At 35.1% G+C, this 114,028-nt stretch overlaps 6 protein-coding genes across 8 annotated transcripts; 4 read left to right on the top strand and 2 right to left on the bottom strand.

The window, feature by feature from the left end:
- Positions 1-201: 201 nt before the first annotated feature.
- LOC132559714 (uncharacterized) lies at positions 202-17,635 on the top strand (the record flags this gene model as incomplete). The annotated part of the gene is given in 20 exon segments (XM_060224336.1): positions 202-361; positions 698-775; positions 1,075-1,114; positions 1,117-1,298; positions 2,360-2,464; positions 3,338-3,475; positions 3,792-3,953; positions 6,499-6,663; positions 9,013-9,144; positions 9,449-9,622; positions 9,711-9,809; positions 10,110-10,244; positions 11,094-11,257; positions 12,059-12,152; positions 12,798-12,933; positions 14,247-14,338; positions 15,567-15,635; positions 15,996-16,198; positions 16,884-16,962; positions 17,106-17,635. Coding segments are annotated over 20 exon segments (2,455 nt in total), but the record flags the coding sequence as incomplete, so codon positions are not given.
- Positions 17,636-21,031: 3,396 nt separating this feature from the next.
- On the bottom strand, positions 21,032-35,657 carry LOC132559713 (fructose-1,6-bisphosphatase 1-like). The gene is made up of 8 exons (XM_060224335.1): positions 35,366-35,657; positions 29,909-30,071; positions 28,620-28,712; positions 28,223-28,234; positions 26,035-26,178; positions 25,324-25,461; positions 24,757-24,873; positions 21,032-23,085 (listed from the first exon to the last, which is right to left on the bottom strand). Exons 1-8 carry the CDS (start codon positions 35,536-35,538, stop codon positions 22,900-22,902), a joined length of 1,026 nt encoding a protein of 341 aa, XP_060080318.1. The 5' UTR covers positions 35,539-35,657; the 3' UTR covers positions 21,032-22,899.
- Positions 35,658-37,130: 1,473 nt separating this feature from the next.
- On the top strand, positions 37,131-61,272 carry LOC132559717 (WD repeat-containing protein 41-like). Its single transcript, XM_060224342.1, has 14 exons — positions 37,131-37,208; positions 37,589-37,701; positions 39,216-39,264; positions 42,138-42,263; positions 43,672-43,734; positions 44,329-44,443; positions 45,464-45,532; positions 46,537-46,653; positions 49,053-49,207; positions 51,258-51,382; positions 53,631-53,762; positions 56,828-56,912; positions 58,991-59,059; positions 61,198-61,272. Exons 1-14 carry the CDS (start codon positions 37,149-37,151, stop codon positions 61,270-61,272), a joined length of 1,353 nt encoding a protein of 450 aa, XP_060080325.1. The 5' UTR covers positions 37,131-37,148.
- A 9,522-nt stretch (positions 61,273-70,794) lies between these two features.
- LOC132559715 (uncharacterized) lies at positions 70,795-80,064 on the top strand. Of its 2 annotated transcripts, XM_060224338.1 has the most exons (7): positions 70,795-70,834; positions 71,894-71,924; positions 72,920-73,004; positions 75,806-75,947; positions 76,252-76,378; positions 77,619-77,805; positions 79,649-80,064. In XM_060224338.1, the coding sequence occupies exons 3-7, from the start codon at positions 72,927-72,929 to the stop codon at positions 79,835-79,837; spliced, it is 723 nt and encodes a 240-aa protein (XP_060080321.1). In that variant the 5' UTR covers positions 70,795-70,834; positions 71,894-71,924; positions 72,920-72,926; the 3' UTR covers positions 79,838-80,064. The 2 variants fall into 2 exon arrangements, with proteins under 2 accessions (XP_060080321.1, XP_060080320.1); XM_060224337.1 differs by lacking the exons at positions 70,795-70,834; positions 71,894-71,924 and having other exon boundaries at positions 72,648-73,004.
- A 6,269-nt stretch (positions 80,065-86,333) lies between these two features.
- On the top strand, positions 86,334-90,920 carry LOC132559716 (uncharacterized). Of its 2 annotated transcripts, XM_060224339.1 has the most exons (6): positions 86,334-86,744; positions 87,104-87,184; positions 87,383-87,689; positions 88,196-88,322; positions 88,460-88,646; positions 90,034-90,920. In XM_060224339.1, the coding sequence occupies exons 2-6, from the start codon at positions 87,134-87,136 to the stop codon at positions 90,391-90,393; spliced, it is 1,032 nt and encodes a 343-aa protein (XP_060080322.1). In that variant the 5' UTR covers positions 86,334-86,744; positions 87,104-87,133; the 3' UTR covers positions 90,394-90,920. The 2 variants fall into 2 exon arrangements, with proteins under 2 accessions (XP_060080322.1, XP_060080323.1); XM_060224340.1 differs by lacking the exon at positions 86,334-86,744 and having other exon boundaries at positions 87,028-87,184.
- Positions 90,921-97,995: 7,075 nt separating this feature from the next.
- On the bottom strand, positions 97,996-101,275 carry LOC132559712 (uncharacterized). Its single transcript, XM_060224334.1, has 4 exons — positions 101,122-101,275; positions 100,306-100,432; positions 99,984-100,170; positions 97,996-98,253 (listed from the first exon to the last, which is right to left on the bottom strand). The coding sequence occupies exons 1-4, from the start codon at positions 101,273-101,275 to the stop codon at positions 97,996-97,998; spliced, it is 726 nt and encodes a 241-aa protein (XP_060080317.1).
- Positions 101,276-114,028: the final 12,753 nt, after the last annotated feature.

Below are 114,028 nucleotides of genomic sequence, written 5' to 3'. Positions count from 1 at the left end.
AAGTTCAGGCATATGATAGTGTTTAATTATACCACAGCAAGTCCAGGCATATGATAGTGTTTAATTATACCACAGCAAGTCCAGGCATATGATAGTGTTTAATTATACCACAGCAAGTCCAGGCATATGATAGTGTTTAATTATACCACAGCAAGTCCAGGTATACTAATGTCTAAGATAAATTCTATGAATATCAAATAGTCACAAAAATTGTCTGACCAACATTTCGCCAACAGAGGAGAGAGCAGTGGTGGAACAGATTGAACACCAGATGTCAGCAATGGACAACAAAGTGTCTGACTTGGAGACAGAGAACGATGAACTGAAGAAAGAGCGAAGTCAGATGGCTGCCAAGATGAAGGTGAGGCTTATAGGCTGAAAAGAATAGTGTTGTTAGGCTTATGTAAACTGTGCACCTCCTTGACAAGCCTGTCACATGAAACATGTATCTAATTATTAACATGGCATCAATAAATTTTAGAGCTAGATTTTGGAAATGTATACGTAAATGAAGAATGTGTCTATTAAAAGGAAGAAAAGACATTATTACCATTAAAATTTGATGATTCAGAATTTTAAACATTGACATAATTTTTTTTTTTTAAAGTTCATCAGAATTTTTTAACAGAAGCAATGTTGTATATTTGTACTGAAATAAGTGGCAATGTAAAGTTTATGATGTGTGTATGGTAAATAGGACCTGGAAACCAAATTAGAGGAGGCCAAGAATCAGGCAGAACTCCAGACCACCCTAGCTATGGGTACCAACACAGAGGTCAGTACTTAAAGTCTTCAACACATTTCTTATATAAATGTTCAGCTGATTAACTTTACTGCTGGTCCTGTTTTTACAGAGGTTATCAACTTGATCAGCTCACAAGGTCATGGTCTTACAAATGTTTCTCAGGTTATGAGGTGAAGGTCAGATAAATAGTAGACAGAAGACCATCGTTGATGGAATTTAGATGAAGTTAATAAAATATTGAGGGAAAAATTTCTATAACATTGATATGGGTAACATATCCCCTTAACCTTTGGTCACTTTTTACATTATTATAATGACTTCATTAACAGGAATTGTCGGAACAGATCACCCGCCTCCAGTCTCAGGTAACAAGTTGGACACAGCTTTGTCTCAGGAAAAAGCTGCACACCAAAACACCAAGGATGAGCTCGAAAACCTCCACAAGCAGATGGCTGTGTTACGAGAGGAGACAAATAATGAGAAGGCTGACATCAAAGCTAAAATAGACAGCAACAACAAAACATCCAAGGCTATCATTAAGGCTATGGAACAGGTAGGTACACATTCATAGAGTAATTCTTAGAACATCCAAAGTTATCATAAAGACTGTGGAACAGTTAGGTACATACTTACAGAGTAATTCTTAAAACATCCAAGGTTATCATAAAGACTGTGGAACAGGTAGGTAAACATCCATAGAGTAATTCTTAAAACATCCAAGGTTATCATAAAGACTGTGGAACAGGTAGGTACACATCCATAGAGTAATTCTTAAAACATCCAAAGTTATCATAAAGACTGTGGAACAGGTAGGTACACATCCATAGAGTGATTCTTAAAACATCCAAGGTTATCATAAAGACTGTGGAACAGGTAGGTACACATCCATAGAGTAATTCTCAAAACATCCGAAGTTATCATAAAGACTGTGGAACAGGTAGGTACACATCCATAGAGTAATTCTCAAAACATCTGAAGTTATCATAAAGACTGTGGAACAGGTAGGTTCATACTCAGAGTACAGCACCGGTATTTGCTTATTATATATTATTATTGTCCATGTCAAGGTAGATTGCGAAACACTACACTAATCACAAAAAGTAGCATAGAAAATACCAAGATATCAACAAAATCTTCTTTCAAACAATTCAATAAAATAGGGCAAAATTTAAACAAAAGCTAGGTGTACATGGAGATTCCTGTAAAAGTACAAGGAGAATAAGGCTATGTGTTTCAGAGGAAGTATTCCTCATCTACGGCACATTCTGTCTAAATCTTGTTCAATCTGAGTCAATAATATCACAATCACAAATGAAAACAAGGTTACTTACAATGGAACCACCTGACATACTAACGAGCATGACTTATATCACATCAGGAATTTTCTTAAGGAGATCATTATTTTGATCATGAAATCTAGCACATCCAATAGCTTTAGCTTTTTGGAGCCTGGAATATTAACATTTCATCGAACGTAGGTCACTAGGTCAGTGTTTACCTTGACCTTAAACAAGTTCTCACAAACTTAAAATTTAACAAGCAAACTCTAGTAGTTTGTTGGGTGATGATAAATGAGTAACATTTGAACTGGTTAATCTTATGTACATATTTCAGGAGCTGGACAAGTCCAAGACTCGAATTGATGAGTTGGAGAAGGAAAGACTGGCCAACGTACCGATGGACACAGCCAAGGAAATAAAAAATCTACAGACTAAGATTGTGAGTTTATACATTCGTTGTGTGTTGCTAAGTTTAAAGTCAAATAGATTTTCATGTACCATATCACTGTATCTTAATGTTTATGCTGCTGTTAATAAATAGACTATGGCACATTGTGTTTTACCATTCTGTCTATGCAGCAATGATATTTTACTGAGATAGGCTTTGTATTGAGGGCACTGGTCTATTTTTTAGTCAGTAATAGTTTCAGGATGTTTGGCATAGAATTCTAGAGGTCAAATATTGATGTTATAAACAAATTTGATCTTTTAAATTGCTGACAGGTTTTGAACTTAATTATTTCCTTTAGAACCAGTGTCAATAGGCACACGGTTTGTTTAGTATTTGCAAATAACTCTTATCATTAAAGAGAAAACAAAGGCAGATGTTTTACACGAATACTCTTTAGTCAGATTTAATGTTGAGACATACATGAGAAAACAAAGGCAGATGTTTTACACAAATACTCTTAAGTCCTATTTAATGATGAGACAAACTTACTGAATTTTCATAGACATCATATGATATTGGAATATTAAATTTTTCAAAACAAATGCAACCAATTGCAAATCATTTATTGAAATAACGTTTGCAGATGGAGGATCTTACTCGAGTGTCAATGTAAGATGGAATTATCAATAATTTGCCACAAGTCTTTATACATAGGCATAAATGTAAGGTTACATTTATCACATAACTTGTATTTTTGAAACTAAAGGAAGATTTTCACATTTATCTCCCTTGAAGACATGCTTATGTTGATGATTAAATTTACAATATGATCAAATTGATCATGGGACATGATAGTGGATGACCAGGTAATGTATAATGTATCAGCATATCCTGATGAGCTTTGTGATATATCCTCTCCAGGCAGCCCTTGAGAAGGAGAAGACTACCTCAGGTACAGCAGCTGCTGGACTAACTGGTCAGTTGTCTGAACTACAGACCAAGCTAGACAGTGCTAACAAAAATCTGGAGAGCCAGCGAGCGGCAAATAGGGATCTGGAGGTAGGTCATTGGAATAGAATTATATATAAGCTAATGTGAAACATTGTTACTCCATTTGAAAAATAGATGTTTATTGTTGTGGCAATTGTTAAAGAACAATGAATAAATATTTCACAGGAGTGTTTGTTTCATGTCTGTCTGTTAAGTATGAAGAACCTGCAGTACATGAAGATCAAACTCCAAACCAGTACAGTAACCAAACAAAAGTGTAAAAATACTACTATCACTGAAGAAATATTTGAAACTTTGTTTATGGACCAGTATTATAGTAATTATTAGAAAAACATTTCAAACATTAGATATGTGTTTCATTTAGGCCAAGTTTAAGAATGCTAAAACAGAAAAGGATAAGGCTGTGAGAGATGCAGTGTCAGCACAGGAAAAGAAGGACCAGACCAGAATCAACGATGACAAAAAACGGATCAATGCACTCGAGAAAAGGATCAAGGAGCTGGAATCTGCTGGAGTAAAACCAGGCGTAAGTACCAACACATTTCATCTCAGGAACTCTGTTTACAAGGCGTAAGTACCAGGAACTCTGTTAACCAGGTGTAAGTACCAGGAACTCTGTTAACCAGGTGTAAGTACCAACACATTTCATCTCTGGAGCTCTGTTAACCAGGCATAAGTACCAGCACATTTCATCTCAGGAACTCTGTTAACCAGGTGTAAGTACCATGAACTCTGTTAACCAGGTGTAAGTACCATGAACTCTGTTAACCAGGTGTAAGTACCAGGAACTCTGTTAACCAGGTGTAAGTACCAGGAACTCTGTTAACCAGGTGTAAGTACCAGGAACTCTGTTAACCAGGTGTAAGTACCTGGAACTCTGTTAACCAGGTGTAAGTACAAGGAACTCTGTTAACCAGGTGTAAGTACCAGGAACTCTGTTAACCAGGCATAAGTACCAACACATTTCATCTCAGCTTTGTTACACTGGTCTATTGATACTAATATTATACACAGGTTTCATCATCATATAAATTATGAGATTCATAACTTACTCTAAAAGCAGTTCTAATGTATAAGTATTCATTGTGTTGTACAATATCTGCTTATCCCTAATCAATGTAAAACTTTAAAGAAAAGCTTTCTAAGAAAGCATACAGATAAGTCAAGGATATGTAAAGTGGGTTTATTAAAATGATATGGATATTTCAAACCCAATCTCTAAAGAATTTAGGCTCATTTAACAAATTGCCTATGAACTGGAAACTCCTGTTAGTACCTCTGTTATAGATGTATTGTTTTTTGTCTTTGACAGATTGGTGCTGTAGTAGCAGGGGTAAGTGTCAGTGGCTTCATCTTGATGCAAGGATATAGGTAAACTGTAGCAATATATGTGGGATTTTGAATTTGAGTTATCTCCCTTGAAATTTTAATAGTGATTTTGGTCCATGGTAACAACACTTGTTCATCAAAAACAAGTGCTATAGTAACATAACTACTTAATGGTTTTATTTAAGCAAGAGTATCTTAGATAATGCCTTCCATAAAGATTGTGATATTTAGCTGACAACTAATTAGACTGTTAAATGATCTTGCCATGTTAAATGTGTATTTTATGTGGCTCCAAATTGAGCTTAATTAAGTAAGTAAAGTTTCCTAACAGAAGCTGTAATACATATATCACTACATGTATGTAGGATCATTTCAACACACATTTCAGATTCTGGATATTCACCTACATTTTATAGTTCATTCAACTTTGTTATTCAAATGTGTCATGTCAAAGTTTTTTGTTTAGGCGGTGTTGACTTTTATTGCCCTTGAGGTGTTTAAACTCTCAGAGTGAAACCTTGAATATATTACACTATTTACTATTTACATTTATTTATGATTATCCCAGTCCACATTTTAGATTCTGATTTTCACCTTCAGTTTGCTGTTAACTGGACTTAAGTTGCTCCATGTTAAAGTTTTCAGTTTAGTCCGGCCTTGAGCTTTATTTCTCTCAAAGTACTCCAACTGTCATCACCAAACCTGGAATATATCAATATCTATGTATGATCATCCCAACATTTTAGGTCCTTATTTTCAACTAGTTTACTGTTGACTTTGTTAATTAATTGAACTAAATGTTTTACATTTAGATTGGAGTTGAACTTTATTTCTCTCCAAGTATAAAGCCTGTCATAATCCGACCTGGAGTATGTTTATACAGTATGCATGGCCAAGAATATAACCTACAGTTTACAGTTAACTGGACTATGTTGATTAATTTTGCCACTTAAAAAATTATTTTCTCTTTAAATACATTGATCTTAATTTCAATTTTTTGGTACATCTGACAGTTGTATCTCTGTATTTACCTGTAGGGTAAGGGAGGTACCTCTGATAGTTATATCTCTGTATTTACCTGTAGGGTAAGGGAGGTACCTCTGACAGTTGTATCTCTGTATTTACCTGTAGGGTAAGGGAGGTACCTCTGATAGTTATATCTCTGTATTTACCTGTAGGGTAAGGGAGGTACCTCTGACAGTTGTATCTCCGTATTTACCTGTAGGGTAAGGGAGGTACCTCTGACAGTTGTATCTCCGTATTTACCTGTAGGGTAAGGGTGGTACCTCTGACAGTTGTATCTCCGTATTTACCTGTAGGGTAAGGGAGGTACCTCTGACAGTTATATCTATGTATTTACCTGTAGGGTAAGGGTGGTACCTCTGACAGTTATATCTATGTATTTACCTGTAGGGTAAGGATGGTACCTCTGACAGTTATATCTATGTATTTACCTGTAGGGTAAGGATGGTACCTCTGACAGTTATATCTCCATATTTACCTGTAGGGTAAGGGTGGTACCTCTGACAGTTGTATCTCCATATTAACCTGTAGGGTAAGGATGGTACCTCTGATAGTTATATCTCCGTATTTACCTGTAGGGTAAGGGTGGTACCTCTGACAGTTATATCTCCTTATTTACCTGTAGGGTAAGGGTGGTTCCTCTGACAGTTATATCTATGTATTTACCTTTAGGGTAAGGGTGGTACCTCTGACATTTATAGCTCCGTATTTACCTGTAGGGTAAGGGTGGTACCTCTGATGCTGCAGTGAAGGCTATGAGAGAACAGATGACCAAAATCAAACAAGAGAACAATGAGCTGAACATGCGACTCAAACAACTGGAAATGGACATGAAGCGGGGCGGTCGACCAGGAACTGCAGCTGTAGGTGGAACAGTTGATGATGTAAGTAAACAAACTTCAGGATATGTGACAGAACAAGGAATGTTTGATAACAGTACTAGCAGTAATTTAATTGTTAATGATAACTTTCAGAATAACATGGTCTCAGTAGTAAAACAACTTGACAAGTGGTGACCAGGTAGTGAAACAACCAGATAAATGGTGACTTGGTAGTGAAATGACCAGATAAGTGGTGAAAGGGTAGTGAAACGACCAGATAAGTGGTGACTTGGTAGTGAAATGACCAGATAAGTGGTGACAGGGTAGTGAAACGACCAGATAAGTGGTGACTTGGTAGTGAAACAACCAGATCAATGGTTACTTGGTAGTGAAATGACCAGATAAATGGTGACTTGGTAGTGAAATGACCAGATAAGTGGTGACCAGGTAGTGAAACAACCAGATAAATGGTGACTTGGTAGTGAAATGACCAGATAAGTGGTGACTTGGTAGTGAAATGACCAGATCAGTGGTGACTTGGTAGTGAAACGAACAAATAAGTGGTGACCAGGTAGTGAAATGACCAGATAAGTGGTGACTGGGGAGTGGAATGACCAGATAATTGGTGACCAGGTAGTGAAACGACCAGATAAGTGGTGACCAGGTAGTGAAACGACCAGATCAGTGGTGACTTGGTAGTGAAAAGACGAGATCAGTGGTGACTTGGTAGTGAAACGACGAGATCAGTGCTGACTTGGTAGTGAAAAGACAAGATAAGTGGTGACTTGGTAGTGGAATGACCAGATCAGTGGTGACTTTGTAGTGAAACGATCAGATCAGTGGTGACTTGGTAGTGGAATGACCAGATCAGTGGTGACTTTGTAGTGAAACGATCAGATCAGTGGTGACTTGGTAGTGGAATGACCAGATCAGTGGTGACTTTGTAGTGAAAAGACAAGATAAGTGGTGACTTGGTAGTGGAATGACCAGATCAGTGGTGACTTTGTAGTGAAACGATCAGATCAGTGGTGACTTGGTAGTGAAACAACCAGATCAGTGGTGACTGGGTAGTGAAATGACCAGATCAGTGGTGACTTGGTAGTGAAACGATCAGATCAGTGGTGACTTGGTAGTGGAATGACCAGATCAGTGGTGACTTGGTAGTGAAACGATCAGATCAGTGGTGACTTGGTAGTGGAATGACCAGATCAGTGGTGACTTTGTAGTGAAACGATCAGATCAGTGGTGACTTGGTAGTGAAACAACCAGATCAGTGGTGACTGGGTAGTGAAATGACCAGATAAGTGGTGACTTGGTAGTGAAATGACCAGATCAGTGGTGACTTTGTAGTGAAACGATCAGATCAGTGGTGACTTGGTAGTGGAATGACCAGATCAGTGGTGACTTGGTAGTGAAACGATCAGATCAGTGGTGACTTGGTAGTGGAATGACCAGATCAGTGGTGACTTTGTAGTGAAACGATCAGATCAGTGGTGACTTGGTAGTGAAACGACGAGATCAGTGCTGACTTGGTAGTGAAAAGACAAGATAAGTGGTGACTTGGTAGTGGAATGACCAGATCAGTGGTGACTTTGTAGTGAAACGATCAGATCAGTGGTGACTTGGTAGTGGAATGACCAGATCAGTGGTGACTTTGTAGTGAAACGATCAGATAATTGGTGACCAGGTAGTGAAACGACCAGATAAGTGGTGACCAGGTAGTGAAACGACCAGATCAGTGGTGACTTGGTAGTGAAAAGACGAGATCAGTGGTGACTTGGTAGTGAAACGACGAGATCAGTGCTGACTTGGTAGTGAAAAGACAAGATAAGTGGTGACTTGGTAGTGGAATGACCAGATCAGTGGTGACTTTGTAGTGAAACGATCAGATCAGTGGTGACTTGGTAGTGAAACGATCAGATCAGTGGTGACTGGGTAGTGAAATGACCAGATCAGTGGTGACTTGGTAGTGAAATGACCAGATCAGTGGTGACTTGGTAGTGAAACGAACAGATAAGTGGTGACCAGGTAGTGAAATGACCAGATAAGTGGTGACTTGGTAGTGAAATGACCAGATCAGTGGTGACTTGGTAGTGAAACGAACAGATAAGTGGTGACCAGGTAGTGAAATGACCAGATAAGTGGTGACTTGGTAGTGAAATGACCAGATAAGTGGTGACTGGGTAGTGAAACGACCAGATAAGTGGTGACTTGGTAGTGAAACGACCAGATAAGTGGTGACCAGGTAGTGAAATGACCAGATCAGTGGTGACTTGGTAGTGAAACGACCAGACATGGGCTTAATATGGAAGTGTTTACCTTTTAAGGAAACAGGATCAAGGTAAAACTGGAAATTACTTGAATACTTAAAAAATGCTTGAAATACTCAATACATGTTTTTTTCACTCTCAGAAAAATGCACAGAAAAGGAATGAGAAGATTCTGAAAGAACTGGAAAAGAAGATTGAAATAGAGAAAAATAAAACAACAAAACTGGATGAAAATCTGAAAAGTACTGAAGAGGAACTCAAAGTAACAAAGAAGGTGAATCACTAACAAAAAATACATTTGATTATGTTATGAATACTTTTAAACTGTAATAAATGTCCTCCTAATCCTATTTACATTTCCCACTTGGTCAGAGATTTAATGCTGAATATTTGTCCTATTAGATCTCGAGTCCTGAATCACTATTTTGGATCCGAGGGACATTTTATATTTGTTTTCAGGTGTCTAGTAAAAAAGATATCCCACTATAGTGCATTAATTTCTCAAAGAATAAAACACAAATAATCATTGTATAACTTATAGAGTTTGAAACTCATTTCGTGTACATCTAACGTTTTAGGAACGTGACAACAGCGTGAATGAGTTGAAGAAGGTAAAGGTGGAGCTAGATGCTTTAGGTACGGCAGCCAAGGAGGGAGTAGAGGCTGCTACTAAAGTCAAAAACTTGGAAAAAGAAAATAAAAAACTTGGAGAGGAAAACAAGACACTTACCGAGAACTACAACTCTGAGAGGGTGAGTAACCTGTACAGATCTTCACAGGTGATTTACGACGGTGTTTCTATCATCAATTATAATTTCATTGTTTATTTCATTTGTCTAGGTACTCAGGAGAAAGTATTACAACATAGTTGAGGACATGAAGGGGAAGATCCGAGTCTACTGTCGAGCCAGACCTTTAAGTGGGTCGGAAAAAGAAAGAGTAAGTAGAACATAGGTAAAGTGAAAGAGAATCTCCTGCCTATATTCCAAACTCTAAATTGCAACTTACCCCAAACATATACAAATTAATACAACTCCAGCTGTCCATACAATCCAGCACCCTGTATCTATGTAGTCATGTTGTTGTGGTGATGGAAACTGTTTAAAAACATTAAATCATAAGGATTAAGATCATTAATGTATTGAGAAACAAACAAAACAAAAAAAGAAAAAAAAAATGAAATTTATGGATTTAAAAAAAAAAACAACCAAGTTTTAGACTATCCTTTTCTTACTACAGGGTAATGTGTCTGTCCTCAAGTCTCCCGATGAATACTCCATCAGTGTGGACTCATCCCGTGGCACCAAGGAGTTCACTTTCGACCAAATCTTCATGGAGACCACACCACAGGAGAAGGTTTTCGAGGACACCAATGTACGTCAAATTTTATACAAAAATTAAATTACGATATCTCAAGAAATAAGATACAGAAGTTTTTCTGAAAACAATTTTAAACTTGGAAGTCTTGTTCTTTCATCAATGTAACTTATTGAATAACCTTTGCATTATTTGTCTGTTCATGTGTTTGAATCTGCATATGTTGTCAATCCTTAATAAGTTTTTAAATTGTGTTTCAATTTCTTTAGAAGTACTATGTGGATCTCTGTCAAATCTCATATATAAGTTCCAGACAGGAAGCCATCTTGAAATTTGGCAATGAAAGTTTGTTATTGCTATTTCTTGAGAAGGACTGGATCTTTCTGAAGTTTTATGTGTAGGTTCTCCAACCATGTTGTTGACAGATGATATCAAATGATAGACCTATGTTACCTGACAGTTGACATCAGGAGACAGACCTATGGAATTTTAAGAACTTGATCCCATCAGCATTAGATTGGTATAATGTGTGTATCTATTGTTTACAGAACTTGATCCAGTCAGCTGTCGATGTGTATAATGTATCTATTGTTTACAGAACTTGATCCAGTCAGCTGTTGATGTGTATAATGTGTGTATCTATTGTTTACAGAACTTGATCCAGTCAGCTGTTGATGGGTATAATGTATCTATTGTTTACAGAACTTGATCCAGTCAGCTGTTGATGGGTATAATGTGTGTATCTATTGTTTACAGAACTTGATCCAGTCAGCTGTTGATGTGTATAATGTATCTATTGTTTACAGAACTTGATCCAGTCAGCTGTTGATGTGTATAAAGTATCTATTGTTTACAGAACTTGATCCAGTCAGCTGTTGATGTGTATAATGTATCTATTGTTTACAGAACTTGATCCAGTCAGCTGTTGATGGGTATAATGTGTGTATCTTTGCCTATGGACAGACAGGTTCAGGTAAAACATACACTATGATTGGTGACAAGGAACAAAAATACCCAGGAATTGCACCCAGAGCATTTGAAAGAATCTTTGATTTGGCTCAAGAACTTCGGTGAGTTTTCAAATATCAAGTTTTCCCTGATCTTTGTACAGTTTCATTTATTTTTGCTGAAAACTTTTAAATATCAAGGCATGTTGTGTTGTCAATGTCCACAAATCATAAATACAAAACAAAATATATTTGGATTAACTTATCACCTAGATTTATTGATGAAATAAATTACCAGATACCGCTGCCTAACAGGGCTGAAAATTGAGTGACAAAAACATTTCTCAAATGAAGAAGCATATAATTTGGTGTCAGTATATAAAAGTTTAATCACAGCACTAATTTGAAGATTAGTCACTAATATATCATGCTGAAGAATACTGGTACTGTTGATACATTTATTATAAACACCATGCTGAGAGGGTTTTATTGCTTTATCAAATTTATATGACAGAGTCCACTTTGATATAGTTTCTAACAGAGTACATTTATTATAAACACCATTCTGAGAGGGTTTTATTGCTTTATCAAATCTATATGACAGAGTCCACTTTGATATAGTTTCTAACGGAGTACTTTTATTATAAACACCATTCTGAGAGGGTTTTATTGCTTTATCAAATCTATATGACAGAGTCCACTTTGATATAGTCTATAACAGAGTACATTTATTATAAACACCATTCTGAGAGGGTTTTATTGCTTTATCAAATCTATATGACAGAGTCCACTTTGATATAGTCTATAACAGAGTACATTTATTATAAACACCATTCTGAGAGGGTTTTATTGCTTTATCAAATCTATATGACAGAGTCCACTTTGATATAGTCTATAACAGAGTATCTAATACTGTTGATACAGAACCAAGTTCACCATCACTGTGACAGCCTACATGATGGAGCTGTATAATGACAAACTCATTGACTTGTTCGCCAAGCCTGGGACATCAGATGATGTAAGTATCTCACAACACATTAAATTCATTAACATGTGCTCTTCTGTTGTCTGTTAGTTTACTGGGTTTATCACCCAATGAAAAGCAATGGTTATTTTTAGATGGCGTCTACTTGTAGTAGCTGTTGACAAACTCACTGAACAGCATGCTATTCAAATCAGATAGAGTGATGTGTTTTGCCCAAAAGCACTGGCTGGTCAGTGATCTCATCTTCCTTAAACACAGTTATGAGTACAGAATCACTCACATATCTGGTATTTGACCGATAAATTGAGCAAGACCCATGTATCTGTTACACAGTCCTGTAACAAGAAATGTCAGCTATAGGAATTACTGTCTGAGTGACAGAACACAGGTCTTACTATGGAAGGAAGTCTCAGGAAAACAAATCCTAGTTACCGAGGTGAAAAAGGAGCTCAATATCCATGGCAACACTCATCCACCCAAAGTCTTTTATCACCTTTATTTAAATGCAGTGTGATGTTTTTGTCATGAAAAAGATTAATGGTATTATCAAGTATTTTGAAATGATCAGATGGAATAGAACGATATATAAACAGAATTAGAGCACATTTTTATGTTTGTATGACAGAATCAGATAGTATCAATAACAGTTCATGAATGACCTTTACTTTTGGATTTCAGGATAGGATGGAGATTAAGAAGGACAAGAAGGGCATGGTTTTTGTACAGGGATCGTGTGTTAAAGCAGCAAATAATGCCAAAGAACTTGGTGCTCTATTTGATGAGGGCAGCAAGAACAGACATACTGCCTCTACAAGTAAGTACTGATGAGGGCAGCAAGAACAGACATATGGCCTCTACAAGTAAGTAATGATGAGGGCAGCAAGAACAGACATACTGCCTCTACAAGTAAGTAATGATGAGGGCAGCAAGAATAGACATACTGCCTCTACAAGTAAGTAATGATGAGGACAACAAGAACAGACATACTGCCTTTACAAGTAAGTAATGATGAGGGCAGCAAGAATAGACATACAGCCTCTACAAGTAAGTACTGATGAGGGCAGCAAGAACAGACATACTGCCTCTACAAGTAAGTAATGATGAGGGCAGCAAGAACAGACATACTGCCTCTACAAGTAAGTACTGATGAGGGCAGCAAGAACAGACATACTGCCTCTACAAGTAAGTACTGATGAGGGCAGCAAGAACAGACATACTGCCTCTACAAGTAAGTAATGATGAGGGCAGCAAGAATAGACATACTGCCTCTACAAGTAAGTAATGATGAGGGCAGCAAGAATAGACATACTGCCTCTACAAGTAAGTAATGATGAGGGCAGCAAGAATAGACATACTGCCTCTACAAGTAAGTAATGATGAGGGCAGCAAGAATAGACATACTGCCTCTACAAGTAAGTACTGATGAGGGCAGCAAGAACATGAGGGCAGCAAGAACAGACATACGGCCTCTACAAGTAAGTACTGATGAGGGCAGCAAGAACAGACATACTACCTCTACAAGTAAGTACTGATGAGGGCAGCAAGAACAGACATACTGCCTCTACAAGTAAGTACTGATGAGGGCAGCAAGAACAGACATACTGCCTCTACAAGTAAGTACTGATGAGGGCAGCAAGAACAGACATATGGCCTCTACAAGTAAGTAATGAAGCTTTGGCTTTTCATCCCTCTGATTAAGACAATTTCATATTTAGGTACTAGTTACTGTGGTTTGATTGATCAAGTTTCTTCTGTAGTGTAGCTTGTTTCATCAAAATTAGCTGTTTTATAGAACAGAATACAGTAAACAAGCATATTTTAGCAGTAATCTATGCCTTTTTGGCACTGAAAGTATTGAACTAAAATATATTTACATTGATGTAGTTTTTTCGTGGTTGTTTTTATTTAGCAATTATTTTGGATTCACAAACTCATCATCAGACTATGTTGCTGAAAAGTGTGTGAAAATATGATCACACCAAATTAAGTATAATTTAGGCACACAGAATAGTGAGAAAATAGATGTCCTATATACTTAGTTCAAACCCAAAGATAACATTATAGGGGAACAGGTTAATGAGTGTATTAGAATGTCCTTTATTGTTTGGTGTTAATTCTCTTTAACAGAGATGAATGACGAGAGTTCTCGTTCCCATCTGATTATTGGGATTATGATGGAGAGTACCAACAAGGCTACAGGACAGGTCCTCAAAGGAAAGGTAAGCATCCGTGCAGGCTGGGAATAGTTATCAGTAACACATTGATTAAATTCAAAATGGTTACGGGCATGATTTAACATTGGAGAATGTTGGATAGATTATACTTGATAAAAGGGTATGAGTACAGTGTATTAGGTTTGATTTTTTATTGATTGATATTGTGATTGCCTTTCCAGCGGCGTCCATCGTACGTCGTCCATCGTAAACATTTTCAACTTCTTCTCAAGTTCTACATGTCTCATTGAGCTGAAACTTATCTGAAATGATCGTGACATGATCCTGACCAAAGTTTGTTAATTTTGGGTTGGTCCGAAATCCAACATGGCCGCCATCTTGAAAACACATTTTCGACTTCTTCTCAAGTTCAAAATTTGAAATCTTGTGTTTTATGTCAGATGACCGTTAAGGCCCATGGGCTTCTTGTATGAAGTAACTGGTGCGTTGTGTTATGTCTTACGGTCATGCTATAAACATAAATACCATATAGAAATGTGTGTAATAACACTTTTGTGATGTCATAAGTCATGTTTGATGACATCACATGGTTTTCTTGATAATGAGAATCATACTATCCATATCAAAGTATGTCTGTCTTAAAGGCAAATGGCAAGAGTAAATGCTTACTTTAAGGATTACAGTTTATATGAAAAATAGAATCTTATACTTGTGTTGATATTATATGGAATAGATTGTTTGATATGTCACATATCAAATTATTGAACTTGTTTGATGAATTAATATTACATTGTGACTTGTGTAGGATATAATGACGACGTTAGAATACACAGCTCACCACATCTATTTTTATAACATGGCGTATCAGGGTTTGTAGAATCATTATCACCACATCTATTTTTATAACATGGCGTATCATGTTTGTAGAATCATTATCACCACATCTATTTTTATAACATAGCGTATCAGGGTTTGTAGAATCATTATCACCACATCTATTTTTATAACATAGCGTATCATGTTTGTAGAATCATTATCACCACATCTATTTTTATAACACAGCGTATCAGGGTTTGTAGAATCATTATTACCACATCTATTTTTATAACACGGCGTATCAGGGTTTGTAGAATCATAATCACCACATCTATTTTTATAACATGGCGTATCAGGGTTTGTAGAATCATTATCACCACATCTATTCTTAATATTCTGCTTCAGAATTTCATGTTTTTATGACTTTGAGAAATGTTCCATGTTCTTTATGTTATAGCTCAGTCTGGTGGATTTGGCTGGTAGTGAGCGTGTGGCTAAGACTGGGGCTGGAGCAGAACAGCTGAAAGTAAGACACTGATCAGAAACACCCATTTTTTAACAGCCTCATTGGTGCCTTAATATTGTGATAATTCTGGGATTATAATGATTTTTAAATTGAAGTAATAAGTAAACTTTTTACACTGAGAAATGTTTATTCTTTTAGAACCCGTGTAGAGTGTGTCAATTAGGGTTCATGCACTTTTAATTTAAGCTTTTCACAAAACGGAATCCTAATGAATTATATAACACTTATGTGACAGAAAATTTTAACACCTTTCATTCCTAATATAGAAATTGTGATCATGTCATGTTGTAAAGATGTGGACTGGAATAGGTCTACATACTACTTGTGGTACATGCTTTATATAGTGTTTTGGTGTTTTAGGAAGCTATGTCCATCAACAAGTCCTTGTCTGCTCTGGGAGATGTGATTTCTGCACTGAGTAGTGACCAGCAGTTCATTCCCTACAGAAACAATAAACTCACCATGTTGATGCAGGATTCATTGGGAGGCAACGCTAAGACTCTTATGTTTGTCAACATCTCCCCTGCAGACTATAACCAGGATGAAACCATTATATCTCTGATGTAAGAATTTTTTTCCCCTCACGCAGCCTATTTATACCTTTCCCTACCATGCCGATTTCTATATTCAGCCATCTTCCCTGGGTAACCCCATCCAGCCCCCTCCTTCATTGTCCTGTCTCTGCCCCTTCATCCCTCTTTCTTATACAACCCTCTTCCATAATCATGTGCTCTCCATGATCCAACCATTTCTGCCCATCCATTCTTCATTCTCATCCTCATATGGCCCTTCTCCTAATCCAGCCCTTATTCTAATCCAGCCCCCTCCCACAATGTTGTTTCTCCCCATCCAGTTCCCTCCTCCATTCAGTCATCTCTGCCCATCCAGCCCCTTCTCAATCAGCCTGTCTGCCAATCCAGCTGTCTTTCCCCTTAAAATTCTTTCCTCCATCCAGCTCTCTTCTCCCATGAAAGCCCTTTCTGTGATCCCACCCCCAACCTCTTTTCACCCTATCCACCTCTCTCCCATCCAACCATCCCTACCCATTCTACCCATTCCCCACCATCCAGTGTTCTGCTCAGTTCAGCTTCTCCTCATTCCATCATATCCTTCATTACAAAAATAAAAATGTCTTTCATTTTTAGCTTTTCAAAGTCTCCCCTAATCCTTCCCCTTATCTGCCTTCTCACATCTTCCTTCCCTCCAGTCCACACAGATAACATTTACAAATATTTGTTACTACAATAGGTATGCCTCCAGAGTCAAGCTGATCACTAATGATGCATCCAAGAATGCTGACAACAAAGAAATTGCCAAGCTGAAGAATGTAAGTTCCCAGATATATCATTAAGTTTTCTGTATATTGTGTAGTTGGTTCATTGCTGTATGAAGATTCATATTGTATGGTTGGTTCATGTATCTATGGTTACACTGTATTTATAGTTACACCTTATTTCCTGTTTGTTTTAGATCATTGCCAAGCTGAAGAAGGGAGAAAGTGTGGATGACATGGAATAAACATCTCCGCTATAATGTTTATAATAGATTGTCGTAGATACTTTACGAAAATATGTTATGATGCACTTTCTTACATGTCTGCTGTAATAATCTTCAGATATTGGAAATACAAGAGAATTGAAATAACACTATGTCTGACATTCATTTTAAAATTAAGTTACAGGATTAAAGCTGAAACACTAAAACACAGGCAGGAATTAGTAAGACTTGACATTCTTATACAAAGAGACTGCCATATGTTACAGAATCTGATGTCTACAGCAGATCTATCGACTCTTTGTCTATGTTTTAATCTCAAGCATAGAAAATATCATTGCTTTTATTGCCTACTAGAACTGGCTAATAATTACACACAATTAAAAGGAAATTCACTGTCTTCTTGTTATTCCAGATATATTACATATTTGAAGTGCATTTTTCCTATCATATTAAGGCTTTGTAACTTGGAAAAATATGTTGATGGTTGATTTCTTCCATATCAAAAGGAGTTTATTTTCAAATCAACAAATCCATTATTTATCTGTTGAAATGAAATGTTTTTATAAAGTTATGATGAAGGTTTGTGATAACTTGTTAATATATCATTACTGTAGTAAATTTTAGTATTTTGAAACTATACATCTGTTAACATTCCATCCTGTATACTTTTGAGATTTATAGATAGCTCATGTAAAGTTTGATAATCGATCACAACATGAAATCTTGATAATGATTATATCTACAGACCACACCCACTTGAGTGAAATATCAATTTTGTCACTCGCAAGTACATATGTACAGAAAAGTGAAGTGAAATATAAGTAGTCTACTATTTATTTGTTGTTTAACGTTTTACTAATTAACCAGTATTTGTTGTATTTTATTTAATCATAATATCGGGATTTTGTTCATCATAAGATGATGCAGTAGTAAAATCGCTCTAGTTTTTTTATCTCATATTTTTTTCTTGATTGGAAGGTTTTGATAATGACTTGTGATAAAGTGATCACATTTTGCTGTGAAGTACACAGAATGTAACATTTTTACAGAATGAGTAGATTTTAAAATAAAATATCCTTACACATACAATTTACATATCAATGGAAGATGGATATGTTTCTGTTTGGTCAGTGACTTGTTAGGAAATGAGCTGGATGTTTCAATCACGGTTTACAAATTAGTTTTCTATAAAGTATACAAGAAAATTATATGCATATAAATTGTGTATTAATATCAAGAATGGCTTTGATGATAATAAGTGAGGGAAAAATCATGCAAATTTTTGTGTTGTTATAACTTATGTATTCAATTTGTATTTTTAATATCTGTGTCTGATTTTAATAACATTATTGGAAATCATTATATTCCTATTTACCTGAAGGCTGGTCCTTATCAATGATGTAATACATTTACATCTTGTATTGAAGTAAAAGTTTATAATTATTTTGTAGTATATTGTACTCTCAACTCTTCTAGCTCCAGAACTTATAGATGATAACTTTTGGTGTTTAAAATGACTACATTGTATTGAAGAAAAAAGAAATTGAAAAAAATCAAATTGATGTAATGCTTTATAACTCTAAACTAAACGACAATAAGGATTGGTGATCTGAAGACAAGAAGAGTTGATAAATTACTTCCGTCCTTCGCTATGTATCCGTCCACTGAGTGACCCACTGCCGGACAAGTGGTCATGTGATAACTTGTAGATGTAGATTTTCATTTTATCTAATAAAGTGCAATCTCTTAAGTGTTGCTTTTTGTTCTTTTTTAACACACAAGGCACAAAAAACTCTGCCATTGGATTGATCGTCAAAGAGGGAAATTAAGTTGACTACATTTTGTCAAGAAATATCCCCAGTTGTCCTGCTTGTGTATATTACATTTTAGAATGAATAAGATATACTGTTCTCAAAAAGTCAGTCGTCTTAGATTTTGAAAGATAAGTATGTTGTGCTGTTTCTCAGAAATCTTGAAAGAATCATACATTTTACAGTTAAGTTGCCTGTGATTTCTGGTTGTTAAAATTACATTTTGGACTTGATAAGACACCAATATGTCCATAATGAACTTTGACTGTAAGTTTGTGAACGTTGTAAATGTTTGTGTTGTGATTGCACCTCTCTGTTCATTTTCCATTAGTTGATGCAAGTTTAAACGTTTCTCGTCTTTTCTGCTGTTTTTCGTTTTCTGTCATCATGACAATCATAGCAGTAGTAAATGAACCTCGGCAAAGCATGTTCACTGAGATTCTGGTTCTGTGTTCTGAATAGCCCTTGTACAAGTGCCTGTTATAAATTTGAATCAAACTGATGTAGAGGTCATGACCCTGATATTGACCTATCAGTCTCATATATACACCTGAAGCCAAAGACCATTTGTAACTTATTTGTGTAGAATGCAAACTGGGGCCTTTTGGAATCTTTCTTCCACAAACCATCTAAAAGACCGTTTCATTCTTTAACATCCATTGGTTTGAACAATGAGAAACAGCATACAAAACATATTCTTCCTCAAAACACAAACTGGCTGTCTGTTTGCAATTTTTTTTCCACCCAAAATGTATAAATGGAAACTTGAATATTTCAGAGGAATTTCACCAGAATTTTTCAGAAAGTAGAAACATTCCCAGTATACTTTTTGTAAACGTGCATGCACAACATTACAAAGGATTATGGGGAACATTTCATATGAATCTGATAAAATCTCTCAGAACTTTTCTGGGATACACAAACATTTACAACGTTCACAAACTTACAGTCAAAGTTCATTATGGACATATTGGTGTCTTATCAACTCTCTGTTCATATGTCTTAATCATATGCAATCACCCTGCATACTTGAAGGTATCCACACCTAGACGACAAACCCGATACTTCCACACGAAGAACCTAGGCGTTGGCTCCTCTCTTTCTTTTTATTTAACTAATGGAAAAAATATGACAGTGAGCACCAACACCTCTCTGGATTTTTTTTTGTTTTATTGCTATATAAAAAAAAACCAATAAAATTCTATGTTTTAAAAACTTTATTGAAAATAAAATCTTCTGGTTACACACAGTGAAATATTTCTAACAAGAACTCGTACAAATTTCCTTATTGGGTTGTCACATACTCATACAATTGTTTGTTACAAACACACATTCAAAATTTTTAATCAATTAAAAAAATATATAGGCAAAAATCAATATATTACCAAAAAATATTTATACAATTATCCATTGTCTTCTCATCCATTCACACTGATCTTAGTCTCCCATTAAAGAGCTTAAAATGACAACTACAATGTACTAATCCCAAGGAAACAGAAACTGTTATAACATCTTTGTTTATATTTTCAGGCCATCAACATGTATCCAACATGAACAACATTGTCGTAGTTTTGTCATTGCTAATTAATCAATTCTTTTGGAAAACCAGGATTTCAATATCATGATTTGGTTATCAAACAAAGAATGAGAAATAACTTTGTCCAAGTATATATTGTCAGTGTTAAATATCTCTGAACACCAGGATTTCAATGTAAGATTAATGTATCAAACAAACATTAAGGAAAATAAGGAATGAATCCGACACTTCATCAGCATAATGTGTAACAATTGAACCATCTTTTTCTGATAGAAATCAATCATACTGTTGCTTTGTGTTTCTCTCTGTTTTCATGCATTTTCTCAATCTTCTTATAATCTTGTCATTATGCATCCAATTAATGCTGCAACGCAAACTTACACCCACGCAAGTACAATATACCTGGAGTGTAGTTTACAAACCTGCATCAGTATAACAAGTCTGAGATGTATTTACAGCCAGGAGAAACAGTGACATCACTGATGGTACTTAAAATGTCATAGTGTTATTAATGAGTCTGACATATTACTGCCATGCTGTTATTACAGGAGAAACAGTGACATCACTGATGGTACTTAACATGTCATACTGTTATTACTGAGTCAGGAGAAACAGTGACATCACTGATGGTACTTAACATGCCATGCTGTTATTACTGAGCCAGGAGAAACAGTGACATCACTGATGGTACTTAACATGCCATACTGTTATTACTGAGCCAGGAGAAACAGTGACATCACTGATGGTACTTAACATGCCATACTGTTATTACTGAGTCATGAGAAACAGTGACATCACTGATGGTACTTAACATGTCATACTGTTATCACTGAGTCAGGAGAAACAGTGACATCACTGATGGTACTTAACATGCCATGCTGTTATTACTGAGCCAGGAGAAACAGTGACATACTGATGGTACTTAACATCCCATTCTGTTATAAGATTTGAGTTACTGACATGTAAGAACTACATATTTAAAACAGAGAAGGTATCATCGTTATATCAAAATTCATGTTTTTTTAGATGATCTAAATAGTCCTGACAAGTTAAAACCTAAAACAAACAAAATATGTTACACAATCATGGCACTTGAATGTACAGTAGATTACCTGTATTTCAAGTGATTTTATTTGCTATCTTATTAACCTTGGTTGTGAGATCTCATTTTTAAGTGTATAATACATTTACACTTTAATCTGTTACTTAACTCTTACAGGTATGAATACAGAAATAAATATCACTTGAAATACACCAATCTACATTGTACAGCTCCATTTACCTGTAAAACAAGTCAACTGACAATCTACAAATAAATGATAGGTGATATTGCTAATAAAAACAGCCTGACTTGTTTGAAAAAAACCAACTGGGTTGATCTCCCCATGGCAGTGTATATGTGTCTTGGATTAGACAAAGTTTGTACAGTTAGACAGAAAAAAAAGTAGGAATACAACCAGTTAATTGTCCTCTCAATCTTTACCAAAGGAAGTATATAGATCTATAGTGTGGAATGTATCCCTTCTCTATCATAGTATTAGACTCTATCTCATTCATCATTATATACACAATGTAACAATTTCCTTTGGAAGAAGTCTACAACTAAACAGCCTATATATTTAATTCTAATATATAGAATATAAAATCCCCCAAAAATATACAACTACTAGCTGGAAGCTCAGAACTAAAGTAACTAAAACCTTGGTAATTAATATTAACTACCATTAAACTCTAACTTAGATTTCAGGTTTTCTGTATCCTCATCTAGATGGATAAACAGAAGTAAACCAGCCATATCTGACTTTAAGTCACTAATTGTAAGTAAAAATTCCTGATCATTCAAACTTTAAAAATCCACTTAAGAAAGCATAGCTTCAAACATGAAATTTTAAGGTAAATTGTAAGTTTATCAAAAGGTTAATAAATGCATTTTTCTAAGAGGTCATTGTTCATTCCAATGCCTTGGCTTGGATAAAAACCTAACACCTCAAGCTCAGTAAAGAGAAGTTCTGTCTAGCTGAGTGGTATATTGCGGCTACTATCTACTAGAGTTACAAAATCTTCCTCCAGGAAATATCTTGTCCTCCAATTTCCAGGGGTTACAGTGTTATTCCCGAGTCCCTACATGGAGGTCAGTGTAACAGAGGTCATTATTTATTACAATGTCTCTGTTAGGATTCAAACCTGTGACCTCACGCTGACTAGTCTGATGCTCAACTGATCCAGCTAAAGAGAAGTTCTTTCTAGACAAGTAATATATTGCTAACCAGGATTTCACTTCCAATTGAGAAGACTCTTAGATCTCCCCCACCCCCTGATCCCTAAAAATAAGAAGTAAAAAGAAGATTGCAGCTATGCCTTAATCTGTGCTGAACCCACTATTCAGTCTGGCAGGGTTACAAAGTGCTGTAGTGTTGCTTTAAGAGAGCTGACTATAGAGGTCTGACACTTCCTGAACATCCTCTTTAGAACCCATAAAGACAGGACATCTCTGGTGAATAGAAGTCGGCTGTATATCCAGGATTCTCTCTTTTCCAGTAATGGCCATGCCTCCGGCTTGCTCTATGATAAATGCCATCGGATTGCTCTCGTAAAGCAGACGCAGCTGGACAACAGAAAATAAGACTAAGCATCAGACAAAAGGGTATTTATATAGTTTATAATACATGTACCATATTTATCTGACAATAAGGCAATACCTGGTAATAAGCTGATCCCATACATAACTATTGTATTTATCTGACAATAAGCCAATACCTGGTAATAAGCTGATCCCATACATAACTATTGTATTTATCTGACAATAAGCCAATGTCTGGTAATAAGCTGATCCCATACATAACTATTGTATTTATCTGACAATAAGACAATACCTGGTAATAAGCTGATCCCATACATAACTATCGTATTTATCTGACAATAAGCCAATGTCTGGTAATAAGCTGATCCCATACATAACTATTGTATTTATCTGACAATAAGCCAATGTCTGGTAATAAGCTGATCCCATACATAACTATCGTATTTATCTGACAATAAGACAATACCTGGTAATAAGCTGATCCCATACATAACTATCGTATTTATCTGACAATAAGCCAATGTCTGGTAATAAGCTGATCCCATACATAACTATTGTATTTATCTGACAATAAGCCGATGTCTGGTAATAAGCTGATCCCATACATAACTATTGTATTTATCTGACAATAAGCCGATGTCTGGTAATAAGCTGATCCCATACATAACTATCGTATTTATCTGACAATAAGCCAATGTCTGGTAATAAGCTGATCCCATACATAACTATTGTATTTATCTGACAATAAGCCGATGTCTGGTAATAAGCTGATCCCATACATAACTATCGTATTTATCTGACAATAAGCCAATGTCTGGTAATAAGCTGATCCCATACATAACTATCGTATTTATCTGACAATAAGCCAATGTCTGGTAATAAGCTGATCCCATACATAACTATTGTATTTATCTGACATAACCCATGTCTGGTAATAACACAACTTATAAATATTTGTGTTCAGTAAAGATAAAAAGATTCTTATTTCATTGTCTCATAATAAGCCTAAATCCTAAATTTTTAGTAACAAGTGTTAAGACATTGGACATATTGTATATACAATAGTATATCACATACAAGCAGTAATCCGCCTGTTATCCACTGTATTCCCCCTTGTAATATTTAAGTGTAGATGTCACTAGTGTAACACATCCTGCACCAGTGAAAAATTAATTGAGATATCATAATGATAATATGGACAATAAGGTTATGTCATAACTTGAAAATGGTACAGTAAAAAGGTGCTGCCTCTATTTTACTTTGTCCTTCACATTTTTACTTTAAAAATGTGTCAAAATGCAACTCTCACCAAGGCTCGCAAAAATAAAGACTTACAAGGCAGTGGTTTTATGAGTATGATAAATATAAGTAATGGTACTGATGTCACAATGATATACATGGAGGGTTATATGAGGTATGCATCTGGCATTAGGTCAATAAATTATATAATTAATGCCTTGTAGATATACAATATGTGACTGGTAAAATAAGTCCTATAATAGTCTGTTCAATTATTCAGTCCTGTACTGTCACAATTATGTGAATTTTCTGCACCCTAGAACATGAACATCTACTTTGCAGTACACACTAAATGAAAGAAAGAAACATAACTTGACACATATATATGTTCTATATGTCATTATTAAAACTGAAGGAATTGTTTAAATTGGTAAAACCATCAACATCAACTCTCACCTTTCCCTTGGGAGACTCAGAGGTGGCTGGATACATGAATATTCCACCGTACACCAATGTTCTGTGAACATCTGCTACCATAGATCCTATGTACCGAGCTCCATATGGTTTACCAGTCTATAACATTGAAAATATTTCACTTTCTGTATAAGATGATATGTGTTTTGTCTCAAATTTAACATGTTGTTGATGATATCTCTGGTTTATATATTAATTGGAAACCGACAAAAGGAGAAATATAACGACTCCAATACACGAAGAAAATCTAAACCTTGGAATAATATAAAAGCACTAAAGTTCAGTACATGTAAAAGACTATATATTTCTGCCAGGTTGAGATATCTCTTTCTACATTACACAGAGGTGACCGATTCTAAATCAATATTCATGACAGTACAATTCTTATCAGACGTGAAACATGTTCCCCAAGTATGCTACTTTCATAACTAACTTGTTTAGCAATGCTATGAGTGAAATGACACAACTCTGCCAAAAGCTAGCATGAGGCCAATCAGTGATCAAAACTATTAATCGATCTGCATGATTTCTCATGTAAGTTTATCTCACCTCTGGGTACTTCTTCCGCTTGACATACTCTGCTGTAGGCTCGTCCCAAAACTTGGCATAACCTTCATTAATGGAGAAGATTTTTCCTCTGGGCTTGATTGTGATGTTAGGATTGGTAAGAATGAACTCCCCAATAGCCTGTGGTAATAAATACAGGTAATTAATGTCTGATCCCTCTCACGTCTATAGTACAATATACATTGTACAACATTTGGGGGTGCTTTGGTAATACACTCACCTTTGACTCAGACGTTAGGGTGTCAATACCCAAAACAGGTGAGCGAAGGTATGAGGTTATCTACGAGACTATGTAGGTATTCCTAGAATGTAATAACATGTTTTGCAATGGTTGTATAAAAAAAGTTAAACTGAAGGCTGGAGGGGTTCATGAGATATCTTCTACACAAGTTTTTTTAAATTTCAAAAGTGGTCAGGTGTGACCTCTGACCTTTAACCTTGACTATCAAAATCTAAGGTGGTTTATAATTTAACAGTATGGTAATTTGGTATGATGCTATTGTGTGAATAAAAAAATAATTTTGTCCTGGGGTTCAAGAGATATCTCGAGTACATTTAAGTAAATATTTGTATGCATGAACACATGTACCTAAAACAGGCAAAGTGATTAACATAACTAAGTTTGAAGGGGATGGGGTATTAATCATAAGTGACATTGTGTACAAGATACACCCTGGAAACCGATATACTTACAGGATCCAACATAAAGCCGTTGACACAGTCATTTCCTATTGAGAGTACAATCATGGTGGCACTACCATAAAGTGCATAACCCGCGGCAACAAGTTGATTTCCCGGTTGTAGAGCATCAGCCTCCGTTACAGGAGAGTCATCCGTCTGTAATTAAGTAAACAACTTACAAATACATCCTGATGTTTTATAAATCTGTAATATTTCCACACAACATAAGGAATACAAATGAGTGACTTTTAAATATTAAATGACCTACTTTCTGTAATATTAGGTATTGTGTTTCAAACAACTACAACTTTTAATTTAATCTTGCTAATACCCCTACTTTGAAGCTTGTGACAAAAATTTTCCCCAAAAAATTCATTATTTGATATATTGAATGATAATAATATACTATTGCTATAAATAAATCAAGCTCATTAACTCTATTCAAAAGTAACCACTAACATAAAAGGATTGCATTGAAACATATTCAACAAACTATACCATAAGAAAGGGCAATAACTCTTTGTAATGCGTCTAATTGGACTGTCACTTTTAGAAAACACAATACACTGTAATATACCAGTAATTGCATAATAAAGCCTACTAAGTTTAAAATAACACACTTGATAGCTTGGATAGGATGGACACTGCAATACCATTTTAAAACTCTCGGAAATTGTTTATGGGCACTTCTATATATACAAATAATATATGTACAAGTTATAATCACAGGCATTGACTCATTTCAACTAATTTCTATTTTCATAGCTTGAGTAAGATCTTGTCTACATACAGGAATTTAAAACAAGATACCTGTGTCAGTAATTCATAATTATGAAACGATGTGTTTGCATTTCCAAGGCAGCATTTTTCTTTAAGTAATGTATTAATAATAAAGCAGTGCGACTAGGTATGAAATTGTAATTTTTTTATTACTAAATTTGTTTTCCTATTACAACAATATAAAATAGCTAATGCTTTACTAAGCAGAAATTTTTCCAGTTGAAACTGATGTACATGATATTAAGGAATAAAAACTTTCTTACATAAATATATTTAAGAAATGTATTAAAAAGCCATGTGGAGTTTGAAAAATCGATACCTTGGCAATAAATTACAAAATTAACCATTGTCTAGTTAAGAGAACCGTTGATTTTTTTCCTTAGTTTTCTGTGTCAGAGGAAAGTAAATCAATGAATAATTTGAAAAAAAAATATACAACCACCCTCCCACCCCCTCAAAAAAAAATACTTAAGATTTTTTTCATAAATTTGCCAATGATAGACATACTATTTCAAATGGAAGGTAATGTTGCGTATTTATAGTTACTTGGGTATGAAGAGATACCATGTAACTTTGAAACTAGTCCAATAAGGCCTTTCATTTTGTTGTTATTTCTCTCACACACCTGTGAAACATCCAACTGTATCTACTAGAATATGTAAATGGCAACCTTTTTAACTATTTCAAAGAGCAATTTGATAAGCTTCATCACGGCAAAAGGGCACGTCTTCACAAATCAACTGTACAAAACACATATTTAAAACAAACACATAAAAACAGCTGAATGATACAAAGCTTCATGCTCAAATGTACAGCACTATTTTTTTGACTGCAAAATGTTTTTTATTTTTCACTGAAAAATAGTTTAGATATATGTATAACATTAAACTATCAGAGATCTTCATGTATACCATTTAAAAAAACAGGCATTAAAATGGTGGTTATAACATCATGCTTCTGGAACTGCAGCCAATGATATCTTTGTATGTATAGAGATCAACACAAATGAACTTAAAGCTGAGAAAGTGCTGGTAGAAATGTTTAGTACAGTGAAACTTTGATCCTATGACACTATGCTGAAGACACAACAAAGGTCCTGCAGATGAATGTGTCACAATATCCTACAGACCGATGTGTCACAATGTCCTACAGATCAATGTGTCATGATGTCCTACAGACCAATGTACCACAATGTCCTACAGACAACTGTGTCATAATGTCCTACAGGCCAATGTGTCACAATGTCCCACAGATCAATGGGTCACAATGTCCCACAGATCAATGGGTCACAATGTACGAGTCAGAAATCAGATGACCTCATTGTGATATGCAGATCTCTGATTAGAAAAGTTTCACTGTATTAAGACAGTATGTATGGAGGGATATACACTCAAGGAATTGTTCCACGTGGAGCACTTACGTCAGATCTTATCTGAAAATATGAGTATACATGTACACCTTCAAAAGTGTGCACTTTAGCATGATAATTAAGTTTTCACTTTTTCCTTTTAAAAAGAATTTTACTAACTTTTATGTGCGAGTATACACCCACACAAAGACATAACAGATTGATAACAAGTATTTGAAAATAAAGAAATGTTAATCTACTAAAGCATGCAACATTGTATGTATTTTACACACAAGGGGACCTGGTTGTCTATATTGTATCATATTTCTGAGGTACTTAAACTCCGATCCACCATAAAAACAAATAACCTACCTATGAGTGAACACATCGAGATATAAACAGGTACATTTTATGAAATCAGGCCATATTTTAGTAGTAGAGCATGAAACACTAAGTAAAGATACTATACCTTCTTGTAAATGGAGAAAATAGATCCAATGGACACTAAACAGTCGATGTTGGATGACCCATCCAAGGGGTCAAAGGCCACAATGTACTTCCCCTGGAAACAGAAAACGAGTGAATTGATCCTTTACCTTAATGTGTACTAACTTAAATTACAATTATTTATCTCAAAACACTGTAGACAATATATATTCACCATAATCTGGGACAACATCGACCTAAAACCTTTGTTTACAATAAAGAAAATTTACAAACTAATTGTAGATATAATCAAATCCCATTCAACATAACACTGGATAAATCACAGTACAAACTTGTATTCCCATCCTCTATAACTATAATACTAGGTATTTGAACAATGACCATGATCTTCTGCCTTTCAAAACCTTAAGTCTTTATATCAAATCATTAATTAAGATGCAATTAGTTAATCATCAGAAATACGGATAAGTTGATAAAGTCAGTGAGAAAATAGATCTACATTGCATTTCTGTAAAACACAATAACTGTCTGTGTCTTACAAATTTGGTCAAATGTTACTGTGAATGACGATTATATTACAGTCAGTGGTCAGGAGAATTAGCTTTCATCGTACAAATGTACTATTATCATCTCGCTACATATACATCATATACATAGTACTATCACATAGAAGGAAAAAGAAATTTCCGTAAGGAACTAAACAGGGTCTGTCATTAATCAGGATAACCACTATAGACATGCATCGCTGGCTGTGTATAAGTTTCACAGCTGGCCTTGCTTCAGTGGAGATTTGGGTAGAAGTTACATAGGAATGTTAAGTTCCTCTGATAGTGACATGAAGTAATTACCTGTGAATTTTTGTCCTAGGCAGTTTTATTAAGATAGCAACGTGGAACTATTGGGAGCAATAACACACCAATAACAAAGCTACAACATTATAGATATCTGTCTACCTCAGATCAGATGCTGAGGAGTCTATTCCTAATAAAGCTTTCATATGGTTCATGCTGGTGCTGTTTAAATAGTTAAGATATTTCAACCGAAAATCATACTCAGAAAGATTTAAGAAAAAACAAGAGCAATTTTTTCTGTGTGTTTTTCCCCCTAAATTCAAATTCTCTAAGCAAAACGTTATTGAAAAAAAAATGCACATTCAAAACTCTAAATCCACTGAAATACCTGAGTGAGTATACACTAAGTTAGCCTATGAGACTTATTCCAGGGCTCCTAAACACTAACAGTGCCTACTTCACTGGGGAAATAAAATATATCATTCTGTGTGTCAATCCATTCTTTATGTAACAGTTGTACCTGCTTTTCAGTTTCCACTATAATGGCCTTGTCATTCTCCTCTGACACCAGAAGACAGGTGAGGAATGAGGACTTCAGCATGTTGATAAATAAATCATTGGACAGGACATCAAGCTTTTTAACCTCATCTCCTGTGACATTGGTTGATCCTGATATTCCATATCTGAAATGACAAGAAGTATATGCGGAAATTGATAATGACTTTGTGTGCGATAGAAAATGTTGAATTGTATTTTGTACTTCGTATCATAAGGCACAGGAACAAGGAGGCAATATACATACAAATTAAATTATCAAGTTACTGTGAAAATATTCATGGGTCATAGGTCATCTGGGATGATGACCACGAGTCATTAAGGGTCATCAGTCCTGCTTTTATGGAATTAAATAAAATGTGAGTCTTGGTTTCTTGGCTCATGAGCAGGGATAGTGAACAAATGGTGTAACTCCATATGAATTTGAGAGCTTTGTGTGACTGAGAACCAGTGTGGTGACTCAAGACTGTAGACAAGGTCCACAGCTTTGTGTGACTCTGATAATCAGTGTGGTGACTCAAGAGAGTAAACACTGGCAAAAGCTTCATGTGACTCTGAGAATCAGTCTGGTGACTCAAGACAGTAAACAAGGGCCATAGCTTTGTGAGACTCTGAGAACCAGTGTGGTGACTGGAATTTTGGAACTCTGTGCAAAGCACAAATAAAAGGCAAGAGTACATGTCACCTCACTAGCCTTGGTGTTAGCCTTTAGCAGTTAGGCTTTTGTACATAGAGCAAGAGCCCACTGGTTGAGTCTCATCAAAGTGAGCTGAACAGATTTCATCAATCTTTCCTGATACAATATCCATCAAATTTAACTTTAACATTGATATCAGTTGATAAGAAATTATAATGTACAAAGAATTTGCTGAAATGATAATAGTATCGAGGGCTGGCAGTATGGGCAGTGCTGCTCCTCACAAGACTGGCTGTTCATTAATTGTAAATAAAGTAATTGTCACCAAAAATAGCCAAAGGTATGAAATACATACAAATCTTTGTTCAATCAGTGTGGTGCTTGTCAGTGTAGTGTGTGCTACTGATGACAATCTCATGTTTTGGGTTCAAATCATGGCCTTTTCTAAGTGAGCAACATGTTTATAGTAAGTCAACTTCACTATAGATCACCAAAATTTACATTGTCTCATGCATTATTACTCTACAACTGGTAGAATTGAAGTCGTAGTTTAGAGTAAATTTTACCTTACAGGTTAATTGAGAGAAAAATGTTTTATCTCTAGCTGAATTTATCTTCTGATAATACATTTTAAAATGAGGTCAACACTCATATTCGCCAGTCAGCATTACTTGCCAAGGAGGTCAACAATAGCTGAAGAAGACCTGGGAAGTGTGTGATTTCTTTTACTTGCATGTGAACAATTATCAAACTACATGTAGTTAGACTACTGAAAAAACCCCACAGATTTCACTGGTGTTTTTGTTTACTGATTAAATCAAACTTGCGGGATGTAGAATGAATATGCCTAGAATGATCACGATACAAATGGTAGAATCTAAAAGAATATAATATTCTTTATAATTTACCAATTAATCATTAGAACAGGAAGATGGCGACCATGCAAGTTCTTCCATGGGATATCAAGAATTTTTGGAGAGAGCATTCATACAGTTATAAATTACCTTGATGGGTACAACTTCAGATCTATATTCTCCCTTAATATCAATAATCTTAGACAAACTACGTGTTTAAAGATCAGTGTATATGACTCTGAAATACTTAAAGGTAAAACCACTTAAGTTAACATCCTGCAATCGCTTCTCTACACTTAACATGACCCATTTAATGCATGACTTGATAAAAGTTTAAATTTGAAAAATTATATAAAATACACCTGATCTGTTCAAATATATCCATATCTTACTAGATATACAACTTAAAAAGGAGTTATTCTGTCCCTGTAATGCCCCTCTCCAATTCATTTTGGTGAAAACAAGGACTTTTATTCAGTCAAGTAATTTCTCAAAAAAAAAAACGACATAGACTTGATATACATGGACAAGAATACAATTTTTTTTTTCCTTTTATGTCATTTACCTCATTCAAAATGTACAGCTGTTCTTATTTCGTAACATTTTCTTCTGGTTTGTAATGTCATAGGACAGAAGTTCTTATCACAAGCAGTAGAAGATTTGGATGTAACATTTTGATGCCTACAATGTCACTTTCATCAGACAAATGACCAGTGTGGAGTGTACTAGAACTGACGTATGTAGTGTACAAGATGGTAAGGAATCCAACCGACTTTTTCAGCGGCATTTTAATCCTTTGTACACTAAGGTAGAAAATAGTGTGATGAGAGTGTAAACAAGCTATAGAACTAAGAATACTTGAGATGGTAACAATGTACTGTAGACGATTCGGCTACCCTTTGTTTAACACTGGTCATAGATGTGCGAGAGTCTGTGGCCCATCTTGTCCCTGTAAAGTACTGGCATGCTGTGGCATATCCAGATGGCTTCCTTAACCAGCTACCTAAAAAGTTGTTTTTTTGCGTCAATGTTTATTTTTAATTTTCCCAGTCAATGATATGATTTTGCTGTGAATGTTTTTCTGGAGATTCTGTGTCTTTCTGATGTTCATTTACTTTGACCTTGAATCTTCAGCCTGTTTCTTCCACATATGATGTGTTGTAGTTTCAGCATCCAATTTTGTATACGCATTCTGCGACATTCCTTTGGGCGTTTTATCTTAGGATGGACTAGGATACTTCGGAGAAACTTGTATGGTTTCATGACTGTTACAATATCACAACCACAGTAAATCCTCTGAACGGTTTCTGACAAGCCTTTGATATAAGGACTGACTACTTGTCCTTTCATTTATTCTTCTCCGTGATGTTTCGTCTCTTGGTCTTTTTGCTTTTATAAAACTTATTGTTAATTTTCTGGGTATCCACATGTTTTCATGGCACTATGGATGTGATTTGTTTCTGATATTTGTTTTGTTCTTCTGTGACTATCGTTTCACATCTGTTGAGCAAGGTTCATATAACACTCAACTTCTGGTGTAAGGGGTGGTGTGATCAAGGTCGATCCGTACACGTCTTTTTCCTATGGACTAACACTTTGATAGTATTGTCATCTTTCTTTACTTGGAGGATGTCAAACAAATGGCCTAAACAATTGAATTTGCTGCTATTGATGGTGTCTATAGCATTGATATGCTCAGTCAAATACATTTTTTAACTATTTCCAATATGTCATCAACATACTGCTCCCACAGACTATACTTGCATTTTCCTGGGGCTGTGGCTACAGCCCCTTTCTCCAGGTACTTCATGAGTAAGTTGGCCACAATCGGGAGACAATGGACTGCCCATAGCTGTGCCGAACCATTATAGATGATATCTTGGAAGGAAAAGTATGTTGTTGCAAGCACAAATTCTAATAAATCCATGATGTCTTAGGAATGGAGATTGGTATTCTTTAGCCATGACTGGTCTTGCTCTCGGCAGCTCTGAATGATACCAACCTAGTGCTTTGCTAGTTGGTGAAAAGAAACACTACATTGTGTGAAATGAATTCCTGATCCCTTTGGATAAGCACTGTGGACATACATGAACTTTCTGCAAAATATTTCAAATTTTTGACAAGATGTTCTGATTTTCCCATCAGGAGTCCTAGAATATCTGCAAGTGGCCTGGAGACAGTGTAACCAATGGAACCAGTATAGTCCACTATAGGCCGTAATGTATTACCTTCTTTGTGGATCTTGGGTGTGCAGTGTCATTCTAGGTGTGTTCTCTGCAGTGGAATACATGTGTCCATACTGTTATTTGGTGATCCTATTTTCTTGTTTTAATCTCTTTTGACCATTTTCTATATCTATAGTTTGATCCATTTTTACTAAAATGTGAACAGAAAGAAGGTGAATGCTTCAGTGGCCTTTTATTAACTCCTTTTTATGTCCAATGGGTTGAGATGCTCAGTAACCATGGTACATGTATAGGAGTTTACCTAACAACCTTTGGTATGAGACCTTACAAGTAATTGTCGATGAAACACTTTTAACATATAAAAGGTGTGTGCCTTTTCAGTGTCAACAAAGATTCCTAGCAAATGGCATGTATGGTCAGAATTAATTCATTCTCATGTGGTCAGATGTAGCTATTGAATTACTGTCTTAACTGATAAGTTGTCAACAAGGCTTTTATGAGCTGAACAGCCTTCTGAACAGTAACTCATCTGAATTTTGGTACAGAAATATCCAGAGTGAAGCTTTTTCCTGTGTCATAGTACTCATTGACATGTTGAAATACGTAACCAGGACTTATTTAGAAAAATAATTCTGATTTCAATGTCTTGAAGCAGTCAGTTAACCAATTAGTCCTTTCTTTCCCAATAACCTCACTTTGAAGAAGGCACCATCTTTGCAACAATCTCTTAATGTTAAAAGTCATCTATATCTAACTGAATCTCTTTAACACTGTTGTTTTGGATGGTACAATTTCTTTAAAAGCCTACCAGTCAGATATCATGATCCAAGGCATATTGGATCATCAGAAGTTGTTTGAGTGCTATAATGAAGATGACCCCAGCTACATCAAATATGGGCCAAGGTCATTTCTTTTTGCAATCTTTGTTTTGGAGTTTATCCCAGAAAAAATCTACCAGTCAGATATGTGGAAGAGGGTTTGGGGCTCAGTCATGGAAAAGGAGCAGTTATCTGAGATACAATCAAAGTGATAACAAATTTAGAAAGTATATGAAAATGAAATGCACAAGATTTATAACAAAAAGCTACCAATCCAGAGAGGAAGCATGACCCAAATGTTACAAGAAATGAACCTTCCATCATTCTTAACCAGAAGGCATGAAGTGGTAGAAGAGCAGATACCAGCAATATATCACACAGTCATTCGATTATGTTACAGAAACAAAAAACATTGAACCAAGGCAAAACCATTTCAATTGGAAAATGCGAAGCATCCAAATCTGTGGCATTTATAATCAGTAAGAAACAGACAGTGAATTGGTTGTCACCCGAAAAAAGAAAAGTACAGATATTTTTGACTGGAATCTTCTGGATGACAGTCCTGTCTCAAGGACTCGAGTACTAGTAGTTGAGTCATTCAAGTCTTGCGAGTCACTGCAGTTGAGATGGAGAAAGATGGAACTAATCAAGTACAAAAAATATTATCAATGTCACTATATAACTTTTAATTCTAATAAGCCATCCACATCCGTGAAAATGCAAACATCATTGTCCGTAACACGTGTATAGATCTATATCTATGTCCGTGTCGGCGATAGTCCCATCCCCTACTTTGTGTTGGCCCCTGGGCTTATTGTAGGACAATCTGCCTGAAGTTGATAACTAGCTATTTGATATTCAATTCATGTAACTGTGGGTTACTTTAGTGTTAGTCTATCTACGTCCAGATATATCTGACACACTTACAGTTTGTGTATACCCGCTTTCCTCACAGCCGACGACACAGCTTTCACAGCCGTCTGGAGAAAGTTGATCAGCTGAGAGAAATCCCCGGTCGCCTGAGGATGCTTTTTTTGTTCGGCAAGTACATACCGCGTCAAAGTTACCGAATCTGTATCAATAGGACCGTCCCCACTCATTTTATCAGTTTAAAATGTGCACGTTAAACGTATAACACCGATAGTTCCTGGACAACAGCAACTTTTTCGCCACATAAAATCATGCACTGCGTCAGTGTTTTCCTTATCTGTTGTCGTGTTCGTGTTGAGTACGTCCGGCCTTGAACTATAAATTTTCTGTGTTGGACCATTTTGATTGGTTGAAAAGGACACACCTCCACGTGGCATTTGACGCGGAATCCTGTTTGTAAACAATGTTGTTTTGGATCGTCAACAAAGGCAAAAGATGTGGACAAGCGAAATCATAACACCATCATTAATTTATAAAGATTTATCACATAGTGTAGAACAACAGTTAATTTATTATACGTTAGTATCCCAACTAAGAGCATACACTACATCACCCAAGACATTTTTGGTGTGAAGCGAGGGTGAAGGGTGTGGTTGCGTACATGGTGGAACCCTACATTATATGAGACAGTAATAGTGATACTTGCTTTTGGAATGTTCTCAGATCTCTATGAGCAAGAGTAAATTAAAAGTTTAGTGGGGATATTTAGGCACTAGTTATGAATGGACATCCCTGACAGTTTCTTGTTTGTACCATGGATTTAATAAATATGTAATATCCATAGGTCGAAGTCCGTGTCATATTTAAGTTCGTGGTTTGAACGTCAATTCGATGGGATGATTGTTTTTCTCGGAAAGAAGCACGTCTAGCTGTGTTCCTGCCAATGTATCTGTTAATAGTGAAATTTGTCACTCAAGTGTAGAACATAATTTGTGTTAAATCTTAATGTGACCGGCTGGCTTATCAGACAGATAGTTTAATTGCGGTCACCTTAGTGTCAGAATCATGCCGTGAAACATTGGCTGGACATGCTCTCCACCATGGAGACATTAACTGGTCACGGTTTAATTGTAGATCAGTAGAAGACACTTTCCCTATCAGAATTAGATTATAATTGCTTTAGGATAAACTGTAAGATCACAGCAAATAGAGTCAGTCCTGGTGTGGCCGTGGAAGGAGTAACTTGTTAAGCTCGATACTCAGGCCATACATGTTATCATTGTTGTAACTTGTGTTAATACTCAACATTTGTACTTGAGAACGGTTGTTGCTGGTCTTTTGTATAACATAAGGATAGTACAACATAACGGGGTAACAGTATCCTTATAATTGTATCATGCAAGGACGCATAAGGCAAACTATATGTCTGTACTGCGTGCCCATGCCGACAATAAATAAATATAATATAATATTACGCCCTTATTGGTTGAAACGAAATTTCTCGTAAAATGCAATAATTTTTCCACTTCTACGGCGATTAGAAGCCATATCAGAAGCAATTTTCCCTTTCCTCGATAAGTCGTCAATTACATCACTTCTTAAAGATATCTGTTTTTCTGAAAAGATTTTTCCGGGAAGTAACATAGTACAGCGTTGTCATCTACCCAATGCCACACCATCTTGTCTTATTGTTGTTGAAATCAAAAGTCCACGATCAGACGAATTTTCGCGGGAAATTTCTCTGGCAATCTATGACGTCATTTGATCGGACAAAGGGTGTTTTCTGGGGATTTCCCGGAAATGAAGATAAACAGACGACAGATTGTGGACAGAATAAAGGATGTCAGTATTTCAGAAGTTGTGGCGAACAAACACTGATTTACCATCTAAAAATGCAAAGGTTATTGCTATATATATAATATATTTGAATATTGAAATTTATTATGGACGATGATAAATGCTATGGTTATTTTTAGAATGGAAGATGCGCGTTCAAACTGGATGTCTCTTTCAGTTGTGATACAAAATACTTTGTACAATATATATGCTTTCATTTCCACATCAACAAATTTTATTGCATAAACATACACAATTGAATGAGACATAAAAAGCCTATAATAATCTTCACCCTCGGTTATTTACATCATAAGAATGCATACATTATATGATTATTAAATATGCATAATTATATTTCACTAAAGCCTGTTTCTACACATTCTTTCATTCCCATCCATTCATTCATGTAAACTTGACTTGTGCTTGCTGATGTCCTATTTTCAGATTAAGGTAGAAGAGATAGAAGGAGACCAGCCACTCAATCCATTCACAGAGGTCCTCATTCTACAACAGCACAGCGACATCATACGACAACTTCACCCTTTGGATGAAAAAAGGTCAAAATTTATTGTGAAAGGAGAGGGTCGGTCTGAACTGTACATAGTGTTAAATATGGTCTCTGTCACCCGGCTGACAGAGCATGCTTATTTAGCCCAGTAGATAGATGATCATACTGAAGACTTTGGTTTGATTCCTGATCAGGGCACTCAACAGAAATGTGTATTTTCTCTGTTCTTTAGCACAATCAACATTGATAAAAATCTTCGAAATAAAATCTAGCTTTAATTAACATCAATAGGTTTGTTTTTGTCGTGTAAAAGCATGCAATATATCCTCCTTTTTTAAAATCTGTTTCACTTATTGAAAAACGTAGCTTGGTGATTTGTATTAAAAATAATTGTGTAAATGTTTATGATTTTGACACTGCAATGATTGTTTGATTACAATGATGAATCACACCGATTCGGTTTCTGGATTTTGAGTTATGTATGACATCAGTTAATAACCACAATACTGTTAATCCAGTTTTTATTCTAAGAGTGGGTATTGCAAGCAGTTTTCATAGTGCAATATATTGGAAAATTCAAATGGATATTGCGGTTTAATCTTGATATATTGTTTTCTAGTATATTTAAATGATTTTTTTGTAAAACAAATTTGTACATAATAGAGAACTATCTTAATTATTCACCCTCTGATAAAGTTTGGGGATGGGGATAGGGGGTATACTGGAATCAGCTGGTCTGTCTGTCCTTTCATTCATCTGGCCATAGGTGAACTTTGTCTGGCTATGCATTCACACAGTTTACAACCAAAGTTTTTAAAATTTTGCAGAAATGACCAGTACAATATGGAAATGTGTCCCATTAAGTGACTTTGTATTCCCCCCTCCATTTTCAGAGATATCTCCCTTTATAGATAAAGAATTAACAAAATTTTGTCTGGCTATCCATTTTGAGAAATTCCCTTTTTCTGAGCATTCAATGACTTGTAATTTGGTTCACTTCTTTATTTAACATTTAATATAGGTTTTCATCTTCGTTTGCCTAGAAATAAATTTTTCCCCTTTTTTCAGTGTTTGTGGATTTAATAGTAATTTTTTCAGCGTTAATTCTTTGTGTTTCACTCTGCTTATTAGTGTTTTTTCATATAGTTGATAATGGATGTAGAATGCTGGTTTCTTGCATAGATACTTTTATGGAATGGTGTAGTCAAATTAGGAATTATTCAACCTCAGGATGATTCCTTTAGTTTAATTCACTGATGTCTTGAAAATTTCTCTGCAAAATTATCCAAACTTCTGTGGATAATTCCTTCAAACAGGTTTAGAAAAACACTGCAATATATCACGATACTGAAAATTATATTGCAATATGTTGTCATTAGAATTAGACAAACATTACAATTTATTGACTATTACCATATTATTATCCACCCCTACTTTACACGCACTCTGAAACCTTATATGTGTGATGGATGACCTGATATTATAGTGGTTGTCTCAATGTAGCACAATGCTGAACACAGTATACAGAAATTTTCTGATGTTTTATTCTTGTTCTACAAACAGATGTGTGTCAGTTGGGGATGACAACTTAGCAGTGGTATGGGACATACAGGTAATTTGACAGTTTTCATTTTCTATACTGTAATAATTTGAATGTAGTAAAAACTTATTTATTATACAAAATCTCTGGAGCCATAGTTACACTTAAATGTACTAATATATATAGTGTTAAATTTCTGAAGCCATGGTTACACCAAAACCTACCTGTATATAATCGTAAATAGTTTTCATTAAAAAACTTTCCTGTTTAGTAAGTAGTCTTGATGGATTTGCCATGGTTACAGAGGAAACATACCAGCAGACAACATCAGAAGTGTTACCATAGTGGTACCCATACGCAGGGTTTATTGTGTCGCCTGCAGAGGTGGCGGACACTTCGGGATCACTTTGTCGTCGTAGTGCATCAATGTCGTTAGGGGCATCCATACGAAAGTTTTTCAGACTTTTTTCAATTATGCTTTGAGTTATCAAAATGAAATTTAGTATATGACTTCTTGTTGGAAGGGTACAGATTAAGATCGATTCCTGACTGTCTGTAAGCCTTCTTGGCAGAGTAATGCCCCTTTGAACTTAGAAAATTCTCTGGGAATATTGTTTTCTGGACTTTCTTTGGTTATGCTTCGAGTTATAGAAATGAAATTTGGGATATGGCTTCTTGCTGGAATGGTACAGATTAGTTTTGACATCCAGTTCGATTTCTGGGTGACGGTGACACTTTATGCACATGACACATATAGTTCCGAGGAACTCTTGTTGTATTAATCCTCTGGTTCCACGATTACAGTGAAAATTAACTGCAATATAGGGTTATCCTATGACACAGTGAAAGCTTTCTTGACTCATTTATAATTTGTGTTGTGTAGTAAGTCCTTTCGGTAAATTTGTATCTCATATCTTTATCTTACATTGAAAACATACTGTACTAATTAGGTCAACATAAGCAACCAATACTTCCACCATGAGTTGCATATAATTAGCTTATTTGGATATATTTGCTTTGAGGTTTATTTATTTCAATGCTCTGCTAGGAATCAAAGCTGGGACCCCTTGCTTATGTGTCTGATAGTCAAGTGATTGAAAGAAAGAGATTATTTCTCTTGAACCTTCCAAAAGTGGCAAAGAAAACATTCTGGTTGTCACTACAAGCATTTCGCTTGGTACGCCCAGGTAGTACACTGTTGTAATCAAACAGTAAAGGTCACTGCAAATGTTTTACACAAACAATCCCAAGTGTTCTACAGATTTCAGGCTACACATTGGTCAAAGGCATAACTTTGAGAGTAAAGTTATGAAGGAGCTACTTGTTGATATTGTTTAATAACCATCATTGTTTTATTTTTACTTTGGGGTGGATGTTGATGAGTTCTTCAAGGTGGGAACATCTTCCACCACCATATTTTGCCAATACCTGTCATGGTAGGTTCGTGGGACCGGGGCTCATCTAAATTGTATGTCTACTTTCAACTTGCAAAGGTTGCTGTGTTAAAATGTGAATTTCAAATTACAGATACCAGCTTCACACTTAGGAATTTGTAGAATATGTCTATTATATCAGTCACGCATGTTTTGTGTTACAGTTACTTTGTTTCATTAACAACTTGTTTGATAGGGTAATCCACATATGTCTCAGTACTTAAAGAGATAACTGAGGGACAGGTGAAACAAGCACAAGTTGATTTTGAGCTCTATATTCCTTTTGCTCTCCTGTGGATGTGGTGTGTTATACTATCTTCTACCCCTAACCAGAAGGGTGGCATTTCATATCATATTACAGTTTAGTGCAATATACGAATCATGATTTTATTTACTCATATTATTTGTATTGGCGTAAATGCCAGAAAAATTTGTTTCCTGGAGGGGTGTGTAACTTGGGTTTAAATATATTCAAGTCATGTGGCCAGCAGTGGGTATAGTGATATGCGTTCTATGAGTATGTGAGCGTACAAGTGGTAGAGTCTTTTCCTGACCTTTCCTGCCACTTGTTTACCTGTTCTTGTGTCATTTTTGTGATAAGTGTTCAAGTGAACGGACACTATTAGATCCTCAGCATAGTTAATAGGTAATTGCCATAATTCACTCCCTGCATGTTTTGTGTTTGATCTGATGTTTGAAGGCGATAGATCAAGTGTGTAAGGATGTGAGTACAATTATTCTGAATAAAGGGTAGTCACAAATCATCGTTGTTTCATCTGGCTACAAAATGGTGCCTATGTAGGGACTCGGAAATGACACTTGGAATTATTTCCACAAACATTGCTGTAACACCATGAACTGGAGGGCAATTATTTCCGGGAGGGGGAGTATGTAACCCTCGTAAAATACTAGCAGCAATATACCACTCGGCTAGAGAGATCTTTTTAGCTCGATTGGTTCAGGTTGACTAGTAAGCAAGGGATCCCAGATTCGAGTCCTTGTAGAAACATTGAAATATATCAGGGCCGCCGATACATAGATGTCACTAATAGTTTGATGGACCAGTGAAATTGATATGCAGGTCAATGTCACATAGAAATGGTTAGGAATTCTTTGTTTATATCAACATGTTATGATAATGTTAGGAAAACATCATGACATGCTTTGCTTGGTCAGATAGTTTTGATGAATCATGCTGTCATGTCCAGGTTGTGATGTTTCATACTGACTAGGCACTCCATAGTTTTTAGTGTGCACTTTTCCAAGCTAAAACTGTCGTGTCAAAAATGGGGTGTGCATTATACGCAGGAACATGCCATTCTTGGGGTTATCATTCCTTAATAGCTTTTACCATAGTGGTCTGCCCATAAGTCTATCAACTTATGCAGATACAAATCAATCTTAATAGATTTTATATGCCAGTAAAACATAGAGATGTAGTCTGTAATGTATATATACATATATGGTAGATTTTGATATAGAGTAATAACATCAGTCTTTTTATTTTTTTAGCGCTGTTTAAAATTATGTGTGTTGAGCGGTCATACAAGACCAATCACATCGCTGCTTCTGAAGTCAAGTACGAGTTACTCAGATTCTGATTGGCTACTTACTGGGTCATCTGACAAAACTATAAAGGTATGTTTGCTTAATACAATTAACAGTGTACTGGACAATTTTGAATCCTCATTCCCTAATGTATATCGGTTAGCTCACCTATTAGGTTAGGGCCCAAAAGGGGAAATTTTACAAGTTTTTCAAAATCATACTCCTCATGTGGGCTATTGGATTTTGCCCAAATTTTGTTGGAAGCATTCTCGATCAAAGGGGAATCATTGTCGTATAAATCATAGGTCTCACTCCCCTGGGGAAGATTGGTGGAAATGGCACAATAGGAGAAATTTCTTAAGTTCTTCAAAAACCTACTCCTCCTGTAGGAGTATTAAGATTTTGCCAATATTTGATCTGAGGCACTCTTGTGTGAAGGGAAATCAATTTTGTTGAAACAATTGGTCTCAGCCCCTCTGGGGCAGGAGGATGGGGCCTTTGAGTGGAAAAAGAGGAAATTCTGTAAAATCCTATTCCTCCTGTAGGAATAATTAGATTTCGCCCAATCATATCCTGTTTATAAACTCATGTTGGTAATAGGCTCAAGTCTGTTTCTGGTTATAAGCCTACTCATATGTAAGTATATGTTCTTACTTAATAAAATGGATTGTATTTCCCTGTCCATTAATAAGCCCACCTTTTGCCTTGTAGTAAACAGTAATGTATTGGACCTTGGACTTGTTGTCAGGTAGTATGTCCATCTCTTGCCGTTCAGTTAACAGCAATGTATTGAACCCCAGGGCTTACTGTCAGGTAATGAGCCCATCTCTTGCCTTCCAGTTAACAACAATGCATTGGACCCGTGGGCTTATTGTTGTATAATAAGCTAACATATTGCCTTCCAGTTAACAGCAATGTATTGTACCCCTGGGCTTATTGTTGTGTAATAAGCTAACATATTGCCTTCCAGTTAACAGCAATGTATTGAATCCCAGGGCTTATTGTTGTGTAATAAGCTAACATATCGCCTTCCAGTTAACAGTAATGTATTGGACCTCAGTGATTATTGTCAGGTAATAAGCCCATCTCTTGTCTTCCACTTAACAGTAATGTATTGGACCCTGGTCTTATTGTCAGGTAATAAGTCCATCTCTTGCCTTCCAGTTAACAGCAATGTATTGGACCCCAGGGCTTATTATCAGGTAATGAGCCCACCTTTTGCCTTCCACTTAACAGTAATGTTTTGGACCCTGGGCTTATTATCAGGTAATGAGCCAACCTCTCGTCTTCCACTAAACAGTAATTGGTTCAAGGGCTTATTATAGGACAAATACAGTACATGTGACCTAAACTTTAGCACACATCATCACTTGAGTAGCATGATACATCTATATATCAATTACAAAGAGTTTTATCACTTATACAGTACATTGTAGATCTAATCTTAAATTATTTTGCTTCATTTTTGATGTTTTCTATTTCAAACATTAATCATCAGGTATGGGACCTAGACACAGGAAAATGTCTGCAGACTATGACAGATCATGGATCTTCAGTTAAGGTAATCCTGTTCTGATATTGTCATGGTTACTTGTATCAGAGTTCTGATAAATCCTTATAAGGTTAGTCATTTACATGGCACACTTACCAGGCATACATATCTGGTTCAGTCAGCATTATCGTAAATCACCCAACTTTGTTTAGGAGCCAAAATTTGGTAGAGAAATGATCTTTGACTTGTACAACATGAACCATTTTGAAAAAAATATAGTTGACATGAAATTCTATCTAGAAAAAAGATATTTAGTTTGTAATCTTGGAAATGCTGTTCTTACTATAAAATTCAGGATGAACTTTACCCTGACATGTTGAACATGAGGCAGGTCAGTGTGGCCCCTGTTACATAGGTGTCCTTAGATGTAGGGATTTAGGAGGTACTTACAAACATATGTAGCTGTCCTCTAGGGAGTGTGCAAGCTTGGTAAATAATAGCTGCATTATACTGCTTGGCTACACTTCAGTTCACTGGGTTGAGCAAATGGCTAGTAAGCCAAAGATCATGGATTTGTTTCCTTGTGGAGGCATGGAAATAAATCATGATCTACTTACATTGTATTGTGTATTATAATGAGTTGCTTCCCGATTCTGCATCTAGTGTCTCCTGTCCATCAACAATGACCTGTTTCTGTCAGCTGGGCAGTCTCTTCATCTGTGGTCTGGTGCTGGAAAACTCCTTGACTGCTATTATCGAACAGAAAAGGAAATTGAAGGTACTCATTTGACATTTGTTCTTGGAGAATTTCTTCAACTGAAGATCTGTTGGTATCATCTTTTGTTATTAATGAGCACATTACACTTTAACGTGGTGTTTATTTCTATATAGCACTCTTCATCAAAATTTTTGTAGTATCCAGCTGGTGTTGCAATGTTCAATTCTAGCTGAACATACTCAACAAATGGACATAAGTATGTATACTCTGCCTGCAGAACAGTTTTATTATATTTCATTCACCATTGTGTAGGTTTCAAGTTTTAGCATTTCCATTTCTCTAGAAATATTTAATGATGATTTAAGACCTTTAGAACGGTAAACTAACATGATAAAAATGTTCAAATAATGAAAAATATATATAGTGTAAAACAGTACACAGTGACACATGGTGTAAAACAGTACACAGTGACACATGGTGTAAAACAGTTCACAGTGACACGTGGTGTAAAACAGTTCACAGTGACACATGGTGTAAAACAGTTCACAGTGACACATGGTGTAAAACAGTTCACAGTGACACATGGTGTAAAACAGTTCACAGTGACACATGGTGTAAAACAGTACACAGTGACACATGGTGTAAAACAGTTCACAGTGACACATGGTGTAAAACAGTACACAGTGACACATGGTGTAAAACAGTACACAGTGACACATGGTGTAGAACAGTACACAGTGACACATGGTGTAGAACAGTACACAGTGACACATGGTGTAAAACAGTTCACAGTGACACATGGTGTAAAACAGTACACAGTGACACATGGTGTAAAACAGTACACAGTGACACAGATTGTTTACATTAAAATTAGGTTTGCAAAGACATTGATATTTATTCACAAGGTATTTTTTTCAATTATGTTCATGGTTAATTAAAACATTTCTTTCTTAAAACTGTGTTACATCTTCATCAATTAATACCAGGTAACTGGACATACTTGGCTCATGCTTGTATAAGGGATGTTTGAATTTAAGCTACATTATCTACTGAATAAATGTAGTCTTTTTGTCTCTTCAGATATAAACTTGATGATTCATGTGTGTGGACAAAAAGACAGAATTGTCACAGCCTCAGGCAAACTTATTGGTAAGTTGTCACAGCCTCAGGCAAACTAATTGGTAAGTTGTCACAGCCTCAGGCAAACTAATTGGTAAGTTGTCACAGCCTCAGGCAAACTAATTGGTAAGTTGTCACAGCCTCAGGCAAACTAATTGGTAAGTTGTCACAGCCTCAGGCAAACTTATTGGTAAGTTGTCACAGCCTCAGGCAAAGTAATTGGTAAGTTGTCACAGCCTCAGGCAAACTTATTGGTAAGTTGTCACAGCCTCAGGCAAACTAATTGGTAAGTTGTCACAGCCTCAGGCAAACTAATTGGTAAGTTGTCACAGCCTCAGGCAAACTTATTGGTAAGTTGTCACAGCCTCAGGCAAACTAATTGGTAAGTTGTCACAGCCTCAGGCAAACTAATTGGTAAGTTGTCACAGCCTCAGGCAAACTAATTGGTAAGTTGTCACAGCCTCAGGCAAACTAATTGGTAAGTTGTCACAGCCTCAGGCAAACTAATTGGTAAATTGTCACAGCCTCAGGCAAACTAATTGGTAAGTTGTCACAGCCTCAGGCAAACTAATTGGTAAGTTGTCACAGCCTCAGGCAAACTAATTGGTAAGTTGTCACAGCCTCAGGCAAACTAATTGGTAAGTTGTCACAGCCTCAGGCAAACTTATTGGTAAGTTGTCACAGCCTCAGGCAAACTTATTGGTAAGTTGTCACAGCCTCAGGCAAACTAATTGGTAAGTTGTCACAGCCTCAGGCAAACTAATTGGTAAGTTGTCACAGCCTCAGGCAAACTAATTGGTAAGTTGTCACAGCCTCAGACAAACAATATAGTAAACTGTGATAGTATGGGTAGCTAAATCAGGCATACAAACTTCTCCAGAATGTTGATTACTGTTTCCATGTAGATATAATCAAAGTTATAAATAATAGAATTATTTTATCAAAATAGAATTCCATAATTTTCCTTTGATATGTCAAGCATTGAAAATAAAAGAAATGTACATGATTTGTTTGGTTTTATTTTGTCTACACAGGTGTGTACCAAGTGAATATTACAACAGATAATAATATCATAGAAAGTGGTGACATTGTCTTTGTGAAGAACTTGTCCTCTCATTTGGAAGCTATCCGAAGTCTCACCAATTTATCAGGTACATAATTTTGATATAAATCAGTCAGGGATATTGCAAATAGATTTTAAAAGTCCTACAATATCCCCTTGTATTATAGACAATCTATTTACATATTTCTCTGTCAGATATAATACTTAAAAATAAAATTAATTACCATATTTACTTGTGTATTTTTCACTGTCTGTATCATGTGTATTATTCAGGGCTGATATGAAGTTCATTTTCATTAAAATTACCTAAAGATATGAATGATTTTAGCGTTTTGACAGGTTATAACACTTTTCTGAATTTTTAGCCCACCATCTATTCAAATAGATGGTGGGTTATTCAAATCGCCCTGCGTCCGTGGTCCGTCGTCCGTCTGTCTGTAAACAATTCTTGTTACCGCTATTTCTGGAAAAGTACTAGATGGATCTTTCTCAAATTTCATATGCAGGTTCCCCTTGGTCCCTAGTTGTGCATTGTACCTTTTTTGAACTGATTCGCTTTCAAGATGGCCGACAGGTGGCCATCTTGGATTTTGGAAGTAAAAGTTTGTTACCGCTATTTCTGGAAAAGTACTGGATGGATCTTTCTCAAATTTCATATGCAGTTTCCCCTTGGTCCCTTGTTGTGCATTGTACCTTTTTTGGACTGATTCGAATTCAAGATGGCCGACAGGTGGCCATTTTGGATTTTGGAAGTAAAAGTTTGTTACTGCTATTTCTGAGAAAGTACTAGATGGATCTTCCTCAAATTTCATATGCAGTTTCCCCTTGGTCCCTTGTTGTGCATTGTACCTTTTTTGGACTGATTCGAATTCAAGATGGCCGACAGGTGGCCATTTTGGATTTTGGAAGTAAAAGTTTGTTACCGCTATTTCTGAGAAAGTACTAGATGGATCTTCCTCAAATTTCATATGCAGTTTCCCCTTGGTCCCGAGTTGTGCATTGTACCTTTTTTGGACTTATTTGAATTCAAGATGGCCGACAGGTGGCCATCTTGGATTTTGGATGTAAAAGTTTGTTACCGCTATTTCTGAGAAAGTACTAGATGGATCTTTCTCAAATTTCATATGCAGTTTCCCCTTGGTCCCTAGTTGTGCATTGTACCTTTTTTGGACTGATTTGAATTCAAGATGGCCGACAGGTGGCCATCTTGGATTTTGGATGTAAAAGTTTGTTACCGCTATTTCTTGGAAAGTACTGGATGGATCTTTCTCAAATTTCATATGCAGGTTCCCCTTGGTCCCTAGTTGTGCATTGTACCTTCTTTGGACTGATTTGAATTCAAGATGGCAGACAGGCGGCCATCTTGGATTTTGGATGTAAAAGTTTGTTACCGCTATTTCTTGGAAAGTACTGGATGGATCTTTCTCAAATTTCATATGCAGGTTCCCCTTGGTCCCTAGTTGTGCATTGTACCTTCTTTGGACTGATTCGAATTCAAGATGGCAGACAGGCAGCCATCTTGGATTTTGGAAGTAAAAGTTTGTTACTGCTATTTCTTGGAAAGTACTGGATGGATCGTTCTCAAATTTCATATGCAGTTTCTCCTTGGTCCCTAGTTGTGCATTGCACCTTCTTTGGACTGATCCGAATTCAAGATGGCAGACAGGTGGCCATCTTGGATTTTGAATGTAAAAGTTTGTTACTGCTATTTCTTGGAAAGTACTGGATGGATCTTTCTCCAATTTCATATGCAGGTTCCCTTTGGTTCCAAGTTGTTCATTATACCTTTTTGGACTGATCCGAAATCAAGATGGCTGACAGGCAGCCATCTTGGATTTTGAGAGTAAAATCTTGTTACTGCTATATCTGAGGAAGTCCAGGATGGATCCTTCTGATATTTCATAGATATTGGTTTCCCTTGGTCCCTAGTTGTGCATTGTACCTTTTTTGGACTGATTTGAAATCAAGGTGGCCCACAGGCAGCCATCCTGGATGTCGACAGTAATACAGCACAAGCATATTGTCCATTATCCACCTGTAACTGACTGCTATCTAATAATACTTTGGGATCTTTTTCAAATGATATTTGCTAATAGGTGCTTAATAAAAATATCTTGTGCCATCATTGAGTACATTCAATGAAGACCAGTTCATGAACATTTACAACACCTGTAACAAACAAACAAAAATCTTCAAGAACTGAAAACAGATCCTCAAATGGTGGGCGCCAAGATCCCTCTGGTTTGATGAATGCAGTCTCTTAAAAAGTAAATTCTTATCACATCAACATTGACTCGTGTATATCCATGTCTGATCCATGAGAAATGACCCTGAACAGGAAATAAATGTAATTTTGAAGTTGATGTAGATGTACTGTATAAAGATCTACTCTGGACCTTCTGATCTGTAAACATCTTAAGTTTATTCCAAACACAAAACTGACAGAATGAGGGAAGGGTACTGTTGATAGTAGGTTCTGTATGGCAGATCAGTGCTTCGCCAGTGGCTCCCTAGACGGCTCTATTGTGATCTGGTCATCCCAAACCTTCCTGTCATCCTACAAATTAAATGCTGTAGACAGCTACTGGGGGAAGGACCACCTCTACCCTTACAGTATCCAACATGTACTGTGTCTAGAGGAGGTATGTATCATTCTACAGTATCCAATGTGTACTGTGTCTGTAGGAGGTATGTATCATTCTACAGTATCCTACATGTACTGTGTCTAGAGGAGGTATGTATCACCCTACAGTATACAACATGTACTGTGTCAGGAGGAGGTATGTATCATCCTACAGTATCCTACATGTACTGTGTCTGGAGGAGGTATGTATCACCTTACAGTATCCTATATGTACTGTGTCTAGAGGAGGTATGTATCACCCTACAGTATCCAACATATACTGTGTCTAGAGGAGGTATGTATCACCCTACAGTATACAACATGTACTGTGTCTGTAGGAGGTATGTATCATTCTACAGTATCCAACATGTACTGTGTCTAGAGGAGGTATGTATCACCTTACAGTATCCTATATGTACTGTGTCTAGAGGAGGTATGTATCACCTTACAGTATCCTATATGTACTGTGTCTAGAGGAGGTATGTATCACCCTACAGTATCCTATATGTACTGTGTCTAGAGGAGGTATGTATCACCCTACAGTATACAACATGTACTGTGTCTAGAGGAGGTATGTATCACCCTACAGTATCCTACATGTACTGTGTCTGGAGGAGGTATGTATCACCTTACAGTATCCTATATGTACTGTGTCTAGAGGAGGTATGTATCACCTTACAGTATCCTATATGTACTGTGTCTAGAGGAGGTATGTATCACCCTACAGTATCCTATATGTACTGTTTCTAGAGGAGGTATGTATCACCCTACAATATACAACATGTATGTGTCTACAAAATATACAACATGTACTGTGTCTGTAGGAGGTATGTATCATTCTACAGTATCCAACATGTACTGTGTTTGGAAGAGGTATGTATCACCCTACAGTATCCTACATGTACTGTTTCTAGAGGAGGTATGTATCTCCCTACAGTATACAAAATATATTGTGTCTGGAGGAGGTATGTATCACCCTACAGTATCCTACATGTACTGTGTCTATGTACCACCCTACAGTATCCTACATGTACTGTTTCTAGAGGAGGTATGTATCACCCTACAGTATCCAACATGTACTTTGTCTAGAGGAGGTATGTATCACCCTACAGTATCCTATATGTACTGTTTCTAGAGGAGGTATGTATCACCCTACAGTATACAAAATATACTGTGTCTGGAGGAGGTATGTATCACCCTACAGTATCCTACATGTACTGTGTCTGGAGGAGGAATGAATCACCCTACAATAACCAACGTGTACTGTGTCTTGAGGAGGTATGTATCACCCTACAGTATCCTATATGTACTGTGTCTAGAGGAGGTATGTATCACCCTACAGTATCCAACATGTACTGTTTCTAGAGGAGGTATGTATCACCCTACAGTATCCAACATGTACTGTGTCTAGAGGAGGTATGTATCACCCTACAGTATCATACATGTACTGTGTTTGGAAGAGGTATGTATCACCCTACAGTATCCTACATGTACTCTTTCTAGAGGAGGTATGTATCACCCTACAGTATACAACATGTACTGTGTCTAGAGGAGGTATGTATCACCCTACAGTATCCTACATGTACTGTGTCTGGAGGAGGTATGTATCACCCTACAGTATCCAACGTGTACTGTGTCTAGAGGAGGTAGGTATCACCCTACAGTATCCTACATGTAGTGTGTCTGGAGGTATGTATCACCCTACAGTATCCTTCATGTAGTATATCTGGAGGAGGTATGTATCACCCTACAGTATCCTACATGTAGTGTGTCTGGAGGAGGTATGTATCACCCTGTAGTATACAAAATGTACTGTGTCTGGAGGAGGTATGTATCACCCTACAGTATCCTACATGTACTGTTTCTAGAGTAGGTATGTATCACCCTACAGTATCCTACATGTACTATGTCTGGAGGAGGTATGTATCACCCTATTGTATACAAAATGTACTGTGTCTGGAGGAGGTATGTATCACCCTACAGTATCCAACTGTAATATGTGAATTCTTTGATAAAATATACTTAAATTAATGGCATTTTGTTTATAAACTTTTTAACCTTTGTTTCAGCGTTTTCTTCTGGCTGCAATAGGCTCTGGGTTTGGCCTGTTTGATATAACAACACGGAAACTCATCTGTGAGAAAGTCAGTGCCCACTTTTCCAAAATCCTGCATATGACTTTTGTTTGTGATGGGTAAGTAACCATGTTTCATTATACAAAATTTGTGCAAATTTTAAATTCTAAAGATACAGAGAATATTCCTTGATGAATAAGTTATATTTCACATCATGGAGTGGAAACTTTGATAGTGTTCACATAAAACATACTCTCAGTAATTAAAGCCTAAGTGACCAGGATCAATACATCATAGTATTAAGCAAGAGTTTTCTCCCTTTTTATACACCTTTATTTTCAAAATCCTTACCAGAGTCATTGTTTCTTATAAGGATAATTGACTTTTTTACTGCAAATATGTATGCTGTGATCTCATTGGTCATTAATCAGGGAAAATATAGCTGGTTGTTTTTATTTAGTAAAAATATCCCTTATATTATAATTGGATGCAAACCTTACATTCAGTGTGAAAAAGTGTTATAAATTGTTATGTAGTCCATAAGATCTCTTTATATTACAGTCCAGAATTCAATACCACTCATATTCTTACATAGTTTCGCCTCAGAGTCTGATTGGTCTACCTCCAATTATGTTTATTGTTCATTATGAAGATGATGAAACATCATACTGATGCTTGTGCAAGTGTTCTGTGACATGTAATGTCAGCCAATCAGATGTGTCGGTCACATGGTGGGCAAGTTGTGTGAGCTAGAGCGCAATGCTATAAGACTCTTCAATAGGTTTGGGTGTAGAATAGGGATACATGTTCCACCGAGAGGTGACAAAATGCCATAAAATGGGAGGCTTTGCCTCAGTTTTACCACATTTTGTTATCACAAGGGTGGAATATCCTTACATATGAAAGAACATTTTTTACTCATTTTTATTCTGAAGTAATAAAAAATTCTTAGCTTCAGACATTGACAAAGTACTACCAAGGACACCAGATTATACAAAAATCATATATTTTTGGCCGGGTTGCACGTAGTGCAAATCTGGGTTATGGTATGGTGAATGTCTGGCGGATAGGAGGGCGGGGAAAATGGGTACCAGTTTTGTAGAATCAACTCCTCATAGAGTTTTTGATGTAGAAGCTTGAAACTTTGTAGGATTTTATATATGTGTTGAAGATGTGCACCTATTAATTTAGGATTCATTCCAAACGTTTTTCTTGATTTTCCGGGCTTTGGAACTTAGTCATTTTCAACAGTCTGGCGTGGAAAATCCACGATGGCATCCTTTGCCTCTCATTGCTTGAGATGTTGTTTTGAGCGTGATAGTCTCCCATTGTCTGAAACGATGTTTTGAGCACGATATATAACATTGCACTCATCCTGCAACTCGGCCAATGGTGGCTTTGCCTCATTTTTTATTATATATTTAATCGATAAATTGACATAGAAAATAAATTCTCCCTACATAGATTTGGCAAACAAAATTTGCACTAAAAAATTAACAGAAAATATAAAGTCACTGCACATTATTGTAATGTGTATAAAGTATATCAGGTGTTGATATCAATTGGGATGGGACACATCACATTTCAATGTACATGAGTGGGTGTGTATTGCCCTGGACAGACCAGTATTATACAGGTAGAAATTTGAGCAAATGTTTATTCAAAGATGTGGTAATCATGACGTGTAGTGAATATCATGGAATGAGATATAAATTAAATGACTTGAGGTCACACCGTCAGCATTCTGTGCTCTTGATTTGATACTGCAATGTATTAAAACAGGTATGGCACTCTGTTTTGATCTTCATATATAAGGATTTTTGGAGCTCAGATAAATTCTCATATTGAAACAAAATGCCCTAATTGTATAAAACTTAATCAAATTGACATCACAAATGTCAAACAATGTATGTGGAGAATTTCCATTTATTCTCACCTCTTTTTGTGACATCAATAGGCATATTTTGAGGATTTAGACATCATTATCAATACTATGTGTCTTACAAATGAAGTAATTTAAAGTGATATTTTCAGATATTTCATCATCATTTAGAATACCTTGGCGGGGTAGTTTAATATTTCATGAAAATTCCATGTGTTTTCATTTAACACATTAAATTTTTATTTTAAAGAAGTGATGAAATGTATGTCATTATCTTTTTGGAAGTTTAAATTTCAACTAAACAGAAGTGAAATTTTGATACATGAAATAGTTTTTGTGTTTATAGGGGACCATGACTATACGGTATGTTAGCACTGTAAGTAGAGTTCACATCCTGCTTGAAGATTGTTAGGCCTAATACATAAATGATCTCTTGTTTTATGAGTAAGAAGACATCTGATTGTTTTTACTTCTTTGTCCACCAGAGCCTACTTGGCGACATGTTCCGAGGATGGTAGTATACGGCTCTGGGGCCACGCCCCTCATCTTAATAGTTCAGTGACAGAGGATAAATCCGACATGGATCTTCGACCAATTGAACGATTTTTGGACATCAGGTAATTTGTGATGCGACTATATTTGGTCTATACCAGCTGTGACTAGCTTTGGTAAGTATTAGCTATGACTAACTGTGGACTTTACCAGTTGTGACTATCTTGAGTCTTGTCACAACTGTGACTAGATTTGGTCAGTAGCAGCTGTGACTATCTTCGGTCTGTACCATCTGACTAGATTTGGTCAGTAGCAGCTGCTACTAGCTTTAGTCTGTGCCAATTGTCACTGGATAACGTCAGTACCAGCTGTGACTATCTTTTGTCTGTACCAGCTGTGACTAGATTTGGTCAGTAGCAGCTGTGACTATCTTTTGTCTGTACCAGCTGTGACTAGCTTTGGTCAGTACCAGCTGTGACTAGCTTTGGTCAGTACCATCTGTGACTAGATTTGACTCAGTAGCAGCTGTGACTATCTTTTGTCTGTACCAGCTGTGACTAGCTTTTGTCTGTACCAGCTGTGACTATCTTTTGTCTGTACCAGCTGTGACTAGATTTGGTCAGTAGCAGCTGTGACTATCTTTTGTCTGTACCAGCTGTGACTATCTTTTGTCTGTACCAGCTGTGACTATCTTTTGTCTGTACCAGCTGTGACTAGCTTTTGTCTCTACCAGCTGTGACTAGCTTTGGTCAGTACCAGCTGTGACTAGCTTTGGTCAGTACCAGCTGTGACTAGCTTTTGTCTGTACAAGCTGTGACTAGCTTTGGTCAGTACCAGCTGTGACTAGATTTGGTCAGTAGCAGCTGTGACTATCTTTTGTCTGTACCAGCTGTGACTAGCTTTGGTCAGTACCAGCTGTGACTATCTTTTGTCTGTACCAGCTGTGACTAGCTTTGGTCAGTACCAGCTGTGACTGGCTTTGGTCAGTACCAGCTGTGACTAGCTTTGGTCAGTACCAGCTGTGACTGGCTTTGGTCAGTACCAGCTGTGACTAGCTTTGGTCAGTACCAGCTGTGACTAGCTTTGGTCAGTACCAGCTGTGACTGGCTTTGGTCAGTACCAGCTGTGACTAGATTTGGTCAGTACCAGCTGTGACTGGCTTTGGTCAGTACCAGCTGTGACTAGCTTTGGTCAGTACCAGCTGTGACTAGATTTGGTCAGTACCAGCTGTGACTAGATTTGGTCAGTACCAGCTGTGACTAGCTTTGGTCTACACATAAACCAACTGTTATTATTTCCTTATTGATTATGTTACCATGTAATTAATTCATAAATGACATGACTGAACAGTAAGTCTTTATTTCTAATAATTCATGCATACTTAGAAACGTTTACCTATCATAGAGAAGGTTGATATAGTCTATGCCTATTACCTTATTGAATTGTTTATGTTTATACGATAAAATCTGTTGAAATGAAGGTACTTAAGAGCAAAGAAGGGAGAAATATCAAAACAACATAGAACCAGTAATGATCATCAGATTGTGGACATCCCTGGAGGACCTCTTGTTTGTTCATACATCTATGCATCCTAACAATACCAGGGATAGCACTCAAGCTCTCAGCAGAGAAGATGTCATATTAGATTCTTAAGAAATAAGCTGTTAACATATAAGCATACATGTATGTATATTGATACATACATGCAAGGAAACATTCATTTCTTACTTCAGGATTATTTTATTTGTTAATTTTAGCATATTAAAGCAAATTGAGATAAAAAACATAAAAAATAGGTTTATCGTACACAAAATATTATATACAATATGAATAGCAGTATCACTCTGTTGAGTGTATACATAACAGTAAATGGTGGGACTTTTTATTTCATTTCAAACGTGTGGTGGCTGGTAGATGCCATTTTGTTACTAATGCTAATACAGTTGCTCCACTTAACATCACTTTTTTGTAGCAAGAGAACAAAATAATGTGAAAATGCCACATATGATATTGAACACATAAAGTCACTGACTAGCAATCTGACCTATTTCCTCTTCCTAAGCCCCACCTTTATCTCTCCTTGATGTGAAATAACAGTAATAATATTTTGATTTCCTGTTTTTGTTTATTTCAGTATTTTGCTCCAAAAGACAATTAAGAATAGCAAAGAATCATTTAACATTATTTTGTTGCGACATATATCAATCACCATATAAATGGTATTTTGTTACAGCGGAAGTATCAGAATACTTCACAAAGATACCATTGAAATATGTAATTCACAAAATGTTTCTTTAATGGACCTTTCAAAGATCCCTGTCGTTCAACCCTAAAACAGCCTTGTTTCGTAAATTTCTAGGAAATGATTGATTGCTCCTTCTCAATTATTTATTTGTAGCTCTCAGTTGGTGATGATGCCAAAACCTTTGATATGATAAGTCAGATAAATATCTGTCCTGCTGATGAAATTGTTATCAGTTTGGAGATTTCATTAACTTTAGACATCCTATTATTTGTAACTGCACTTTCCTAGCTTTAAATCAGCTGGGGTAATATACACTTAGGAGCATGTTATTCATGTATTGAATTTTTGATAATTGCTGGAAAACTAGTTGGCCAGCAATGTAGAAACATGCTAAGGGTAATTTGTTTTTCTCTGAATAGAACAGTCATATTCAGAAGAAAATAAGCGTTCAAAAGAATCGTGAAAAAAAATTAAAATTAATAGGGAAAATATTATGATTACTATGGAGTACATGTAAATTTGTATCAAAGTTTTGTGATTTAGTGATCTCATGATCTACTGTCAATGTTAGTAGAAATGTATAAAATACTTAGAAGTTCATTGTGTCTCTGTACCATATGTTCATCATACACAGCTCTGCAATGATTTAGTGCAATTGTACATAGTGCACATGAATGTAGTGGGTTATTCTTCAAGTAGTCTTTGTCACAACGTCTATAAACACCTCTAAATTTCCACGATACCTTTGATAGTCTACCAATACTAAGTTTAATCAATGTTTTGCTTTTCAAGGATGAACAGTTGTAAACTAATAACATTTAAGAAAAGTAAGAATGACATATCAGCTTCATTTTCGTACTTTTTTACATCAGTTATTTCTCAGAACAAACCTTTGAATTTAGAACACTTTTCAAATAACTTTATGTTTCCATCACTTTTTTCCAGTTTTGACCAACTTAGAACATTCAAAGACATACTTCCTGAACCAGTCCTAATCGGGGAATGTCTAGCCCACTCTGGAGCAGTACAGGTAATTGTTCTCTCTAATCCAGCAACAAATAGTTGGATATCATTTAAAACAGGCAAGGTTAGTTTTTCAATATATCCTTAAGTTTGCTATACTTTCAATACAGTAGAAGGGAATAGATGTAATGTTATCACATTTCTAGACATTTTGTGTACTGCTCCCCTACCAGGGTTAGTTTATACTCAGATTTGAAAGACTGGTTTATACTTGCACTACAATGTAATATCAAATTTTACACTTATTAAGATTTGGAGATCGGTCAAAGGGAATGGTCATCCTTGACCAGTGACAGAGTAATAATTAACATATATATCTTTTTCAGCTCCTGTTTACTTTTCATTTAGGAATGTATATGAATAGTATTTTGATACTAGAACAAAGGGCAATAACTCTTACAGTATTAATGGTTGATAAAATACTAGATCAGTCCTAGTGTAAATTAGCAGTGTAAATCTATCATCAGTATTAGATCTGTTCTGTTGTAAACTGTCAGTGTAGATCTTTCATCAGTATGAGATCTGTCCTAGTGTAATTAGGATTAGATCTGTCCTAGTGTAATTAGGATTAAATCTGTCCTAGTGTTATTAGAATTAGATCTGTCCTAGTGTTGATTTGTAAGTGTACAAAGTAAACCTGTCATTAGGATTAGATCTGTCCTAGTGTTATTAGGATTAAATCTGTCCTAGTGTTAATTTGTTAGTGTACAAAGTAAACCTGTCATTAGGATTAAATCTGTCCTAGTGTTATTAGGATTAGATATGTCCTAGTGTAGTTAGGATTAGATCTGTCCTAGTGTTATTAGGATTAGATATGTCCTAGTGTTATTAGGATTAAATCTGTCCTAGTGTTATTTGTATTAGTGTAGTGTTATCAGTAAATCCTAGTGTTATTAGGATTAAATCTGTCCTAGTGTTATTAGGATTAGATCTGTCCTAGTGTTATCAGGATTAAATCTGTCCTAGTGTTATCAGGATTAGATCTGCCCTAGTGTTATCAGGATTAGATCAGGATTAGATCTGTCCTAGTGTTATCAGGATTAGATCTGTCCTAGTGTTATCAGGATTAGATCTGTCCTAGTGTTATCAGGATTAGATCTGTCCTAGTGTTGATTTGTAAGTGTACAAAGTAAACCTGTCATTAGGATTAAATCTGTCCTAGTGTTATTAGGATTAGATCTGTCCTAGTGTTATTAGGATTAAATCTGTCCTAGTGTTATTAGGATTAGATCTGTCCTAGTGTTATCAGGATTAGATCTGTCCTAGTGTTGATTTGTAAGTGTACAAAGTAAACCTGTCATTAGGATTAAATCTGTCCTAGTGTTATTAGGATTAGATCTGTCCTAGTGTTATCAGTGTTATCAGGATTAGGTCTGTCCTAGTACAAAGGTGTTATTAGGATGTTATCAGGATTAGATCTGTCCTAGTGTTACTAGTGTTATTAGGATTAGATCTGTCCTAGTGTTATCAGGATTAGATCTGTCCTAGTGTTATCAGGATTAGATCTGTCCTAGTGTTATCAGGATTAGATCTGTCCTAGTGTTATCAGGATTAGATCTGTCCTAGTGTTATCAGGATTAGATCTGTCCTAGTGTTATTAGGATTAGATCTGTCCTAGTGTTATCAGGATTAGATCTGTCCTAGTGTTATCAGGATTAGATCTGTCCTAGTGTTATTAGGATTAGATCTGTCCTAGTGTTATCAGGATTAGATCTGCCCTAGTGTTATCAGGATTAGATCTGTCCTAGTGTTATCAGGATTAGATCTGCCCTAGTGTTATCAGGATTAGATCTGTCCTAGTGTTATTAGGATTAGATCTGTCCTAGTGTTAATTTGTAAGTGTACAAAGTAAACCTTTTGTTTGACATATTAGATTTTTATATTGATTACCATGTTAGACGTTGAATGATACAAAGATCTATTTGACCTCTTTTTAGATAAATAAAAAGTGATACAATGAATTTCTCTTAAATCTGTTTAGCTCTCTTTTCAATTTCAGAAGAAAAACTACTAACATTTAATGTACATGTCTGAAACTGACAAACCTATTTGACCTCAGATATTTGTGCTGTTTTGTTGTTACAGATGGTAGTCGATTGTGGTTTGGAGGGGATGCTGTCTTGTGGAGTGGACGGACTAGTTATAGCCTGGAAGGTTAGTGGTGATCTTTACGATACAACATCCCTTAAGTCAATCTATAGTCTTTTACTGTAAGTATTAGTGAATTTTAGGTTGAGGGTTACAATTTGATATTGTTGATTTTTACTATAGGGGTGTTAAATGCTGAAATATGATTGGTTACGGTAGCTTAACTTTGGGAAGTAGGATAATGTGTAGTTAATGTTACCTTGAGATTCCTACAAGCCTGACTCGTTTTCACTGTCAGCAATGTAATATCATCTGCCACCAAGGGTCATGGCATTTGGCACAACCATGCAATTTTCATGCAAATTGTTAAGTGTGATATTGACATTTGGATTCAGACAAACATTGTGCTTAGGTTTCATGATTAATATAGTCCTCTGTGTTGTTGGTTCCTGTGAGAACTTTTGAAATAAATCAGATACCATATAAATGTAAGTGTGTACTTCATAACATACTTCTGTGAAAGGTCAATGTATTTATATTATGTAAATGTAAGTGTGTACTTCATAACATGCTTCTGTGAAAGGTCAATGTATTTATATCATGTAAATGTAAGTGTGTACTTCACAACATACTTCTGTGAAAGGTCAATGTATTTATATTATGTAAATGTAATTGTGTACTTCATAACATACTTCTGTGAAAGGTCAATGTATTTATATTATGTAAATGTAAGTGTGTACTTCATAACATACTTCTGTGAAAGGTCAATGTATTTATATCATGTAAATGTAAGTGTGTACTTCATAACATACTTCAGTGAAAGGTCAATGTATTTATATCATGTAAATGTAATTGTGTACTTCATAACATACTTCAGTGAAAGGTCAATGTATTTATATTATGTAAATGTAAGTGTGTACTTCATAACATACTTCTGTGAAAGGTCAATGTATTTATATTATGTAAATGTAAGTGTGTACTTCATAACATACTTCTGTGAAAGGTCAATGTATTTATATCATGTAAATGTAAGTGTGTACTTCATAACATACTTCTGTGAAAGGTCAATGTATTTATATTATGTAAATGTAATTGTGTACTTCATAACATACTTCTGTGAAAGGTCAATGTATTTATATCATGTAAATGTAAGTGTGTACTTCATAACATACTTCAGTGAAAGGTCAATGTATTTATATCATGTAAATGTAATTGTGTACTTCATAACATACTTCTGTGAAAGGTCAATGTATTTATATTATGTAAATGTAAGTGTGTACTTCATAACATACTTCTGTGAAAGGTCAATGTATTTATATTATGTATGTAATATATACTTCTGTGATGTATTTATATCATGTAAATGTAATTGTGTACTTCATAACATAATTCTGTGAAAGGTATATGTATTTATATCATGTAAATGTAATTGTGTACTTCATAACATACTTCAGTGAAAGGTCAATGTATTTATATTATGTAAATGTAAGTGTGTACTTCATAACATACTTCAGTGAAAGGTCAATGTATTTATATTATGTAAATGTAATTGTGTACTTCATAACATACTTCAGTGAAAGGTCAATGTATTTATATAATGTAAATGTAATTGTGTACTTCATAACATACTTCTGTGAAAGGTCAATGTATTTATATTATGTAAATGTAAGTGTGTACTTCATAACATACTTCTGTGAAAGGTTGTATTTATATTATGTAAATGTAAGTGTGTACTTCATAACATACTTCAGTGAAAGGTCAATGTATTTATATTATGTAAATGTAATTGTGTACTTCATAACATACTTCTGTGAAAGGTCAATGTATTTATATTATGTAAATGTAATTGTGTACTTCATAACATACTTCAGTGATAGGTCAATGTTTTTTTATTATGTAATTGTTATTGTGTCCTTCATAACATACTTCTGTGAAAGGTCAATGTATTTATATTATGTAAATGTAATTGTGTACTTCATAACATACTTCTGTGAAAGGTCAATGTATTTATATTATGTAAATGTAAGTGTGTACTTCATAACATACTTCAGTGAAAGGTCAATGTATTTATATTATGTAAATGTAATTGTGTACTTCATAACATACTTCTGTGAAAGGTCAATGTATTTATATTATGTAAATGTAATTGTGTACTTCATAACATACTTCAGTGAAAGGTCAGTGTACATGTATTTATGTTTCAGAATGCTGAACTACAAGCAATGAAGAGAAACCAAATGATACAGGAACAGTTTCTAAATCCCAGTGGTATAGTTTAGTGGTTACAACACTCGTCAGTCTATTCATTTGGTTATTTGTTTAATGCATGTTAAATTATTGATATGTGTACCATCTAGTCACAGATGAAATAGATCACAGAAATCAGTTTTACCATATTGTAACATTCTCTCTTATCAAGCAATGTCGCCATTGCCTCGTTAGCTGCCTTGCCAATTTATTTTTCCCTTTTTCTTTTTTTGTCATTTTGTTTTCCTTTGTTTCTATACTGTGGTTATATTAGATATACCACACAACAGTTCTATACTGTGGTTATATTAGATATACCACACAACAGTTCTATACTGTGGTTATATTAGATATACCACACAACAGTTCTATACTGTGGTTATATTATATATACCACACAACAGTTCTGTGGTTATATTAGATATACCACACAACAGTTCTGTGGTTATATTAGATATACCGCACAACAATTCTATACTGTGGTTATATTAGATATACCACACAACAGTTCTGTGGTTATATTAGATATACCACACAACAGTTCTGTGGTTATATTAGATATACCACACAACAGTTCTATACTGTGGTTATATTAGATATACCACACAACAGTTCTATACTGTGGTTATATTAGATATACCACACAACAGTTCTATACTGTGGTTATATTAGATATACCACACAACAGTTCTATACTGTGGTTATATTAGATATACCACACAACAGTTCTATACTGTGGTTATATTAGATATACCACACAACAGTTCTATACTGTGGTTATATTAGATATACCACACAACAGTTCTATACTGTGGTTATATTAGATATACCACACAACAGTTCTATACTGTGGTTATATTAGAGTTCTATACTGTGGTTATATTAGATATACCACACAACAGTTCTATACTGTGGTTATATTAGATATACCACACAACAGTTCTATACTGTGGTTATATTAGATATACCACACAACAGTTCTATACTGTGGTTATATTAGATATACCACACAACAGTTCTATACTGTGGTTATATTAGATATACCACACAACAGTTCTATACTGTGGTTATATTAGATATACCACACAACAGTTCTATACTGTGGTTATATTAGATATACCACACAACAGTTCTATACTGTGGTTATATTAGATATACCACACAACAGTTCTGTGGTTATATTAGATATACCACACAACAGTTCTGTGGTTATATTAGATATACCACACAACAGTTCTATACTGTGGTTATATTAGATATACCACACAACAGTTCTATATTAGATATACTGTGGTTATATTAGATATACCACACAACAGTTCTATACTGTGGTTATATTAGATATTATACCACACAACAGTTCTATACTGTGGTTATATTAGATATACCACACAACAGTTCTATACTGTGGTTATATTAGATATACCACACAACAGTTCTGTGGTTATATTAGATATACCACACAACAGTTCTATACTGTGGTTATATTAGATATACCACACAACAGTTCTATACTGTGGTTATATTAGATATACCACACAACAGTTCTATACTGTGGTTATATTAGATATACCACACAACAGTTCTATACTGTGGTTATATTAGTGGTTATATTAGATATACCACACAACAGTTCTATACTGTGGTTATATTAGATATACCACACAACAGTTCTATACTGTGGTTATATTAGATATACCACACAACAGTTCTATACTGTGGTTATATTAGATATACCACACAACAGTTCTATACTGTGGTTATATTAGATATACCACACAACAGTTCTGTGGTTATATTAGATATACCACACAACAACAGTTCTGTGGTTATATTAGTATTCTATACTGTGGTTATATTAGATATACCACACAACAGTTCTATACTGTGGTTATATTAGATATACCACACAACAGTTCTGTGGTTATATTAGATATACCACACAACAGTTCTATACTGTGGATATATTAGATATACCACACAACAGTTCTATACTGTGGTTATATTAGATATACCACACAACAGTTCTGTGGTTATATTAGATATACCACACAACAGTTCTGTGGTTATATTAGATATACCACACAACAGTTCTGTGGTTATATTATATATACCACACAACAGTTCTATACTGTGGTTATATTAGATATACCACACAACAGTTCTATACTGTGGTTATATTAGATATACCACACAACAGTTCTGTGGTTATATTAGATATACCACACAACAGTTCTATACTGTGGTTATATTAGATATACCACACAACAGTTCTATACTGTGGTTATATTATATATACCACACAACAGTTCTATACTGTGGTTATATTAGATATACCACACAACAGTTCTATACTGTGGTTATATTAGATATACCACACAACAGTTCTATACTGTGGTTATATTATATATACCACACAACAGTTCTATACTGTGGTTATATTAGATATACCACACAACAGTTCTATACTGTGGTTATATTAGATATACCACATAATGGTTCTTTACACATTTTTAATACTTTTTACCTGGCACACATGAGAAGGACTGAAGATGTGAAGAAGCCTCAAAGATTTTATCATAATTACAGAATTTTATGATGCAAACAGATAGATACAATGAGTGTTTTCTGCATTAGATCTTTGTATACTTTTCATATTGATGTTATACGACTTAAAAGGGCATACACATGAGTGTAAGATTCTATGTATCATAAAACTCATAATAATTAGAAAAAATAGAAACTATCATTTTGATTTTCTGTTAGGACAGAATCTTTCAGTGCTGAAACAAATGTATGACATGTGTAATAACATGTAGCATTTAATACTTGCATGAATTACCTGTTAATCGTACTATATTTATAACATGGGTTAATCACACATAAAACATTAAAAATTATTACACGAAAGAATTACATGTAAAGCAAAACATTATTACACACACGACTTACACGTGAATCATGTGAAAATTACAAATTCGAAATATCTTTAACATGAGTGATTGACATGTATAATGTAATGCGTTTCCAAGAACTATTAGTGTTGCACTACATAGTTACATGAGTGATTGACATGTATAATGTAATGCGTTTCCAAGAACTATTAGTGTTGCACTACATAGTTACATTTCTGTATTAACACTATGGCAGATATGTGAATGATATCCTCGGCAAATATGTGTTTGATACTCTCGGTAAATATGTGTATGCTACCCTCGGTAAATATGTGTATGATACTCTCGGTAAATATGTGAATGATACCCTCGGTAAATATGTGTATGATACCCTCGGTAAATATGTGTTTGATACTCTCGGTAAATATATGTATGCTACCCTCGGTAAATATGTGTATGATACTCTCGGTAAATATGTGAATGATACCCTCGGTAAATATGTGTATGATACTCTTGGTAAATATGTGTATGATACCCTCGGTAAATATGTGTTTGATACCTCGGTAAATATGTGTATGATACTCTCGGTAAATATGTGTATGATACTCTCGGTAAATATGTGTATGATACTCTTGGTAAATATGTGTATGATACCTCGGTAAATATGTGTATGATACTCTCGGTAAATATGTGTATGATACTCTCGGTAAATATGTGTATGATACCCTCGGTAAATGTGTATGGTTTCCTCGGTAAATCTGTGTATGATAATCTCGGTAAATATGTGTATGATACTCTCGGTAAATATGTGTATGATACTCTCGGTAAATATGTGTTTGATACTCTCGGTAAATATGTGTATGATACCCTCGGTAAATATGTGTATGATACTCTTGGTAAATATGTGTATGATACCCTCGGTAAATATGTGTATGATACTCTTGGTAAATATGTGTATGATACCCTCGGTAAATATGTGTTTGATACTCTCGGTGAATATGTGTATGATACTCTCGCTAAATATGTGTATGATACTCTCGGTAAATATGTAAATATGTGTATGATACTCTCGGTAAATATGTGTATGATACCCTCGGTAAATATGTGTATGATACTCTCGGTAAATATTTGTTTGATACTCTCGGTAAATATGTGTATGATACCCTCTTTAAATATTTGTTTGATACTCTCGGTAAATATGTGTATGATACTCTCGGTAAATATGTGAATGATACCTCGGTAAATATGTGTATGATACCCTTGGTAAATATGTGTTTGATACTCTCGGTAAATATGTGTATGATACCTCGGTAAATATGTGTATGATACCTCGGTAAATATGTGAATGATACCTCGGTAAATATGTGTATGATACCCTCGGTAAATATGTGTTTGATACTCTCGGTAAATATGTGTATGATACCTCGGTAAATATGTGTATGATACCTCGGTAAATATGTGTATGATACCTCGGTAAATATGTGTATGATACTCTTGGTAAATATGTGTATGATACCTCGGTAAATATGTGAATGATACCTCGGTAAATATGTGTATGATACCCTCGGTAAATATGTGTTTGATACTCTCGGTAAATATGTGTATGATACCTCGGTAAATATGTGTATGATACCTCGGTAAATATGTGTATGATACCTCGGTAAATATGTGTATGAAAAATAAATATGTTGTTACAGTTTTAATCGTTTGTTTTTATTATCAGTTGAAGTTTGCAATACCAGGTTACAGAATGGTGGCTTCTGCCACACCCTGGTTAGTGGAGTGTAATGTGTGCATATTTTAAGTTAAAGATTAATGTGTGTATACGACCATTAAAACATTAACAAATCGGGTATCGATGTTATAACGATGTGGCGAGAAACTGCTAATAAAATAACTTTTCACCAGGGAACTTGTTACGTGACTAATAACAAGGAATCGTCAGCGCTGTCGTCCACAATGTAACCAACACCCCATTCCAAGATTTACCGTGTTGACCCAAATAATCTTATTTACAAATTTCAGTCTGGAATTTTGCTAAATCATTATTGTACACATCCATTCATTGAAATGTATGCTCTATGCTGCTAGCGATAGAAAACGATAACCATATAGCTTTGACTGATTAAGACTTTTGAATCGTCTTTGAAAGAGTTTAGTATACAGGGTTTATATATAAACTACGTAAACATAGCATCTCAGTAAGTCTTCTTCATTGGATAACTATTTATCTTTTTGAATTTAATCTTTATGTCCTCATAAGATCCTCATTCTCCAATAATAAAAAACCACGAATATCGGCGTCCCATCAGGTTCAGTGCCAGGCTCTCTATTCTTCTGAACTTACATCGACGACATTTCCCCTTAAGCTCTCCTCATTCTCACACATTTCACCTCCAATCTTAGAAAACAATTCCCAATAGGGAAATTGAAACCATCTCGTTTATCATACAGCTGGATGGAAAGCTGTCCATGTTGGTTTCACGATAGGAAAAGATCGAGATAACAAACTGATGTAGAAGAGTCTGTCGTATCTTTAATTTCCAGTTCTGATGGATGTATACGATAGACATAGTCAATAAATTTCTTGTTATTTGAATACAAGACGTCATCAATATATCTGAATATGAAATTAAACGACTTTGCAATGTCTTTGTGACCTGTTTTGATATGCTCTTCAATAAATTCAGCCTTGTATGAAAACAAAACCAAATCAGCCAACAATGGGGCGCAGTTGGTTCCCATATGTATGCCAATAATCTGTTGGAAGATCTTACCATCAACCCAATGAAGATGTTGTCAACCAGACACTAGATAATTTTTATGATTTCGTCCCCCGCATATTTTTTGTCTTTGATTCGGACGTAACTTTAAAGAAGAAAAAACTTCAGTATAGTTCACAACCATATCGTTATACCGCAGTTCATCTTTCTTTGAGGAGAACGCTCTCATAATAAGAGAAAGACATTCATTCACTTTAAAATGGAATGTGGTGGTGCACAGGTTGGAAAAATCAAATATTCTTTTAGAAGAAATGTTTTTAGAAGAGGGTATTGAAGATTAGTCAAAAACCTTTCGGAGTTCTTCAAAATCCACATACTATTAATTTCACTTCATAACATCAATAAATTATGTATTACCATAAGTACTTGTACCGATCGCATTACCATTTTCCTTAATGTGGAAACTAAAGGTATCTTAATAAATCATAACTTGCCGGATTTTCATGGTCAATGTAAAGGATGGAAAAAACCAAATGTAGGTCATCTTTGTTTGATGGCCTAAGCAGTAATATCAAAAACGGCACCAAAAGAAAACGAAGCACGCATGTCCTGCACTGTCCATCAGCGGTCAAATCAGTTTTGATCACTCATACGTCACACCAACTCACTCTCCAGATATTCACGAAATGCACATACAATAGACACAATATGTCTTCACTTACTCTTATCGGGAACAATGACAAATCAACAATCACATAACGAGCACCGCACATACATCACACTAATACACATGATATGGAATATTAAAACATGCTGGCAGGTACGACATCCTCTACTACAGCAGATTGTTATGATATTATTTATTACACAATTATTTCTATTTATCTCCAATGACTTAGAATAGCTGCTTATATTATTTAATCCTCCTTACCCTTCTCCCTGTCAGAAAAAAAAATGGGGAGAGAGAGAGGGAGGGTGGGGGAGTGAAATGGAGAACAAGAAATGTTGATGACCAGTCTTTTGTGTGGGACGTTTAACTCGGGGGCGTAAGCGGATTCAAAATATGACGTAAACAGCTTGATATTTATCAGGATGTGATTATTTTTATACATATTTAGTAACTATATACTCCCCAAAGGAAACAGAAATTTGCATGTTACCTTATACATGTTGTTATGATATAAACTGCAGACTGAAAAGACCGCGAATTTCCAGCCTGATATCGATGTAACCTCCAACACATTTGAGAATAAAAACATCCACATCAATTCTTGGATATTCATAAAAAAATTGAGAAAATACCAGCATGGCAACATAATCATAACACACTCCAATTCCATAAAATGTGGTGGTGCACAGGTTGGAAAAATCAAATATTCTTTTAGAAGAAATGTTTTTAGAAGAGGGTATTGAAGATTAGTCAAAAACCTTTCGGAGTTCTTCAAAATCCACATACTATTAATTTCACTTCATAACATCAATAAATTATGTATTACCATAAGTACTTGTACCGATCGCATTACCATTTTCCTTAATGTGGAAACTAAAGGTATCTTAATAAATCATAATTTGCCGGATTTTCATGGTCAATGTAAAGGATGGACAACAGGCAAACTAACGAGCATCAAATACGTCCAGCTTCATGTCAAACAGAATATTTCTCAATGAGATCACTATTGCGGCCATAAACATACAGCATAAGTAGACATTAAAACTACACTGCTCTAAACATTGGGTTAGGCTTTACTTCTTTAAAAAACAATCACGAAGTATTACCCTTTAAATTGCCAGATAATTTCGGGAAACTAGCTAAACATGTGCCCACACCTATCTAGCATGTTTTTGTCTTTAAATAACCAGAGATTTATTGACCACGCCCACCAGAATATTGGACACGACTCTTATACATCAGCCGTTTATGTCGGTCTTTTCCTACAACGAAACCAACATGGACATCGAGCTGTATGATAAGCGTGAAGATTGTCAATTTCCCTAATGTGTTTTACCATTTCTGGAAAGCAACAGTCTTGCATCCCAAATCTATATTGTTAACATGTCGTAGTTGATTCGATATTCAGGGGCCTGTTCATAGTATTAGGAGTTTTCCATTCAAGAAGTCGTCAGCTGACAAAATCATCACACAGTGATTCCAAAGGTGATGAAAATTATTAGGAAGTATTACCCATTGATCTCATTGAGAATACATTCATTTCTTTGTGCGATATGAACGTGTTTGATGCTCGTTAGTTTGTCTGTTGGCTGAATGAAGGAAAAGACGCTTACTCATCAGGAACACATCTTCTGCTATTATTTTTTCAGAAACCGCCGTGTAAATCTTTCTTGTGTCCATATGTTTTATTGAATTTGGGTTTGGATTATGAGTCTGTTGACATGTTGGTATTTTCTTGTTGTGTGTGTGGGTAAGTGGGTGGGTGGGTGGGTTGGTGTTTGTGGGTGTCTATTAAATCAAACGTGAACCGGACATGGAGGAATACAAGAATAGACAGCAGTGAATTTCCTGGAATCCACACCCCCTCAATAATACCTGTAGATGTCCCGTATAAAAAGACATTCCTATCTGTTTGGAGTCGTTTAGACGAATGGTCCTCACTGTTAGGTAAGTCATCATATTTGTGTGTGCCATATATTGCTTAAAATGACATTCGGGTCATCTTGTTATGTCATAGTGGTTGTTTGAGATAAAGATAGTGAAACTTGATGAAAATATATCTATCTAAATTTTGTGCTATTAATACAAAAGTATAGCCACCTGTACTCGAGGTGCAAGGTTGAGATTCCCCCTGCTAATTTGTTACTTGAAATAGACCCTAATAATTACTCTACTACTAGGTGACCACTGTCCGAACGGGAAATTGCATAAGTTTGATTATCAAGGAAGTGGAAATAGTCTCTAATTGATTAACTGGCCGAAGCTGTACACCAACTGATAAGATTATCGGGGCCCAGACTACACCAACCTAAGTGTATATATGCAAGTAATTATCCACACCCCTGTGAACTACCTATATGTGTTTTAATGATATACTATTGAACATTAAACGAACTATTGTTTAAGCTAACTTATTTCAACCAATTCCATATGAAAATCCAGCTGTGTTACACTAAACCCTATTTTGTTACACAATATTGAAAATTTCCTTCCTGTTCACACAAACTCATATGCTGACACATCCAGACCACAAAACCTGTTTACGCATAATGCGCGATTTGTGCATATGACTATATATTGTCCTAACAAATCCGGTTTAGGTTCAGTCGAATAGTCCTCACTGATAGGTAAGTTGTCTTATTTGTGTGTGCCATATATTGCTTAAAATGACATTCGTTTCATCTTGTTAAGTCATAGTGGTTGTTTGAGATAAAAATAGTGAAACTTGATGAAAATATATCTATCTAAATTTTGTGCTATTAATACAAAAGTATAGCCACCTGTACTCGAGGTGCAAGGTTGAGATTCCCCCTGCTAATTTGTTACTTGAAATAGACCCTAATAATTACTCTACTACTAGGTGACCACTGTCCGAACGGGAAATTGCATAAGTTTGATTATCAAGGAAGTGGAAATAGTCTCTAATTGATTAACTGGCCGAAGCTGTACACCAACTGATAAGATTATCGGGGCCCAGACTACACCAACCTAAGTGTATATATGCAAGTAATTATCCACACCCCTGTGAACTACCTATATGTGTTTTAATGATATACTATTGAACATTAAACGAACTATTGTTTAAGCTAACTTATTTCAACCAATTCCATATGAAAATCCAGCTGTGTTACACTAAACCCTATTTTGTTACACAATATTGAAAATTTCCTTCCTGTTCACACAAACTCATATGCTGACACATCCAGACCACAAAACCTGTTTACGCATAATGCGCGATTTGTGCATATGACTATATATTGTCCTAACAAATCCGGTTTAGGTTCAGTCGAATAGTCCTCACTGATAGGTAAGTTGTCTTATTTGTGTGTGCCATATATTGCTTAAAATGACATTCGTTTCATCTTGTTAAGTCATAGTGGTTGTTTGAGATAAAAATAGTGAAACTTGATGAAAATATATCTATCTAAATTTTGTGGTATTAATACAAAAAAATATTGCTTAATTTTGATGCAGCATTGTCTCGTCACATATATCGCTGAATGTCAATCGCGGATTGAGAATCTTATAATGATACGGGAAGAAGAATGTTGTTAGAATACATAGAGCCTATTTCAGATTTGTTTACCTGTATTTATCTGGTACGCTTTCGAGTATACGTTCGTCACGGCACGCAAGTTTCGTTCCGCATAAAATAACAGGCTTGAACCGCGTTTTCAGTCCAATATGGGGACCAATGACACGCTTTACCAGACACTTTGAATATTTGTATTTTGGAAGATGTCTACTTTTTGATAAATTGTTTTCGGACATCGACAATAATAATGACTTTGTAACAGCATTACTTTGTTAAGAGCAACAAAAAGACTCTAAATCTTATGCAGAACTGACATATTTTCAAAAGATAATACACATATTCATTAACCGACTTTTTTTCTGTACCCTTCTTTAAAGTCAAAACAAGGTGAGGGAATGTTTTTTTTTAAATAAATGTTAGATAAGTATAAAACATTGGCATTTAAATTCTGATTCAGCTGTAAATCACTCTGGTGGTAAATCGTCAGCATTCTTTTCGTTTAGAGATATAAATGCGAGATAATCATTGAAAGTATAGCTTTATCAATGGGATGTATTTTTAGATCACCGTTTATTGCCAATGGAGAGTCAGTTTCACGTTTGTTTTCAAGATTCATTACTGATTTTGAAAGTCGCCACCATTTTCCTGGGAAGGATAGTTTTATCAATAAAAGAAGATTGTAGTTAAGATAAGTATTTCGCTTTAGCCCCACGGATTCCTTGGTTTCGAATTGCCTTATAATCATGTGATGATTTCTTAGTTTTGTTTTTAATCAAATTTCATTTGTCATCCAAATTTTATCATTAAGTCTAATTGTTACTGTTTTATTAGGGACAAAGTGATCGACAGCAGTTAATATTATGTAAGTATGAATAGAATTAATATTGTCAATATCAACTTGTAAATGAATATTCCAATCACCTCAGGTAAGAAATAATAATTAAATATCACTAATCTTTTACTGTTTGTATCATGATATGAAACAGGTAGATAAAATGTATTTATTTTTGTACACATAATATGTGTAAATTAAAGTAAGATTTGTAAAAAAAAATTCTTTCACTTTCTTTAATTTCTTTAAAAAAAAAAATTCAAATCATGATAATGTTTCACATCCAACCTGTCGATTTTGTAAAAAGTGATAGGAATGACTTAAAAGATATGATTATTTATGTTGGTAATATAGAGATAACAAGTTTTTCCCCAGACGGTAACTTGTATAGGCTCCTGTGTAAGAAATGTCCTTACAGCAATACTCACAAAAACACTAGACATCCAAAGTTTGAAAGAAAATACTAATATCATTACGTGATACATTGGGAGCTATCATATTGTAGAACGCAACCGTAAACTATGTTTAATATTAAAGGAGGATATGTGTTGTGTCATTTGGTCTCGTGGCATGTATTGTATATATATATTAACCAATGTATATTGCGTATTGTGTAACAAAAACTAGATCAATGCATGTTATGAAGTAAGGCTCTTCTGCATCCTATTTGGTCTATCTATGTTTCATACTAAATCACGAAGTAATTGATAGAATGCTGTATGAAATGTGAATCTTTTTATTTAAAAAAAATCGTTAAAAAGAAAATTAATTAAAAAATGAGTCATTTATAGTACCTATACTGAAAACTGTAGCCTCAGGTAACAAATCACACAAGAAAAAGACAGAAGATGATAAATAAACAACAATATGAAGTGCGAAGTAACATTTGGTACCTGAAAGTTGTTGATGTCATGAGAACAGTTAAGATTGGAATAAATAGCGCCAACTTATCCAACAAAGTAACCATCTCTGCACTGACGAAAAGAACAAATGCAGCATCAATGTACGACTTTCTATTCCAACAGAATAGCAATGTCTCGACGGAATCCACGGCTGTCTGCACATGTGCATGGCTTGAAAAAGGCACAAGGTCGACAGGCAGATGTAGCAGTATGTATAGTTGAATTCTCCAGATGAAGGTCAATAAATAGTCATTTAAATAAAATCTGAAATTATTATTGGTAACCTGCAATAGACTATCCCAGCAGGCATTTTACGTCAAATTTACGTCGGATTTGGACTTAATCCTGACGTCAGGATTACGTCAAATAATGGTCAGAAATGAAAGTAATATTGACGTAAATGTCTGACATCTATATTATGTCAGTATTTTACGTCAGATTTTCGTCATTATTAGTCAGAATTGGTCAGAATCTGACTTCAGATGCGTTACGTTGCGGACGCTTTGAAGAATTAAAAAGTAATACTAATAAGATAAATCAAAATATAGTTCCTCTTACAAGTTTTATTTATAGCATAACTGCACAAAAAAATATATATGTATCATGACAACAATCAACAAATTTACAAAAATGACAAGAGCGACAAAAGAAATTATTCATGACATGATCTTCATTGTTTAAATATAACAAAACTTTTCTTAAAGACAATAAAACAAGCTTCTGTATATATGAACTCTCGTGTGTAAATTTTCTATCAAAGTCATTATTTTAACACATGCACAATAGAAACAAAATATTCATTTTCTTTTCAAGATTTTACAATAAACAAGAATTGGAAAAAAAAAACTTGACAGAAATTATTGTAATAAAATATTGAAAACCTAATTTGTAAATACACACACAAAAAGCAACCATGAAACATTCCAAATGCACAAATTACAAAATGTTTGAAACACAAAATATTCATATTTATTCTCTGTTAGAGTGAGCCCCTAACAAAATTAATGTATATTTTGATATAATACCAGTAACCCTTCTTAAAATTAAGATTTGAATACCATATTTCCCATGAAAAGTTGACAATGTTTTTCCCAATACATAAACGTCACAATATGTTACAAGAAGGCCTTCAAATTATTAAATACAAATAAGAGGAGATAATAAAAGAGGAAGTTTTTCATGAAACTTTATGCTTGAAAATGGGTTTGCAATATTAAATATTGATTGTTGATACAGAGATTCATGTAAATAAATGTCGATAACATTATTTACTGGTGTCTTCCTCCTCCACTTCTCCTGTCGGGCACATGTTTTAATGTGTACCCGATCACTGCTTCCAGGTCGGCGTCTCTGCAGTCTGTACACCCTTGTGTGCTTTCTGAAAGGATCAATGCAATAGATCTTAATACTAATGTAACATTTGTTGTTCTTTACTTTATTCTAGTATTGCATTTAATGTTCAAAAATATTGCAATGGGGAAGAAAATTTATTCCTTTAAAGATTTACAGAAGAATGTAGGATATGAATATTCTACCCAAGGTGAAGAAGTTTGGGTTATAACTTTTTTTTTCAATTTCAATCTATTTTATTGTTAATACATAGTATACATAACAAAATATATATGATATAAATAAATAGTCTAAAGTATTAACAATGGGATTAAGTCTTTTCCCAAATGATGCCGGTATATTTTCAATTAATTAATATATTCAATTTATTTTAATAATAGGATGGTATTTTTCAGTTTATAATAATAAAGAGAGAGTAAAGAAAAGCACAAGAAAATAAATCACTCGCATACTCACTCCCAGACTACATCCTCAACTACTTAAGTATACTAAATATTATAACTATAGGATTTGTATGTATATCTTATTACTTGTAAATTGAGAATCTTTTAGTTTTTTAAATAAGAACTAGTATTATAAAGAATAAAACTACAAAATTCATCTGACATTCCAATGATACCATAAGCAAAACATTAAGGTGAACATATCTCAATAAATAATATACTGAATTAACATGATGACTGATGTCTAACATGTGAGTAAAGAGGACACTGGAAGAAAAAATGTATAGCATCTTCAAAATTTGCACCACACATACAGGAGCCATTTGGGTTATAACCTTTGAAGCCTCCGTTAAGACCACTACTTATACACCCTTGGGTAGAATATCCATATTCCACATACCTACATTTGTACATTGACTATATTTCTCCCAAAATATCAGCCAATTTTGTCAAAATATTGATGTATGCACAGTAAACCTTGTCAAAAAATCCCAAAACAATTCAACTTGTGAAAATGATTTATAGATACGTTATATGAAAATTTTAGCAAAAAAATGTTGTATATCTTTGTGTATTCTGCATGGCTAGAAGTGGCGAAAATACTGCTGGTTATGGCATTTCTTTCACTCGAGTTGGTTATTTTTTTAAAGTTACAAAAGATACAAGCTTTAGCGAGTTTCTATTATAACTTTTAAAACATAACTAGCCTATCTCGAGTGAAAGAAATACCATACCCGGTGGCCAGGAGTTGTGTAACATCGTGTTATCTGTTTCCACCATGATTTTTTAAACAGCTAAAAGTTAACAAAAACAAATGTAAAATTATAACGGTGCAAATACAGACATTGAGTGATAAACCAACTCACCTTTTCCGAGACTGAAGCAAAATAAACCAGCTGTAGACAGAAATCCAAAAGTAAATGTAAAAAATTCAAAAACCGATGTGACCTCGTTTCCCGCCGTAACACTCGGCGCCCGCTAGAATTTTAAAATGACAGGAAGTATGAACGAACTACTCCGGTGATAATATTCATATCGTTCCATATTTTACTAAAAGTAGTTGAATTTTTAAATTAAAGCATCAAATAGCCAACAAAAGCTTTTTGTTGACAAAGAACAATTTCTTATCGTGTAGATGTATTTATATTATGACATCATTGTTAAATGTGTCAGTTAAGCCTTCCCTAAAAAACAATCAATTTTATTTATTTTTAAGCCGTTTCTACAAACGAATTTGGAAGAACCGTTGTCAGAGGTTCTTTGGAATTCGCCAGATGCCGTTGCGTGCAGAAATCTGGCCTTATCCACATGTTTTGTGGAAGGAATAAAGAACGGAAATCTGAATCCAACAGCCTTTGGTAAGTTGTAGTTTAAAATGAATTACACCCTATTATCTCGTTCGTTATAGCTCCTTCTTAATCCTCCAAAATGACTGAAAATCATAACAACTCATTGTTTCTCCTTCGGTACGTAATGGTCTTCTTTCCATGGAATGGCATAAAAAAAACATACAACACCATTCAATACATATTTACATTGGTTGATGTTTCATGTCATTTACAAATCGTATTTCATTAATAGCTTCCAACAGGAGGATTCATGATGCATGATTCTTACTACTATAAAGACTATATCTAATTAATATTTTTTTATTTTCTACAGGGGGATACATGGTACAAGACTCTGTCTACTGTTGCAAAGCCAAATATTCTATTGACGCCGCAATCTGTCGTGCTCCTGATGGGGATGTCAAAACATATCTGGAAAAAGAATCTGAAAGTTATGAAGGGTAACTTAAAATTTCAAAATGTAGAAAACAATATTCGGAATTCTATTTCTACTAAAGCATGATTAAGTAACCGTAAACTGATGTCTCCTGTGACGTCTCCGTTAGCTGTTACACTGTAATCACTGGTATTATTATTGCTCAGACCATAGGTTACTTTGTAGCAAATTCTTGTGTAAGAACACAGAATATTGTAATATTAGTAAGTGTTTGATGCGCGTTAGCTTGCCTGTTGGTTCCGTTGGTATTTATGTTGTTTTCATTTTTGGAAGTGACATTACTTTAACTTTCCCTGACCAAGATGGCGGTGTCGTCGATCAAACAGAAGACGCTTACTCTTCCAGAACACCTGGTCTTATTATCTTTATACTTTGTTCAGTAGTCTCTCTGTGATTCTTTCTTTTATTCATTGTTTGTCCTACCTTTTTTTAATTTGAGTAATGTTTATGATTTTGATCATATTGGTATTCTTCTACTTGTTTTTCAAAGACCTACCATATCAAACAAATCTGAAACCCATTTCTACAACAATACACTACTGTACCAAATATCCGGAAACAATCAAATATCTTTATAAATATCTTTTTAATATCTTCAAGAAAGGGTTAACTGATTGTCTTGTTGTTCATATTCCGTGTTATCCCGTGTAACATATTACATTGAGTAATATGGTCTATTGTGACGGTATGTTTTGATAATACACAGAAAAATTGTACTGTAAAGTAAAAATGAAGACCATAGATAAAAGTGCGAAATCCTTAAAATTTTGAACTGTAACTGTCTGTTTTTCACATTATTCATATTAATAATCGATCACATGATAAACGTTTCCATTTAATATATGATTATTTAACTTTCCATTTATATTTAATCTTAGCACACTAATGCTCACCTACTTCTTTCATATAGTTTCTTGCTTGATGCATTCTTCAAATGTAAACTCATTTCAGATTCTATAAATAAGTGAGGTATTGAATGCTACACAAAGGAAATCCCAGAAGATTGAAATTTGAGGAAATAAAAATGACCATGTTAAGGAAATGAAACTTATTTTTGCTCTGTTACTTGTTATTACAAAGCCACATACCAAATAAATTTCATTATCTGTAGTATTGATGAATATATACTCTCAACACGGCCATTCGAAGATCCAATTTCCCTAACTATGCCAAAAAGACTCCTGTCCCAATAACCAATTTTACCATTTATTCATTAAGTAATTGATGGATCGGTCATATTAAAGGTACTATGAGGAATTGTTTACAAAGTGGCACATCGATGATCCAACTGGAATCAGTCTTAGTCAGGCCTGCCAGTCTTACGCAGACTTCGAACATCTGGTCGCCTCAACAGAGGACACCATCTACATGATAGTGGCCATGATTCCGTGTATGAAGTTGTGGCCCTGGCTTGGAAAGCAGCTTGAGCAGGTCAGTAAACATCTGAAATATAGAGAGACGCATATATTTCAGTAAATTATACAAAAACGTATTTTTATTAATTCTTGATATTATTACATTAATTGACGGACTTGCAAAATATTCACATTTTCAATAAATACATATATATTGTAATCTTTGATCAAATCGGCAAGGAAACGTCACATTTATTTATTGGAACACGCCCTTTTAAAGTTAATACTCGACTTCTATCATAATTGTGTATTGGGTACAATTATAGACAACGGTTTTATATTTGATGACAAATTATCAATATGATACAATGTATATCATTACATAGACATGAACACATGAACTATATATTATACTGAAATTTCAGAAGACGTGTACAAAATCATATCATTAAGTTGCAACTGAAATAATGCTAACTTTATTAGGTCATCTGACCCGAAGGGTCCGATGACCTATAGTCATCATGCTTCGTCCGTCGTCGTCCGCCGTGCGCCGTGCGCCGTCCGTAAACTTTTCATTCAAACGACTTCTTCTCAATAATTGGAAGGCCCAAGCAACTAATATTTGGCCTGTAGCTTGCTTTGATGAAGCCCTACCAAGTTTGTTAAAAAGAATGACCTTGACCTTCATTCAAGGTCACAGGGGTCAAATGTCTTAAAATCTTCAAACGACTTCTTCTCAATAACTGGAGGGCCCAGGCAACTAATATTTAGCCTGTAGCTTGCTTTGATGAAACCCTACCAAGTTTGTTCAAATGAATGACCTTGACCTTCATTCAAGGTCACAGGGGTCAAATGTCTTTAAATCTTCAAAGGACTTCTTCTCAGTAATCAAAAGGCCCAGGCAACTAAAATAAGGCCTGTAGCATGCTGGGATGAAGGACTACCAAGTTTGTTCAAATGAATGACCTTGGCCCACTTTCAAGGTCACAGGGGTCAAATATGTTAAAATATACAAAGGACTTCATCTCAATAAGCAAAAGTCTATGAGTGCCGATATTGTGTCTGTAGCATGCTGGGAGGAATGGCTATCAAGTTTATTTAAATGAATGACCTTGAACAACTTTCAAGGTCACAGGGGTCAAATATGTCAAAATCTTTAAATAACTTCTTCTCAAATACTAGAAGGCCTAGGGGGCTAATACTTGGCCCATAGCATGCTGGCATAGAGCCCTACAAAGTTTGTTCAACTGAATGACCTTGGCCCACTTTCAAGGTCACAGGGGTCAAATATGTTAAAATATACAAAGGACTTCATCTCAATAAGCAAAAGTCTATGAGTGCCGATATTGGGTCTGTAGCATGCTGGGAGGAAAGGCTACCAAGTTTATTTAAATGAATGACCTTGAACAACTTTCAAGGTCGCAGGGGTCAAATATGTCAAAATCTTTAAATAACTTCTTCTCAAATACTAGAAGGCCTAGGGGGCTAATACTTGGCCCATAGCATGCTGGCATGGAGCCCTACAAAGTTTGTTCAAATGAATAACCTTGGCCCACTTTCAAGGTCACAGGGGTCAAATATGTTAAAATATACAAAGGACTTCATCTCAATAAGCAAAAGTCTATGAGTGCCGATATTGGGTCTGTAGCATGCTGGGAGGAAAGGCTACCAAGTTTATTCAAATGAATGACCTCAACCCACTTTCAAGGTCACAGGGGTCAAATATGTTAAAATATACAAACGACTTCTTCTCAACATGCAAAAGTCCATGAGTGCTGATATTGGGCCTGTAAGATGCTTGGAGGAGAGGCTACCAAGTTTGTTCAAATGAATGACCTCAACCCACTTTCTAGGTTTGGCTTGCTTTTTGTCAGATGACCGTTAAGGCCCATGGGCCTCTTGTTCTGCCAATGCTACAGGGGGACCATGGTGTATACAACGAATGGTATCAAAATAATTTTGATCCGACGTACGACGGCTATAAAGTTCTGGACGCCTTTGTAGACGATGCCGCAGCCCAGGGCACCATCGATGATGTGAAAGCAATGGAAGTGTTTTCGAGATGCATGCAGGGTGAATACGAATTTTTCAATTCGGCAAACATATAGTGTAATGATACCAAATCATTCTGAAGTGAATTCACTAATTCACGACTTTTACTCGCTATATTCAATGACGATGCGAATCCATATTCCTGTACGAAAACATTATTTTTAAATCTGCGTGTTTATATAGCATGTGCTTATTCTTCTGTATGTATGTATGTAGGCGAAGAGTATTTACTGCATGTATTTAGAACTTAATAGTGAATAAAATCATATAATGCTTCAACAAACCTCCCAATGTCTTGTAACAAAAACTATACAAAGAAAAACCAATGATGAGCACTATTCAGTACAAGTAATGTACAAAGAAACACACGTGATTAGCATCTTCAGATACAATGATTGTACAAAGAAACACACGTGATTAGCATCTTCAGATACAATGATTGTACAAAGAAACACACGTGATTAGCATCTTCAGATACAATGATTGTACAAAGAAACACACGTGATTAGCATCTTCAGATACAATGATTGTACACAGAAACACACGTGATTAGCATCTTCAGATACAATGATTGTACACAGAAACACACGTGATTAGCATCTTCAGATACAAGTATTGTACAAAGAAACACACGTGATTAGCATCTTCAGATACAAGTATTGTACAAAGAAACACACGTGATTAGCATCTTCAGATACAATGATTGTACACAGAAACACAAGTGATTAGCATCTTCAGATACAATGATTGTACAAAGAAACACACGTGATTAGCATCTTCAGATACAATGATTGTACACAGAAACACAAGTGATTAGCATCTTCAGATACAATGATTGTACAAAGAAACACACGTGATTAGCATCTTCAGATACAATGATTGTACAAAGAAACACACGTGATTAGCATCTTCAGATACAATGATTGTACAAAGAAACACACGTGATTAGCATCTTCAGATACAATGATTGTACACAGAAACACACGTGATTAGCATCTTCAGATACAATGATTGTACAAAGAAACACACGTGATTAGCATCTTCAGATACAATGATTGTACAAAGAAACACACGTGATTAGCATCTTCAGATACAATGATTGTACAAAGAAACACACGTGATTAGCATCTTCAGATACAATGATTGTACACAGAAACACAAGTGATTAGCATCTTCAGATACAATGATTGTACAAAGAAACACACGTGATTAGCATCTTCAGATACAATGATTGTACAAAGAAACACACGTGATTAGCATCTTCAGATACAATGATTGTACAAAGAAACACACGTGATTAGCATCTTCAGATACAATGATTGTACAAAGAAACACACGTGATTAGCATCTTCAGATTCAATGATTGTTCAAAGAAACACACGTGATTAGCATCTTCAGATACAATGATTGTACAAAGAAACACACGTGATTAGCATCTTCAGATACAATGATTGTACAAAGAAACACACGTGATTAGCATCTTCAGATACAATGATTGTACAAAGAAACACACGTGATTAGCATCTTCAGATACAATGATTGTACAAAGAAACACACGTGATTAGCATCTTCAGATACAATGATTTAGTCTTCACAATGATTGTACACACACGTGATTAGCATCTTCAGATACAATGACATCTTCAGATACAATGATTGTACAAAGAAACACACGATGATTAGCACACGTCATCTTCAGATACAATGATTGTACAATGATTGAAACACACGTGATTAGCATCTTCAGATACAATGATTGTACAAAGAAACACACGTGATTAGCATCTTCAGATACAATGATTGTACAAAGAAACACACGTGATTAGCATCTTCAGATACAATGATTGTACACAGAAACACACGTGATTAGCATCTTCAGATACAATGATTGTACACAGAAACACAAGTGAGAAGCATCTTCAGATACAATGATTGTACACAGAAACACAAGTGAGAAGCATCTTCAGATACAATGATTGTACACAGAAACACAAGTGAGAAGCATCTTCAGATACAATGATTGTACACAGAAACACACGTGATTAGCATCTTCAGATACAATGATTGTACAAAGAAACACACGTGATTAGCATCTTCAGATACAATGATTGTACACAGAAACACAAGTGAGAAGCATCTTCAGATACAATGATTGTACACAGAAACACACGTGATTAGCATCTTCAGATACAATGATTGTACACAGAAACACAAGTGATTAGCATCTTCAGATACAATGATTGTACACAGAAACACACGCGATTAGCATCTTCAGATACAATGATTGTACAAAGAAACACACGTGATTAGCATCTTCAGATACAATGATTGTACACAGAAACACAAGTGAGAAGCATCTTCAGAAACAAGTATTGTACAAAGAAACACAAGTCATTGGCATCTTAAGACACAATGATTGTACAAAGACACACAAGTGATAAGCACCTTCAGACACAATGATTGTACAAAGACACACAAGTGATAAGCATCTTCAGACACAATGATTGTGCAAAGACACACAAGTGATGAGCATCTTCGAACACAATGATTGTACAAAGAAACACACGTGATTAGCATCTTCAGAAACAAGTATTGTACAAAGACACACAAGTCATTAGCATCTTAAGACACAATGATTGTACAAAGACACACAAGTGATAAGCACCTTCAGACACAATGATTGTACAAAGACACACAAGTGATAAGCATCTTCAGACACAATGCTTGTGCAAAGACACACAAGTGATGAGCATCTTCGAACACAATGATTGTACAAAGACACACAAGTGATAAGCATCTTCAGACACAATGATTGTACAAAGACACACAAGTGATAAGCATCTGAAGACACGATGATTGTACAAAGACACACAAGTGATGAACATCTTCGAACACAATGATTGTGCAAAGACACACAAGTGATGAGCATCTTCGAACACAATGTTTGTACAAAGACACACAAGTGATAAGCACTTTCAGACACGATGATTGTGCAAAGACACACAAGTGATGAGCATCTTCGAACACAATGATTGTACAAAGACACACAAGTGATGAGCATCTTCGAACACAATGATTGTACAAAGACACACAAGTGATAAGCACTTTCAGACACGATGATAGTACAAAGACACACAAGTGATAAGCACTTTCAGACACGATGATAGTACAAAGACACACAAGGGATTAGCACCTTCAGATACCATGATAGTACAATGACACACAAGTGAAAACCAATATTCGGTACAAGGATTGTACACAAGAAACACATGTGGTTAGCAATATTCACTTCAACGGTTGTAGAAAAGACACACTAGTGGTGCCAAACGAGTACTGAAAAAATATTTCAAGATTTTGATGAGTATGTGCAGTAGCATCACCATTAAATAAATGTCGCATTTCTCTTCTATCTGATACCTGTTAATATTCTGAATCACGCCTGAATTAACACGTTACTATGTTATGAGTAAGATTAATAAACTGACTCGTACCACAGTTCCGTCCTTCTAAAGCTTGTCATTGATGATAAATGACTCAATTTTGAAGCTTTATACTCGAGCGAGGAAAATCAAATTAATGAAAACGTGGCATGCAGGTTACGACAATTTTGAAGAGTAAAATATCTTCATCCACTCTAAACTGCCGAACAACCATGACTTCTAGTTTGTTAACCCGTCAGCGTGATGTTTACTAAAATAACCTGGAATCAAAAGGATGGTCAGGCACGGAAATAAAACCAGTGAACGTCGTTATTTCATGATAAATTAGATACTGCAACACAATAGTGCAAATCAGAATATTGTCTAAGACGTATGTAGTACACAATATGATCAAAGGTAAATATATGGTTTCATATTTTGAATCGCACCTGTTAGTGTTGCTAAGGACCTCAATGTAAGAGCTGGCTGAGGAAATAAAAATTAGTCCAAGAAATGTAAGAAAAAAAATGGGAAGGTGCACTACTTCCAAACTTACGTAAGCTTATTCCGGCCACGTTGTGCTTTATTTTAACTCGAAATTTCGAGATAGTAACTCGAAATGTCGAGTAAGTTATCCGAAATTTTTAGTTAGCAAGTCGAATTTTCGAGTTATCTCGAAATTTCGGGTTCGACTCGACTTACTAACTCAAAATTTCGGATTACTAACTCGAAATTTCGAGATGAAATCAAACAAAACGTGGCCGGAATACGCTTCCGTACAAACTTTATCATTTTTATGTTGCATAATGACACTATTCGAATGAACTGAAACGTGGCCTGCACGTTACGACATATTTCTGTACCTTAGATACACAAGCAATGTCTACCACCTATGAAAGTTAGATGTTTTGGTCGGCTATCGTTTATCAACCTATGCTAATTAAGAGACCCGGACATAGACGTGTTTCCGTTTATAGTAAGATAGTGCGAGTTACTTTATGCAACAAACTACAGTTTCTTTATGGCTGATCGAGGTTTAAGAGTATGCTGCTATATATACAAACTGATCATTTCTATATGTAAGAGATTAAAACATGAAGCAATAATTTGGTTTCATTGCAGTTTTACATGATCAATACATCTGAATATTTTCTCATCTTAAAACAAAATGTTGATGTATTTTAATGATTTAATGAGCTTATTCTCGGAATTCCACAGATTACGACCACTTATGATGATACAGTGATCGTGATAACCTGTGGAATTTTGCGGATGACTGGCGCTTTACTTCCTTGTTAGTGATATAGATGTGTATAGACCAAACGTAACGACGGAGAGCAATGCATTCGTGATGCGAGGACAGAGTCCTACATTAACACGGATTAGATAAAACTATGACAATCCTAAATGATAACACGGTAAATAGACACCAGAAACAAGAAACAATCTAATGAACGTTAAAAACTTTCAGCTTTACATCGCATCAAAATGAAATCATTCACTGAGAGAGCATTACCGACCGTAAAACTGCTCTATCATTTTCATCGACCTGCATCTCTCTAAAGCATGTGATGTGAATTTAACAATTGTAACATCAGTAGCTCTCAACACCACTTAAAAAAAATTGCTGTTGAAATATTGCTTTTCATTCAATACAGAAGATTCGTATTTCTTGAAAATGTTAGGCTGTACTCCGTAAAAAGACCGTTTATTGTTCACCAAAAATATATTAAATGATGGTCAGTCTGTGGAATGGTCAAACTTACCAGTTAACGTCGAGAGTGCATGAGTGAGCATGTTACTCATCGTCTCTCACTTATTTAATGGTTTATTAAATTTTCTTTGTGGGGGAAAATCATTATCATTTACAATTGATGTGAAATGTAAACAATACTTTTTGTAAGCTAAATAACATTGTCTTAGACTGAGGTTCCCTTTTTTCCAATATTGTTGGTATAAACCAAGTATTTGAACGAAATATGAAATTCGACAGTACTATTTCATAATGTTTACATATTTCTAATATAAATAACAAACAGATATAAAATATACTCATAGGTACATATGAGCATTATATGGATAAATAAGTTCATTGTACACAATGTATTCCTCCACTCCCATCCCACGGTGTAAAACGTCTATGTTTTAGACATAACCTGATGATTTATACTGTAACATAAATGATAGGTGTTACATATTCAAATATTTTGTAAAACGTCTATGTTTTAGACATAACCTGATGATTTATACTGTAACATAAATGATAGGTGTTACATATTCAAATATTTTGTAAAACAAAACCCATTAAATCCCAATTGAATGAAAATATAGAAACAAGATTAAAAGTTTTTACGTGTTTTCAGATGGTACTGAAAGTTGCCTTGCGTTAGTGATATGTGTGATATTTGACTATTCGACACCAGCATTCGTATGAAATTCTCATTTGTAACAAAACAAAAAAGTACCAACATGTCAACATAATCATAATCCAACTCAAATTCAATAAAATAGGGCAAAATATGAACAAATGGAAGTGTCATTGATTTCCAAATTTGATGGGTCTACACAACGGGCGTAGTCAATAAATGTCTTGTTATTTAAAGATAAATGGTCATCAAGTACCACTATACAGATATAAATGGTTTAAATGTAAATGTTTTCCTAGTTTGTTAGATTCCTAAAATGTCATATATAAATATTGCTTATCTTTTATGAATTTATTACAAAATCTATAAATATACCTGAAGTCATATTAATGGTAGTGGTATTCACATATAGGTTGGAGAATCGAAAGTAATCATTATTTCCGTTCACACGAACTCATCTGCCGACACACCCAAACCACAAAACCTGTTTACTCACAATACGCGATTTGTGCATATGACTATATATAATCGTAAAAATCCCGTTTAGAGTTCAGAGGTTAAGAGAGCCAGGGAGTGCGTGTGACAAAATGTCTCATCCTTCTTCATTTACATTTCCATATAAAACGTACCAGAAGCTGTTACATATAAGGTGTTACATAACACTAATTAGTTCTAGTTTTAGGCAGTGAATGGGAATTCCAAACAAGAATGTGACTTGATATCTTCAAACCATATTAGGCTGTCACATGTCTATTACATCTCAAATACTACATCTACATTTTCAGCTCCATAGTTGATAAACATACTTATAAACCGTTATAACGATATATTTAAGTCGACATAACAATGACAACGTTATCACGAGAAACAAAGCCGTTGTTACGACACAGCTAAGTAGGTATCATACAATTCATGTACCTAGATACATTCACACGATATTCTGGAATACCCTAACACGCCTCCATAAGAAGCTGTTACACTTGAACAGGATGTCACATACACGACATTTTAAATAGTTTCACGAAAAAGTAAGTTCTCGAAATACGAGATATGAGTCATGAGATTCACAAATACGGAGCAATGATAGAATTCATCGTAACCCGGATGTTCGTCGACCGTGTGTAAACGAGACAGACCTCTATTACCTTCGTGCATGCGGATGAGCTTGCTACAAAAACGTAAGTGACTTTCTTACTTTAAATATTTAAATACTCTTGATTACTTAGCATTGATGACTTGAGAAAAATGAGTAGAGTAGAGGAAATAGAAACATTCTTTTATGCAATAAATTGACTAATTTTGAATTGAGTTTTTTTTTGTTTTTTTTTTGTAGTATGTTTTCCGATACAAATGTTTTACATCTTCATATATGTTATTTTCTTTATAGAAAAGTATATTGAAACATTTAAAATCATGAAACCTATCGATCAATGTCATATCTGCATGAATAAAAAGACCCCTGTTTAGCAGCATGTTGACAAAATGATGTAATTTTTTGTCGAGCTTATATTTTTGCATTTCTTTATATTGGTTTCAGTTATTTTAACAGCTAACCAAAAAATACATCATGTCTTCATGGAATCCACAACGATATGTGAGCGTCAATGTGAAACACGAGGTACTGTCGTCTTTTCCTCTATTACATTTGTTTATCTTACGACGAAATCTAAAAAAAACAATTCTCTGACCTTTAAACAAAAGAATCACAAATTCCCAGAGACTTAACTTTAAGCCACGCGAAGACTTTGCTTCTTATATGCTTTGCCTGAAGACGCCTATATTGTCGTTTTTTTATACATCTTATTTACACTTACAGGCTGTATCGAGATGTCCCGCCAAACTGCTTGTTGTATGTTTAGTGATGCTATATACAAGTAGGACTGAAGCCGAATCAGGGCACCTCTGGAACCAGACCGAAGTGATACAAAACGGAACATCATCAGGGCACCTCTGGAACCAGACCGAAGTGATACAAAACGGAACATCATCAGAGACGGAAGCGGTACGAAATATGACCCTATCAGAGTACCTCTGGAACAAAACCGAGGCCATACGAAACAAGACATTATCTACATATTTTGTGCAGGGAATCGCCAACGGAAGTCTTAATCCGACAGCATTCGGTAGTATTCCAACCTACTTGCATCCTTAATTCACCTTTTCATGAATACTTTTGTTAATCTGCAACACGCCATTCTCCGCATTTTCTTAATCAAGTCACTGAATAATCAGTGGAAAGTGTTTGTTTTTCTCTACGAAAACCTTTTGTTGCGTTCAACATACTTTTGAAAAAATAAATCACAAAGTTATATATCTGGTGTTGTCCCAGTTTGAGATAATTCACGGTTATTAGATTTATGAACTATGAACTGGTGAACATGTACTCACAGGAATAAGAGATATTTTTTCAATATTTTCATTCAAATTAGAAATATTCGCTGCCTATGTAAGTTCGCGCTTTCTTTTTTGACAGTGAATAAAGCGAAATCAGTTTCCTGGAGAACATTACAAAATATACCGTAACACGATGATATTAAACTTAATTTTTGAACGTCATTGATGTTGCCTATCCGAGGGACCTTTCACAAGAGAGATTGTATACTCATTGCTTTTTTGGTGATATCCACAGGGGGCTTTATGATACAGGACGCTGTCTATTGTTACAAAATTAAAAACTCCATCGATATCTCTGCTGATCGAGCACCTGACGGAGAACTCAAGGAATATTTGCGAAATGAATCTGCGGCTTTCGACAGGTAAATCAGTAGTGATTTCACATTCTTTTTGATCACAAAATCGTTCACAGACCACAGAACAAAAATTACTCACGTTATTATATAATCTTTAGCTGATTAACATATAAAATTGCAGCAATCTTTTTCTCTTTTTTCAGTATTTACAAATATCTGTCTGAGAAATGGCGCATTAAGAACCCCGCAGGTATCAACTTGACCGAGTCATGTCAGTCCTACGCCGATTACGAACGCCAGATCGCCTCTACGGAAGACACCATTTACATGTTAGTGGCCATGACTCCGTGTTACAAGTTGTGGCCTTGGCTCGGAAAGCAGCTGCAATCGGTAAGTATGTGTGTAGAGAAAGGCATCGGAACTGACTACAGAATTGACTGATACATTGTGTGTGTAGAGAAAGGTATCGGACCTGACTATAGAATGGACCGGTAAATTGTGTGTGTAGGGAAAGGTATCAGACATGGCTACGGAATGGACTGGTAAATTGTGTGTGTGGAGAAAGGTATCGGACCTGACTAAGGAGTGGACTGGTAAATTGTGTGTGTAGAGAAAGGTATCAGACCTGACTACGGAATGGACAGGTAAATTGTGTGTGTAGAGAAAGGTATCAGACCTGACTAATGAATGGACCGGTAAATTGTGTGTGTAGAGAAAGGTATCGGACCTGACTACGGAATGGACAGGTAAATTGTGTGTGTAGAGAAAGTTATCGGACCTGACTACGGAATGGACAGGTAAATTGTGTGTGTAGAGAAAGGTATCGGACCTGACTACGGAATGGACCGGTAAATTGTGTGTGTAGAGAGAGTTGTCGGACCTGACTACGGAATGGACTGGTAAATTGTGTATGTAGAGAAATGTGTCGGACCTGACTACGGAATGGACAGGTAAATTATGTGTGTAGAGAAAGGTATCGGACCTGACTACGGAATGGACCGGTAAATTGTGTGTGTAGAGAAAGGTGTCGGACCTGACTACGGAATGGACAGGTAAATTGTGTGTGTAGAGAAAGGTGTCGGACCTGACTACGGAATGGACAGGTAAATTGTGTGTGTAGAGAAAGGTGTCGGACCTGACTACGGAATGGACCGGTAAATTGTGTATGTAGAGAAAGGTATCAGACCTGACTACGGAATGGACCGTTAAATTGTGTGTGTAGAGAAAGGTATCCGACCTGACTACGGAATGGACTGTTAAATTGTGTGTGTAGAGGGAGTTGTCGGACCTGACTACGGAATAGACTGGTAAATTGTGTGTGTAGAGAAATGTGTCGGACCTGACTACGGAATGGACAGGTAAATGGTGTGTGTAGAGAAAGGTATCGGACATGACTACGGAATGGACCGGTAAAATGTGTGGGTAGAGAAAGGTTTCGGACCTGACTATGGAATGGACAGGTAAATTGTGTGTGTAGAGGAAGGCATTCGGACCTGACTACGGAATGGACAGGTAAATTGTGTGTGTAGAGGAAGGCATTCGGATATATAGAGGCTAAAATTGTATTCCTCGGTGTACAAGATTATTTCGGGTATCAAGTTATTAACAAAAAATACGATAAGCATGAAGAAGTTCATGTTTTATCTCCAGAACATTACATACACTAGTTATCGAATTACAGAGTTAGAAAAATACAGTAAATCCAAACATTTTAGATTAATAGAAATATTATCAACACGTATATATTGAGGTAAACTTGGTACATTCTGTGTTACAGGTTAATCATGGAGTATACAACGAGTGGTTCAACGATAACTTTAACCCTTATTTTGACGGGTACAAGATGCTGGATGCATTCGTTGATGAAGCTGAGACAAATATGAGTATAAACCGGAGTAAAGCTTTAGAAGTGTTTACAAGATGCATGCAGGGAGAATACGAGTTTTTCAACTCCGTACAACACACGGATTTGACAAACGCCTCACCGCCCGTGAATGGAAACGTTACATCCGGATCTGTTGCCTCTACTTTAGAGCATGGTCGCCTATCGTTTTCCTTCACAATTCTTGTTTTGTCTGTAATTACTCAGATATCAAGTTTGTATTGTACAGATAAGATTCCAATGCTACCCATATAAATGTCCGGATATAGAGACTTGTCACTAGAGTGTCCTTAACAGAACAAAGGGATGTAAATACATTCCAAACTTATAATTCTTTGGATCTAAATCTTACTGTTTACATACTTTAATCCTTACCGGTACAGCGGTGTATACATATCGTATCCACAATAAAGGTGGGATCTTTTCTATATATATTCTATGTATATATATATATTTAATAGAGTGACCTCTTTTTCTGAAGGTAAACAGTTTTAAAACTTAAATTTCCTTTAAGTCGTTCACATTATAAGCCCCGTAATCACCAAAAACACCAGGAAAGAAGACAAAACTGCAAAGGTTATATGAGAAAGGTTACACGGGAAAGGTTATACGAGAAAGGTTATATTGTAGGTTACCCTAGAAACATTCATCTCTCAGCACTCTAATGTTATAATCATTTAAAATATTTTTAATATAATGCAATTATTACACCTAGAGAACTATACTAATCTGGACGTACTGAGGTATATTTCAATAAAAATTGTCAGGAAAATCAAACAAGAGAAGACTACAGATATAATTAGATTTTTTTTGTATCTAATGTTAGTAATATATTCAGTTTACAGTATTAAAATATGTACAATATTTAGCAAGCATTTTGTTTGTTTTTTCTATACTCATTATGCTGGCAGTAGCTTGCTCATAACACCATTTTATAGAGAGTTCCGTGTTTAATTTTGATACCTATATAAAAGGTAACAATGAAGATAACCTTAACCGTTAAACTTCTTCAACAAAGGTTTGAATCTTAATCTAGATATAAGATACAGCCAAATGCCGAATCCTTAAGTAGAACGAAATGTACTTTTAACTCCGACCAAACGGATCCAGAAACGAAACTAACGTCGTGAATGATAAAAGTGTTTCATTCTTTACCCGTTGTAAATGTCACTTTGAAATAATTGCATACTATAGGTTGCAAGTACGTTATTATATTTGCAGATTCTTCAAACGCTTTTGTTCTCAAAAAATAATACACATTGTATCCCCAAAATGAAACATTTGCTGATATTAGTCTGTAAACAGTTGCATATAATCTAATAACTGTTCAATATTTACATGATAGGTGTGTGATTGTGATTGCATCCAATACGCTTGCTGCTAGCAGTTTTACATACCACAAAGACATACTAGGACACGATATTTCAGTAATACAACTATTTTAAATGAGAATAGGGACCTTCTATATCTATGATGTATTTCTCAATTGCACAAGAATCCATACAAACAGCTTTTTATTAATGACTTTACCAAATTAACTTTTATATGGCAGCATTAACTACTCGTATGAAGATAATGTAGAAGTATGTCAAATCACTCAGCAATATATACTTAACTAAAATAGATTTTGATCTCTCTCTCTCTCTCTCTCTCTCTCTCTCTCTCTCTCTCTCTCTCTCTCTCTCTCTCTCTCTCTCTCTCTCTCTCTCTCTCTCTCTCTCTCTCTCTCTCTCTCTCTCTCTCTCTCTCTCTCTCTCTCTCTCTCTCTCTCTCTCTCTCTCTCTCTCTCTCTCTCTCTCTCTCTCTCTCTCTCTCTTTCTCTCTCTCTCTCTCTGTCTCTGTCTCTCTCCTTCTCTCTCTCTTCGCATAATAATTGTATTTAAACATGTGGTCTTGTCTTGTCAATATGTATTTTGTCAAACTTTATAGGAAAGGGCTTAATATAATTTAGAAAACTTGTGCCCAATCCTATCTGCCTGTATATTTGACACCAATAAAATGTGTTTAAATCAAACTTTACAAAATCATTTATATTGAAAATGAAATAAAAAAAGATCGAAATGGAAAAATAAATCTTCATCGAATTTGGGGTAAGATATTCCTAACAACCACAGGCATACTTATGAAACAGAAATAAAATGTGCCCCGCCTTAGCTGACATGTTTTTGTTTTCCTATCAGGTTGACTTTATTTAAGAGTTTAATCAAAACAGGTAATAAAAGACCCAGAGCCAAGTCATTTAAATGAACTAATGGACCTGTTGATGATATACTGTTGTTACCCTCTACAACTGCCGATCATAACCATAACGTGAATGCCACGTCTAATTAATTGATATAGTGATACGGTTCAGAATATACACATGTACTTAACGTTTTTGAAATAATTCAATTTTGAAAAGTATAAAATTTGGGTTAACAAACCTCCCCATTCGGTATTTATTTGGACCATTTTGGATTTTCATTAGTCGCCTCCTCGGTTTCAAAATAATTTAGACTCAGCTTTAGTGGCGAGTCGAAGAAGAATGTAAGAGATGTATGATGCAGTAAATTCATAGTTTGACAATTTTAAATTTGCATCGCAAGGCAATTTTGACATGTGTGTTTTTTGTACAAACTTAAAAGACACTTTTCTACTTATCCTCATGATCTGTTTATTTTGGTATCTTCCTACAACGAAACAAGGACGGTTTTATGATGAGCGTGATTATTTCAACTTCCTTATGGCAAAATTTCCACTTCCGGATAGCAACAATCCTGCTTCACCAACCTATGGTTTTACATGTCGCAGTAAATGTGTTCATTGCTCGTTAGTACATCAATTGGTTTCGTTGTTATGCGTTTGAGAACGTGTCATTGCTTGCTTGGATTGACCAAGCTTTGCACTGCAGATGTCATTGACTTAAAGTTTATATTAAGGTTATGATGCCACGTTGGTGTTTTCTCGTTGTTATTGACGTGAAACTGTTACCTACATACATTTTCTAGATATTCAGAAAAAAGAAAATCATCAACAAGACGTGTTATATATGGTAGTAGTTTGTTGTGTCTAGAAATTGTCGTATAGACTCACAACTCGGATGTTCACATCCGCATTAAATGAATGTGTATTTATTGTATAGACGTTCATGTGTGACTAATGTATTCAATTGAAGTATTAAATACGCACACCCAACACAATAATGTCTGCAGATTAATAGAAGAGACTCTCATTCCTAGTTGGAATATGATACACACATTCGGTTCCGCCTAAATCTGCTTGGCAGCTTGCCATGAATATAATAAAACGAGAGCCTTATGCGCTTATTTTGTCCCATGAAGAGATGGCAGAATTATTTCTAACGACATTGGTAATCTAAACATAAATCATATCCTCTCAACATGTTAACTCTGTTCCTGTTATTTTTAAAACAACAAGTCAATTGCCAATCTTGATTTTTTTTTGTAATAATAAACAACATGGCGACAATTTGGTTTGTTCTAGGACTGAATTTTCAGCAAAGAAACAACATTCTTACAATCTTGTCGTTTCTTACCTTGAAGATGTTTGTTTCCCGTCTGTCATTTCGCAAAACACAGCCCAAACACCATCGCAGTAATAGCATTAGTCTTGCCAAAATGCGAGTAAAGTAAGGGCACTAATATGTTCATGTTGTTTAGTCTATAATATGCACGTGTACAAGATAAAAAAGAATATTATAAAAAAAAGTAATTTTGAGGAAAGAATGTTAGGCGGCCAAAATCATCTTGTTAAGAAAATGATTAACAAGTAAGAATATAAATATATAAGAAGTGTCATTGGTTAACATGTATTCTAACATAACGGTGATATAAAACAGAAACATATGGTATATCTATGAATCATCAATTTTTGGTCATGGCTGTGATTTTAGACACTCGCCCAAATATGGTCGCCACCGTCAATGTTCAAACAGATGCTCGACGTTGACATTTCATAAATTCATTACAAACGACAAACCAAATCAAATCGCAAGAATAAGACAATCTGAATAACAATATATAACAAAATAAAGTCACGTCAAACGGTGTTTTCTTCTAGCTTTTACTTACCACGACAAAATATCAACATGTCAACATATTCATAATCTAATATTCAATATAACTAGAGCAAATATGAACAAAAGAAGGGTTTACACGAAGATTCCTGAAAAAACGACGAGAGAATCAGACCAGGTGTTCTGAAAAATCAACGTCTTCAACTTCATCGATGACACCCGCTATGTAAATCATAGTTAATCGGAGTAAGTAATGTCACGTTCTCAAAAGAGAAGAAGGTTCACAACAATGGAACCAACAGGTAAACTAACGAGCATTAAACACGTCCAACTTCATATCGCACAAAGAAACAAAATATTTCTCAGTGAGATCACTATGACAACAGGAAAAATTTTCACCAACCAGCATCTTTTGAAATCCTTTGTTACGAGTTTGTCCGTAAGTTGACGACCTCGACTTCTTGCACGAAAATCGTGATAATTGGAACAGGTTCTTGAATATCAAATTAATTGTAATAAAACATTGATCATATGGATTCTTGTGAAGTTTATTAATTCAATATAAACGAGGGAGGTTCCTATCCTTATCATTAATAGGTAATCTAGATGATTATAAGATCGAAACATAATTAGCCAGAATTTCTCCATTGGAAAGATTGTATAATGTATAGGTGGGTTTCCTAAGTTGTAAAGGAAGCCCAGTCCTTTTTCATATACAGAAAATATCTGCAATCAAGGATAAAGTTATTGGACGCCTTACATTCCACAGAGAATGATAAAGAAATCTCAATCTCTATTCAAAATAAACATGCTGCCAACTTTCTACGTCTTCAATGCTTGTAAATGAGCGATATGGTTGGGAAAGACAAATGAGAGTCAGTTTTGAGCGAAAATAACAGAATTGCTTTTGATATTACTATATTTACATTGCATTGAGATTTGTATATCAACGCCGTCTCGTCTTTGTGTATAAATATTGTAATTCTATCTTTATTTCACAGTACTTGATGGTTTTACGACTGTTAACTACTACTGGGGAAGTGTATGTGGTGAAGAGATTGTACCCGTCTTAAGCTTCTGTGCGATGAGTAGAATTCCACCAGCAAGACAAAAGGAAGCATCTCAATCAAAATTCCTAGAGGCAGTTAAAGTTTTATTTAAAAGGTTAAATGTAACAATTATTACACAACCGCTGTATAGTGCAGTAAATTAATTATTTGACAACACCGTATATTGATCTAAATTCGTATAGAAAAACAATTTTATTTTCTAATTCTTATTGAAATGTGCGACTTCTTTGTATTGGTGGACTATCTTTAATAACTAAGTCTATTTTCTTATTGAAAGGTGGGACGTATTTGTATTTTTATACTATCTTTTATAACTAATTCTTATTTTCTTATTGAAAGGCACTATTCACTCGTGTCTTTTGTACTATCCTTTTTAAAGTGAGCCTTATCTATATGATATTTTATTTTTATTTTTAATTTTTGTTGTTTCGTAAACACAAGTAATATTTTGAGCAGTGTCATTTATATTCAGCGGTGCCTTTGTGAATGACATCTTGACTTGTTAACATATCTGTACATTTTATACATTCTGTCTCGTTTTTCTGTTCGCGACCGATTTATTTTCGATATGATCATCGCAGCAAACATGTTAACCTCATAACACATTAAACGTTAAGACGCCAAGTATATCACCGTGAAATTGTGTCAAAGGACAAAATCAACAGTCACGAAAAAATTTACAAAATTACAAAATTAAAAATTAAAAACACAATTTCAAACTAGAGAGTGTTAGGAGAGCGTTGTGATTGGTTAAATTTTAGAAATCAACATCATGTAGAAACATTGTATTTATAGCTGGTTTGAATTGGTAATAATGAACGATCCGGAACAGGCTACCCGTATAGACATATGTACTGGAAATAAGTCAAATTTTGATTGACATTAGCCACTCTTATTCTAGCAACAACTATGGAATTATGGGAAACCCATGGAAATATATAAGGGACGAATCATAACCCTTATTTTTTCTAAAGTCAATCCTATCGGGGACAAAATTGAATTCCCTGAAAAAATCAAATTTCTAAAGCTATATTGAACGATTTAATCGACTCTGTAACGATATCTCCACGAACAGAAAAGCTAAAAATAAATTGAGAGAACAATTAAGAAAACCAATCATGACCAATGGGTAGAATTCTGTAACTGAACAAACGATAAAAAAGATGCAAAAGCTGTATGGAAAAGGATTAGGACCATGCAATGCATGTCCCCGAGAAGAAATGCCTGTTTTAGAAAAAATGCAAAGAGTTATTGAAAAGACAGATAATTTAGTCGATCAATTTCAAAATGAAAGTAGTTTTCAGAACAGTACTAAGGATTTGTTTTAGAAAATAATACCAAAAACACAGACAACACCACAAACATGATTTATATAGGGTGTTGTTAAATGATGTGCCCTTTCGTTCAAATTTCAACTTCTCAACCAGTCAAAGGACCGGAAATCCTTATACCCCTAGGAACCTTTACAGTTTCATCATAACAATAACGATAAACACAAAGACAAACGAAATATTTACTTTTAATTCTGTCAGTTATTTAACGGTCAGGGTCTATATAACTTCAGCTGTTACTACCGATGAAGGGAAGGTGTGAACGTTTCAAGTACTGTAGTATTGAACAAAGTATTGATAGTATTGTACTGAAGTACTTCACCAATCGAATTCCTTAAATTTATGCAACAAGCTCTCTGATTGGCAGAGCCAAGTCTAGATCGATTGTGGGTGGAGCCAGGTGAAAAAATACTGTGCAGACATCGGCATTTTACAAACACTCGACTGTCGCGAGAGGTTAATTGGAAGAGTCCAAGTCACAGGTGGCTTCAGATCAGACCTAATTGAGTTGTCCCATTTGTTTCGTTCTACACCCAATGAAACCTTGCTTTTCCATCGATGGTACAACGAGAAAACGAAAGTTACTCAGTACTAAACTAATTTACGTACAAAATATATATCAACAGGTTAGAGCACTGGGACCGGAGAATTCATAACATCTTAACAGTGAATATAGTCATATAGTCATTCTGTACTAGTTTTATTTATTTTTTTTTAAAGTGGGGGTGGGGGGGGGGAATTCTGTGGTCCCATATATTTTTTATTTTATTTTTTATCTTTCCATCGAAAATTATACATATCCGCAACATGTGAAAAAAACTTTGAAGTTGGTTGGACGGAATATCTAGAGCATTTACTACTGCAAGTTCCAGAAATTCTGACACAAGTCGGGTATTTGCCCGAAGCCTCTGTCTCATGACATTGAATACATATTCAGTTACGTTGTATTCCGGGGAATAAGGCGGCTGAAAAACCAGGTACACGCCATATTCTTTCAGCATATTTCTTAAAATGCGCTCTCCCTGTCTATGGTGATGGAATCCACAATTATCCATCACAACCACATCGCCTTGTACAAAAACAGGATTCCCCATATCGTTCGTATCGGACATAATTTCGTCGAAGAAAATTTTGCGTACTGTTGCCGTCGTTGGACATTTTTCCAGCGATTACTTAGTAATTGTTATGTAACTGATAGTGTACATTAACTCCGCCTACCGGAACAAATTGGGTGTCAGATCAACTATTCAGGTTGTCTAAACTCCGCCCCCGACCAATCACAGAGGTCGTTGTATACTTGACTCGATTATTTGAATACTTCAATACAATAGTATCACTACTTTGTTCAATACTATAGTAAGTGTGTCGTTCACACCTTCCCTTCATCGGTAGTAATATTGGGATGCTTTAGATCCGTGTTTGAAAAGAAAATGGTGTTGCATTATTTGTGCAATACATTGCATTCGGATGTAACATTTTCCTGAACGGGAAGTGAGGTGATCGTCAGATTCGTGTATTGTACGGAGTTGAAAAACTCGTATTCTCCCTGCATGCATCTTGTAAACACTTGTAAAGCTTTACTCCGGTTTATTCTCATATTTGTCTCAGCTTCATCAACAAATGCATCCAGCATCTTGTACCCGTCAAACTGAGGATTAAAGTTATCGTTGAACCACACATTGTATACGCCATGATTAACCTGTAACACAGAATATACCAAGTTTACCTCAATGTATACGTGTTGATAATATTTTCGTTAATATAAAACGCTTCCTGTTACAAGTAAACAAGTTGAAATGAAATTGATTTCGAGACACTAATATTGGGATGAAAATGACGACATTATTTTCATTTGCAATTTTTTCACATTATTACAATAACGGAACTCGATTTACACTAGCTGAGAATGATGGTATACGATTCATTTATACATTAGTGTACAAACGATGAAGAATACGGCCAAATATACATGATAATACCTCCCTAATCTAATGCTAAGGATGTTTGCCCCTTTCTACACATTAAAATAAACACCTATATGCTCTCCAATATGTAATATTCACTGATTTTACATTCCATATTACAAAAAGAATCAGGTATTGTTTATAGTCTACATAATCCCTTGAACTGAATTTAAATGTTTTTTGATCTAGTAAATACGCTGAGATGTCAACACGTCTTCTCTGACACCCTCTTACAAATATACAAGGCAGTTAAAGAAGCACCCACATTAAAACACACACACTCTGACCCCCGACACACACACATACAAGAAAGATAAAGAAATACCCACACCCACACACACCCACCCTGACACCCTGACACATATACAAGGCAGTTAAAGAAACACCCACATTTAAACACTCATTCTGACACCCTGGCACATCCATAGACAAAGCAGCTAAAGAAACACCCATATCTACACACATCCTGACACAACCATATACAAGAAAGATAAAGGACCACCCACACCCACACACACACACCCTGACACCGTGACACACATATACAAGGCAGCTAAAGAAACACCCATATCTACACACACACACCCTGACACAACCATATACAAGAAAGATAAAGGAACATCCGATATAACACCCTGACACATACATACATAACATGAAGACGACTTAACAGTCTTTATCATGTGAATATGGTTTCAGATTTGACACCGCATAATTTTCTTTGATTCTTTGAACTTGAACATTATACCAAAACATTGCTCCCGAACCTCATGACCATCTATCAATATATATTATCCTCAGTGGTTGTAGACTCTGTGTAATATTATGTTGAGATTTTCCATTGATTTAGTTTTACCCTTTTTTATTCAGTATTAGTAAAATATGTTTCATTGTTATACATGCTATCACTGGGAAGTGTGGATAAAAGATCAAATTAGCTGTTTATTTGAATATTTTATGAAAGAAACACCTTCTATATAATCTATAAATACTTTAGTGTATATATAAACTCATATCTACATTTTAACATTTTCTAATTATCTGTCGAAATTTCGTCTCTGAGCCTCCTCAGTTGATAGCTACGATGAGAGTGAAATGACTTTTCGCCTGTATCTAAAGAGGTAAAGAAGTTTATTGCCCGTGGATAAATAATATATACACATGTCATTTTCCATGTATTTTAGAGGAAAATAAATAAAATGTAACCCAATATTGTATCTTAATGTATTTTATTTTATATCACTGTCATGTTATGTGTGGGAGAGGATTTAAATTGGCTCTGCGTGTTGTTTAACGCTTTTGTTATATATGTATTTATATGTCAATTTTTTAATTACGTAGCAAACTCCAATTCTTTAACCTTAACCTTCAAAGAATTAAGCAAAACGTAGAATGAGTTTCCTGATAAGATAATGACCAAAACATTGTCCCCTCTATCGGAACGATTTGTTTGACATGTACTGACGGATTGAACCTGCTGTCCGAGCCAAGGCCACAACTTCATACACGGAATCATGGCCACTATCATGTAGATGGTGTCCTCTGTGGCGGCGACCTTTCGCTCGTAGTCTACGTAGGACTCACAAGCCTTGCTTAAATTGATACCTGTGGGGCTTTCGATGCGCCATTTGTTAAACAAATCTTTGTAATATCTGCAAAATATTAGGGGTTTATGATATCTTTAACATATTCAGTAAGGCAGCAATTGAAAATCATTGACAACGTCTTGACTTTCACGGAAAAGCATTTCTGACGACGTGCAACTTTTTATTGTAGAACCAATTCACCTTTCATAACTCGCCGACTTCATTCGTAAATATTCCTTGAGTTCGCCGTCGGTGGCTCGATCAACAGAGATATCGATGGAGTGCTTTACCTCGTAACAATAGACCGAATCTTGCACCATGTAGCCTCCTAGAGATTGTACAAAAGACACATAAGCGAATAGCACAATAATACAAATTTGGAGTTTGCTAGCGGAGTGCTAAATAATATATCAAACTCATCATACAGCCGTTTCGTCCTTCTCGGACTCGTTATTGATGATGAGGGCATAAATTTAGAAACCTAAGAGGCGGTAGAGGAAATTCCCAAAATTGATCGAAAAAAAATGTTAAACTATAGATGGGGAAAGTGCACCAAGTAAATGCTTGTATATTCTCTCTTGTGATAGCCCGCCTATACACGACACATTATTGACAATAAAAGATAGTGTTTATGTGATCATCGATAGGGTAAAAACATTGCATGAATCATATAGCAAAATTTGAAATGAATAATGCGCAGAATATTGATTTTTGAACGTAATGAAATCGCAAATACTTTTTGAAATAGCGGAATAAATGTATAAGCATATTGATTTATATGAATATATCTCCATAATTTTATCAGAGTATATCTATACACTGTTTTACCGTATATACTTTTTTGTATCCATATTAAATTCAAACACTTTAAAATAAAAACAAAATTTAACAAAAAATTGTATTTACTTATTGAAATATTAACTCTCAGATATAGAAAATTTCAATAAATTTCTTATTGTTTGATTTGACCCTTACTGAGGTAGAAAATTCAGCTAATTTAAATTAACTTAAGATTACCGAGTGCTGTCGGATTAAGACTTCCGTTGGCGATTCCCTGCACAAAATATGAAGATAATGTCTTGTTTCGTATCGCCTCGGTTTTGTTCCACATGTATTCTGATAACGATTCTGTGTCACTCGTTCGAACTGTCTGCTGCATATATAGCAACATAGTAATCACTCTTTCAGAACAATTCCTACCAGGCTGTAGGTATACTGAACAGCTGTCGGCAATAAGCACTACTGGCAATAGTAGCCTTACATATATACATATAGTGAAAAATCCCGATGAATTCAAAATTACTGAAGGCTTCGATCATGATTCTCTTAACATGATCAGCGACGCCACCGTGAGACCATAACAGTAATAAGTAATGGAAAATGTTCGTTATGTTTATGGTTCAATTATCAAAGAAAATACATACATTGTTTATATTACTAGTTATTATATATACGAAAGTAATGTTCTGGAATAGAATTGGTATTCTACCTCGTGTATGCGATGGACTATTGTCGTCGTTGATTCAATGGAACCATGTTGTATTTGTTCGCCTGCTCTTAAAATAAGTGAAATAAAGCAATTAAAACATAAATATGACAACAAAGTCTTTCCTTTTGGCATTAGAATACACAGATAGAGAATAGGAAAGGTACACCTTAATGTTTGCATCGCAAAATAAATTACTTTATGATTAATTATATAAATTTTTAAACAATTTAATGTAAAAACATAAATTGATATGACGTTTCCGTACACCTGAATATAACAGACCATCAGCATACCTATGAGAACTAACTGTGCCCCTCCATCGGTTGACTTGTTTTTTTTTCATACGAGGCTGAATATATCAAAGCATGTCACAAAGACAATGCAAAGTCGTTCATTTTCACTTTAGACATATATATATATTGTTTTCAATTTCCCTCTTGTGAATTTCTCTTTTCTGGATAGCAACATCCCAGCATCCCCGAACTATGATGTTTACATGACACAGTTAATTCGATTTTCAAGGGGCAGTTGATTCAATATACAAAGGCCTGCTTCAATTATCACGATTTTCGTACAAGAAGTCGTCAATGTACGGACAAACGTGTAAAACAGGGTTCCAAAAATGCAGACAGATGAAAATTATGTTGAGGTTTTACAGTCGTCATAGTGACCTCATTGAGAAACATGCCTGTTGATTCCGTGGTTTTATACCTAGTTCTCATTTGAGAACGTGACATTAATTACTTGGATTTACCAATGTTCACATGGCGGATGCCGTCGATGAAGCAAAGAACGCTTACTCTTTCGGAATAACTAGTCATTTCCCCTTGTCCCTTTTCAGGAGTTTCCGTATACATATTTCTTTAGTTCATGTTTTGCCCTAGCCTAGTTTTATTGGCTTTGTTGTTGTTGTTTTCATTTGAGAACATGACATTACTTACTTGGATTGACCAAAGTTTACATGGCAGAAGAAGAAAGCACTTGCTCTTTCAAAACTCCTGGTAGTTTACGTCTGAATTTTTCTTTTATCATATTTTGCCGTACTATTATGGAATTTGAGTTTGGATTATGATTATGTTGATATAAAAATGTAAATTTGAATAGTGTTGTCTATCTTTTATAAACATTATATCGTTCGATTGTCCGATTTTCCCGGAAATTCCAATCTACCATTAGTACATATTCTACACAACGGTTAACCGCATTTTTTCTATAAATAATGGGAAAAAAGTGTTCCCGTTATACATCATACCGTTCCAGCTCCAGTAAGTCACCTCTTCATCAAAATAAAACAATAAATGGCAAGAAAATTTCTCAGATGAAAATCAATTAATACAAGAAAACAACCAGTGGTGGTGATGTTATGATTGAGGTATAACTTGCGATAGTCTAAAGACAAAAGAATACAGAAAACTTATCAAAATCCTAATTCAATATCAAAAGTCTCAGAACAAACACACAAATATAGCATCATTGATATCATTAAGACGACCAGAACATGTTCTCATGATCTCTATAAACCTGCAACTCTTAATGTCTTTGTTGTACATTTAGCTATTAGTTGGTAACAAATTTATGGTAAACATCGAATAGCATCGCCAACATATTAGCATGGTAGGTTTTGTTAAAAAATGACCATATCGAAATGAAAAATCCACAATAGGGAAATGATCAAGTTTTTTTTATACATCTTAGCGGAAATCTGTCCGTGTGTATAAGAGTCTGTTGTATCATTGACAAGCTAGTTAGTACCTGTTTTGGTAAGCTCTTTCATCAATTTAGCAATCTTTCATTTGTAAAGCCAAAACTAGCCAGTCATGTTTTAATAGGTATGCTACTTGTATCTTTTCACCAAAAACAAATGTACCAAAATTTACTACCTAAAGGTTGCTACAAGCATAACTACTGCTAATAATTAATTTCTCTAAGCGGTTCTATATGCAAAAGTTTAAGACAATTAAGAATAACATTAACCTGGTTGGCTTTAAATTTGTTTTGTTATCATTTTCATATTTGCCTCCGTTAACTCTATTGTCAAGATACCCGGAACATCGGTGTATAAAGTGGCCAAATACGACAATGATAGACAGCATTTCAGGCGTGTACGGACGGAAGGAAATAACAATATTAAAATTTTACTCATGAACCCCAAATTTCTACTAGAGTGGGATGTTTGTGGTTAACTATTGTTAAACGATCCGGATCATAGGTGTATAAATTTGGCAAAACTGACTGCGATAGACATAATTTCAATGTAATAATTTGCTATATGCAGAAGTTTAATATAATAAAGAATAACATTAGCCTGGTTGGCTTTATATTTGTTTTGTTATCATTTTCATATTTGCCTAGGTTAACTCTATTGTCAAGATACCTGGAACATCGGTGTATAAAGTGGCCAAAAACGACAATGATAGACTTAATTTCAGGTGTGTCCTTGAGTGAATTATGTAATAGATCAGGACAAGTTATTTGTGAGATTTTAATCATGAACCCCAAATCTCTACTTGAGAGGGAAGTTTGTGGTTAACTCTATTGTTAAGATACCCGGATCATCGGTGTATAAATTTGGCAAAACTGACCCCTAAAGACATCATTTCAATGTAATAATTTGCTTCACTTCAAGCTGACAGAAACGTAAATATGTCTCTCTTTTAATTTATCACCGTTGATTAGTTTTCTAGATTTATCAGTTGAAAAAAAGTATATATTTCATGTCTCATTATAGTAACAATTTGATATTTTGCTGGACATAGCACTCATAGCACAGGATAACTCGTAATTGCAGCTTCTTAAAGAACACAAAGTTACCTTGGTCGGCATTACCGAGTCTGACATCAGATTTCTTATATCAACGTTACTCTGCCATCTACCACAATATTCGGTTATTTGCACAATGTTCGGTGTAATTTGCACAATATTCTGTGTTATTTGCACAATGTTCGGTGTTATTTGCACAATATTCGGTGTTATTTGCACAATGTGCGGTGTTATTTGCACTATGTTCGGTGTTATTTGCATAATGTTCGTTATTTGTACAATGTTCGGTGTTATTTGCACAATGTTCAGTGTTTTTTGTACAATGTTCGGTGTTATTTGCACAATGTTCGGTGTTAATTGCATCAGTGTTCATTGTTTTTTGTACAATATTCGGTGTTATTTGCACAGTGTTCGTTGTTTTTTGTACAATGTTCGGTGTTATTTGCACAGTGTTCGTTGTTTTTTGTACAATATTCGGTGTTATTTGCACAATGTTCGGTGTTATTTGCACTATGTTCGGTGTTATTTGCATAATGTTCGGTGTTATTTGCACAATGTTCGGTGTTAATTGCATCAGTGTTCATTGTTTTTTGTACAATATTCGGTGTTATTTGCACAGTGTTCGTTGTTTTTTGTACAATATTCGGTGTTATTTGCACAATGTTCGGTGTTATTTGCACAATGTTCAGTGTTATTTGCATTATGTTCGGTGTTATTTGCATAATGTTCGGTGTTATTTGACCTTATGATAGTTTTTCTGTAATCTTGTCTATAATATGACCTTGTAAATTATTTTCGTCTGAAATGTTACTATATTATAACTCACTGTTCACAAGCGTATAATCTTTTCGATGAAAGTCATCAATTCTTGTTATGATATGAACATAATGCCATATGATCATGTACTATTTTCGGTGTTAATTGCAAGCTGTACATTGTATAAAAACAAAATAGTTTCAGGCTGAATAATCTCAATCCTATCTGTCTTTACAAGTACCTTCCATGCCTAAGGTCAGATAATATTTTGTTTTCATCAATATTTTATTATCTTTAATCAATTTCTGGATTGTTTGATGTACGTTCCTGGGGTTATGCCAATCTTTGTTCTATTGTGATCATGTTCTTGATTTTATGCCAATATTTGTTGATTATTTGCAACAATGTTCGGGGTTATGCCAATATTTGTTGCTTATTTACCATTAGCTGTTCCTGGTGATATGCCAATATTTGTTGCTCCCTGTTATTTGGAACAGTGTTCCTGGGGGTTATGCCAATATTTGTTGCTATATTATACCAACTTTCTGTGATAATCTTTTGTTGCTCTTTGATTATACCAAGATATTCCATGCCAATTTTGTTGTCAAATTGATTTACCGAACAGCTGTTCCTTTGACATGTCGCTCTTTGTAGCTCATGTTAATAAAGCACCTGTTTATACCAACATCTGTTCCTGGGGGGTAATGCCAATCTTTGTAGCTCATTGTTTATACCAACAGCTGATTTAGCAATTTCTCTGGATGTTTATACCAATAGAACAATTTGATCCCTTATTTACTTGATTTAAATAAGATTAATTGCAAAGAGACGATTGTTGATAAAATAACAAATTTGTTTACATTTATGTTAATAGATTTTCATGTTAGTGGGTCCAACAGTCACCAATTGTTCACTAATTTGATGCCTTTATCAATGATAATAATCAACTTCAATGCATCCATGATTTTATACATAACAGCTGGACATGTAACGAATATTTGTTGCTCATTGTGACATACCAACAGCTGTTCCTGAAGCTGGATTATGCCAATCTTTGTAACGCTCTTTGTTTATACCAACAGCTGTTCCTGGGGGACAATATGCCAATATTTGTTGCTCCTTGATTATGACCAACAGCTGTTCCTGACAATCGGCTATAATTTTAAGTGTTGCTCTTTGTGAGTTAAATTGCTGGATTTGACAATCTGCAAACGACATGAGTTAAGTCCTGATTATACCAACAGCTAACGACATGAGTTGGGGGACTATGCCAACGAGTCTTTTTGGCTAATGACACTTTTAATTTATACCAACAGCTGATCTTGTGAGTTATGCCAATCTTTGTTGCTCTTTGACAATTATACCAACAGCTAAGTTCCTGGATAATACTAACGACATGAGCGTTGCTCCCTTATTTATGATCTGCTAACACACCGATAAGAAGGTGAATTTGACAATGTTTGGGGATTAGACAATCGGTCAATGAGAGACGAGTAAAGATGCTGGATTTAGAAAAATAATGAAAATGACATCTCTTACATTTGACAATGGCTAACCACATTTTCATTTAAGAAGGTGAATTTGACAATCACTAATGACACGTTTTATTGTTCACTAATTTAAATTGCTGGATTTGACAATATGCAAACGACATAATTAATCAATTTGACAATGCATACATGATCTTAATAGGTGGACTTTGACAATCGGCTAACGACACGAATTAAGTTGCTGGATTTGACAATCAGCTAACGACACGAGTTAAGAAGCTGGATTTGACAATCGGCTAACGACTTTAAGTTAAGTTGGGTTTGACAATCTGCTAACGACATGAGTTAAGTAGGTGGACTTGACAATAGGCTAACGACACGAGATAAGAAGGTGAATTTGACAATCGGCTAATGACACGATTAAGTAGCTGGATTTGACAATCGGCTAACGGCACGTTTTAAGTGGTTGGATTTGACAATCAGCTAACGACACGAGTTAAATTGCTGGATTTGACAATCTGCAAACGACATGAGTTAAGTTGCTAGATTTGACAATCTGCTAACGACATGAGTTAAGTAGGTGGACTTGACAATCGGCTAACGACACGAGTTAAGAAGGTGAATTTGACAATCGGCTAATGACACGTTTTAAGTGGTTGGATTTGACAATCGGCTAACGGCACGAGTTAAATTGCTGGATTTGACAATCGGCTAACGACTCGAGTTAAGTTGCTGGATTTGACAATCTGCAAACGACATGAGTTAAGTTGCTAGATTTGACAATCTGCTAACGACATGAGTTAAGTTGCTGGATTTGACAATCTGCTAACGACATAAGTTAAGAAGCTGATTTGACAATCGGCTAACGACATGAGTTAAGTTGCTAGATTTGACAATCTGCTAACGACATGAGTTAAGTTGCTAGATTTGACAATCTGCTAACGACATGAGTTAAGTAGGTGGATTTGACAATCGGCTAACGACACGAGTTAAGAAGGTGAATTTGACAATCAGCTAACGACACGAGTTAAGTAGCTGGATTTGACAATCTGCTAACGACATGAGTTAAATTGCTAGATTTGACAATCTGCTAACGACACGAGTTAAGTAGGCGGATTTGACAATCGGCTAACTACACGAGATAAGCAGGTGAATTTGACAATCAGCTAACGACACGATTAAGTAGCTGGATTTGACAATAGGCTAACGGCACGAGTTAAATTGCTAGATTTGACAATCTGCTAACGACACGAGTTAAGTAGGCGGATTTGACAATCGGCTAACTACACGAGATAAGCAGGTGAATTTGACAATCGGCTAAGGACACGAGTAAAGTAGCTGGATTTGACAATCGGCTAACGGCACGGGTTAAGAAGCTGTATTTGTGATTCTGGTGTTCCTTTTCTGGTGTTTACAAGACGAAATGCTTATCATTTATAGATGTCTGGAAGTGGAACCTTATCCGAGTTCTTGTGGAATAAGACAGAGGAAATACTACTAGAGATATTAACTACAAATTTCGTTCAGGGAATAGGCGACGGAAGTTTGAATCCGACAGCGTTTGGTATGTTTTATTGAAAATAAACGTTTTGCAGATAACAAGGTAAGCATATAGTACGCTATGTTTAAAGGGTTCCACATGAATGGACTACACTGTATTTGAATATTTTAATGTAAGTTTTACAATAAAAACTTAACTTTTGCAGCCATTTTATTAATCGTAAAATACATGCACTAAGTACTGAAATTAAAATTGATACAACTAATAAGTCAAAATAAAATGATGACGTGGATTTAAATCCCAGAGTCACTATGCACGCAATAGTAGATTTTTAAACATAATTGTAAAAGCAATTTTACATCCATATCATTATTTCAATAACGGTTCAAGAGTTCAGAGTGTAATAGTCAACAGTTTGAATTTAACTTTTACATCACGTTGCTCATTGTCGCCTTCAAATTGATATTTGCTTTAAAGAGAATAAAACAGTTACATTGTCTTTGATGTATCAGTATAGAATGTTTTAATATGCAGGAGGGTATGTATATTTGTATAAGGCCAAAAAATCGATTGAAATAGCCAAGAACGGTGCCGAGGCTGGACCTCTGAAAATGTACTTGGAAAAAGAATATACGAGTTATGAAAAGTAAAGTGTTTTTATTTATCTGTTTTCTTGTTGAGAGTATCAGTTTGAGCGATGCCTGCTAAGCTTATGTTGACCACAAGAAGGATGTCACTTTTTCACAACACAAGATCTACATGCTAGTGGCTATCATTACGTGTATGAAATTGTGACAATGGCTCGGAGGCAAGCTAAAACCGGTAATTATGTATTAGGTGGATCCATAGTAAAATAGGCTAATTTGCTTTCATTTTGTTTTCTATTGTCCATTTATGTTGTATTCAATCATCAATATTTTCAGACACATTGACTCATATCTTACTTTAGACTCATTGACTCATATCTTACTCCAATTTCTGTAAGAGTATATAGGAAACTGTAACGTACTCTATGACAGACTGGTTTTATTCGTTGCTTAAATAGAAAATAACTACATTTCATTCATTTACACGTACATACATTATCAGTTCTAGACACTCATGTACAATTGAAGCTAGGAAGACTATCATATGTCGATGTTCAAGGTATATTCCTTTCAATCTCACTGGAGGAACGAAATCGGTTATAAGCACTAAAGAATATAGAAATATGACAATGCTTATCTGTGATATTTGTTGATGGTACAATTTCCAAAATTACAAGGAAATAAGGGTGTATACAACAACTGGTACAACAGCACTTTCGATCCTAACTTCACGGGATACATGGTGTTGGACGCTTTCGAGGATGTTGCTGAGGCCAATATGACAATCGATAGGAAGAAAGCATTAGAAGTATATAATCGCTGTATGTTGGGTGAATTGGATTTTTTCAACTCTGTGCAAAACATGGTTTAGGCTAATACTCAAATGACCGATACTGGAGAACTGTATACATGTTCCAACTTAAACCAATATATAAACATATTGTTCTAGATTTTTCAATGCTTATTAACATTATTTAAAGCTGCTCTAATAACTTAAGTATTTTGTATTCTGAAAAGCAATAATCAATAAAAGCATGACGATAAAACCTGATTGTTATTTCTTTTTATGGTGTTGGTCGTCTCTATATGCGGTTATATACACAATGCATCTATAATGTGATGTTAATACTATTGAATCGACATTGACTCTTTACTATCATTATTGCGAATTGTACGAAAAGATATACAGTTGAATAGCATTTTTCAATACAACATGATTACATGCAGCAGTGCCTACAAAAGAAGGGAACTACAGCTGTTTCGGCTTTATAAGACTTGTCAGTGATGTTACATCGAACAGCTGTTTCGTCCTTCTTGGATTCGCAAGTGATACTACATCATACATCTGACAGTGAAATAGAAAATGTTTTCTTCTTTTACGCTTGACATCGGTTCTTACAAGTTTCCATGAGTTTAAGTTACAATATGAATACTGTCGGACAAGACCTATTTACTAAGAACAATAACCAGGACAAAGGGAAATAACTCAAACATAGCATAATGTTTCTGTATTTTAGTGGGATTAAGACAATAAATAACTAGATATGCTGTATAAGATGTTGAATTTAAAACAAAACAGCAACAAGCATAACAAATGAAAACAACTTTGAAAATGAAAATATATAAAGAAAAAATGAAGAATATGAAAAGAAAGAAAAAAGGCGGTAGTACCGGTCCATTATGTTATTGGTTCATGTTTTCTCTTTGTATTAATTGTCAACTCTTACAAACCAGATGTTAAAAAGATAACAGTTTTCATCGATTTTTCAAATCAGACTTAACTAATGCAATGCTAATATCGAGAGAAAAAAATTCATTTAAACCATGGCATGGTTATGGAGTTCTAACATTTTCCTCCATTGGGAGCTGCAGAGATCGGCAAAGCACTTTTGAAAAAATAGCATGTTGATAATCAAATTAAGCCGCCTGGCATCATCAATAATGCACCAAAGAACTCAGCGTTTGGAGAAACATTTCTACTCAGAAATACTATGTACATTCCATTTTAAAGCAAAAATGGTTATATAACGCTATGATTGCTAAGTTTATTCCATCTGACAATAACATGGTGATGCCAAAATTAATGCCAAAAATGCTACATAATACTATATGAATGCTTAGTACATTTCATCTGAAATAAACATTAACAATGCCAAAAATGCTACATACTACCATGTGCAAGTATATTAGACCTGAAATAAACATATCCAGTGACAAATATTCTTTTCGGTTAACAACGAAGAAACAGCGATTAATTGTTGAATCGTACGTCTTGATAAGTAAAGGGTGAAAACATGAAAAAATATCATTAAGCGTCTTCTGCGTCATCGACGACACCCGCCGTGTAAACTCGTGGAATACGACCTCTACGTCACTAATGTTATTGCAAAATTTTGAAAAGAAATTCTAGAAGCAGTTCACAATGAACAATTAGCAAATCATACTGCAACGAATGACTTCGTTTTACCGAGTGTGTATTGGTGCAAATAAGTAAAACATTATACATATAAGTCATTCAGTGTATACACATGAACGGTGAGTGCTTCAGCCATGCATATACGTGTGTGAAGGGGTAACGAAATAACAAATACTATGAAACAAACGGGTTGTAAATATACGGGATTGTTTAAAGTTATTAAAACGAATAGGAAAATATGAACGCTAAATTAATAAAGGAAATATGAACTTAAAAAATGTACAGATCAATAAATACATTTTCATCGTCAACCAAATAAGTGTAAAGATTGATGTAACGATTAAGATATATTTGCTTGTTTGGTGTTGCTCAGATTTGATGATATTCCCCATACAATTTTTTCATATATATATTGATAACATCATAATACACAATCGTCATGGTACATCTTACACGATTATATTTATTGTGAATAATACATTATATATATATATATATATATATATATGTATTCGCAACTACATTTGGCAAGATCATTGTTCATTTGAGATTTCAATATAGCTTTCAATTTCTCAACATGATGAATAAGTAAGTATTTACTAACTATTGGCCATTTCCAAACCACCAATCTCTCTTTCACCATCTCATCAGATGGAAGGTATACCTGGATCTGTATATTTTATATCTCTTTCACAGATTGCTGTGCCTGAGCAGAGCATGAGGCAATTCACCCCACTGTCAAGACACAATCTAAGACAATACTAAGAATATGCGAGGGGAAATGCCTCCCGGTATGCATCCCCCACTAGGGAGACAAAACAACAGATGTATCGACTATCAACAATTCTATACGACAAAAACACCACACTTACTAGAAATAAAGTTTAACTAAAACTACAGAAGTAAAATCATTTCTGATCACCTTTTTTCGGTAATAAACAACTTTCTCTCATTACAATCTGTATTTATAGCATATGTGTTGGAAATCAATTTTTTCTTACATCGCGCTTTGTTTTACTCCTTTTATCTTCGGACATCAAATATGGCGGTCATCTGATTGGTTAAAATATTATAGGCTATAACTTAAAAAACTGTTGGTCATATTGATGAAAATAAACACATAGATATGGTCTAATGTAAGAAACACAATGATGCAATCAATCTTGTTTAATTGATAAACAAACATGGCTGCATAACATGTTTAAATTTTGAATTTTGGATCGATTTATATATTTAGGGTTACCATAACGTTGGTAAGTTATTGAGATGGTAAGAGAAAACATCAAACAACACATACAAAAATTTCTGATTAATAAAATATTAGCATAAAATAGTACTAAGGCCGTCCACCAGCCGAAAAGGGATTATCGAGACACTTAAATTTGCACTATCGTTTTCGATTTTAGTTCATAACTTATGTTTTATGGATATGATGTAATTTACGTAACATTTTGTGTCTTGATAGAGGGGCAAATTGCCCTGAAAATATGATTTTCGTTATTACTTCATTGATCTCACACACACACAAATACACTCAAACACCACCTCCTACTTATTTCTATTATAAACGCATGTTAATTGATAGTAGAGAAACATGTGAAAATTGTACACTTTCAAAATTAATATCTCGGTATTTGAATGGACGACTTTGATGATGTTTTCAACCTTATATAGAATAATGTTATATAAATTTCTATTTTTTCTTGATACACCTTACGGTAGAGCTTTCGGGCGATGTTATTTTGTATACAAAAACAATTAACGAAAAAATATTCACATTTTTGGCTTTGTATAATTTTCTAGCATCAATACATTTTAACTTTAAGGGTTTTGCTCATGAGAGTTCATATATTCGAACTATTTTCTTCATATCTTTACTGACTTTTAGTGTCGACCATGACGTATTATAGATATACTAGTAACTGGCTACAAATCCTACCTTACTCTAATACCGATTAAAATACATTTTCGACTTTTTCCGGAAACCCCCTACAACGATTTCAATGCAAGTTTGCAGAAACCTGCCATGTGCAATCGTTAACCAACATTGTAAATTATATGGCCCCGACCCCCAGAAGCTTGAGAGCCAAAGCCAGTAAGGATTCAAATTGTAGAGATTACAAAATATTCTTCTAAATAACCAGATATGGTAGGATCAAATACTCTTCATGGACTGAAAGGTTTTAAGGTGCTTTACCGAAATTATAAATTTCATGACCCCATGGTCTCACATTTCCCCATGTAGAGGATATAAAGTTTGCAATAGTTTATTAGGTCACCATTATGTCGTGAAATTTATACAATAATGAGTTACAACTCCAGTAAAACTCTTCTGTCTCTGTACAAATAGCATTCTTCATTTTCTCTTCTCCATGATACACATTCATTCCGTTGTTTTCCGTTTGTTAGGTTCACTCATGCGACAGTTTAGATCCCTGGCTTCTGAGTTAGGATGAAAACTTGATGGCATGCTTACAATAGAATACTAAATTAAAGTAATTGAAAATCGTTATGATAAGTTTTTTCTCTGTATTTCACAACATAATGCATTTCCCTTAATTAAGGAGACAATTCAATTGCATATAAACTTTTTACAATTATTTTTAACAGAATACATCCTCGGTAGTCTTTACATGGCACACCACCTTATAGGTAATGTCCTTTTTTGTGTATATCTTTATATGTAGTCAAATTGGTCACAGCTAACCTGCAAAAAGCCGTTAAAGTTGTTAATGTTGTTATAGGGCATGAGTGATGAGATCTGTAATATCATTGACTCATAATTGAACTTAGTGATATTGATTACTTTTTGCTATCATTTTTATATGTATGCACCAAGTGCTTCAAAATACTAAAGTTGAACCATTATCCGAGTTCCTGTAGAGTCAGATAGATTCGACAAAATCTATTAAATACATATTTGGC

This window comes from Ylistrum balloti, unplaced genomic scaffold (genome assembly GCF_031769215.1).
Source record: "Ylistrum balloti isolate Yb309-2 unplaced genomic scaffold, AGI_CSIRO_Ybal_v1 Utg370956, whole genome shotgun sequence".
Lineage (NCBI taxonomy): Eukaryota > Metazoa > Mollusca > Bivalvia > Pectinida > Pectinidae > Ylistrum > Ylistrum balloti.
This window is presented reverse-complemented; position numbering and strand designations above follow the sequence as displayed.

Bases quoted from the DNA above. Each gene is read 5' to 3' on its own strand.
- LOC132559715 (XM_060224337.1), top strand. From the start codon at position 72,885: ATGCAGCATCAATGTACGACTTTCTATTCCAACAGAATAGCAATGTCT. The intron at 73,005-75,805 runs GTATGTATAGTT...TTTATTTTTAAG, and splicing joins GTCGACAGGCAGATGTAGCA to CCGTTTCTACAAACGAATTT. The intron at 75,948-76,251 runs GTAAGTTGTAGT...TATTTTCTACAG, and splicing joins TCTGAATCCAACAGCCTTTG to GGGGATACATGGTACAAGAC.
- LOC132559717 (XM_060224342.1), top strand. From the start codon at position 37,149: ATGTCAGTATTTCAGAAGTTGTGGCGAACAAACACTGATTTACCATCT. The intron at 37,702-39,215 runs GTCAAAATTTAT...TTCTACAAACAG, and splicing joins CACCCTTTGGATGAAAAAAG to ATGTGTGTCAGTTGGGGATG. The intron at 42,264-43,671 runs GTATGTTTGCTT...ATTAATCATCAG, and splicing joins CATCTGACAAAACTATAAAG to GTATGGGACCTAGACACAGG.
- LOC132559712 (XM_060224334.1), bottom strand. From the start codon at position 101,275: ATGTTGCTATATATGCAGCAGACAGTTCGAACGAGTGACACAGAATCG. The intron at 100,171-100,305 runs GTGAATTGGTTC...AATATTTTGCAG, and splicing joins AAGTCGGCGAGTTATGAAAG to ATATTACAAAGATTTGTTTA. The intron at 98,254-99,983 runs GTCAGTACATGT...TCTGTGTTACAG, and splicing joins TCGGACAGCAGGTTCAATCC to GTTAATCATGGCGTATACAA.
- LOC132559716 (XM_060224339.1), top strand. From the start codon at position 87,134: ATGTCTTCATGGAATCCACAACGATATGTGAGCGTCAATGTGAAACAC. The intron at 87,185-87,382 runs GTACTGTCGTCT...TTACACTTACAG, and splicing joins GCGTCAATGTGAAACACGAG to GCTGTATCGAGATGTCCCGC. The intron at 88,647-90,033 runs GTAAGTATGTGT...TCTGTGTTACAG, and splicing joins TCGGAAAGCAGCTGCAATCG to GTTAATCATGGAGTATACAA.
- LOC132559713 (XM_060224335.1), bottom strand. From the start codon at position 35,538: ATGAGTGGGGACGGTCCTATTGATACAGATTCGGTAACTTTGACGCGG. The intron at 28,713-29,908 runs GTACAACTGTTA...TTCTGTTTCCAG, and splicing joins TAGTGGAAACTGAAAAGCAG to GGGAAGTACATTGTGGCCTT. The intron at 23,086-24,756 runs GTGAGAGTTGAT...TCTGTTGTCCAG, and splicing joins CTGAGTCTCCCAAGGGAAAG to CTGCGTCTGCTTTACGAGAG.